The sequence below is a fragment of the Cuculus canorus genome, chromosome 16, assembly GCF_017976375.1.
Source record: "Cuculus canorus isolate bCucCan1 chromosome 16, bCucCan1.pri, whole genome shotgun sequence".
NCBI classification, from domain to species: Eukaryota; Metazoa; Chordata; class Aves; order Cuculiformes; family Cuculidae; genus Cuculus; species Cuculus canorus.
In genome coordinates this window covers 5,867,143-5,985,102 of record NC_071416.1, presented here as the reverse complement: position 1 = coordinate 5,985,102, position 117,960 = coordinate 5,867,143, and the positions used below count along the sequence as shown (strand labels likewise).

The 117,960-nt window shown below is 46.3% G+C and overlaps 5 protein-coding genes across 11 annotated transcripts in view; 1 reads left to right on the top strand and 4 right to left on the bottom strand.

Annotated features, from left to right (window-relative positions):
• Positions 1–2,704: 2,704 nt before the first annotated feature.
• On the bottom strand, positions 2,705–5,532 carry LOC128853811 (protein FAM83D-B-like). Its single transcript, XM_054081498.1, has 4 exons — positions 5,055–5,532; positions 3,820–3,987; positions 3,387–3,511; positions 2,705–3,141 (listed from the first exon to the last, which is right to left on the bottom strand). Exons 1-4 carry the CDS (start codon positions 5,436–5,438, stop codon positions 2,751–2,753), a joined length of 1,068 nt encoding a protein of 355 aa, XP_053937473.1. The 5' UTR covers positions 5,439–5,532; the 3' UTR covers positions 2,705–2,750.
• A 2,324-nt stretch (positions 5,533–7,856) lies between these two features.
• LOC104063267 (protein FAM83D) lies at positions 7,857–16,683 on the bottom strand. Its single transcript, XM_054081956.1, has 4 exons — positions 16,286–16,683; positions 11,850–12,017; positions 10,837–10,961; positions 7,857–10,475 (listed from the first exon to the last, which is right to left on the bottom strand). The coding sequence occupies exons 1-4, from the start codon at positions 16,667–16,669 to the stop codon at positions 9,521–9,523; spliced, it is 1,632 nt and encodes a 543-aa protein (XP_053937931.1). The 5' UTR covers positions 16,670–16,683; the 3' UTR covers positions 7,857–9,520.
• Positions 16,684–17,858: 1,175 nt separating this feature from the next.
• PPP1R16B (protein phosphatase 1 regulatory subunit 16B) lies at positions 17,859–81,002 on the bottom strand. 6 transcript variants are annotated; one of them, XM_054081628.1, is made up of 11 exons: positions 80,925–81,002; positions 60,593–60,995; positions 31,569–31,639; positions 29,393–29,538; positions 27,966–28,069; positions 27,531–27,655; positions 26,991–27,116; positions 26,563–26,638; positions 25,383–25,512; positions 24,488–24,656; positions 17,859–23,875 (listed from the first exon to the last, which is right to left on the bottom strand). In XM_054081628.1, exons 2-11 carry the CDS (start codon positions 60,837–60,839, stop codon positions 23,354–23,356), a joined length of 1,716 nt encoding a protein of 571 aa, XP_053937603.1. In that variant the 5' UTR covers positions 60,840–60,995; positions 80,925–81,002; the 3' UTR covers positions 17,859–23,353. The 6 variants fall into 6 exon arrangements, with proteins under 6 accessions (XP_053937603.1, XP_053937605.1, XP_053937604.1 ...); XM_054081630.1 differs by lacking the exon at positions 80,925–81,002 and adding an exon at positions 80,880–80,898; XM_054081629.1 differs by lacking the exon at positions 80,925–81,002 and adding an exon at positions 78,992–79,296.
• Positions 81,003–103,592: 22,590 nt separating this feature from the next.
• Positions 103,593–114,482, bottom strand: ACTR5 (actin related protein 5). The gene is made up of 9 exons (XM_009565394.2): positions 114,073–114,482; positions 112,686–112,915; positions 111,790–111,959; positions 110,792–111,009; positions 110,271–110,453; positions 107,524–107,646; positions 106,853–106,992; positions 106,553–106,685; positions 103,593–105,133 (listed from the first exon to the last, which is right to left on the bottom strand). Exons 1-9 carry the CDS (start codon positions 114,448–114,450, stop codon positions 104,876–104,878), a joined length of 1,833 nt encoding a protein of 610 aa, XP_009563689.2. The 5' UTR covers positions 114,451–114,482; the 3' UTR covers positions 103,593–104,875.
• A 2,500-nt stretch (positions 114,483–116,982) lies between these two features.
• Positions 116,983–117,960, top strand: part of ADIG (adipogenin) — a 4,858-nt gene continuing 3,880 nt past the window's right edge. For both annotated transcript variants that reach the window (XM_054081848.1, XM_054081847.1), the window contains exon 1: positions 116,983–117,155. In XM_054081848.1, the coding sequence (XP_053937823.1) occupies positions 117,029–117,155 (127 nt within the window). In that variant the 5' untranslated portion in view covers positions 116,983–117,028. The remainder of the gene's footprint in view (positions 117,156–117,960) is intronic.

Genomic DNA, 117,960 nt, shown 5'->3' with positions numbered 1-117,960 from the left:
ACATCCAGTACCCCCAGCACTCCCAGCATCCCAGCACCCCAAAACCTCCAGCCCCCAGCACCCCCCACATCCAGCACCCCCAGAAACCCCACATCCAGCACTCCCTGCACCCCAACACCCACTGCACCCAGCACCTCAACATCCACAGCCCCCACCCAGCCAGTACCCACTACACCCTAACATCCACAGCACACAGCACCCCCACATCCAGCACCCCAACAACCCCACTGTCCTGCACCCAAACAGGCCCATCACCCCGCACCTCATCACACCCAGCACCCCTGCACCCCCACATCCAGCACCCCAACACCCATGTTGGGTCTGGTTGGGTCTACATGTCTACAAAGGGTAGAACCTGATTGAAAGACCCAAAGGACAGGAGGGACCTGGACAGGCTGGAGAAGGGGCTGTGCGAACCTCATGAGGTTCAACAAGGCCAAGTGCAAGGTCCAGCACCTGGGTCGGGGCAATCCGCGGTTTCAATACACGATGGGGGATGACGTGATTGAGAGCAGCCCTGCAGAGAAGGATTTGGGGTGCTGGTCGATTACAAGCTCGACATGAGCCGGCAACGTGCGCTTGCAGCCCAGGAGGACAATCATGTCCTGGGCTGCATCAAAGAAGCATGGCCAGCAGGGCAAGGGAGGGGATTTTGCCCCTCTATTCCTCCCTCAGATGAGGGAGACCTCATCTGGAGTATTGTGCCCAGTTCTGTAATCCCCAACATAATAAGGATATGGAACTGTTGGAACGGATCCAGAGGAGGCTACAAAGATTATCAGAGGGTCGGAGCACCTCCCATACAAGGACAGGCTGAGAGAGTTGGGGTTGTTCACCCTGGAGAAGAGAAGGCTCCGAGGAGATCTTATAGTGACCTTCCAGTACCTGAAGGGGCTACAAGAAAGCTGGGGAGGGGCTGCTCACAAAGGCTTGTGGGGATAGGACAAGGAGCAATGGGTATAAACTGGAGAGGGGCAGATTTAGGCTAGGCATAAGGAGGAATTCCTTCACCATGAGAGTGGTGAGGCACTGGCCCAGGTTGCCCAAGGCAGTTGTGGCTGACCCATCCCTGGAGGTGTTCCAGGCCAGGTTGGATGGGCCTTGGGCAGCCTGATCCAGTGGGAGGTGTCCTTGCCCATGGCAGGGGGTTGGAACTAGATGATCTTCGAGGTCCCTTTCAACTCAAATTATTCTATGATTGCCTCCAAAAAGCCCTTGTCTCATTAATTAAGTAGCACTGATCACTTCCCTGCTCCATGTGAAGGATGCTCAGCACCACGGGGCTGCACGTACACCATGGCTGAGGAGACGATTCAAGAAGTAGTTACTATCACAAAAAGTGGAATATTTTTTACTTAAGCTAAAGCAGAGTTAAGTTTCATCTAAGTAACTGTGTTTTCTGAAAGTTAGACAGGATGTCCCTCTGATAGCATGTTTTATCATAGAATCATGAGAAGTAATCAACTCTTATCACACTGTTTTGTACTATCAATATATTAGCAACTGTTGGGAAAACGTACCACTCATAGCACATGGAAAGAGTTGTCTATGCAAATAACAAGCTTATAACAAAGTTAAAAGTTCTATATTTGAGAAAACATATACAGATAATTATTGTGAAAGTAAGATTGCACAGTATTTTGCGTAGTGTACAAAATGAATGTTTCCCAAAATATAGTTCAGATTAAAAATACATATTTCAAACTTCTTTACACCTCGATGAAAGTTAAGATTATTAAATGATAAACTATTGAATATTAACTGATAAGGAGAGTCAGAACTATTACAATTCCATGATTATAAGGGCATAAGAAAACGAGTGCAGGTTAGTTGTACCCTAATTGGTACCTTATTATATTGTCCATAAAGACCATTTTTGAAAGCTTCACATGTCCAGTTTAGTGCTGTCCTGCTGATGTCGAGCAGAGCCCTTCATGGAATTCCCCAGAGAAGTTTTAATCTACCCTTTCAAGCCCAGAACCCACAAGACACTTACATAAGCATATACCTCAGTTTTCTGCAGTAGCAAGAGCCTTAAGAACAACTTGAGAAATGGTGTCTGTACTTTTGCTTAGCCACAGCTGCCATGGCTGGACCAACAAGAGTTTCCACACTAGCAGGCAGTTGGAACTTCAGTGCCTCGATGTACAACTGTTTGGGAGGATAGTTCATTCATTTAGGGAGTTTGTTTTCTCTGGAAATGGATGGATTTTTAAAATAATATTACACTTGCATGAAACCTTAAAAATCAATGGTCCTATTTCTGAATGCCATGTTACAGCAGCAGCTTCACAGACTTCAGATCTACTCAACTTTTCCCGTAAGATCAGACAGCAGTATCAAATGTAAAGAAACAAAAATTAGATACAGTTGTGCCAAGAAAACTATCTCATTTGGCTCTATGACAGGATACTACAGCCCTGAAGAGAAAGACTTGGGGGTTTTGGTGGATGAGAAGCTCAACATGAGCCAGCAGCGTGTGTTTGCAGCCCAGAAAGCCAACCATATCCTGGGCTACATCAAAAGAATTGTGACCAGCAAGTTGAAGGAGGTGGTTCTCCCCTTCTACTCTGCTGTGGTGAGAGCTCACTGGAAGTACAGCATTCAATTCTGCAGTCCACAGCACAGGAAGGACATGGATCCATCAGAGTGAGTCCAGAAGAGGCCACGAAGATGATCAGATGGCAAGAACATCTCTCATAATAAAGACAGGCTGAGTTGGGGTTGTTCAGCCTGGAGAAGTTTCTTGTTCATCTCTCTATGATCCAGTGTGGCCTCATAACTAGAGAGCCATTCCTCTTAGTCAGTGGAGGAGAGGCATGCAGTGCATTATTTGACAGGTAGACTACCTCCCTCGAGCCATGCAGCCAGTTTTGCTTCCTTTTTAGATTTCCTACAAATGCTCTAAGATACAAAAAGTCCATTCTCATGAAGTTTTCCCGGGCCAAGTCTCTGGACGCCACTGTTACCCTAACCAGCTGGTCCAACACCTTGTTCTTTTCGCAGCTGGGTAACTCTTTGAGGTTGATAGGCTTTGACCGTGCATAAAGAACCTGAAATTCCAGGTCAAAGTGTTCAACTTCGGGGCCTGACAGGATCAAAACGTTACTGCTATTCAGCTTCCCATCCATCCATGTAAAACTGGTAAAGGAAGAACGAGAAAATTCCAAGTTAACTCCAGATAAATAGTAAACAATTAACTGAAAATTCTCTTTCGTCACATGCACTTTAATTGTTCTTATAATCCAGATGATGAACAGTGTGCTTTTTTAAGGACAAATGTTACAAGTACACTGTGATAAGGTAAGTAGTTTTGCGATGTGGCTTCACCTTTCCTTTCCATGTGAAGAAATCATATAAAGCAACAGAAAGTAATTGTCACTTGCCTGTAGGAGCCTGTTGTCACTGTAATGCCATCAATTAACATGAACTTCTCGCGGACTTTTCCAATAATCTTGGCACCCGACCTCAAGCAGTATGTGTTCCCTGTGAGAGTTCGGACTCTCATTGACTGTTAAAGATATGGCAGGTGTTACATGGATTTCAAAGTTAAATGATTGCATTTAAGGAAGTAACACACAATAATGACCACTGAGTAACCGACTAAGATTGCTGAACAGTGGCACAAGATTCACCCTCTGGGAATCAAATGATAATTTTTGTCTTGTTTAAGAAGATAAAAGAGGTGGCATTAAAGGGCAAACCCACACACTAGTTGTGCAGAATGCGATTGCAAAAACTCCTGTGACCAAATCTTGGAGAGATCTGAGCTCCATAAGACAATCCACTCTCAATCCCTATAAATATGACAAGGCTTACCTTTTCCTGTTGCAGGTCAACTCCCAGATCCTCGCACATCTTCAGAAAGTGGGAAGACGAAGACTGATCTAGAAGGATGTATGCTTTAACTTGCCGCTGGTTACAAGCTTCCAACAGGTCTTTGAAGATATCGGTATCTGTGAAGGAATCCATAACCAGGGCAATCATCTGCAACAAGTTTCATAAGAAATCATTAGGTTCTTTCCACAGCATTCCAAGGGAGACAGCACATGAGGAATTTGACTTGCAAATTAAATATGATCCACAGAATTTCTTCACCATGAGAGTGGTGAGGCACTGGCCCAGGTTGCCCAGGGAAGCTGTGGCTGCCCCATCCCTGGAGGTGTTCCAGGCCAGGCTGCATGTGGCCTTGGGCAGCCTGAGCCAGTGGGAGGTGTCCCTGCCTGTGGCAGGGGGTTGAAACTGGATGATCTTTAAGGTCCCTTTCAACCCAAACTATTCTATGATTCTATCATTCTCATTGTGAACAATTTCTTCCTAATGTCTAATAAATCTTCCCCCTCCAGTTTAAAGCCATTCCCCCACATCCTATCCCTCCGTGCCCTTGTGAAAAGTCCCTCCCCAGCTTTCCTGCAGCCCCTTCAGGTACTGGAAGCTGCTTTAAGGTCTCCCTGGAGCCTTCTCTTCTCCAGGCTTGACAACACCAACTCTCATGGCAGAAGTGCTTCAGCCCTCGCATCACCTTCACAGCCCTCCTCTGGACCCGTTCCAACAGTCCTATATCCTTCTTATGTTGGAGATGCTCAGCACCGCACACAGCACAGATGCTCAGCATGATATACAGTGGCGATGCCCAGCATGATACAGAATGGAGAGGCTCCACACCGCACGGGGCGGGTGATGCTCGGCATCCCACGGGGCAGCAGGGGAAACCCGGCACGATAGAGGGTGAGAATGCCCGGCACGATAGAGGGTGAGGATGCCCGGCACGATAGAGGGTGGGGAAGCCCGGCACGATAGAGGGTGAGGATGCCCGGCACGATAGAGGGTGGGGAAGCCCGGCACGATAGAGGGTGGGGAAGCCCGGCACCGGGAATGCCCGGCACGATAGAGGGTGGGGATGCCCGGCACCGACCCGAGCGGGGGATGCTCAGCCCCGGTTGGCGGCCGGAGCCGAGCCGGGTCCCGGGCGCTGCCCCCAGGAGGGACCGTTTCAGGGTCAGGACAGGGGAGAAGGGCTCCAGCCGGGCGGGGACAGGTTGGCAGCCACTCACCCGTCTGGCGGAGCGGATCTGCCGCCGCACCTCCTCCTTGCAGCCGGGCTGGAAGCGCGCCTCCACCCGCGAGAGCCCGCGGAAGGCGCAGCGCGGCCAGCCCAGCTCCAGCGGCGGCGGCTCCAGGTCGGAGCGCTCGGGGAAGTAGGTGAGCGAGGAGGCGGCGGGCGAGGCGCCGCGCTCGGGCTCGGCCGGCGGGGGGGGCGGCAGGGCGCCCCGCGCGATCGCCCGCGCCTCGGGCTCCGAGAGGAAGGGCGGCAGCCGCTCCCGGCGCAGGAAGGCGCGCAGCGCCGCGGGGCCGCCCGCCACCAGCGCCTCCAGCGCCAGCCGCTGCGCCTCGCTGTACGGGCCGGGCTCGGCCGCGCGCGGCCCCGCGCTCCACATGGCGCTGCCGACGCGGAGCCCCCGCGGGGAGAAAGAGCGGCGCGGCGAGGGGGGGGCCGGCGCGGAGCGAAGAGCGGGGAGGCTCAGCCTGGAGAGACCTCAGGGCAGCTGTCAGTGCTGCCAGGGGAGCTGGGAGGGGCTCGGGAATGAGGGCACGAGGGGAAGGGTTTGGTTCGAACGGGGAAGCCCTGCCCAGAGCAGCTCTGCGCAGTAGAATCGTAGAATCATAGAATAGTTTGGGTTGGAAGGGACCTTAAAGATCATCCAGTTCCAACCCCTGCCATGGGCAGGGACATCCCACTGGCTCAGGCTGCCCAAGGCCCATCCAACCTGGCCTGGAACACCTCCAGGGATGGGGCAGCCACAGCTTCTCTGGGCAACCTGGGCCAGTGTCTCACCACTCTCATCGCAAAGAAATTCCTCTTAATGTCCAGTCTAAATCTGCCCCTCTCCAGTTTATACCCATTATCCCTCATCCTATCCCCACAAGCCTTTGTAAACAGCCCCTCCCCAGCTTTCCTGTAGCCCCTTCAGGTACTGGAAGGTTGCTATAAGGTCTCCTGGAAGCCTTCTCTTCTCCAGGCTGAACAACCCCAACTCTCTCAGCCTGTCCTCCTATGGGAGGTGCTCCAGCCTTCCGATCATTTTCATAGACTCCTCTGGACCCGTTCCATTGCATTAGGAGCAATTAATAAGCAGTGGAGTGAAATAAACGTGGGGTTACCTCTCTAGATATCATTCTTTAATAAGAAAGGATAAGCTGATCAAACAGCTGCTGAGGAGGAGAAAGGTGGTTCCCTCCTGGGGATTGCAGTTAGAGGCTATAAACCCAGGTAACATCATGAGTTACAGCAGTTAGAAATGACATCTGTGTGTGATTTTTAAAGTCCTGTTCTGCTTCAAATCAAAACCATCCACTCCCGTACGAGGGAAGTCCTGCTCAGAGCAGCTCTGCGCATCACTTAGGAGCAATTAATGAGGAGAAAGAAGTGAAGAAGAGAGAAATAAATGTAGTGTTACCTGTATAATTATCATTCTTTAGTAAGAAAAGATAACGCACCAAAAAGGGGGAGCCTACAGGAAAGGTGGAAAGGAGCTCTTTATGAGGGAGTACAGGAATAGGACAATGAGGAATGGTTTCATACTGAGAGGAGAGATTTGCATTTGATATTAGGAAGAAATTTGTGTGTGAGGGTGGAGAGACGCTGGCCCAGGTTGCCCAGGGAAGTAGTGGCTGCCCCATCCCTGGAGGTGTTCCAGGCCAGGTTGGATGGGGCTTTCCAAAACATCATCCAGTGGGAGGCGTCCCTGCCCATGCCCATGGCAGGGTGGTTGGCTCTGGGTGATCTTTAAAGTCGCTTGCAACCCAAACCATCCCATGATTCTATTTCTCTCTTGTGAGACCTCATCTGGAGTATTGTGTCCAGTTCTGGAATCTCCAACATAATAAGGATATGGAGCAGTTAGAACGGGTCCAGAGGAGGCTACAAAGATGATGAGGGCTGAAGCACCTCCCATACAAGGACAGGCTGAGAGAGCTGGGGTTGTTCAGCCTGAAGAGAAGGCTTCGAGGAGACCTTATAGTGACCTTCCAGTACCTGAAGAGGCTACAGGAAAGCTGGAGAGGGGCTGTTTCCAAAGGCTTGTGGGGATAGGATGAGGGATAATGGGTATAAACTGGAGAGGGGCAGATTTAAACTAGACATAAGGAGGAATTTCTTCATGGTGAGAGTGGTGAGGCACTGGAACAGGTTGCCCAGGGAAGTTGTAGATGCTCCATCCCTGGAGGTGTTCTACGCCAGGTTGGATGGGCCTTGGGCAGCCTGAGCCAGTGGGAGGTGTCCCTGACCATGGCAGGGGGGTTGGAACTGGGTGATCTTTAAGGTCCCTTCCAACCCAAAATATTCTGTGAAGCACTCGCAGAAAGCAAACCTTGGATGAAGCAGGGAGAGCAAGTCCAGCCCTCAGCCTGCTCCCAGCCTTGGATCAAAAGGCTGCTGTGACGTTAAGGAGGGCAAACAGCCCTCCTGGGCAGGTGGCTCCATTCTGGGCTGCTCTGTTTACCCTGAGCAGCAGGAAGGGACCAGCACCAGGGGAATGCTGTCTTTGTGACCTGAGGTTCAAAATGTCAAACAAACAGAAAATAAAGCTCCACAACGATCAGGTGAAAATGCCTGTGGCAAAAGGAGTTTATTTGTAACCTGTTTCTCCTTCCTGATAGTACCATAACAGTTGCACAGTGTAATAAAGTTAAAAAGCACATAGAGCAAAGAGGTCAATTTTACATTCAAGCACTGCTGAACATAAGCTCTTAAAAAACATAACTCAAGATTGGCTTTAAAGGTGTGTCTCAGCTCTCTAGAACTTGCTTCGCCACCAGCGTTGCAGCTCCAGGGACCAGCCAAGAAACCATCTTATCTTTTTAAACAAGTGCCAACACATCTTTTTTTTCTATACCTCTTTGCACATGTGCCTTACAGCTTTAGGGAGGGAGAGGCTGCTTTGAAACCCAAGCAATAAAGTAGCTAAGCCTCTTAGTCCATGTAGATTTCAGGGTAGAAACCCCAAAGTTAGTAAAGTGTTGCTCTGTACACTTAAATTACAGCCTTGTTGAGTTGTGGATATTTTTCTGTTTGTTCATTCATTCATTCATTCATTGCTGTTTCCAGGAACAGCAGAAATGTGCCATCTACTGGACACATGTGTTGATAAATAAGAAGAAAATACATAACCCAGACTCCTACTTGACTTGGCAGAATTCAGGCTGGTTGGTCACTAATGCCCTGGGATGTAGGTCTAAAGACTAACAGTACAGGTCAGAGCTCAGACAGAGATACGCGTGGCTCAAATCAGTGATCAGCAAGCACAGATGTGCACACACACACAGAGCACTGCTACTAATATCTTTGCAAAGCAACTTAACCCAAGATCCATTTGATACTGGAACTACAGCATTTTCAGAAACTAGAGTCCTCAAACCAAATTAGTAGTGGATAAAGGATAGAGCAGGAAACAGACTATTTCAGATAGAGTAGATGTACTTTCACTCATACTATATATAATATTAGCAAACATAACCCCAAACATTCTGTAGTGCATTTGTCAGCTTTTGATCAAGGGCTTTGCCACGTGCCCTCAGTGCTGTTTCCTCTTTAAGTTCACTCCAAAGAAAGCTGTTTACAGGTCTCTTAACGGAAGCAAGATGGTGCACATACTCCTAGACCAAGACAGAACTTCACATTTTACAGTGCTAAGACTAAAAGACTCAGTTCTGTGTAGCAAGTCACACAGGGAACAAAGTTATTTGAAGCCATTCCAAAAGAGAAGTACCACAGGAGTGCTGCAGCAAGACACCGATCTCCTGATACCACCTCATCTCCTGCTTACAAGCACAAAAACCCAACACTTCCACATACATTGCCATTAATATTCTTACAGGTCCAATATATTTAGAACTAAAAGCTACGTATTGGAAACATGTATGTTAAGACTGTATCTAACACGGGTACAGCTATCTTGGAGTGCTAAGTTGCTACTTCCTGGTCTTGGTTTATAAAAAGATGTATATATAATACACACACATATTTATATATATTTATATGTGTCTACACAGAGGCATGAGAGGATAATCAAACAGAAGAGCTAATTAGCTCAGGCCACTTCTGAAGGCTCAAACAATGGAAAAAAAAAGATGCAGGTGAAGATAAGAACCTGCAATGGCTCCAATGGACCCTCAAAACTTCAGTGGAAGGGTAACATATACATCTCTGAAGTCAGACTTTGAATAAAACTAGCTTTATTGTTCTTTATAAAAGTGATTTCCCCTCATGCCAAAGTATAACATCCAGAATTAAAATGAACCTTCACCACTAATGCACGTATGGGGAACATGCAAGTATTTAAAGCATTAAAAACCTCTCCTTTTTATTGCTTAAAATGCATAGTATAAAACAAAGTGCTGGGGAGTGATGTACACATGTATTAAAACAGTAAAAGTGCTGGAAGGAAGTGGAAGAATCAGCAGGTACTAAGTGACTGGAATTTGAGACTGGAGCTTTTCTCTTCTGCATTCAGTGCAGTAATTATTTATTCCGAGAAAAGAGTGAAACATCACGGAGGCTGCGCAGGCTGGTGCTGATGTCGCGTCTCTGGCTGAGATTGTATCTTCCGGTGTACTGGGTCGTGTAGTTTCCAGGCGCAGGTCTCCTCCGGGATAGGACATCAACCATGTGGCTAAGCTTTGACCTGATGGTGGAGTAGTGGAATTGCCTCTCTTTATGCAGTCTTTGGAAATATTCTGCCCTGTGACCGCTAGAATATTCAAAGGACCGGAGAGAAGAGAGTGAACCAGTAGAGCTTGCAAGAGAGCACTGGGATGATGATGAAGACAGCGATCGCAGACTAGAACTTGATATGGCCCTTCCAGTCAGAGAAGGTCCTTCTTTTGACAACTTTCGGTGAAGCGGGGCTGTTTCTATGTAATCATCTTCCTTTGTCTGTGTTGCTGCAGTCTTCAGGAAAACCGAAGTCTGAGTGCTTACCATCCTAGCAGCGACATAAGTCTGAGTACCAGTTTCTGCCACTGCAGTGTTGGTCTGCGTGGCAGCATTGCACGCAGGCACTAGAGGCTTCTCTTCCCATGGGCCTGTTTGAGTTGATGCGCTTTTCTGTTCCACTATGGCCTCTTGATAGCTGAGCCACTCCTCTTCACAGAGGCCAGAATGCCCCAGGTTACAAAGTTTGCCTCTAGGAGTATCTTCAGCCTGGTCAAATTCATTCAATAATTTCTTTGGAGTACTAGACAACTTGGCAAATTCTGCTCTCAAGTCACCTTCCACAGTATATTCTTTAGGGGATTCTGTATCGTTCACCAGGTGATCAAATATCCCACTGTTCTTGCAGCTGGATGGCTGCTGTGGGCTGATAGGCATCGACTGGGCGTAAAGAATCCTGAACTGGAGGTCAAAGTCTTCAACCACTTGACCTGACAATACCAGCAAGTTACTGCTATTCAGCTTCCCATCAGACCATGTGAAACTATCGAAAACAAAGATTCAGAGTTAATCACCAGTGCATTTCAACACATAGCAAGACAGCTTAGAAGGTCTGTGCATGTGGAAGGTATAAGGTCAGTAGAACATTCACACTCTCTTCTTTAGGAAGGACTCTATTTAGCCCAAGTATTTAGCCAAAGCAAAGTATTTTGCTATCAGCAAGTTGTGTAAACCAGTTTTCCAAAGCTGTTTCCAATTTTGTGTTAGTCCCACTTAGACGCAGCTTGTCCACTTGCCAATGGCATTTATTAATACCAGGAAAACAGCAAAGTTAAGACATCCTTCTTGCAGAAACTCTCCCCCTTTCTATAGCTTCATAGGCACCAACAGACCCCAATACTTGCCTGTAGGAGCCAGTTGTCACTCTAATGCCATCAATTAACATGAACTTCTCATGGACTTTCCCAACAATTTTAGCACCTGATCTCAGATAGTATATGTTCCCTGTGAGAGTTCGGACTCTCATCATCTGTTTCAGAAGAGAAGAAAAAGTAACATCAGATTTAAGTTAACTTCCAAAAAGTTTTGATTAGCAATCCTACCTAAAAAGAGCTACAGACACTATGGGAGATAGGAATGGAATTAACTGCCTTACATTGTCAGTATGTGAGTCCTATTAGTTACACAGTGCTCAATTTAAGAGGGTCTGGAGAGAACAGCTCCTTCCAATTAATTACTGCAGAAAGCTAGGAGTGCTCTTCATCCAGGGAAACTCTCACTAGGGTGAACATAAGCCTGTTCAAGCCAAGGCATAACACAGCCACATCAGCTTATATTCAGAGGAATTAATTAAACCACCTGGGTCACATCATCCAAACCCTTTCAAAAGAAAGCAGCTATGCCTTAGTGAAGAAAAGAGATGTTACCAAAGCTGTGCTACCCTTGAGCTTCTGTATTTCTATTTTCCTTAGCAAGCAGTTCTTTAAGACAAAGAATAAAGCTCCTTAGATCTTGCAAAATTACATGCTTGAAAATTGCTGCCACTTCAGGGTGGGATCGCAGTGTGCCCCACCCAGCACACCTGAGAGCTGCGCATCACGGTTGTAGCTCCTACCCATGGGTAGTGTAGGGTAGGAGTAGATTTGCCTTTTCTACATGTTTTTGCCAAGTTTGTAGGCACATGCTGGATTAGAAACTGTGGTGAAACCGCACGATATTGAGCCTTGGTCTTTAAGAGCTGAGAAATATCTCAGAAAATACCCTTTCATTTCAGTTATCTAACAGACAGGCTGCTTTAGTCTGTCAAGGAAGCCTCATGTTTTATAGAAAGGGTCTCTTGACATCCATAACCATAAACTGTACCACCAAAAGATAAAAACAAACTCCACACTCACACCCACCCACGTTTAGTACTTACACTTTCCTGCTCAGGGCAAACGCCCAAATTCTTGCACATCTCCAAGAAAAGGGGTAGAAATTCCTGGTCAAGGAGGATATAGACAGGGACTTGGCGGTTCTTATAGGCCTCCCGAAGGTCACTGAATATGTCAGTATCTGTGAAGGAATCCATCACAAGGGCAATCACCTGTAAGAAATGTGACAACACTTATTCAAGGGCTGTATTTTACACGAGGTCTCATCACTGCCTCCCACAGCCATTTTCTCCTGCTGCTGTCATCAAGGCCAGATGCACATTTCTTTGTCCTGCTGTGGAGGCTCTGGCAAGTTATAAAAGATTCCTATAGTTCCACAATGTTTCTGTAAACTCATTGTGCCATGGAGTGCAAAGCATAAGTCTGAAGAGGTTTTTTCCTCTCACATCTGCTGCTGCTTTCCTACGTATTCTCCTGTAATGTGGCCTTTTAGTAACATTGGAGAAGCTATCACAGCAGAATGGGGAATCCGGAGAAGCCCCCTCCACCCCTGTGCTTCCAGCATGGCATACCATGCCACTGCCTGCAAGAGAATGAGCTCAAACAGCTTCCTCGCTGTCACAGCTGAGCGCATCTCACAAATCCCGTGTGTGGTAAGAGGGGAATGCTCTCCCTATGTAAGTTACCGAGCAATCTGCTTGTTCTGTGACAACAAATAAACTAAATACACTCTTTCCAGGCTCTTACTGTATGTATTCTGAGTTGCCATCCCATACCGTCACAAAAAATCCTTCCACTCATTCAAGTCAAAAGTTCCCTACAGGCAGAAAGTCCTAAAATGTGAAGATTTTCTTTCATTGGACCAAAGACAGATGACAGTCCTACATCTATGAACAATCTCTCCAGCTAATTTAGAGCTGCATTGCATGATATTTCAGTACCAGAGTTCTTACCTTTCAAAACGAGGGACACACATCTGTGTGGGAACACAAAGGCATAAAGGATTTGGCTTCATCATTTACTTTTCTATTCTCTTTCTCGTAGACCAGCATTGGATTATATCTGGCATCCACAGATTGCTGCAAAGTGCCTGAGGCACATATACCCGCAACACAGCTGCTGTGTGTGTGGCATTGCCTGCACTCAGAGGAAGCTTTTCCCATGAGAGCAAGCTAAGCTTTGCATTCACACCTGTGTCCCACTCCCTGAGGAACTGGCTCCATGTGGGTGATTTTTTAGGTATAACACACACAGGCATGTTGGTATTTCTGGATAAAGTTAGTTCATGCTTGTGTGTCTTTGCATGTCTCTCCTCTGCTTTTCTCCACCCTATCACTTGTCTAAGTGTGAAAGAAAAATAAGATTATTTCGACAAGACCAGATGAGTAAGAAATTGATCCTTGAAAAAAGAACAATTCACACTAAGCCCATTGGAAGCAGTTGTGTTTTCAAATGACAGCTCAATTAGCGGAACATTTGAGTTCTAATCCCAGAACTAGCAGCTGAAAAAGAAATACACTTTTACTCAAAATGAGCAAAAGCAGAGTTATGTTTAGAGGAGAGAGAGAAAACCCTTTTCTCTACACGCATCCATTCAGGATAGCAGAGGCAAACGCTAACTGTGTTTGAATAAGGTCAGAAGAAACTATTCAGTGTCTGAAGTTTCCCTGTTCCTCACATTAACCCAAATAACTGGGACATGATCAAGAAACAGCTGATTTTCAATGAGTTGTAGGGGGGTCAAAATTTCTCTCTACTCCTTGCCTACAAAAGTGCTCCCTGGATCAGGCACGTACACAGCAGGGCAGGAACAGCTCGCCTGGCGCTTGGCTCGGTGTGACGGAAAGCACTTGGAAGGATGCTACAAGCAAAAACATTGCAAGCAAGTACAGCTTTTAAGAGAAACAGACTTTTTCATGGAGTTTGCTCGAGTCACCAGAATGCTCTCATCTCCTTGATAAGGATCCCTGGAGAACAGCGCTTCCTCTGTGACCGTTTCTGGCACGAAGCCCATGGTTCATGTCATCCTCACACCCCCCCTAAGTTTCTGTGCTCAGCAGCGGGCAGGGACTAAGCTCAGTCGCTAATCCTGGGTGTGCCATGTGCGAGCGCATCACACAGAGGCAGGGATTGCCTCACCTGGACACCCGCCGAGGAAGCTATACATTTAAAATTTAACTAAGCCAATCAAACGGCTGCTTGAGGAGGAGAAAGGTGGTTCCCTCCTGGGGATTGCAGTTAGAGGCTATAAACCCAGGTAACATCATGAGTTACAGCAGTTAGAAATGACGTCTACGTGTGATTTTTTAAAGTCCTGTTCTGCATCAAATCAAAACCATCCACTCCCGTAGGAGGGAAGTCCTGCTCAGAGCAGCTCTGCGCATTACTTAGGAGCAATTAATGAGGAGAAAGAAGTGAAGAAGAGAGAAATAAATGCAGTGTTACCTATATCATTATCATTCTTCAGTAAGAAAAGATAAGGCACCAAAAAGGGGGAGCCTACAGGAAAGGTGGGAAGGAGCTCTTTATGAGGGAGTACAGGAATAGGACAACGAGGAATGTTTTTCAGCTGAAAGAGGGGAGATTTTGATTAAATATTAGAAAGAATTTTTTTCCTGTGAGGGTGGGGCGGCACTGACCCAGGTTGCCCAGAGAAGTCTTGGCTGCCCCATCCCTGGAGGTGTTCCAGGCCAGGTTGGATGGGGTTTATAGCCCCTGATCCAGTGGGAGGTGTCCCTGCCCATGGCAGGTGGGGTGGAACTGGATGATCTTTAAGATCCCTTCCAACCCATCCCATTCTATGAAAAAGGCCTCTAAGGGACAGTAAGAGGTTTTTGCAAGCAAATCTGTCTTGCAGAGCACATCCGTAAGGAACTTGGAATAGGAAGCCTTCTGGTTTGACTAAGTGCAAATCAGCTTGGGACCAGCAGGCAGTTAGACCATGAACAGCAGACGTTCCACACAGCACTGGGGCACGGGGAACTCTTGTTCCATGCCTTTGGAGCAATGGCAGCAGGCAGACGAGGTGTCACACACAGATGGACACTGCTGGGATGAGCCCCAGTCATAGAATCGTACAAACAGGGAGACTCTGAAAAGTTCTCATCTGTATCTCACCATATTATATGTTAAATCCCACTTCTGGCTTTAGGACTCCTGAATGAGCATTATAAAATCAAGTGCAATTTTATGTGGGTTTCATCCTGTTGCTGTAGAACAAATCTGCGCTGTCTAGTTGTCTGTTCAGCCATCCTCTGGTCATAGAATTATTGTAACTGTGTGCTTACGAGCTGCTCCTCCTAACGAGGTCTCTGTGTTCGGCCCAGGTTTCAGAGCCACCCATCCTTGCTCAGCACCGCACAGCAGAGATCATGGAATGGTTTGGGTTGGAGGGGACCTTCAAGTCTACTCAGTTCTAACCCCCTGCCATGGGCAGGGACACCTCTCATTGGATCCAGTTGCTCCAAGTCCCATCCAACCTGGCCTTCAACACCTCCTGGGATGGGGCAGCCACAACTTCCCTGGGCAACCTGGGCCAGGGCCTCACCACCCTGTTGTGAAGAATTGCTCTTTCCACAGCATCCCAAGGGAGATGGCACATGAGAAATTTGATTTTCAAATTAAATATGACCCTTACTGTAAAGGATTTCTTCCTAATGTCTAATAAACCTCCCCCCTCCAGTTTAAAGCCACTCCCCCTCATCCTCTCACTCCATAGCCTTGGAAAAAGCCCTCCCCAGCTTTCCTGGAGCCTCTTTCAGCACAGGAAGCTGCTCTGAGCGATCCTGAAGATTTCTCCAGGCTGAACAACCCCAACTTTCAGCCTGTCCTCATAGAAGAGGTGCTGCAGCCCTCGGATCATCTGCGTAGAACCATTCCAATAGTTCCATCTCCTTCTTAAATTAGAGATGCTCAGCACCACAAAATGGTAGGGATGCTCACCATGATACACAGTGGGGAAGCTCAGCCCCGGTTGCTCCAAGCCCCACCCAACCTGGCCTGGAACACCTCCAGGGATGGGGCAGCCACAGCTTCCCTGGGCAACCTGGGCCACCTGCATTGTGAAGAATTTCTCCTTGATGCCTAGTCTAAATCTTCCCCCTTCCAGTTTAAAGCCATTCCCCCTCATCCTATCACTCCATACCTTTGGAAAAAGCCCTCCCCTGCTTTCCTGGAGCTCCTTTCAGTGCTGAAAGCTGCTCTAAACTGCCCGGAAGCCTTCTCCAGGCTGAACAACCCCACCTCTTTCAGCCTGTCCTTATAGCAGAGATGCTCCAACCCTTGGATCATATTCCTAGACTCGTTCCAACAGGTCCATCTTCTAATGTTGGAGATGCTCAGCACCATAAAACGGCGGGGATGCTCAGCACGAGATAGAGCGGGATGCTCAGCGCGGGGCGCGGCGGGGATGCTCAGCGCGGCGGGGATGTTCAGCGCGGGGCGAGGCGGGGATGCGCGGCCGCGGTTGGCAGCCACTCACCCGTCTGGCGGAGCGGATCTGCCGCCGCACCTCCTCCTTGCAGCCGGGCTGGAAGCGCGCCTCCACCCGCGAGAGCCCGCGGAAGGCGCAGCGCGGCCAGCCCAGCTCCAGCGGCGGCGGCTCCAGGTCGGAGCGCTCGGGGAAGTAGGTGAGCGAGGAGGCGGCGGGCGAGGCGCCGCGCTCGGGCTCGGCCGGCGGGGGGGGCGGCAGGGCGCCCCGCGCGATCGCCCGCGCCTCGGGCTCCGAGAGGAAGGGCGGCAGCCGCTCCCGGCGCAGGAAGGCGCGCAGCGCCGCGGGGCCGCCCGCCACCAGCGCCTCCAGCGCCAGCCGCTGCGCCTCGCTGTACGGGCCGGGCTCGGCCGCGCGCGGCCCCGCGCTCCACATGGCGCCGCCGACGCGGAGCCCCCGCGAGGAGAAGAGCGGCTTTGAACGCCAACGGCCCCGCGCCGCCACGAGCCATTGGCCCGACCGCGCCCCGCCCCGGGAACGGCGAGAGGCGGGGAACGGCGCGGACCGCCCGGGAGCCGCGGGGAGGTGGGGGAAACGGACAAAGGGGGGAAAGGGAAAAGGGGGGAAAGGAAAGAAGAGAAAAGGGGGGAAGAAAAAGGAAAAAACGAAAAAGGGGGAAAACGGGGAAAGGGGGAAAAACGAAAAAAGGGAGGGAAAAGAAAAAAGGGAGAAGGAGAAAAGGAAAGAAGGGGAAAGGGGGGGAAAGAAAAAGGAAAAAAAACGAAAAAGGGGTCAAAAAGGGGGGAAAACGGGAGAAAGGGAAAAAAAATGAAAAGGGGGGAAGAAAAAAGGGAAAGGGGGAAAAAGGGGGAAAGAAAAATGAAAAAAAACAAAAAGGGGAAACAAAGGAAAGGGGAAAAAATGAAAAAAGGTGGAATGGGGAAAGAAAGAAGGGAAAAGGGGGAAAGGAAAGAAAGGAAAAAGGGGGAAGAAAGAAGGGAAAAGTAGATGAAAGAAAAAGGGAAAAAACGAAAAAGGGAGGTAAAAAAGGGGGAAAATGGGGAAGGGGAAAAAACCAAAAAAAATGGGGGAAAAGGGAAAAATGAAAAAAGGAAGAAAATGAAAAAAGGGGGAAGAGAAAAGGAGGAAGAAAAAGGGGGAAAATGGAAAAAGGGGGAAACGAAAATGGGGAAGAGAAAAGGAGGAAGAAAAAGAGGGAAAAAGAAAAAAGGGGAAAGAAGGAGAAGATGAAAGGGGGAAAATGGAAACAGGAAAAAGGGGAAAAAGAAAAGGGGGAATAAAGGAAAGGAAAAAATGAAGAAGGGAAAGAGGAAAAATGAGAAGGGGGAAAATGAAAAGGGGGGAAGAAAAAAAGGGGAAGGAGAAAGGGGGAGGGAAAGGAAAAGGAGAAGGGAGTGGGAAGGAAAAAAGAGAAAAAAAGAAAAAAGGTAAAAGGAACAGCCTCATCCCTAGATGTACCCTTCAAGGTTGTTCCTGCAGAACTGTAGCTGTGGGAGAGGCAGAGCGCCAAAAGGGAAAGCAATTAAATAAAACTCAAGTGGCATTTCTTGTCTTATTAAAAGAAATTTAATATAATTTTTAAATTAAAAAAGTCAATCTCTCTATTAAAGACACAGAGCCAGGTGCTAATACTGTCAGACATACCCTTTTGGCATGAGTTTTACATACAATTTAAGATTTTACGCATTGCTTCAACAGGTTAAGGAACCATCCTTTCATTCTTACAGTAGCAATAAAGTCAATTCCGTACAATATCAAATATCCTTTTTTTTAAAAAAAGTTTTAAATATATTAGACTCTGATTGCCAAAATGCCATTTTATACACAAAGCTGCTAATACAATATACAGTTCTTACATTTTTTCCCCCCCACACACACATAAAATACATTTCATCAAGTTTTATTTGTACATTGTTTACTACTGATCGAAAGAATCACGGATTATTGCAGAAGGCTTGCCGTCGTTTGTTAACATCCCAAACGCGCGGCAGTCACACCGAGCTGTGCCAGGGCTTGTGATGCTCTTGTAGTCCGTGCTCACACCGCAGTCTGAGCTGACAGTGCAGAGGTGGCAACGCTAAGGCTGCATCTGCACCGATTAAAAACCCGTATCTCCCTTCCAGCTGCGGGTGGAGACCATTGCATTGGTGTAGGTTTGGGAACAGGTATCTTGAGCAAAGTCTCCTCTACTATAGCTTCCGCAGTTGCGATACAGCAAAATATTTGAGATCGTAATTGTGCCATGGCAGGCGTTGCTAAAGAACCCAGTGATGCTCATGAGAAGTCTATTACCAGTCCGGCCAACATGGAAACAGCAGAATAAAGCTGAAGAACAACCAGGGACAACAATTTCTGTTGTACAGCCACAGGGAAAACAGAATAAAAGCGTGAATGCTAGCTGTGTTCTGTAGTAAGAGGCCAGACCTTGCTACTACAAGCGTGTTCTGGACTCTGCCTGTAGAGAACTGCTATAACAAAGGTCAACGCGATGTGTTAAATTAGAATAAAGACCCTGCACAGTTCCTTTCTACGTATTTAGGGAGAGAGAAACAGTGATCGTGAGAGAAACTGAAAGAGCAAATAACTTAAAGGACAGCACTGTGTAATCATTGTAATCACCACAAACCTTCCAGATACCGGTTACCAAGTCATCTTTAGCAAGTGTGATAAGGCACAGAAATATCCAGATGTAGGGAGAACACCTTCCAGCAGATGGACAACTGTTCATCTCTGGCTCACTGGAGACCAGTGCTATTGCTGTCTCGTTAAAGATATTCCTATTTCATGGCATTGCTTATTCAGTTTGAGCAGAGAAGATTTAGGTAAACAGAGCTCCAAGATTAAAGCAAAAGGGTGCTAAACGGAACTTGTAATGCCGTTTGAGAGCTTGTAAGTGCTTTCATGAAATAAATGCCTGATGAACGAACTAGAGAATTTACTGCATCAATCAAGTATTGCACCAATCTATCATTGCCATTGCCCTGTCATGCCTTTTCCTTCCCTACCAGGAGTTCCTCATCCATGTGGTTCTTCAATCACACCTGCAAGATGCTACAGCATCACATCAGTTACAGTCAGTTCTTCCACAAACTGGGAGGGTTTTAAGACTCTGGAGCACCACAGAAATGAGACAAAGTGGGCTGAAATCACATCACTTGGTACATGATCTGACATCCAAATCCAGGTCTGGCATCAAACATATCCCAGTAATGGTATTTAAGCCCTTACCTAACATTTCAGTGCTGGCACTTCCTCGGTTGAGCTCAGTAAAGCAGAGACAGTTTTGAGACGCACCTTTTTTTGGAGGCAGAAGGGTTATTCTCATGGTCAGCTCTGCCTACAACAGATTCGTCAATATATCCATATTCTCAAACGTTTGCGTAGTCTGTACAAACTGCCACCTTTAGCTTACTGCTAACAAAAGCGTGACTCTAATCTGACCTTGAATCTGTGCTTAGATGTTTATTGAGCCTAAATGAGCATAGCATAACCCCCCCAAATCTTCCTCTAATAAGCCAAGTGCTAGAAATGCCAGTTACAATATGATTTCTAGTTCCTACAGCTTTTTAGCAATATTAAGATCCAATGAAATACTGAAGTGCCTTCCGCTGTGTACCTCAGAGCTTTCCACTGAGATGGCCTTCTCAGATATAAAACAGATATCTCAGATGAAACACAGATATAAAAACCCCTGTGTTCTAACATTGTTAAATTTTAAAATTAAAAAGCCCTATCCCTAGAGGTAGGCTCCTACTATGCACATATCATCATCTGTGTTTGTTGTTCCCCAAAAGGCTGTTTGTTTGCCTCTACAAAACAGTTGACGAGAAGCAGGTAAAATATCCATTTTAACAGAGCTGCTCATCCGAGACCCAAAACCACCAACTCCGAATGCAGCATGAGCTGCTAGCTCCTTCCTGGAGTGTTATTTGCCAGTGCCCCACAGGCAGCAACCATTGTATCCCAAATGTCACCAACCCAAAAGCATGAATCCACTCTAGGTCACTCTCCAACAGCCTGTGCAAGTCCCTCTTGGATGCAACTTCAACCCAAAGCCAGCAGTAGACAAACACTTGGCATGGCTGTGAAACCTATCCCAGAAGATTTATCTGTCACCTACTCTCTCATCTGAATAAGAACGGATTACATTTGATCAGACAACACCCGACATCAGGGAGCATCTTGGCACACAGTGACAAAGCCAGAAGAGCTGTATTACAGTCAGATTCAGAATTACAATACAGAGTCTGATTAGGGGGTTGTTTTGTAACCTACAACTTGAAATATCTTTTGCCTGATAGTAAATCAATTGTTGGTTTGCTCAAGATCACAGCTGGAGTGATGAGTTCCTGGAGTGTTTACATATAAGTGGAATGAAATCCCAATGGACTAAGAGCTGTTCATCTAAAACGGACCGGCTTCCTACGGTTTTTATATATTAACAACTCTCAGGAAAGCAAGCATCAAACTACTTAACACTATTGCATTCACCGATCTTCCTTCCATTTGCTCAGAGCTAGGTAGGCTTAAACACACTTCCTAGCGCGATATTGCTTGGGGAACAAAAAGGGTCTGACTCCTTCTTCCCTGTTAGGGAAGGCAACAGCTGAGCCTGAATTCTGCACCACTTCCAACCTAGTGGATAGCAGCACCTAAACTTGTTACACTGAGCCCAGAATTCTCCTTGGGATGGATATGGAGAGGCAATCCTCACCACCGTGGGAGAACAGAAGAGTCTGAAAGCTCATCTCCTGCTCATTCAGTAATAGCCAGGCTACGCTTGGTGTTATCCCAGCAGAATTTTCTCAGCGTCATCAGAAAACCTGCTGTTAACCACACACAGATGCAGTAAAGTCTGTCCAGTTACCAAATCATCTTTCTACTACAGAAAGACTTTTAAAATCCCTTAAAGTGAAGTCAAGCACAAGTAGCAGTTGCTAATCCTGTATTTAGCATATACATTTCAATACTGGGGGAAGCCCAACTTCTCTGAGTGCTTCAAAACACAAAAAGAACTCCCCTGCCTTTAACTGAACTGAGGTGATAAACAAATCAGATCAAGCCTCACCGTTTCCTAATTTGTTCCTAAAAATGGTGAGGGAAGAAAACCGTATCTTCAGAGTTCAAAAGAGCATATCGTTAGCCTGGTAATGCCCTCACAGGTCCCAACACGTTTCCTGCGTGGCTTAACTGTGGTGGTGACACACAGCCACCTCTGCTGCCTCCAGGAGCTGAGAATGAGGAGCCTAGAGCCCTGGATCATAAAATATCCAGTTCCAGTGATGGACAAGGCTTGATAGGGAGCAGAGTGGAGCACTTAGTCTCTGGCAGCCTAAGTCAACTTTTTATAGACCAGAAAAAAGGAAAGGCTGTGAGGATTCCCAAAGAGGGACCATACTTGTGAAGTGTAACATTGATGTCTAATAGCTGCCAGGCTAAAAGGAAGATTGGTGGAAGCTGCGTTTGCTGTTGCTTGGCTGAAGCACAGCTATGTGAGCTGGATTTAATCCACTGACAACTTACAGGGACCCAAACAGGCTTAAATTTTCAGAGTTTGGAATTTAAACTGCCCAAGAAGACACATATTCATGCAGGCAAATAGTTAAGTGTGCAATAGCCCTTCTGTGCAGAAAGAGAGTTGAAGATTTATAGTTACTTCTGCAGATACAACTTGCTAACTCAACTGTGGCGAGTTTCTCAGAGCTGCCTCCCCCAGCACTCTCCTTTCACCTTCCCCAGGTATGCAAAGCCTGAAGAACCAGTGCAGAAGCCCCTAGTTAGACCATGCTGGTGTTTCTGGTCTGTCAGAGCCAGCAGGAACTACACCAGAACCTGGTGGTGATGTGCCAGCTGCTCTGCAGCACAGAGGCTTTAAGTCCTGCATGGTGCTAGGTGACTCCCTTATACATCAAGTTATTTGTCTTCTGACAGCTGCCAACCACTGCTGACTGCTTCAGCGTGGGAGCTGGAAGAATAGACAAAAAAAATATACCCTGCTCTGCTGCAATGTTCAACATTTATTTGTCAGCCAAAGACTGCAGGTTAACTCAAATCTTGTAACATCTAGGGAGGTTAGAAACGCTTTCATGAGGTTTCTAGATTAGTGTCGGCAAGCCTTTCCTCCTCATCCCTCCCAAGCCCTGTGGTTCTGGAAATCCAGAAAAATCAGAACACAAAGCATACTGCCCTTAGTATCTGTGTTGAGCGTACAGATTAAATAAACAGAATCAATAGGAAAGTGAGATCAGCAAAAGCCTTTTCAGTTTTAACAAATTAAGAGTCTAAATAGTACAAATAAGGTTTTTAAATTACTTATCCCAATATAGACCTTTGTCAGTATTTTATTGCAGTAAAATTCTATTGCCAGGGCCCCATATTGCAACATCAGTTTTAAAGCCTATTGAGTGAAGCCTGTTCCAGGAAAAGTTCTGCTTAAAACCTGATGGCGGTCTGCAGTGATGAGTTTACACGAGCAGAACGGGACCCAGCGAGTGCAGAGTTATTGATGGTGAGCTGTGACTGCAAGGAGGTAACACCTTGTGAACCTCCTAATGCAAATGCAGCATCTACGCTTGCTTGCTGCTTCGGCCCCGTAAGTGCTGGATCCAGCTGTACGGAAAACAGCTCTGTCCACTCTTGCAAATCCCATGTCAGGGCTGATCGCCCCGCCAGGATACATGGATCACCCAAGAGTGAAAATTCAGGTCTGAGCCATCACCTTCCAGAACCTTGGTGACTTACGGCAAGAGGCTCAGATGCAAAGATTTTAATTCAGATCCTTTCTTCGTTCCAAGGCATCTCATGACTTCCCAAGGATGGGGAGGCAGTGCGCCATACCTTCTTCCCCAGAGAGCAGGACTAGGATGCCTCTTTTTACGTCATACGGATGCACATCCCTTCTTGCTCCCCTTGCATCACTCATTCAACTGCAATGGGAGTAATTTTAAGGGTAAAGTACAATTCAAGATGAACGAGGCCGCTGCAGTCAGGATGTCCATAACCATAATCTCCCTTTGGAATGCAAACAACCTGGCTGTTGTGATGGATCCAATCAGCCCACCTACATCTTGTTTCCTCTGGGGTGAGAAACGGATAGGACTAGGAAATTCTGCAGCACCCATGCACCTTCTCTTCCATTTCCTCCATGGGAGCTTTGAATTTCAAGAGGGGTGGATCCCCACTGGACACTGTGTAATACACCGAGGTCCCATTGGAGCTGTAGGGAGAAGTCCTGGATCCAATTAGGTGTGACTTGGCCTCACCCCCGTTCTCGGCAACTCCTCCCATGCTGCTGCCAAAGTGGGTGCTGAGGAAAGGGTGATTGAGGAGTTTGGCTGCTGCCCTCTGCCGCTTAAGTTCAGAGAGCGTTTGATGGTTATGCTCCTTGTAGGCACCCCAGTACTGCGGCATGTCAGGGAGCCCCGGATTGCTGTAGGGCAGCATGTGGCCTGGGTCACTGTCAGGCTCAGCGTGCATACTCCAAACGTCCCCGTTGGAAAAGGTGTACTGGTAAGTGCTGGCTGATGCCATGAGTCCATTCTGGAGGGGGATTTCAGAGTCACACTGGGTGCTTTTGTTTGCTAACTCCGGAAGGAGGGAAGAGTTCTCCAGCACTGAGTTCTGTAACGAGAAGATATGAAAGAAGTGTGTCTTCCATTATCCTTCATACCATGGTTTACCCCTCTGACAACTTCCTGAACCCTTCCACCAGACAGGTACAGCAGCAAAAACGTTGAATTCACCCACCAACAGAATCCTAGAATGCTGTGAACCCCAACCAGGAGCTGGTTCCTAGCCAGAAACAGGGAATGTTAACTCAGAACAACTCACTCAAAAAAAATAAATATATATATATATAGAGAGAGATAGGTAAGCGTGTTAATATAACATGACAATAATTCAATTAAAACCAAATAACTACAGAACAAGATTACAATTCTTTCAGGAGTATCTGTTTGTTAGCTGCATAGAGAAATGCACACAGTTGTTTCTGAACTTCCTGGCTCACCAGGGCCATATCTCAAAACAACGCGGCTGTAATTCTGAAACAGTCTTTCCATGTGAGTGGGATATCCCAGTTTATACCAAATGATAATTTGGTCTTTCGTTTATATGTGATGGATGAGGCTTATGATTTTTTCAGCCACTTTCCATCCCGGGGCACCCGTTGTTACTGAACCTGCGCTACCAGCCCTTCTCAGTGACTTCCATAGTACAAAAGAGATTCCTTACGGGGTCTGTGTTCTCCTGGTCAGATCGAGTCTCCCCAATTTCTCCAATGAGACCCGAGTTTCTTCCTTCTTCTGCTGCCCCCAGCTGCTGCCAGACAATGGCCTCTTTCTCACACTCTTTCCTGTAGAGGTTTGTTCGGTCCGAAAGGCTGGCCCTCCTCACCACCTTCCTGTGGGACAAGGAGAAGGGGCATCAAAACTGTGACCAGGGCATCACATTTCCTCTTACCCTGTAGATCTTCTCACCTCCTCCTCACACTTTGCAGCCTCTCCCATGGAAATGGAAAGTGAATTTACCTTCCTGGCACCCACGCAAAGCAAAGGCACTAGTGTGAATATTAAAGGTGAGGAATTTTAAGGAGTCTAAAATAGTACTGTAAATCTGAGTTAGATCTCATACAGCTCATCTAATGAATCTACTCTGCAATCAGTGCAGTACACGTAGAGGGAAAAGGCCTACAGGCTGTTTATAGAGAGTTTTGTGGTCTGCAGGACTGCTTTGGTGTCTGGTAAACATAAAGACCCGTGCCAGCTGTCTCTGAACACAGTATCTGAGCTGTAGACAAGACTGAGAGCTCAAGTCAATGTGTCTGAAGGACCAAACCTCAGGCACCAGTATCAGTGGTTTAACAGGGTAAATTGTCACCACTTCATTCTCAGTTTGGAGCAGTTCTTAAACCATCACAGTGCAGAGCCATTTTCTCCCCAAGAAACACCACCTCTTTCTAGTGAATGAACCACTCTGCCTTCAAGCAACCAAAAGTCAGCTTCTGCCTTTCAGAGTTCATTCAGAAAGGACGGGTTGTTCTCCACGTGTCCACGGCAGGGTGTTCTGCAACCACACCCAGGCGGTGAAGCTAATGCACCAAGTGACCTGCAGGGAACACCACACTTACCCCCGGCTGCCAGTGCTGGAGGTCCTTCGACTCAGGGAGGATTTATGCCTCATCTGAGACTTCATGATCACATCGTGTTTGTGTTTCAACTCCAGAAGTAATACCTTGAATTCCTCCTCTTCACACAGATCTACAGCACACACAAACCAAGACTTCAATCAGATGGTTCGAATGTGGAACCATTAAGATCACGTTACTAACTTCATCTTCCTAAGTATAAACAAGTACGAATGCTAGGAAGAAGACAAGGGAAATTCAGGCAGAATATGCTTATTAAGCCCATTAATCTCTAAACAAATTAGAGGAGGCAGAATGGTTTGGACACCTGAAAAGATGCAGACAACAAGAGCTGCTGATTGTGATGGGGGCTCAGCTTTGCAATGATCCTTCTGTTCAGCTAGGCTTTGTCCCATCTCTGCAGCATGCTGTGCCTGTACCCATGGAAAGGTGAGAGAGGTATCGACCACTGTATCAATGCTTCAAGGTGGGAGGAAAACACATTTCTGCAATTACCAGACAGCAGCTCCCATGGATACAGTATTTTTAATTAAGCCTCGAAAACAAAAAAGAATACAGACAAAAGCAAAGCAGATCAGGACAGAAGACGAGAACTTTCAGCCATCAAAACAATGATGCACAGATTTTTCAATTAAGACTCAGAATACCTTTTGCCAAAAGAAAACCTGCACGAGATTAGAATACACATGGTCAAATGCTAGCACTTTGGCATTTTTTACTTCCAATCTGTCCCAAGAGTTGTGTGTGCTTGCTCTGTCCTCTCCAGTCTTTTATAGCTTACACGCTTCACTGCATCAAAGCAAAGCTAGACATTCAAGTCTTAAGGCTGTGCTCAACAGCTGTTCATGGTCAAGACTACAATATAAGAGCAGGGAGACTCCAAAGCACAGGTACAGAGGCATGAGTGGAAAAACACAGGAGAAGGACTTGATGCTTGAGAAATTCCATCTCCCTTGTTCTAATAAGCAGGAAGAAGCATTTTCAAAAGTAATGAAGGAGGCACTTTAAAACTTCAGTCCCAGTTAAAGTAACTGCAGCTTTGATCGTAAAAACACCTGAAAAATAATGTTAGTGCTTCTGACAGTGCCATGTGAAGACCCCAACAGACTTGGGGGGAAAAAGCTTCTCAGCCATCTCTTTTTTTTCAGCTTGGTAAACTCACCTATTGGCATCTCATCCAAAGATGTCCTGGCACTCAAACTAGCCCCGTGGGACACAAGCAACTCAGCCATCTGCATCTAAAGAAAGGGAAAGAAAGCCAAGTTGACAGAGGTATTTTAGGCAATCGCTTTCCTCTCCAATGCTGAAAAGTTAGAGTAAGATAAGAAGCAAATACGTGCATGCTCAACTGGCCTCAAATTATTCTGGTATGTGTGTGATGTTAAATACTCTTCTTACCATTCAGCTCCACAGACAGACTCTCCTCAAACTTTTTCAGTAACCAGTTCTTTTTGGAGCCCCAAGGACCTCATCTGTCACTGTCCAGTGAGTCCAGCCCTAGTACAGATTCCCTCCATTTGCAGAGACACAATTTATCTGGGCATAAAGGAACATCATCCTCATAAAAGACATTTGCAACTAAATCATTACCTGTCCCCAGAAAGCAGCAGCGTGAAGAGGTTCCCAGCCGTCCCAGTCCTTAACATCCAGGCTTGCCCCCTGGTCAAGAAGGACTTCAGCTGCATGCAGGTAACCATTGGCTGCAGCTATATGTAGCTACGAGACAAGGAACAGAGCATGAACCACCTGCAAGGACCATGAGTGGTTTTATACACCAAGTTTCAGTGGGATATCTTGGATAACATTTGAGTCTAAATCTGGACAGGCAGCATATTTCATATTTGGCAGATGCCATCAGGTCAGAAGCAGGTTGCTCCTCTTACTAAAACTCACTATTACCTGCATGTAATTCTGTTTGGAGAGGAAACTGCCTAGTAGTTTATAAAATAACTTACATATATAGGTTAGAAAAATAACGTTTTCATGTTTTAAATTTAGGGCTCTTAAGTGCTTCCCAGTATGTAAGGAAACAGCAAAACTTGTTGATTTAGTTTAACCCCTGCCACAGGGCAGATTTTGTAACCTACAGGCTGGAGGAAGTGAAAGTGAAGCCACAGCAGTTTCACTCACCAGCGTAGCACCTTGGGCATCAGTCCTGTTCAGGTCTTGGCCAGTCGCAAGTATGTCATGAATGTCACAGATCATGACCTGCTCTGGAGCAGCCCGCATCTCATTGATCCTTTCCTGTGTAATTCCTGGTAAAATTCCAATTAGAGAAGTGTTGGAAAGGTTCATTGTCTCCACAAGTTGAGTAAAGTTAGTCTTAATTCCTGGTTGATAGGACCTCATATCCTTTTTGGAACTTTTGTAGCTGAGGGGACTGACAGCAGTCCTTCACCCTCATCATTATTTAGGAGTCAGAGAAACAAGACAGAGTCAGGTTCCAAGAAACTATGCCAGGCAGCTCTCTGCTTTTCTCCAAAGGCAAATCAAGAGCTGAGAAACATGGTAATTTTTAGTACTACACTGACCCAATTTTGGTTTTTTTTTACATGCTCTCCTTACCTTGATAGGCCATGCAAGTCTCAATGACATCCAGAGTTGGCTCATCTTCACAGAGGTCATACGGCATGTTGCCATCTGCATTCACTGCCAACAAGTCTGCTCCACTGCAAGGAGAAAGAGGCATTACACAAGAAAGGCCTTCAAACATCCTAGAGCAGACAGCGCCAAACACTGGGATAAATGCTTAGCAAAAACTAACTGGCGTTAAATACTTGCCCAAATGTCACCAGGATTTGTGTGAGATAAGAAAGATTTGAAGCAAAACCATGGAGCTTGGAATAGGGAAGAGAAATTCCAGAAGGGGATGAAAGGCAGCATGCTACACCTCCTTCATGGGCTGTGGGGCATATAAGCCACTGAGCCATTCCTGTCCTGATGCTGGCACTGGACAGACTGGCAGCTCCTCAATCACAGAAGTGATTTGTTTGCTGAATTTCTGGATAACAACACCAAGCAGCTCCCAGGTGTTTGTTATCTGGGCATCTGGCAGTCCTTTAACAAAAAGTTTTCAAGGACCAGAAAAGTTGTGAAAGAAAAGGGCTGAACAGTGGAGAGAGCCTTCCATCTAGCCAAGGGCATGTTGGCAAAAAAGAGGAACAAAAAAAAAAATATCCTCTCAGCTGGTGAATTTTAGTTTGTGATTGTCCAAAAGCACTTCTGAGTGCTTTAGTGATCTCTTGGAGGTCACTATTCAGAAGTAAAATCACCAGCTAAATTGGTCACTGTCTCCCCATTCCCACAGAGTAGAACATTTCCAGCACCTTCTGAACTGTGCCACTTTAGCTAGCTTTTAAATGATTCCAGCTGAATTCTGAACTACTTTGACAGTTACCAGCCATGGAAAGGCAGCAGACAGTATCCACTTGTATTTAGATTCCTGATACTTCCCCCCTCACCTCTGTTAGAGCAGAGCAAACTACATCAAAATTTACATTTGCAAAGTACTACCATTGGTTTAAGCAGCAAATAAAAAAAGCGGAAACTGGACATTTTTGTGGGTTACTTCCTCTGATGGTCTTCCTGGCACCCTGCGTCACACCACTGAGGAAAAAATGCATTACAAGGAAGTGACTGGTTGCTAATTCAGAGCCAATAAGACAGGTCACAAAGTTCACCCAAGTACCTGAGCTATACAAACACACTGCTGTCCTCCTACATCAGTGTCTCTTTGACTTTCGGCCCAGTCTCCAGAAGCTCCATGAAACTGAGTCAAGTCATATAAGTTTTTACTGCATCTCATCAGCCTTTCTGCTCTTCCTCCTCCACCCCCTTCCCCCCCAAGCTGGAAGGATTCCCACGAATAGCTTGAAAACAGGAGATAATCGCCCCTGCTGCAATCTCACGAGGTACTAAGCAGTCTCAGTTTCCATCCATAGAAGCTGCAGGTAGAATCAGACCTGCAAAAAAAGAGAGAAAAGGCCACCTACTGCTGGATGAGGATCTTCACAAGGTTGATATGTCCACATGTAGCTGCTGCATGTAATGGAGTCCACAGCTCGTTGTCCTTTGCGTTGACATCGGCCCCATGGCTGAGAAGAAGCTTCACTATCTCCTCATAGTTGTCTATGCAGCACTGGTAAGGAAGAGGTGCGGAAAGATTGGGTTTTTAATAACTTTGGGAAGCTGAGGGCTCATACCTGCTCAGTTGTACCAGGGTACCTGCATGTGATGATCTACTTTATCCTGTAGCGTATTGCAATAAGCATCTCCAACGGAGTTAAACACCACACTGGGCACAAGCAGGTCAGAAGGGCACCATGCAGAACACCTACACTGGGCAGACTGAAGGTCACTGGTGTTTTACAGGACCTTCTGGTTGGGGACAGAAGCAGTAGGGAACAAGAGCAAATATGTGCATGGCTTCTGTCCCAATGTGTCTTTCATATTCAAGAGCAAACATAGCAGAAATTCAATGCAACAAGTATAACCACATACCAAGGGATAAGCTGACAAGTTGACGTTCCCTTTTCTTAGGCAAAATCCCACACACTGGTATGTGATGAGTAAAAGTTGTCCCAGCAGCTCACGCTACCTACCACAGTTACCTGAAGAAATGCAAGCTGGATTCCCAGAATTAGGTGGCACCTCATGGTGCACCTTTCATCTCTGGGAAAAAAAAAAAATCGGCATCCTTGATGCACTTAAACCACAGTCCCAAAGCCACCTGCAAGAAGGGCCTCAACTGCTTCCTTTGCGAAAGGTGGAACTTTGATCCACCTCATTCCTACTTCTTCCTGACATGAATATGTGTAGAATAAAGAAAACAAGATTTGTTCTTGTGCAAGAAGCCTGCTTGTGGTCTGCACAACTGCAGACCCATACCGGAGACTCAGCTCAGCACTGCAATATGAGCTTGTAATGGGGCTGAATCACTCCACAATGAGCATTTCAGTAGCTGTGCGACAAGAACCTGCTATGGATTTCTGTTTCAGTTTATTATTTGTATATGGAAGTGAGGTTAAAATCACGCCTGTCACACAGTCAAGTTATCACAGAAGCTGCATCCTTCACTGGAAACCACCACTAACCAGCAAGAGCGTTCATGTGGCAGCTTCTCCCTGTTCAGGCATTCAATTAATTGTAGTGGATGCAAAGTTCCCACCTCAACTCCCAAATGCACCTTTACAATAACAGATCCCTCAGTGGGCAAGGTGGGATTCCTCTTGGCTTCAGTAGCTGGTGGTGAAAGCAGCGAGGCTGCCACCATCGCAGGCTGCCCGTGCTTCTCTGTGTGCAGAATAACATCTCTCCATAGAGGTCCTTTTACTAGAAATCGGTTTGCATTTTGAAGCAAACATCCATCCAGTTTTGAGAGAGCAAGCGACTTGCAGAAGAATCCAAAATCCCAAGTCAATGGGAGCATTTAGCGCAGGGACTAACAGAAAGAAAACCACGAGTCCCTGTTCCGCCCTCGGAGCAAGTGTGACAATCGTGCCACTGTTTCCTAGCAGCGGAGGCGGCAGCTGCCAGGCACAGCGAGTCCCACAGGCCTTCTGCCTCTCCTGAGGCTTCCACCCTGAAAATCAGGAGTCATGAGCAGGGGTGGGGATGGGGGCCTTAGGAAGAAGAACAGAAAAACCCTGATGGCATCAGTGCAGAGGAAGGACATAAACTCACACATCGCTATAGCAAGTCTGTATGTTACTGGTGATCAGCTGCCGCCATCTCATGCAGACTTTTGGAAGTCCAATTTAAAAACTCGTTAAAACCAGTTTCAAAACTTGTTAAACTTGTTTAAACCAGTTTCAAAACTGCTGAGTTGCCAAAGTCTCTAAATTTGAGTTTATCTGCTTTAAGAGTTGCAGGCCAACCCTGCAAAGATTAAAAGGTGCAAGAAATGTTGTTCACATCTGAAATTCAGCTCCAATTCTCCATATTACTGAACAAAGTCTGGGATACAGCAAGAGAAAGGTTTGATCTCAGTTTGCTCCCCAAAAAACAGGATTGCCAGCACCAGATGGGGAAGTTTCACTGCTTTAACTGAGGAAACAAAGTGAAATACCAGAGCTCTCTCTGTTTATGCCAACAGGTCTGCTCAGAGGGCAGCAAGAAGACGTGACAGTGCGGAGCAGCAGAGAGCTGTGATCTCCTTCCATGCCTCACCTGATGCAGTGCGGTTAATCCATCTTCGTTGCACAGGTCTGGGCTGATGTTGCTCTTCAGCAAGTAACACACTATAAGGGAAGGAGACAGGAGGAAAGGAGTCAGGTCAGTCATCTTAACACATCTCTTGCTCCCAGTCAGCTCTGGCCACTTCAAGACAAAAGCAACCTGTGCTGTCAGGGTGTCCCAGTGCAGAGCTGCAGAAGACTTTGCAACCAAGAGCCAGATGCTGGCATTAAACTGCAGCCACTGCAGTGCTGGTGAGGAAAAAGCCTTCTTGGTTTTATCCAGCAGAGAGCACCAGCATTCTATTTTCCCCCAACTTCCTTCCAAAGGAGACTTTGCTATTAGAGTTGTCATTTTCTTATGGTTGTGCTGGAACAATCAGCATTTTTATCTTGTGCACTGCAACATCTGCACGCTGCAGCCCGGGAGAGCTCAAAGGCTATCAGTGATTTTGGGGTCCTAAGTTAAAACTGTGATCTCACTGGGGAGGGGATTGCCTCAAGAAGTTATCAGTCTAGGACAAGAAGCCCAATTATCCAGAGTCCCACCACATCAAAACGAAAATACACTGGGGTTGCTTTGGAGATTTCACATGAACTGTTGGGTATTTGAAGAAAGCTTCCCCAAGGCTTTATGTTTTTATTACTGCGTTGGAGAGAAAGGACAAGATTTATTCCATTAAAACGCACATTTCTTAAACACATGAAAAGCCATTAGCCCCTAAGTTAAAAATAAAGTTTGCCCTGAGGTCCAGACCTCGCACAGGGCAACAGCAATAAGCCTGGCAGAGGGAGCAAATTAACAGCAACACCATGAACTCTTCAAATTCAACACTGCTGACAGATCTTGATGATCTATGCCCATCTTCTGTTGTTTACTTGCTCATTCCCTGCTTTTTCTCCAGAGATTTCACTACCTCATGCTCTTACCTCCTCAAATGTCACTGACAGCACAGGCACAAGCCAGAGGTTCATAATCACCTCCTTGGAGGCAGAGTAGCAACAGATATTCAAGTCCCATTCCCCTCATATTTGTTGGCAAGGGTGCAATCATTAAGTGAAACTAGAGCTGCAAAATAAGGAACACTAAGCTAAAAGGGTAAAAACCATCTTGTGAGCTGGCAATCAAAAAAGACTGCAAGGCTGGTTACTCCCAAAGAATCCTGCAGCCTCTGCTTTTCCCCAATCCCTGTCCCATTAGTGGGAGCTCTTTCCCCAACAATCACAGCTGTCCCTGGGGACAGAGCACTTCTGGCATCCAAAACAGAACATGGAAAACACATCCACAGTGACATCAGTATTGATTTATGAAGCTTTGTTTAAAAGATCTGGAAAATACACTTACAAGAAAGGCAAATAAAAAACAAAGTTAAATTTTGTTTGGAAGCCCCTGGTCTGATGTTCGCAAAAAGGAAGGCATAACTGGGCAGAAGTGAAATAAAATACTTATCACAGGATTGTTTCACCCAACCCAAAATGGAATTTATGTTTGCTGGAAATAATTTCAAGGCATTGACACCTGCTTGATGAAACTGATACAAAAAAAGCAGAACACAACAAAGACTAAAACTCATCCCCCACCACGGCAAGTCCAAAGAGTTTGAGTTTTTTCCAGCTCAAAGGCCAGGGCAGGAAGCCCACGCCTATGCCCAGCTCACACCCCCCAACGCTTGCATGCCTGACAGTAATAAGACCACTGAACCCTAGCCAGTATATCCAATTTAATGACTGTGCTTCTACTGTTTCTGGCCAGACTCAAGCTCCCGCTCTCCTAATCCAAGCTGAGTGATAGACGAGTTGTCTCTTATTTGCTTTGGATGCTCTGCCATTAGGGTTTTAATTCAATCTCAGTCATTTAGGAGCCATTGTGTACTAATGACACACAGCTCCATAATCATGTTTTGCCTGACATGTTTTGGACAAGCAGATGCTGGCAGATTAACTCACAAGTGCTGCCCCTCCATGGGAAGAAGCAGTAGCATAAATTCCAGCTTGTTATGGAGTATTGGGTTTTGCATTGAAGGCTCTGTGATCATGGCTTGACGAGCTTGTACGAATCCTTGAAGGGTTAAGATTCAGAGAAGGATTTATCTTACCCTAAAGCAGCTTTGAATTCTCCACTAACTCTCGTAGCAGCCCTCATGTCCGCAGTGTCCCTTGCTTGCCTCTCATCTGCCCTCAGGACTGGCTCACCACAGCCCTCAAAACATTTCCCAGTACCTCCCAATGCATCAAAGACTGACAACCTCAAGACATCAGGAAAGAGCAGAGAAAAGCTAGGTAATGAACCCAGTCATGAACGTGGTACCAAGTTCAGGCAAAAACAGCTTGAAGAAAAGATCAAGCTCCTTTCCAACCAGTCCTATGCTGAAGTTTGCATTTAGGGGTTCCGCTGGGGAGCACAGGGCTGGGCAGCAATGCATCCTCGATCTCTTCTCTAAAGTCAGAGGGATGTTGCCTTCAGTATTCCTCATGCTCCAGGCAACAAATCCCAACAGCTAGGCAGAAGCCTCCAAGAACTGCAATTTTCTATTGCATGTGGCCCTTTTTACAAGCAAGGGGATCTACTCGGTGCCCCACCAAGCTCATACCAGAGCACAGCCCCAATTCCTACTCACCACCCCCAGCAGTAGGGTACGGAGGGCAAAGAGCAGCTTCACCACTCCTGCTCCCTGTGGGCAGATGGGAGAGAGACATGGAGGGATGACATGGATGCCTTCTCCATGCCCACCACCCACTAACAGCCCCTTCCACATGGCCAGGCAGAACAAGTCCTTTTTCCTGCTAAATTTCAGGAGGAATGTGCATTTGTGGGTTTTCCAGTGCCTTAAGAATATGAAAGCGGGGGGCACAACTGCAATGCTTAGCAGTGCTGGAAACCATTGACTGCCACTGATCTGCTCCACTGCTTAATCCACAACACAAGCGACAGGGACCTGAGCAAGTCAAGTGCTTCTCCTCAAGTCTGCCAATGCCACAGACCTCACTGCAAAGCCCAACGCCTTCTCCTCCCACCTCCAGGCACGAACAATGCCATACAGGTAGGAAGCACACACGTCAGCTCTCAGGGATGCAGATGAATCACTTGACACCAGCTGATCGCTTTCTGTTGGTTAAAGTCTCAGCACATCACTCCAGAAAGAAAGATCACACACACACACACACACACACACAAGGTATAACATGGCCATGGGTCCTTTGTGAGCCTCTCTGTGAGCTGACAGCACTCTGAGCCTGACAGAACGAGCTTTTATGGGTCACACCAGCATGTTCCGCAGCCTCCACTTCAACACTTATGATTAACTTCTTAAAGAGAGCTCAGTGCCTAAAATGCTGAGCTCTTTAAAATCTGTCCTTCTTTGCACGGAGGTGGGGGTGGAGGGTGGGGAGAAGGGGCTGGATGCGTGGATATACTTTATTACGTGTCAAGCAGAAGTTGTGGCAAGTTGTTTCAAACGCATAGCAAATGAAGGAATGAAAATGATTACAATAAGAGCTGGGTGAAGAAATTGTTGTGAATAATTCATTGCAAATTATATTAACTGAACAGTCACTCAAATCTATTTTCCATTATTCTGCTTGCTCTGCCTATAATTGAACCTCTCACACGCCAAGATGGTGTACATTAATCTTCAATTTATATTTTATCATTCACATCTGTGCTGTGTTAAACAGAAAAAGCTCCCACAACAGCCGTGAAAATACATCCTAGGCTTTAAGACACTTTCCATCACATGTCCTGGGGCAGCCTCAGACAGATTCTCCTCCCTGAACACAACAAACTCACCTCTGAGGAGCTCCCTCTCCTCCCAAGCACATCCAAGCCTCATTTTTTCTCCGTAAAACCCATAAATCAGGGGAAGACAAAGAAGCCACTGCAAAGATCCTAAGGAAAATTTGATGTGGGGTAATTGGCTCTCTCACCCAAAGAGATATTACAGCACTCTTGTTTCTCATCAATGTTACTTCCCTCTGAGTTTACACCAGAAAAAGCTTTTACAGAAAAGTTGAAGATGAAGACTTTTCCAGGGAGAAGAAAATGCCTTTGTCAGTGTGGCTCCCTCTAAGTCAATAAGCTCCACCATAAAATTCTGGATACTATTACACTTCCATCTATACCCAGCTTTCGCATACCTCAAGCATTAATAACTCATAAGAGAAAAAGGCAACTGAAACCGATACGGATACTGGAGGGGAACCCCAGACATCTCTCTGACAGGAGGTCCTGGTTCCTCCCAAAAATACATAGTGACAAACCGCCCACACTGGCCAAGCAGGCTTACCTCTGTGTTCTGAGTTCACATACTCAGGCCATTAGTTTTTAAATATCCATTTTTTTCTTGATCCTTTGCACTCAACAATTTCGTTTTGAAAACAGTTAAACTCTCTTGATTCACCTACTGGTTCTCAGGCCACTTTTAAAAGCTCCTATTGCACGGAGGTCTCTACGGCAGTAGAATAATGCCTGCACATCTATAACTGATTTGACTGAACAAAATGAAGGGAAGTTCCACTTGGATTAAGACGCACACTTCTGCTTACTGGCAGAAGTCACTTCCACTCAAACATAGCTTTAGTCAAAAACCCAGCGTAGTGGAAGAACCGCTTCCCTGCATTACACTGGTAGTGTTTGTGCCACACAGCTGTGTTGGCAAAGGTCTGGAAAGACTGATCTCCAGCCTATAGATGGGCTCAGCTATATCAAAGCTGCATTTTCACTGCTATGGTTTTGCAGGGATGTTTATTACACAAGAGAAACTTGGTCAGAAAAACAGCATTGAAGCTATGAGCGCTCTACCAGCAAAGCATCCAGCTTCCTAACACAGCACAGTAAGAGATTCATATTTAAATGCGTATCTAAAACCTGAGCAATAACAGGATATTCAGCCTTATTCCCCACCCCCTGCAACACACAGCTGATAGCCCAACATGGTCCATTGATAAACTGCAGCTCCCTAAAGCTTTCAGAAAAAAGACCGAAAATTCCACAGAAAACAGAACCCCACACTCAGACAGCGCCAAATATTTAGTAAACCTAAAAATAAATATGGCCCAGTTTGCCTGCTGAGCTAGCAACTGAGACACCCTGCCACGACTGATCACCAAGCTTTCTTGGGAAGGTTCAAACCCTGTTAAGACACTTCCCACCCAGTTTATAGTTGTCACACATGTATTAGACATTCCATCTAATATATCCACAAAACCTGGGAAGTATGGAAAGAGACCATTTCATGCAGCTCAGCCCAGGTGCTGCTTCTCCAAGGAAGATCTATTTCTGATTTGGATGCTTCCTGCTTATGAGGGCAGACCCTTCCTTAGCCCCAAGGAGCCTTCTTTGCATGGAAGGCTCTTCCCGCAGAGCCTGGGACCCGGTTTGCATACAAGTTTTATTCTCACAGCAAGTGAGAGTTGTCGACAACTCATACATTTATTTCGTTCTTTCTCTCCCTCTTTATGTCTATTTCAACCAATTTTGACTTTATGCTTTGACCCCTATTCATCATTGTAGTACCAAGAACAATAAGTGGGCAGCAGCCTACAGCTGCATCTTGGGTGAATGAGCCCCGGGCGGGCACCTACTGGATCCCACAGTTCTCTAGTTCTGCATCTATAAGGACTTCAAGCTTTGATTATCTATTTAGATGCTAAAGCATCTTTCTTTAATGGCTGCCATCCACCTGGGATTACTCAGATGAGTAACAGGGTGGAAGTTACCCATCTGCAACCAACGATGCTCAAAGGATGCAGCAGAAACAAAGTCAAACTCATTTCAACAGGGAAAATAAAAACTAGAGGATGCTGCCATCTGACAAGCCTTTCTAAGGATGCTGTGTCATGTTCAAAAGCATCCTCGTCCTCTCCTGCTCAGAATAATAGTGAAACTGGTTCATGCAGGAGATATCAAAAACATAAAGGAAAACTGAAGTCAGATTATTTTCTTGTTTTCTCATTCCTCATCCGTTACTGGAAGAATAAATAAATCATTTTAGTATGGTTTTGAAGCAGATAATGGGCTTTAAAAGGGATGAGTGTTTTATATAATCTTTGGGTTCAGCTGCCATCAGCAGGATTTCTGCAGGCTGGGAGCCAGGAAAGCAGATCCCCAATATCATTGCAACAATGACACCTGGGCTGACAAAGAGCCTCTTCTCTCTCCGAGAGACATTTTTGAGTAGATATTTTCCATGAACGGTGCCTATTTAAAGAGTGCTAAAAGAAATTAAGTTAGACTTATGGATGTATGGATCAAGGAGACCAAAGCCAAGTTTCCCAAGGATGATTTGGAAGCTGTAGAAATGGGCAGAGCAATGCTGGCTTTTAGGATGTGATGGTGCTTAGCCAAAAGCACTGACAACATGCAGAGGGAATCGTCCTGCTGCAGTCAGAGCAACGCGATCCAGTGGCCTGTGAAGGAAGCATGAAAGTGAGGGATGAGAGAGGGTTATATCCTCTGGCAGCAGCTCTGACAGGAACCTGCACCCCCCCATCTCTTGAATTTGCATGTGAAATGTTGGGTTTGGTGGGTGCAAGCAAGCAAACAAGCAGCACATCTCACTTCACTTTGTGATTCAGGCAGAGTTAGATGAAGGACACCTACAGAGTCAGTAAATACTCGACCAGGACCTCCTGTTCTCCTACTGCTCCAGCTACTTCCAGCTTTCTTCCTACAAAAAGCTCTTCTTGAAGTCATGACAAGACATGAAAATCCATTCACACAACACATCAAAGCCTTTTATCTGAGCAGCACAGAGGATCCCACTTATATACCTGTTCAGAAACTATTTTTGAAGTATTGGACCAAATCCTACCTGCTGGGACACGGCGCAGTCATCACCTGTGATGTCTACACTAAGCCTGTTAAAAGATAAAACTTTCAGGGTATCAAAAGGGAAATGCAGCAAAAAAAAATTAATTGGCTTTAATAGAAATTACAGCTTAAGAAGTGTTTAGATAAAAAGGAGCAATGGTGACAGGAGGTAAACTTTTGCAGCTGAGTACATGAAGAGTTTCCCCATTTGCATTAACACAATAACGTCACCAATGTCTAAGGAGCAGAACTGCAATACCCTCCGAGCTCCATACAGAGCCACACTGCCAGTAATTGCAAGAGGACGCTCTAATATGCTCTGTGTAGCAGGAAATAGTTCATATTGCAATTTAAAAGTGTCATTAGGTTCCAGAGTCAACAGCCTCTGCCCCAACTCATATTTCAGGCACCCTATGGCCTCAGCTAAGCAGCTGTATGTTGACCTAAAACACATGAATGTTTTTAAGAGCCTCAATTATAAAACAGGAAACTTTCTATTTAAAGTAACGGAAAAGATGTTTTGGTGGAGGGGTGGGGAAACACATATCTGCTTTTCAAGCTGCCCAGAATTCACACCAAATTATTCCCCGCAGCGACAGCCTACTGACTGCAGCCCAGGAGCCTGCTGGCAGCCCGGGTTCTCCCCCTTCTCTGCCCCTCAGCCTGCCCCACTTCAGAGAGACCAGTTTTCTCCCTTTTCTCTAACGTCACCCTTGCCTTCAGAGAACCTTCAGCTGTTTTGGTACCTTCTCCACACTCGGCAGCACTCATTCTGACTTCGATCAATATGTTTTATTTCCCCCTTCCTCTGATTTTGTCTCCATTTAGTTTAGGTCAAGTACATTGGGGATGAAGATTAAGAGATAGAAGAGCAAATCACGTACTTAGGTGTGCTCCCATGGATCACTTCATGCGTGAAACAGGGTAGCCTAGGTCTAAACACCTGTGCCAGGACACGCTCTGCAACAGAGCCTTCTTAAACACCAGCTTTGCGTGACACGGCAGCAGCAGGAGCCCTGATGTGTCTCCCACCATTACCAGGCATGGGAGACCGCAGGGGACACGCCGGGATTGACACTGTAATCTGCTAAAATAGCACCTCCTGCTCAACAGCACCATTTCTTCCTGGAAACGCTGCATCACTCTGCAGTGTTGGAAGGGAAATGTCTATACAAGCAGAAAGTCCTCCCCCTCTACCCTTTTTTTTTTTCTTTTTTTTTTGTTAAATAAATGCGGTTTCCTTTTGAAAAACAAATGCTACAGAAAGAAAACTTTCATGCAAGTTTAGCAGCCACCTGAACTTCACCAGAGAAGCACCGGCTGGTCCTCAGCAGCGCGTCTGTTTTTGCAACCCGCAATTAGCAGCAAATTTTACGCGATTCAGAGATTTGAATTTCAACAGTGCCTTTCATCCAGAGATCTCCAAAAGCACTGCTGCCATTAGCAGAGCGAGCTCCAGGCTGTCTCCTGGGATTTTACAATCAGTATTCGCCTTGTTTCACAGATGCGGCATCTCAGCCCGAGTTAGTTCAAGACTCTGGAGGCTCAGGTTTCTCTGCCAAGGTCACAGTGACAGTCCATGGCACAGCTGTGACAGAGCCTTTGAGTCCCAGGTCGCAGCTCTGCCCTTTAAAGCATGAGAAACCTCTCCTTTCCTTCTGCCCCGTCCTCTTGGTTGTTCAGCCAAGAGGAATTGGGTGCAGCAGCTGGAGTCTCCACTCTAACAGCTTTGATAGCAACCAGACCCCAGGGAGCATCTTGTATTTGATGGAGTTGGGTAATTGTGTCCATGGGTTATTGTATAAAGAGAAACTGAAGCCATAGCTCAGCACCAACTCTTGGCTGGTACCACTCCCTCGGGAAGGTCTCCAGGGCTCAGCTTGGACCTGCTTGCTGCCCACGTCAGGGTCCTGAGCTGAGCAGGGAAGGTAAGTCACAAGTGGTGGGGAGTGAAGTCATACATGGTGTAGCAGCATGATTCATTTCATCAAGAATCGGGAACGATGCTGTCACCAAGGTGAAGAAGAAAGCACATTGGGTCACCAAGCCTACATTTTACAACCGTTCCTGTTCTTAACTAGCAAGCCAGCCAGGATAACCTCTTTTTTATTTCCCCTCTTGCAAGCCCAAGCTCCAAAAGTTCAGGACATAGCTTAGTAGGCACAGAAGTGTTGGACTTGAGGATCTTAGAGGTCTTTTCTAACCTAAATGACTGTATGATTCTATAAGTTTGCAAGTATTTTGTGGCTGATTAAATCCTACTTTCTCCCCAAAGTTTCAAACTACTTCTCTTTCAGCCTTCATTGAAGTGCCATCACACACAGACAGCTCACACAGTCTAGAACTTCTGCTTTGTACTAACAAAAAAAGCACATTTCACTCGTTCTCCAGGTCAAACATCTCCAATCCCAAAGCAATCCCCAATGTCAAACGTCACCCATGTGCAGCTGCTGCCTCACAGCGCCTGCGACAGCCCGGCGCCGGCACGGGGCACAGAGGCAGCAGGCAGCTGTCACCAGCCACCGAGCAACTAAATGAAGTCCCACAGCTCATAGCACACAGCCCCTTGGTGGGACCTGGCCTGGAAGCACCTGTGATCCTTGGACCACCACACACTAAGCAGGGGCATTTCCAAGAAATACTTGTGCACCCCAACCTCCACATTGCATATTGGTTTTCAATATAACCAAATGCATTAGAGAGCCACAAGGATTGTCCTTCTCTCCTAGCCCCTGGCAACCACCAAACCCTTGTCAAAGAAGTCAAGAGAGTGTATCAGTGAACCTCATCATCAAAGGTATTCAGCAGTGCATGGAAACCAGCTCCTACATTTAAGAGTTGAAGCGGAAGATAGCACCTGAGGTTGGAAGAAATGCAGTTTTTTCACAGCTATAGTAATGGCTATAATCAATGTGACAGGCCTGACAGAAAGTAGACAGAGACACCTGCGTGATGGCTGTTGTGCACGGAGGAGACCAGTCGCCCCCAGCCAGCGGCTGGAGCTGGAGACCATCCACCCCAGGGCCCTGATCCAGTTGAGGATGGTCTGCTCAATAAAGATCACGGCATCAGCTTGCTGCAGGTTCCTAGTCACACAGTCCAAATTTCAGACCCATTATCTTGAGCATCCAAGTTAAAAAAAAAAAAAAAAAGAATAATAATAATAGTGGACAACAAGTTAATTTCCTTAACATTTCCTAATTTCATTGAAGCAGAATTGAAATCTGCTACATCTCCTCAGAGACTGCAGAGAAGACCTTTAAATTAAATCAAAACAAGTGGGGATACAGTGATACAGCCTGGGTTGGTCTATAACCTGACTGTCAAGCGTTTTGCATATAGAACACCTTGTTTTTAATAGTTACTTCACCTGCCCCATCACACAAAGTTGAAAACTCCTCCAAACTTATTTTGTTACAAGCTCTATGTGATTTCTGCTTCCCATCACCTCAAGCAGTAGAAGATGACTCTTACCAGGCTGGCAGATGCAATACAGCCCCGCGGCTGCCGGGCGAGGTTAGCCCGTGGGGAGCAGCTTGAGAGCCTGGCAGGTCAGTTAGACTTTTCAGAAAGAAAAAAAGTCCAACTTGCTGCCTTCACCCAGCCCTGCTACATCTGCAGACTGGCTGGTCTCGGGCAACCTCAAACCAGGACAGCTTTTGCTGCCAGCTCTCCTCTGCTGAGCTTCCTGCACTTTGATGCAGTAAAGAAAGAAGCAGCACACAGGCTTGGGAGTACTTTCCTTTTTATAAAGTGAGTGGCTTCTTCGCATTCAAAAGCCATGTCAGATAGTTTCAAACCCTTTCATCTAAAGGATATGACTTGAATTTGGAAAAACCCTTCAGATCAGAGCAGAATGGAGAGAGAAAATCCTTTCACAACTGCAGAGGAGTTGTGTATGTCATGGCACAGGAACAAAGATGCTCCCTCACAGGAGGGGAGGGATGGGGTCCGGACCCAAGGGCACAGCTCAGACCAGGTATGGGAGCTGAGGACTCCCAACACTTACAAAGACTGCTCTAGCAGCCTTTGGGGTCAGTCTAGGACTCTTAACATCAGGAGGCAAAGAACTGAAATTCTCCTCCAGAAAGTGCTTTGCCTTAGTGCTTCAGACCAAATTACTGATGTTTCATCCTGTTTCCGAGATGAACACTTTAGTCTTAGCACGTACAGTGATTTTTAAATTTATTTATTTTGATTTGTATTTACACGCTTATTAATACTAACAAAGCACATAGTTTAAACCACCAAATTAAAAAATATGTAATTCCTACAGCTCTCACACAGGTTTAAAACATCCTATTTATCGGAGCAGAATCTCTGAATACTGAAGACATAACTCCTCTAAGCTGGGAACAAGAAGTTGCAGGCAACAGCGAGGCAGTGGTATCATAGAAACATAGAATGGTTTAGGTTGGGAGGGACCTTAAAGACCATCCAGTTCAACCCCCTACTTGCCATGGGCAGGGACACCTCCCAGTGGATCCGGTTGCTCAAAGCCCCATCCAACCTCGCCTAAAACACCTCCAAGGATGGGGCAGCCACAATTTCTCTGGGTGTGACCTGCGCCAGTGCCTCACCACTCTATTTCTTCCTAATATCTAATCTAAATCTACCCTCTTTCACCTTAAAACTGAAAAATACATTCCACTTCCCTCCCTTCACCCCTTCGAGAGCTCTCCCGTCCTGGGATGAAAGACCTTGTCCAACTCTCCACGTTAGTATTGCAAAATAAATGCCTCTCATACCCTCTTCAGCAGTAGTCAGCTCAGAGGAGTTATAGTTTCCCTTTCTGCAAAAGTGGAGAAGAGCTTTGCTTTGCCGAAGTATACTGCATTTCCCAAGAAAAGTGCAGTTTTCAACACAATTAACAGTCATTAAAATTCCCCATTAAGTTTTGCCATTAGCAATGGCAGGACTATTCTCTCCACAGCGGCAAAAACTCCGCTTACTTCTATATTAAAAGCAGTTTTGTTAATGAACCGTTTTATTCCATTCTGTTTGCTTATATGAGAGAGCTCCCTCACCAACATAGCCCTCACATCGGGGAGTTTTTCATTACATATTTAACGCTACAAGAGCCCAAGCATGATGGGCCACCTTTTAGCTGTCACAATGCAAGAAAGGTGACATCCATCTTCTGGGTGGCAATGGCAGATCACACTGCATCCCTTACACCTGCATAGAAGCGAAGAGGGAAAGTGCCCCCCTACATTCTCCTGCCACGCTGCCGGCCACAGCTGCTTCTGTGCAACAGAGCAGAAAAGATTCATGATTAAATTACCTAAAAAAAAACCCCCACATTTTGAACATTAGGACAACAAGAAAGCCAGGCTCCAGCTTTGCGTCATCTCCCATCGATACCACAGTCTAATATTTTGACTTAAAAATTTATAGTAACAACAAAATGCTTTGGTAGCTAAACCCACCTTTGTAAGTTCATTAAAGTAATTAATGCTTAAGTGGCTGCTTACACTGCTCTGCTGACAGCACTAATTACAGGTTGGAGAGGTGGATCCCAGTGACAGTGCAGGGAACCAGGAGACGGTTTAAGGCTTGTGCACAGGAAGATGTGCAGTCCTGGGCAACTGCTTGGGCTGGATCCAGTCCTCTCCTATGTTTTCCTGCTACTAAACCCAAAATTCAGTATCTCCAGCACTGAACATAACTGAGCAACTTTGGCAGCTTCCGGTGAAAGAAAACCTGTTTTTTCTGCTGACCAACATCCAGCAGAAGAGGTCCAGAGCATCTTACTCAACACCCTATCTGAGAGCAAGTCCTTCAAGAACGGGAGTGGAGCTGGTTAGACAGGGTGACAGCGCCCTTACAGACCACCATAAGGACAGGAATCAAAGTGCTTTGGCTCCTGGAGACACCATGGGCCACTTTATCTCTTGTGAAATGAAACAGGAACCTCTCACTCACTAAACCAGGGCTACAACTTTCTTCACAAAAGGAGTCCTCTCCCTTAAACACGGGCAGAGATCCGCAGTGCAACTTGTGCCAAGAACACTCGTACCTGTTTGGGGAGATGAAGGACGGCTGATCCTCATTACTAATCTATGATCAATTATAAAATCCTTCTTCAGCTGTTTTTGGCCCTGCTCTTGGAAAAAACACAGTCTTAAAAAATGCATTTCTCTGCAAGCAGCTGTTGGAAACAAATGTTTCTGGGATGCTCCCCACATTGAAGCAAATCCCACTCTAAGCCTCCATTACCACCCGAGCTACAACAGAGAAATCCCGTTTCTTTCTGTATATCTTATCATAAAGGATAATTTCCAGGGAAAGGCGTCCACTAGACCAGGAGCATCCAACAAGGTCTACATCTCACACCAGCAGCTTCAGCCAGTACAGTCGTATAACGGAAACCTGAGCTACAAGCTCTGAACCAGATTCTAGCTATTTCCCTTTGAAAAACAAGCTCGTGAAGGCTGCATGCTGCTTCTCTTATAGCCGTAACCTCTGGCTTGACTCCTCACCCCAACAGGACCATTACCTTTCCTCCATCCAGCACACCTGGGACGAATGGAATAACCACCAAAAGGGAGTAAGAATGGGCACTGGTTGCATAAGTTGTGCAACCTGTTCCTAGGGAATGGGCACATTTTGCTGGCCAAGATCTCCATGTATCACCACGTACATTTGGTTGAAGGACAGAAGAAGGAACTGCAGGCTCTGGCGCTACCCAAGAGGGCACCAGGAGCACTGGAGCACGGGATAATTTCCAACAAACATGCATCCTGCATACATCAAATGGTCACGTACGGTGCTCTGGGGACAGAACAACTGCAGGGGCTAAAAGGAGTGAGATGACAATCAGGCTTGGCATGAGGCACACAATTTTCGGGACAGATTGCATTAACCTCTTCACTGCTGAAGCCTTACTCCCCAGTAAGGCTGTTCCTCAATAGGGCTGTTTCTGTAGACAGACCAAATAAACCAAATTGGCTTGAGGTGTTTCGTGCCTGCAATGCGCAACAGCATCAAAGAGAGTTAAAAAGGAGAACATCTGCACCAGGGATTTCTAGTAAATAGATACCCATAAAAATGGAGATGAACACTCAGTACACACAAACAAGGTTCAGGTGAGGCCATCCCCACCACAGGCAGAGAAAAACAAATCATGGCAGCTACAACCTGCAGAGTCACTGTGGAAAGGGGACAAAGCCATCTCCTGCCCATCAGCATCAGTCATGGTAGCACCAGACAGATGGGAATTCAGATAGACTTGAGCCCCAGAGCAGCTGGACAAGATGCACAAACCCTCACTTGGATTTCTATACTGCAGTAAAATTCCAAGAGCAGTTGAAAGGTTCCTCAAGAAACTGTGGGAGGAGCAGGAGCTCTTATAAGGAAGTCCTTACATTGTCAGCAGTTTTGAGATGCTTTGCAACCATCTGATCCCTCCTTCTTCCACTCAGAGTATTTAGATCAAAGGGTTTCTTCAGCCAGTGGACTACGTTTGAATGACAAGGCTTCTCCAGCTTCTTGGCTGGCAATCCCTTCCTTTCCAACTTTCTCACTGGAAACAAGGAGATTTGCTGCTGATGAAGCACATTGCCCAGGACTAGACCAGCAATGAGAGATGGGGGCCAGGATATGCTGATCCACTGACGAGTCCCACTTGGCCACATTTCTGGATCAACTCCCCCATGTCTATCTTACACAGGGTGCATATCTCCCTTCAAAGATAATACTTAGCTTTCACAAGAAAAACAGCTTGATAAAAACCGCTGACCCCTGTTCGACTTATCACAAGAGAAAAACAAAACCAGTTTGGAGTCAGGAAAGGGCTACGTGAGCTCTTCAGCAGATGCCCCTTCGCCTCCACCTGCCTTTCCAGGCAGTCAATTTGAGTGTGTTAAAGACAACGGGAGCACAGCGAGATATATTTTAGACATCACATGCAACTGCAGCGGACAATAACTCATTAGAAACCCAATTTACTTAACGACCGTACCAGCAGCTTTGCCAAACGCGGGTGATTTCAGCGGAAGCCGGTGCCTCGCTGCCGCTCTGAGTCACGGGAAATGCAGCGCCGCGGCCGAGCCCCGCAGCGAGGCAGGAACACTGGAACTTCCCCCAACTATTCTTATCTTGTCTCACAGTAACTCAAGACTCGTTTTCAAAACCAGGGCCTATTCAAAGCAAACAAACAAGCGACTGCACTCACTCAACCCTGCTGCATCCACTGTAAACCACATGCACAGACAGGGTTTACACGCAGAAGCGACAAGAAGCGCACATCTGCAGTAATTTTATGGCACACCAGCACAGATAATGGTTTTACGCTCCTAAGTCCAGGTGATTTGAATGCCAGGGTATCAGATTTTAATCGCGGGTTTAGTTTTCCTCTCTTCTACACAAACATCACCATTACTGAGAGAGCACACATCACATGACTCACAAAAATCAGATTTCCCTAAGATAGAGTACAAGAAAATTATGTTTTCTATGGCAAATCAGTTCAACAGAGGCTCAATAAAATGATTAATAATTAATGTTTTCTTTTTGACAGCTAGTAGTGACTGTCTTCTCCTTAAACACAGTGCATTTGCCAGTTTAAACTTAATCTATCCAAAAATGGACAAAACATCTGGCAAAAAAATTCCAGTGAATATTGGTTATGATTTACAAAGCTATACTCCAGAGCATCACCCGCCACAGCATCAGACAACTCAACAGTAATCAGGGTAGAGCCGAGATAGCCTTGTGGAAAGAGCCATCAGGTGAATGGAAAATGGATGGAAATAGCTAAATCAGTTTAGTTTTCCCCTAACAGGAGTAGATCAAAGGAAAACTAACCCGATTAGGAGAGAGAGACACTGATCCAGATTCATCAAGCAAAGCAGAACAGCTATAAAGTGACATTTATGGTTGCTTTCCTTACCAGGATTGCACAAAGGAGCCAGCATGTACCAGCGGATCTGGCCCAGATTTACAGGCTAAGAAGAGACCCTTTTAAACAAGGACAGCTTCCCTCCCCCCAGCTTACTTTCCCAGTTAGGCAACTGTCAAAAGAAAAAAAAAAATAATAAATAGGCCATCAAAAAGCCCCCCCCCAATTTAATTAGAGTAACTGATGCTCATTGCCTGCTGGCAGTGGCATCCTCCCTGCCCCAGGCAGCTTGTCCTGATTACAGACAGGTCGAAGCCACATTGCCAGACCAATGATTTTGGCTCAGCCCCTTTCAGTCAACAGGAAGGGCCATGTAGGAGTCATTTGGGTTCAGCACTGGCTGTGCCCATGCACAGGTCCCGAGGGATCCATTCTGAAGATGCGCGCTGCTGTGGTTACATGGTCCCTGACACAAGCTGGCATTTGGACTAAGGCAGGGTATGGCCGTGCTCCGCCTGGGATCCTTGCGGCACTGAATCTTCTGAATCCTGTGGGAATAAGACGCAAGCACACCCCAGGGACACTGTGCCTGCCTTCTCAAGGGAAGCCCAACACGGATCCCTGCTCCTCGTACCTGCACCAGCAAGCCATCACCTTGTCCTGCAAATCCTCTCCTGATGACATTATCTCACCGCTATGCGCGGCTGCCACCACTGCTTACAAGGGGCTAATTTGAGTTAAATGTGGTCACTCGGTGACTTCCTGGGCACTTGGGCTCCTGATCCATCTGTCACTCATTAACCACGACCTGAGAACGCTCTGCCATGCACAGCATAGCTCTGGGGCTTCTCATTAGCACCAGGGCCAGGTGGTTGCAACAGCCTTTGCAGTGAGATGGACTCAGGCTGGCAGGGAAAAGCACCCCATGGAGCCTGCTCTCCCTAAACCCCATAGGAATAACTCATTCCACAGGGCTGATGACAGTGCAAAAAGCTCTCTCTACCAGCAGTCTCAGAGAATTCTGCCCTGGCCATGTCCCTGTGCAGTCCTTTCAGTCCTGCTGTTTTCTGGAGCTGTGCACATCCCAGGCTACGGATAAGCACAAGTACACATTTTCTTTCCAAAGCAAACACTTGCCTCAACTTGTGACACTTCTGCTCAGGTTAAATGCCTAAGCCCACAAGTCAGCATTTCACACGATCATTCCGTCCACTGCAAATTGTGCCAAATCAAATAAGGTTTTTGTTGCTCCAGGATTCTGTCCCAGAGCCAGGGGCAGGCTGCACTGCTGCAGCTGCTGCTGCATCCTGTGTATCTTGCTCTGGCAAGATCTTCACTTACCCCACAAGCATTCCCACCAATAAACCCTCTCCTCTTGTAGCTTCATCACCCTGCTTGCCTTTGCTAACAACCCTCAATGCTGTAACGGTGAGATAAATCACCCCTGTGCAGAAGCAAGACTCTCCCACAGCATCAGGAGCATGCAGGTGTGCAGAGTGCTCCCAGGTCCTACGCATGGAAGGCACTCCTCATTCTCCTACTCCAGAGCCATCTCCTATCCATTGAGGGAAGGTGTCCTCCCACCCAGTAGGTCTGCCACACTGCAGGCTTCTACTGCAGCTGCTGAGAATTCAGACCTCCCAACAAGAGCAAAAGGGTGTTCATGAAAACCAACCAGTGCCCAATGTCCTTTCATACTGTAGCAACACATAATAAATGTAGCTAAGGCTCTGCACGAGTCCCACCAAACCTCCATACTCATGCACAGGTAGGACACCATCTGACACCTCCCAAGGAGCTAAGACCAAGCTGGATGCTATTAGAATCTAAGACAGAAACTGCTTTGGGATGGGACAAAACTACAAGACCAACTTTTCCCACCACAGCATGAATAAATGTCCTTCTCTTGCCCCCCAGCCCCAAAACTCCACGTTCTGTGGGCGACAAAGCTGTTATGTTCATCTCCCAGTTACACAGCAACCAGTGCTGGTACCTTAACACCTCAAAAGAGCCCGCTGGGTTTTGAAAGGCTTTCCAGTATCCCAGCTGTGGCATCTCAAGACCTCCACGCACGATGCTCCACGAAGAAGCTCCTTCCAGTGGGCACAGCAGAGACAGGACAGCTGGTGAGCAAGGTGCCACAACGATGAGCAGTATGTTGCAAGGAGGAGCTTTAAATAGATGTGAGCAGCTCAGGGGGTAGGTAAACAGGATCTCCTGTTTCTTTCCTGTTCCACAGCTGGAAAACCCACAGTCCCTTCCTCTGGGAGGGGAAGGAGAAGGGTGGGGAGCCCACAGCACCAGAGTTTGGTTCCAGAACAGAGTAATGACTGCCCCAGGGAACCACTTCTCCCCACAGCAGAGACAAGAGGTTCCCACAGCTCTGGGAACTCCTGGTGCTGTTCAGGGCAATCTCCAATGAGGACAAAATGCCACATCACTAGATTTTAATACTGTGGGGTAGAACTGCTTAATCCAACAGAAAGGAGTTGAGTATTTTTCAGATGGACTCTGTATTCTTAAGGCGCACAAATGCATGAGGTGACCACAGCAAACTGACTTCAGTATAAGTTAAAATATCCAAATATCTTTAGAGATCTGCGCCTAAATCCTCAGGGATTCACAAGAAGCCCTCAGTTAATGGTAGCTGAAAGTGCTCCTGTCAGAGCTTAGTCCAGGAAGGCTGAATGAACAACATGTTTCTGGAAGCTTTCAAAACAGAGAGACTAATACAAGAATGGAGCAAAGCCAGATGGCCAGAGCTCCGTCTCGTCACCCTTGCTATACCTCAGGCACAGCTCCTTCCACCTCTACCTGCAATTCAAGCCGTCAATTCCACTTCACAGGAGGAAATCAGTCAACAAACATTGCCCTTCGGCAAGCAGACAAGTCTTCCAGTGCAAGTGAAGCAAGAAATAGTTCCTGTTCTCTTGATCCCCGTAGGGTAATCGGACAACTGCAACACTGCAACTATTCCTGCTACTGAACACATGGGAAATCTCAGAGCACCGAGTGATACAATGCGACGATGACCCAAATCCTGAATCCACGCTACAGCTTCACTGCTGACCAGTACTCAAATGACAATTTTCCTTGCTCTGAAAAGCAATGGAAAATTGCCACAGATGACAATGATTTGGGTCAGGGGCCAGAGTGGCAGCTTGTTCATAGCTATTTCACAATAGCATGATTAAAGTTATGGAAGAATAAATTTACTATGAAAGCACACAGGGAATCCTGCTTTGATGCCCTTTAAGATGAAATTTTAAACTTGCTGACCCTTCTAATAAAAGCAAAATGGACTTCCAGCATCTCTCCATGACCCACTGTCATCTACCAGCCCTGCTACACTGTGGGTTTGGCACAGCACTCAGCAGCAGGTTGGAAGTCGACTGGTTACAGCCTAGACTGGCGCTTTATGTGACATTCAGGACTTGCATCATTGTTTTGACAGCATCAGCTTGAGGAGGAAACAAAACCCTACGATGAACTGCCTGGCAGCCAGGAAGACGTCACTGCAGATCCACAGGGACCGTCCTCCTTCACTGGAGCTCTGGCTCTTTCTAATGCCTACTATTTCAGGTTATCACACCAAAATTTTAATTAAAAGAAGAGTCCCACTTAAGTTCCCGAGAAGCCTTGCTCTGGCCTTGCTAATTGAAAGACAAACTGACAGGATCTGAAGTGAAAAAATAAACCAGGTCTGAAAAGTTCGAGAGTCACAGAAAGAGCCCGAGCTCCTAAGTAGGTTGAAACTCACTGTTTGCAGGAGCGCCATGTGTCCTCCAACTCCAGGTTTCTAGGCCTTGGTCTCTGTAGAGCTGCCGGACTCTCCAGAGGGTCAATCACAGTACCCCAGTTCAGGCGTTACCTTTTTCCACTGACAATACATGAGAATTCAAGCCAGCATTGGTGGACAGATGCAAAACGTGCTCTTCTAACCACACCCTTAACACAAGTGATAAGGCTGTCCTTCACCGCAGGGGCACTGCTCCTTCCCTTCTCCAAGAGGCTTAGACAGCTGGTATGGAATTCCAGGTGGTTTCCTTATCCCAAGCCACTGGGCAGACTGTAGATGTCCTGCAGCAATGAAACCTCAGCGCAGCAGAGCTGCTCCTCCTCTGTGCAAGGACTACATGCTTTCATTCCAGAATATCCTCCCAATAAAATTTTGCTTGGCTTCAAATAATTTTTTTTCTTTCATTTTTTTTTTTTTATTTAGAGGATCCTTCACGTTGGGTAATTTGAAAGAATTTGTTTGAATCCACCAAGCCATCGTATCTCGCTACATTCAAGCCTTACCATTTCAACCAGAAACCAAGTATCAAGCACTTAATCTCCAACCCTTGCTGCTCTGAATCAGAGCAGAGTGGAAACCCTTTGAAGGTGCCAGAATCCCCCCCACCCACTCAAAACGTGGATGTTTCCAGGCAGATGTAGGTGTAACACAGGACAAAATACAAGCTGTGTGCAGATAACACCTCTAATATGGAAACCATCAGCTGCCAAACGGGTTAAAACAGGGCTGGTACCAACAATGAGAACAGTCTGAGAGTGACTTTCAGGTTAATTCCTGCTCTAGTCTCCCCTTCTTAGAAGTGGGCACTGTAACAACAGTCCTTAAGAGAGGAAAAAAAAGCAGGGCTTTGTTTATTTTACAGTTGGTTTGGGGTTTTGGAGGTTTTTTTGGTTGTTTTTTTTTTTCTTTTTACTAATCTGCTCTCTCTTGTCAACTCAGGTAAAGGCACAACAATGAAAAATAGACTTTAGAAGTTTCCCATTGCATTACAAAGCTTTCTGCTCCTGTGCTCAAGACAGGGACCACTCCTCTGTGTCACCTTGAAAGCAAAGCCAGGGAGAGCAGAGAAGACTACCAGGAAAAACGGAATTGAGATCTCACTTGAAATCCTTGGCCAAACTGACTGATGCTGCAAATAGTTATAAAATGTATATGGAGCATGAGAAACAACCAAGCAACTAAAGCCAGTTCCTACATGAATAACATTTATAGCCAGTCTACTTCACACTACGTGGGGAATCCGGATGCCAAGTTCTGCAAAAAGCAGTTGCAAATTGCAGGGACCTCAGTGGAAACCACGTGTGCCTGCTAGGAGCTGCTCATGGGCTCTTGTTCCCCGAATTACAAACAGTGCAGGGTGCTTGATTGCATCTTGGCTCTTGATTAGAAAGGCATCAGCAGACAGAATTAAACAGTTTGCTTCCTGGCCTATTTAGCATCCTTTAGGTGACGGGTTAGAGGGTAGACAAAGCATAAGAGACATTTTTAAGAGTGGTGCCAGAATCCACCTTCTTCCTTTTTTATCAAGACATTTGCAGTGAGTGATAAGGTTTCCCAAAGATCTGGCCAGGCTCCAGAGGTAAAAAAAACAAGCAGTGAAAGTGTACGTAAAAGCAGCTCTGCACGAGGTTGTAAGGCACCGCCTGAACCAGCTGCCATAGCAACCGCTATTAAAGAAAGAATTAGAGCATTCTTCACGGAAGTAGGAAAACTCGCAGTAAATAAGCGTAAGTATGGGATGCAAAGCAAAAAAGGGGGCATAAACACAAGCAAGAGGGAAAAATATGCAGTAGTGAATGAGAAGCAGGGCTGCTTACACAGGTATATGCACTCTCGTGTTGTGGAGCTGCCTATAAATACACTAAAGATACCTAACTCCAACCTCATTAGCAAGCATTTTAGATACAGTTGATCCTGCCTTGGGGCAGGAGGTGGATTACATGACCTCCTGAGGCCCTCTCAACCTCTATTTTCCATGATTCTAGGAGGAAGAAATCTACACCAGCTGAGCTCAACTGGCCCAGATCCAGAAAGGCAGGAATTTAAATCTGGGGGAAAAAAAAAAAAAAAAATTAGGTTTAATCCACTTTTCAAGTTCTCCTTGACCAGGAGAAGGGGTAGAGAGCAGAGCCTGCAGCCAGAGCAAAGTTCTTCCTGTCTGGAAACTACACCCAAGCACTGTGTTTCCAACTGCATCAGGGTAAAGCAGCCACATCACGTTTAGCCCTACAAGAAGGTTTCACCTCCAAAAGTATTCATTTCCCCACCAATATTCGTTTGCAAAAAAAAAAATTTGTTTGTTGTTGAGGTTTTTTGTTTGGTTTCTTTTGGCAAAATACACTTGAAAACACAATGATGCTGCAAAACTCTGGGTACCAGCAAGTTCTCCAGTGTGCTCAGGCCAAAGTCTTCTATCCTTTTGGCAGAATTGGATTAGCTATCACAGGGCAGCACTGCAGCAAGACAGAGCCTCAGCTATCGGAGGTCACAGCCAAAGCAGGATGACAAATGATATTTCACTCCAGATTGCTGCTGCTTATTACGCAGAAGATACCAGAGGTCCCTGGTTGAGCTGCTATTTACGCTCTCTGGTCTCTTGTTATTGGAATGGGACAAAGCGCACAGTTAATCGGAGCACAGGAAACAGCACACACCTGGAAGGCAGCCAGGCAGGCAAGGAACATGTTGCCTGCAAGGAACCCCACGTCACAGCACCCCCAGAGCCAGAAATTGCCTGGTCTACAGTGTCAGCCCTTCCATGCTGTTATCCCACCGATCTGGCAGCTTTCAGTGCTTGATCCAACACAATTCCATGGCTTAGTCCCTCTCATCACAACAGCAGGTAGCAATCCTCCCCGAGAACTCACAAGGATAACCAAGCTGGGAAGTTACTGGCTAGAATAAGCCACCAAACCACCAGCATTATCAAGCTCAGACTGCGGAGTTCTGGCTTCAATATTTGCCAGCCTGTAGATAGTGGGAAATAAGCAGCCATGCAAGGCTGTCTCCATATCTCTGGAAGCAGAGCAGCCAGGACAGGGAAGGAAAAGGTTAAACGATGGCATTTAAGCACTTGGTTGTATGCACAAACATCCCCAGGCACCTGGTTGAACTAAGGTCCCATAGATGTCTGCCGTCGGCTGACAAAAGTCCTGACGTCCCCAGCGAAGGCGGACGTTGCATCCTGAGCTCTCCCTGCTGTGATTTGGCCGGGCAGGGTTTGCAGAGCAGATGGTGACCTTACATATCCTACCTGCTGCACCTTGCACGCGCAACCCTAAGTTTCAGCCTTTACTCCCCATCGCCCAAATCTCCCTTGGAAAGGGAAAGCTCCTTACTCATGGTTGCCCTAAGAAGCAACCATCGACAATACTAATAAACCAAAGAAATGCTCAGTTTGCACGTCAGGGTACATGCAACCAAGGAGACACCTCCAAAACACATTGCAGCCAAATTTTAGAAGCCGATTAAGTGATTTAAGCCACTTCTAGTACAAAACAAAATCTGGGATTGGCAACAGCCATTGGCCAATCCCTGTTTAATTTCAAATGCCTTCAAATCCAAAAAGACCATCCTTACCGGAGGGACAAGTAGTTTGAATCTGATGTTTATTCATAATCTTGTAATATCCTTTTAAGATGCATAAGAAAGATTTTCAGCGGTATGAGAAGTGGTGGCAGCTGGCACACATGTAAAAGAAATCAAAACAGTGTGAAACAAACCCATTTCCACCACACAAGCTGAGAACATGCGCTCTGCTGAAACAAGGTGCAAGTGGAAAGATGTGCCCACAACGGTGGGGGTGGGCAAGTGAGCTTGCAAGAGGCTCGGTTGCAGGAGGCGTGTGTCAAATTTTGATCAAAAAAACTCCAGCCAAGAACCCTACATGACCGTTTGTTAGCAAGGACAGTCAGAGCGCATTCGCAGGCACGTTTTTTAGTGTTTGTTTTAGTCCAGACAAGTAATTGCTTACTGTGCAGGGTGCAGGAGGGCGACCGCTTGTGCTGTGCGCCTTGCTGTGAATTGAGAAACTCAAAAGAAGTAGAATTTCTGGTCTGTAGGTATGGAAAGAGCCTGTTTCTCAACTCACATGCCTTCAAACAGCAAGCAGTTGATATTCTGCATACAAGTCAGAGCCTCGACAACAGACACCCCAATCCATCTGAAAGGGGTTAAGAGGCAGCTTGACCCACTGAAACCACCTCTTCTAGAAGAACTGGGGTAACGTTTCATAAAACACATTCTGAAGTTAAAGAAATACCTCATTCTGTTATTTAAATAATTTTAAAACATTTCTAATCAAACATTTTTGTTTAAAGAAAGGGTCGACGCCAAAGCTAGGGTGGGAGAGGGTCTCATCCCAGGAACACCTGAGACGGACTTTCAGCATTATCAAGCAGGAAAAGGTGGTATTTAAGCTCTTATGGAAATGGAAATCATTTTTTCACTTGATCGAAATTCCAGGAAATCAGAAAAAATTATTTACTTGTTGTGACAACAAGGGAAGTCACTTATTCAATATTGCTTGTGCTCCCAGATGCCATCTAGTTAGCTGCCATATGCAAGCCACCCCATGCTGGCACCGCATCCAGATTGTATGAAAAAGCCAAGTTAAACGTGGCCAAATTTGTGAATCTGCTTTTGGAAGACATACCAACAACCATTAACAAAATTAACAAAATCCATCATTGCCAAGAGCTCCCACATGCAGCTTCCCAGAGAGGATGGGTTTCATTTCCACACCTATGGAGTTTAAAACTCCAGAAACATAGAATCAGAATGGTTTGGGTTGGAAGAGACCTTAAAGCCCACTCAGTTCCACCACTCTGCCACGGGCAGGGGCATCTTCCACTGGATCGCATTGCTCAAAGCCTCATCCAACCTGGCTTTGAACACTTCCAGGGACAGAACAGAAACTTTTCATTTCTGACTCAAGTCATTCCCCAAATACCCAGATATACACTCAGACTGCTGGCAATAAAAGATTTTCTTTCTTTTCAGAGCCCTTCAAAGGGCACAAAACCCAGAAGAAAAATCTTCTCGGATAGATAAATGCACTTGCTCATAGACTTGGACACAGGAACCCCATGTAAAAACCTTCAGGAGACTAATAATATGGGCTGAAAATTAAGGCACCTCATAAAAGGCTTTTAGTAACAAGGGAACAGATCGCATCAACTCGGAAAGGTTAAAGAAAGCAATTTATAGACACTAATTAGGGCCTCTTTTTAAAGTGTCTTTGCAAATGACAAGGTTGGGTTTATTCCAGACAGGTGCAAAGGGAGCGTGGTAGGAGCTGCCTGGGGACGGCTCCTGGAAGGGTCTGCCACGCTCCCCATTACTGCACATTCACAGGAGAAGTGAAGGGTCAGCACGAAGGGAAATTTGGGGATGTATGTATACCAAGAAGCTGTGCAACATTCATACCCTCAGGGAAACCTTCTCCACACCAGCACATGACCCAACAAGCCCCAAGACTGCACCTGCAGCTCCGCTAACGGGAGCAGTTTTGTAGGATGCTAAGTCCAAGGTCATCAAATCCAAGTCTTCATTTGCTTTTTGGCTCACCAGCCGTAAGGATCTGCATGGTTAAACTTCTGCAGAAACGCTGTTTTATGCAACACTCTGGCTCTGACAAAGTTTTGCTTGCAGGATGAAGTGCCAGAAGGTGGGAGCTGAAGGACTTTGCAGCAATGCTTCAGCTGGGGTGGCAGTGGCACCAACGGGGAGGCAGCTCTCATCTGAGAGCAGGAGTAACCGGGGCACCTCCAGCACTGCTGGAAGGTGAATCAGTCCTTCGGGGGCTTTAACTCTCTGTCCGTTTGCTAGAGGGAACACAGCCCATCCTCAAGCTAATGCCAACACCTCCAGGTTCTGCCATTCAAATGGGAGCTCCCCATGCACAGGGGCTGGGTATGCAAAGGGATTTACAGGCAGCAAATGTCACACATTGTACAGGCAGCCACTTTATCCACCTCCGGGACCTCTTTTTTTTCTATTTACAGATCACTAGCTCCACTCCCCACGCTCTGGGGCTGCTTTTACAGGAACTCAGTGATGTAGAAAGACCCAGACATGACAACCCTGCAGCAACCGGGGCTGCTTTCTGGGATGAGGTGCTGCCCTGGGAATGGCGGGACCAGCCTCTTCCCCACGGTTTCGGTCCATCACCTTGCAGGATGGCCTCGAAGGACCACAGCCTTCAGCAGCCCTCACAATTTCTTTGCAATTAGTAGGGTAGCTTATAATGCATTGATTTATTGCATTATAAAGCAACTCTCCTTCACAGCCGTTAGACGAGCCCAGAGGTTGTATATAGCACTGCTGCTCCCTCTAAGCCCCATATGGACTAAGTCTCCCTGCAACCAGCTCAGGTTGTGCCTAAAGCCGAGTGAGGGCTTGAACATATTTCCACTTAAAGTGGTGATTGTGTGTGATGTCCCTCCACAGCACGTCCTTCCCAGCTCCTCCATGGGGGAGCATGGACTGGGTCTGGTGTGGCAACTGGGAGTGCTCTGCTCTTGCCTCAGAGATCAGCTATGGACTGTCTGTAGACATTTCAGCTTTCCAAACTGATGGTCCCAGCCAGCACACCGCAGCCCAGGAGGACTATTGCCCTCAGTCTTGGGTCACTGCCCATCACCTACTTCTCCCCAGCATGACTGTCTGCTCACATCTGCCACCAGCGTGTTTGCAGTGTGCTCCCTACCCTCGTTCTGTCAGCAGAGATCTAAAGGAGCTTTTAATAGCAGCTTGTTTGTTTAACCTGGGATATTTTGACAGATCTGTTGCAGAAGATGCGAGGCACAAGCAGACAGAAACTGTCACCCCTTTGCAGCTCCTGCCCACGGTAGGGCTGATGCTCCCAAGGAGCAAGGGTTCCCAGGGCTTGCAGTCCTGCTTCACCACCACGCACCCACCAACTCCATCCTACTGAGCTGAACCCCATCACCTCTGTCAAGCGGTTACGCCACAGCGTAAGAGCCCTTCTGGATAAAGACCCAATTTGCTATTTAACTCTGCCTTCTTCTCCCCTTCTTCATTGCATAGCGCCTACTACACATCCCCTCTCCCACTTCAGGAGTGAGAATGTTAAAAATAAATGCAAAAGTACAGAGAAGAAACAAAGAATGGAAATGACACACCTGCTCAGAGGCAGCTCGGAGGTGACGCTAACTTCTCAACTTCTTAATCATTTCTATTTCACACCCCCCTCCACTTCCCACGTGGAAACAAAAGATGATTCATAGACCAAGATAATCACCTGGGACCTCCAAAAGCCCACGGATTCCTTCACTTTGGCCTACAGCACTTGAAAAGGAATTTTTGCAGTTTGGCATTTGGGTTTGACTCTGTCTCCTCCTCCTCTTTACACTGGTCCTACAGCACAGAGGGGACAGAGCAGGGGCAGAACCTGCCCACACGCTATTTCTAGGACTTAAATTAAATGACCACAAAACAAATAGAATTTAAAAAAACCTCGAGGCATACGAAAACTCCAACTACACAGGGGAAGCACCTGTGGTGCAGAGGATACTGCCCCTGCCCTCGCTGGCGGGTGTAGAGGTTGATTTTCCACTGAGCTGGGAAATGCCTTTATGACACTTGGTGTAACCAGCATCACATTGGGAAAAGCCCAATGGTTAAATCCCACTATCTGGGCTCGCCGACGGAAAGAGGTCAACACAATTATAGCACCAAGAGACCTGCAGAGATGCATTTTCCCTTAGAGGAGGAAGAGAGTGAAGCTGTGAGACGAAAGCTCAACTCCTGCCCCTCCAACAGCAAAGCATCCCTGTCCACATGTGATGCAAGGCTCTTGCCCACAGGACCTCTGACATCAGCACATTAATGCCGCTGCCTGCCCACGCACCAGCCCTGCCTGCTCACTACCATCAGGGTGCACAACTGTCCTCCACCTTTGTCGTGTCGGCAAACACCTCTGCCATTTGTGCATCCCACAAAATAAAGTATTTATAAGGCAGAGAGGAAAGCAGCTTTCCTCCTTCTAAACCGCCCAGATCCAAAGCCAGAAAACTGCAATGCTGGGCCTCTTGCAGACCCACTGGCCCCTTTGCACTTTCCAGCCCAAACACTGAGCAGAGGCACTGTTGCCCCACAAAGAGGAGGATGAGGAGATGCTCGTTATCCACCCCAGCGCTGTGACCTGCCACTTACAGGTGGGCAGCTGTGTCCAAAACTCAAAGCCTTAGCCAGACAAATATCTGCCAGCACAGACAGAGGCGATACACGTCATTGATCTGCCACCTCAGGCATGCCAACAGACACGATTTGACAGCAGGGCTTTAGCTGGCTTCACTGCCAGGGCTCTCCTAGAAGACTCCAATGGCACACAGCGAGATACAGGTTCACTGGAGCAAAGCGCGGGAAGCAACTGTTAAACCCTTAAAGCAAGGAAGAAACATAAAAGTCTGCAGCTTCCAGGGCATTATTACAGGTTGCTCTCGCAGAGAGAGGCTACAAATGCACATGGACACACAGTATGGAACACATTACCCAAGCAGACATCACTAAACACCACCAAAGTGCTCCATTTCCAAACAGGTGCAAAACACGCACTCAAGGACAAGTTACAGCACACAAAAGTCCTTCTCAGGAACACGGACGTAACTTTGGAGAGATTTCTCCCAAGACAGGACACAGTCCTTGCCTTCCTCCCACATACCAGGTCAGCATATATTGCTTCTTGCAAAAGATGCTGGAAACTAGAGCAACATTTGCTAGCAGAGATGCATGTCAACTGGCCAGGTTTCCCAAGCATTTCTCTCTCTGCCGTGCCAGGGGATCAGGAAAATCACAACAATTTTCATTATCTGGCAGAGGAGCAACACCAAAGGCTGCTCCAGGTCTCTGAGAAACAGTTTTAATTCTCTGCAGAGAAGCAAACTCTGTCTCCCCAAGCTTACAGATTTGGGGGGACTGACTAATGGGGACTGACTTTTAGACATTTATATTTTTCCTTCCTTCAGATTTTAAAGCAAAACATTTTGATCCCCTTCGAATGGTGCAATTACACCAATTTTTGAACCATTTGCAGTTCTCTTCTACAGGAAGCATTAAGCAGAGCCAAGCTTTTCAGTAGTCTTAGTAGGGAAAAAATTCATACATCCATGTAGCTCTCAATCCCTTCCCCCAAGCAACAAAGCTGAAGAGATTTACACTGACATGCAAATCCCTGCAACAAACTTCTCTAAAACCGCTAAAAGAGGCACACCCAGAAGGCAAAGAAATGTTTCACACCTTCTGTAAGGAGAAAGTGTGAAAGGAAAGAGATGAAAGCTGCCTTCCTTTCCCCAGATCTCAGTCATAACTCCTGCTCTATCCTAGCACTTGTGCTCCTACTCCTGATGCCAATCTAGGTAACGCTGGTGTCACACAGTGCTTTGAGGACCCCATAGTTACGTTGGAGATGGTAACACTCCAGAGACCAACATCACGTCAAGGGTAGTCCAGTTTATAGACATCAACACCAGTGCCTCTGCACACCACAGCACTACATGGATCTCACACGCAGACAGACAAAGAAACTGCCAGATAAAAATGCCATACCTTCCTCCAAGTCATTCCTAAGAGAAGCCTCCAGCAGAGCAACACTGGCTTCAAAAGACACTTTCTTTCGGTTAACATTATTTCTCTTCTTTTCATGCTTCCGCTTCTTGTGCTGCATCTCCTTCTCATACTGCGCCCATTTCTTCAGCTGCTGAGCCCTCCGCTTCTGGGCTGCCCGCAGCCTTTCCAGTGTGGGCACCTTATCCAGCAGCTGCAGCTCTGTCAGGAGGTCCACGTGGGCATCCATCGCTTCTGCCAGGAGAGTTGTGGGGAAGGATGTCCCAGCGGGAAACAATGTCCCAGTGCAGGTCCTCTGGATTGCAGCCACCTGCTGCTATACCAGCATCTTGAGGCTGAGCTAGGAAGGGCCCATCGCAGTGTCCAATGAGAGTATGGTAGAAACCTGAAATGAGGAGGACAGTTTCATCACAAAAGGCAATATCTACCATTTCAAAAGGCAGCTCACTTAATTGTGTTTTAATTGCTTGGTTGTCCTTACAGGCCTTTGTGATTCTACCCCTCATCCACTCCAAACACTCAAGCAAAGTACTCTTGATTAAGCAGCTTTAGTACGCAATTCGTTCAAGTCTGTAATTCAAGGTGGCTCTCCTTTGTGAGCAGGAGAAAGTCTTAATGAGCAAAAGATCTTCCATAGCATTCCACATCATTCTTCAAAGAATTCAGGAGGGACTCAAATACTGAGACACAGACTTGCCTCCAGCTGGCCTCCTCCAACATAACCCTCCTCCCTCACTGCCATCCCCAACACCGCAGCCAGGACCTCTCTGCACTGATGTACACCAGCAGCTGCCTCCCTGAAGCACTTTGGTCTCAGCAGCAACCCACAGGGCAGAGGGGACCAAACCTACCTTGGCAGAGCCCAGGGCAGCCACAGACACCAGCAAGGCTGTCCCAGCACAAACAACCCAGAAGCCAGAGGCTGAAGATACAGGAGGCTACCCGTCAGGTGACCCAAGGTCAGGCAGGTTTTCCCAGAAGGGCTCTACCGAACAGGAGCATCATAGAATCATAGACTAGTTTGGGTTGGAAGGGACCTTAAAGATCATCCAGTTCCAACCCCCCCTGCCATGGGCAGGGACACCTCCCACTGGATCAGGCTGCCCAAGGCCCATCCAACTTGGCCTTGAACACCTCCACAGCTTCCCTGGGCAACCTGTTCCAGTGCCTAACTGTGCTCTTTCACTTCATCCATCAGCCCCCTCTCACCCCAGCCCTCACCAAGGGCAGACAGATAGGACGTGGCTCCCAGGGACATATTACTAACACTTAAACTGTCTCAGCTACCTAGAGACATGGTGGGTGGGGGCGTTTCTCTCTCTCCCTTCAGGTTTTTTCTTCACCACACCCCAACTCATTCTGGTTTTGCTGCACAGGGTCCACATGTGCAGCAATGAGAGGAGTTAAATCACAGCCCCAGACTCTTGATGAGATCACAACAGCAGAGACCACCAATCAGCACTACCCACAGAGCGATCAACTGGGAGACCGATGCACAGAAGAAGGAAACATGTCCCAGATCTAAGAAGCAGTCCAACAGGCAAAGGTGCATTTGAAATAAAGCCAATGTCATGAGTAAATTGAATGAGTCTTTCCAAACAGACCCGTCCAAAGCACATCAAATGGCAAGGTGAGTGTGCCAAACCGAGCTGAGTTGCAAATAAACACATATGAGACAAGAGTTCTTATGGTTCAGCCAGCTTGGGAAAATAGATTTGATGGGGAAGGGAGACTGTGGAGAGCTTCAGTATTCACAAGCACCTCAGAAAGCCCCAACAGGGCAGCTAAAGCTGTTCTTTCCTCAACCCTCCTGCTCCAAAAGAGAGAAAGAAAGAGCATCATAAGCTGTGGATGCAAAACATCTATGGGAGAAATAGCAGCAGAAGAAAGATAACTAAACATAGGTGAGAAACATAGTGAGAATACCAAACCTTACTTCATCCAGTCAAGCCAGGAAAAGCCACTGTTCATCCCTCTTCAGAGGGCAAAGCAGCATGATCAGAGAGGCATTTCTCTGAGGAGCTGCAGGAAAACACCACGCAGCACATCCACCACGTCCCAGCCAATTTCACGGGTTGAGGCATCCACTCCTTTCAAACACCGCTGCAGACCTTCCACAGGGGTTTGACCTTACCTATAAATATCTCAGTAGACTGACAGCGAGGCACGCCATTTCCTCTGCAAGATAATTGGTTTGAGAACCAAAAACAAACAAACCCAGCCAGCACACTGATGGGTCCCCAGCAGTCCCTGCATCCAGTATAAAGGGCCAACAGAAAGCCAAGGGCAACTTCAGCAGCACCTGCAGCTTTATTTGGAGGGTTTTGAAGTAGACCTAAATAAAAAAAAAAAACTTGTTCCATCCCATAAGAATTTAAGATAACCAAAAAATGTTTTTGTTCCGCATAGAACAAACCCAAATCTTTGCGAAGCTTTTCATAACAGAGATGCTACCTAGAAATTCAAGCACTTGTTTGAAAGGCAGAACATGAATTCATGACTTTCACTTGCCACAGAAAAGCAAGGGAAGCATGCCATAACTTCTCCATGGCACAAGAACCTCAATGCAGCACTGCCTGACCTCTGCCCTCAGTCCCCACCAGCTGGGACTCACCACAGCCTCCAGAAACCCTACCAACTGGAGCAGTGTAAATGCAACCCACTTTCCAAAAAGCTTTTAATTTGGGACAGATGCATTTTCCAAGCACAGCCCCTTGGGCTGGAACACTCCTCGCCACCTCTCGTGAACTTGGCTCCGCACAGCACTGCTCCTGCCCCTCGTAGGCATTCCTGGGAAGGTATCTTTTTTGGCAATCTCTGCTCCAGTAACACAGACTGCAGATCTGAAGCCCCATTTACAATACCTCGAAGGAGGGGAGATAAGAGCAGGAAATGCCTCTCGGCATACCACACACGGCACTCCCACCCTGCTCCTTTTCCAGGCTATTTTCTGCCATTGTTCACAGAAAGATGAACAAATATTTCCCAACACACACCTGAAGTAGAAATGAGGACCTAATTCTGCAGGTTTACTAAAGGAAAGAAACAATATTTCAGTGTTTTCCTGTTTACCCTTAAAAAATGGAAGTTTTCCTGGTGGTATTAGGACTGCACCTTAGAAAGAGCAACAGGACACTGATTTGTAAGAAAAGGTGAAGCATGGAGAAAAAGGAGAAGCTTTTCTTGCCCGTGTTTCAGTTTTCCTGCTTTCACCTCACACTCCAGCAGCTCCTATCTCGCAACAGAACAAAAGAAAGAGTTGAGTTGGCTACAGAGACACGTTTGGAAAGTAGCAGACATCAGCATCTCCTCAAACCAACTAGCAATTGAACCTCTGAAGGAGAAGAGAGGTCACCCTGAGAGGTCTTCCTGAAGATGACACAGCTTAGCTTCTCCTAGACTTAGGTACAAGCACTCTGGTACCCTCCACGGACCCCAGTGCCTCAGAACGACTGGTCCATCACCCCAGCTGCCTGTATTCTGATGACCTAACCTCTTCCCTACACCAAAAAAAGGCACATTGACTTCTCATTGCACGAACAGGACAGTTTAATTACAGCACAGTTTCAGGCCCCAGCATCTGTTTACCTGCAAAGTGACACAGAAGCTGGCCGTGTGGGTGCCTGTGGTTTGAAGCCACCACATCTTGGTTTCTGTTTTATTTAAAGAGAAAAAAAAAAAAAGCCCTGCCATTTCTCGTATTCAACTGAGTTGCATTTCCATGAGCTCAGCAGATCTGCCTGCTGCCATGCTGAGCACATCCTGCTAGACACACGTGGCCTCAGTCCGCGGAGACAACAGGCAACTATTTCAGGGGCCAAAAGGAAGGCAAAATGCTGGCTATTGTATTGCATTCATGCCAGCGCCGTCCTCCTGGCGCTGAGGCAGAAAAAGACCCGCTCCAACCATGGCAAAGATCATGCATGTGTTGACAAACAATGGGGTTTTTAAAAGACGTTTGCATTTCCTGTACATTTTGTTTCCCCTTAATGCAAGGTTGGTCTCACTAAGCTCAAAAGGACTTTCAGAGCACTGGTTATTCTCTTGCAATACAAGAAGAGACAGCGATTCTGCAAAGCGAGAATTTACTGAGTCAATGGTTGCAACAAGCTGCCTACCCCGTCCCACCAACTCTGCCTGGAGGGGTCCTGCATCTTCTATAAACACACTTCTTCCCATTTCATCTTTAGGGGTTGTCATTTGCAACAAGAAACAAGAGAGAAAACAAGAGTATGCTTATTTTCCTGTTCCAGAACACACTGCCTCCTCAACCTTCTGCAGAGCATTCAATCTGCAGACACTTTGCCATAATATTGCTGAGGTTGGAGCTGGATCCGTTAAAACAGCCATGTTTCTGAGTGATGCTGGAGAGCCTCCTCCTCCCCCCACCAGATGACGAAGCTGGAATTAAGACCTGAAAACTCTCCATCACATCTCCCCAAGGCACTACCTAAAGCACAGCATGACACTGAAGCAGAACACAAATACTTACAAGAGTCCTTCAGTGAAGTGTCATCGATTGACTTTGGTTTTATTCCACTTCAGAAAAAGAAAACAAGCAACAAACACAAATCATGGAAGAGCAACCCTTGAATGGGACACCTTGAAATGAAACAGTTCAGCAGCTAGAGGATTCTTCTAAATTGTGCATCTTTCAAGCAAAAGAAACATTCAAGACCCAGGTATGGAAGTAGCCACTTCTGAAATCAAGGAGATCAATCTCATTCACTGGATTGCTTGTGGGAAGGCACCTGCAGGATTGGGCCCAGCTGATTAGGTGACGTGTCTGCGTTTGCAGCATAAAGTCAAGTCAGTGGCATTGAAGAGCGACAGAAATAGCCCTCTCCTCCTCAACCCAAAGCTAATCTTCTCTCAGCTGGAATTGGAAACCAAGCACAAAAGCCTATAGGAGGGACCTGAGCGCATAAGCAGCCTGCAGAGGAGGTGACTGCCTCATTTATTTATTTCATTAAGAGTCAACTCCTGCACCATGGCAAGGTGAGGGATTGCCAAATTTAGCCCTTCTGCTTCCTACGAGAAGCCAATCTGTGCTGTCGCTGCCCCACAAAATGCTAGATGACCAGCCCATCACAGCCCTTTTGCTGAAGCCATCCTCCAGCAAGGAGCACCAATGAAGAATTCACAGGCTTCTCTTTCAGGTATCACCTTCAGGATTATCACTGCTTAGTGATACAAAGTGGCCAAAGATGTTTCTCCTCATTTCTCCTCTTCCCAAGGCCTGGAGGAAGCAGCAAAGCAGCTCTTCATCACCCGCTCCCCGATGAGGGGAAGAGCTGATGGCAGCCCAGCAGCTTTAACACTATGCAGAGACACTCAGAAAGCCACTGAGAGAAGGAGGAGACGGACTGAGGGATGGGAAGGAGCAGCAGGGAAAGAGAGGCACAGGAGATGAACTGTTTCCAGCAGAGAAGACAGCAGAGGAGACAGGAGCCACAGGGTTGATCATACACAAAGAACTGAGGTCCATTCCCTCCCTCCCCACAGCCCAGACTGGGGCTGAGCAGGGCAACACTGTCCTTCTCATACCCCAGAGGAACACATTCCAAGTCATTTCCAGAGGAACACATTCCAAGTCATTTTCTAAACCATGTCACTGCCGAGCACGTAACCCCGCCGGTGCTGCCAAAGGTGGTCCCCACGACTGTCACATCAGCTGATCCCTGAAGCAATCTGCAATGTCTTTGGGAAGATGAGAAACCGAACCCCTCTTCTGACCTGCTGATGGGAACAGTGATCTTGTTCTGGATCAAGAGCTCTTGGGGGTTTGTAGGGTTTGGGTTTTTTTAGACTAGTACAGGTGCATCAAGACAAGAGGGTCTTTTGTGCTACGATGACCATAGCCCAGAATCTTCTGTCCTTACTGTAACTGCTTCTCTCACTTCCCGTTTTTTGGAAAAACGTTTCATTAGAGCATTGTCAACAAGGACACTGCATTGAGCCCTACCAGGCAACTACCCAAGCCTCACACACCTATAACAAGGGATTCAGTCACTGGGTCTTCCAAACAAAGACACCCAGAGGGTCAGATACCAACAGCGACCACACTGCGACCTGGGAAGGGGTGTCCAATTCAGAAGAGAGATGCCTGCCCCTCTTGAGAGTCACAGCCCTAAAACATTTGGTTGTGCCTGCAATGCTACAGGACAGTCACGTTTCCTACAAAACCCAGGGGAGGCGGAGGAGAGAACGCCCGAGGTGAAAAACTGCAGTGGTAAGCAATTCAAAATGCAGCTTTTCCAGCCTCCTGAAGGGTTTCTGTCTTTTCTGAAACAGAAATTTTTATTTTGCTAATATCACACCCTGTCAGACAGGTTGTACCATCGCCCTTGTCTGCATCTCTATGCAACGACTGCGACGCAGGTGGGCAGTGACCACCACCTCCTCCAGGATGTCAGGGCTAATAGCAAAGCTGAAGTCAAAAACCTGCTGCTGGTAACACCTGCACCCTGAACGCAGCCCCAGGCAGCACATTAAACAATAGCTTGATGGACACCTAAGCCTGTACTTTTAAAATAATATGCAACAAACGCTTCTCCAGAGGTCAAGAGCATCCACTGGCGAGCAGATGAATATAGAACAAGATCACTTGCCTGACTTCAGGCAGAAAACTCAATGCAAGAGCCATATCATCACATCAGGATTATTACTTCTACTCCTGTGTGCCAGCCATGAGGTACTGGTGAAACCCTACTTGTCCCTCAGTGCTACTCTAACAGCGCTGGCTATTGCTTCTGGTAGCAAATTCTTCTTGCATGCACCACGTGATTTTTCCTGCACCATGCTATGAGCCCCATAGCACCCACAGGTTAACCACACATGGGAGTGAAAACTATGAAAACTGTCGCAGCATGATTTAATTTCACTGATCTCTTAGAAGCAAATAGCTCCTTCCTCACTCAGGGCATCTGTGGCACTGTAAGCAGCAAATGCTCAGCACCACCAAATGAATGGTTCCTCCTAAAGGAATGAAGGGGAAAGTGGCAGGAAACATCACTTTAAAAAAAAAAAGAAGAAAAAGCTCTTTGAGCCAAGACCCCTTAGCAAAGACAGCTCCTACAGACTGCCCTGGAGTGCTTCTGGTGAGAAAGAGCAGGTACAGAAGTCTCCTGGGTGAGAGAGCTCATCAGAAATCAGGAGTTTCAGGAGAGTTTCTTGGCTTTCTCATGGGTTTCTTGTATGCAAAGTAAGTAATTTAATATGTGCCCGAACTGCCTTCTTAAAGTCAAGAAACTGTTTTACTCATCTGCAACAAAGGAAGGTTCACCGCTGCTTGATGCAAAGGTAAGTTTGGTGGTGAAGGGACATCAACATAAGTTATTTTTCTAGCTTAATGGAAAGCTCGGAATGTAAAGCTAAATTCTTCCCTAGAGAATTAAAAACATTTTGGTTTGGCTGCTTTATCTCCAGTTCCACATCATCTCTCCCTCTTCAACGAGCTCCATCCTAGTAGTGGGAATGAAATACGAGCAAGAAAAAAAAGCAAAACATTAAGTCAAAAAATCTCTTTGGAGCCAACGCAAGTAATAGAAAAATTTAAGTGCCTCATTCTTTTCTCCTCCCAACTGTTCCACTCCTCACAACATTGGCAGTCGCTCGAGGAAAGCCCCTCAGTATTTTCACTATATAGTTCCTGTAAACATTCAACATAGGAAAAAGAAAGTATATTGTGCTATCAATATTTCAATATGGGCTTCCCTAAAAAAAAAAAGATCTTCTGTGCCAAGCAGTCCTCCCCCACATCAGCGTGCTTGGAAACATGCTGCTCTTTCTATCAGCACCTCAGTGACGAGCCAAACAAACCCAGTGGTGGTCCCCAGACATGTGGCCATCGAGCCACAAAGCCAGAGGGCTTTGCTTTAGTAGGACACAAGTCCAAATACAACTTGGGAACAATTTAGGAACAAGCCAGAGCATTAAAACTGGACCGACTCAGCACTTGCTCCTCTCCACGTGGTTATAGTGCAAAACTGCTCCTTAAACCGGATTCCCAGTGCAAGGCAGCAGGACTTGGGGGCGGTTTAGAACACCTTAAGCTAGAAGCTCTGCTGAGCAAATGCTCTTTTCCATGTCTGCTCCACACAGCTCACTCAAAGCTATCACTTTTCTGCACTAAACTGTCCTTGCCTGGGTAGGTTTTCAAATCCAGAACCTGTGGATAGTGTTGGTGTTCACTACAAGTTTGGAGGTTTTCATCTCCTCTCCATTTTTATTCCCAAGTGTCCTACCTACCAACGAGGCTCCTGAAGCAGGGCATCAAAGTTTTGCTCTTGCTGGCTCTCCCTTTGTGTCCACAGACAGCACAGAGTTTTCCAGCCCCTGGAACAAGGCGCAGTTCAGGATCTGGTGCCAGGTTCACCCTTGAGGGTGCCCTGGAGTTGCAGAAGCCACTCGTCTCCCTTTTGCTTTCTGGGGGTGAAACCTCTGGTTTGCCTCCTGCTTTCAGGTCACTCGGTGAAACAGTAAGAACAGATACTCTGGGCTCTTGGCCATCAGCTTGCCATGCAGAGAAGGGAAAGGGACGTTTCAGTCAGTTTGAGCTTGAAAATCTAACTGTGATTTTGAGTCGAGCTGAAAATCAGGGTTTAATTTCAAGCTACACACCAAAACAAGCCGTTCCCTTTTACCCTGGTGTAATAGAGAAACTATTCAACAGCCTCTACATCTGCAGAGAGCACGCGCTAACTGTAGAGACTGATTTTCTTCCTTAGATGAGGACTTTATACTTCAAACTAGGAGCACAGCTCTCCCCTCTGTTCCCCAACTGCACCCTAGACAGCTCACAGGCAGCACCATAAGACTCTAGAAAAGCTGATGCTTGAAGACAAGGAAATTTTATTCCTTCAAGAATTCATTACATACCACTCCCCTCTCCCCTTTGCTCTCTCAAAGAAAAGTATCTGTTAACAAAATGTATCTCTAGCATCAGAGGAGCAGCAGGATCTCTGCCCTTAGGCAAAGAAAGAAAGATCAGAACGGGATTTCAGTGCAAACATGAACTGAATTCCAACTTCCCTCGCACGAGAGCAGGCCCATCTTTTCAGCTAGGCAGTTAAATATTGAAGGAAAGGCATGCAGCAGCTCCAATTATGTGGAACAAAAATTAATTGAGGGCATAAGTCTCCAATTCGTCTCTCCATTTATTTTTTTCCACAGCACATTATATGTGAGTGTGGGTTGCAACGCAGACACCTGCAGGGAAAGCAGCCCGACATCTGTGACAATGATATTACCTCTTTTTATTTGTTTTTCTGGTTAAAGCTTCTGGTTTTTATCAGCCCTGCAACAGACAGATGTGTGGAGTCTTCCAAAACTGCATCCTCCTTCCTGACATTTTAAACTACGCATTTAGAGATCTATAATTTGAACAACATTTTTTTTTTTTCCCAAAAAAACATGCTTTAAAATAAGACATGGGGAAAAAAACAAAGCTAATTCCCAACAGAATCTCAAAAACACCACTGCAAGAGCCCACACCCTTCCCTTAAGATACACATTAAAGCCCTATTCGCCTGCACCCCAGTCTTTTTAACAGAAGTCCTTCCATTGTTTAAAGGCACTTAGACACATTTTGGCCCACGGAAAAAAAAAAATATTCTGGGAACAGCCCTATTTTGGCACAGCAACAAGCTAGATAAGTGTCTGGATTTTCCATTTACAGCTCCTAGGCACCACAAACTGTGCCAACATGGGATGTTTTCAGCAGTAGGGCTTTTGCAGGCTCTCGGCCATGGACAGGGATGTGCCTTTCCCAGGGGATACCCACTCTGGCTGTCCCCTCTGTGCAAGAGCAGGCATCCCATGTGCTCCCGAACAGCTACACAGCCTCCCTTTCTGCAGTAGGCTGGGGAAACATCTCCCCAGGGAGTCAGATGATACTACATTCCTCTCTAATTTTTTCTGGTTTCTCTGCCATCAGAAGAGAGTCCTGCCTATCCTTCTCTTTCCAAGGTAAAAGTGTGATGCTGCTAGCATTATTTTACCATGGTGACAGTGCCAAAAGCCAATGAAGCTTCCACAAAAACAGTCAGAGGGAAGGAAGGGACAACACGTTTTGTGCGCAGGTTACAAGATGATCATGGTACGCAAAAACTTGTCGCTGCACATCCATGCTGGAGTTTGCTACACCGATGCTGACACCAAGAGATAATAACTATTTCCAAGCTGGACGTCTAGACCACAGCACAGAGCAATCCAAGGTCAGGCCCAGTGGGATGCATCAGTTCCTGCAGAAGATAGGAGAGGTCCCCAGACTACCAGACCACAAGGAGAATATACCATGTAGAGTGCTAGCACCGGGCATTTCTCTCTGGTCATGGGACAGGTATTGCCACCAGCTGGGCACAACCATCACCCAACACAAGATCATCCAGGGACCACAGCCAAACACACCAGATAGCCCCACCATGGCACAAAGGGAGGTTTGGGGAGACTGGTAAGAAGCACTACTGTCAAGATGATGTGGTGCTTTGTGGTGGGCTTCGATACAAACAGCAGAATTAGAAAGTGTTTGCTATACACCTGACAGGACGAATATTGATTTTGTGGGAGATGTAAGAGGATGCTCTCCCCAATCATGTGATTCATCCTTTTTAAAGAGCAGCTGTATTTAATTATTGCTAACAAAATGCTTTCAGCTCTAATGCTTGCAGACACTACTGAGCACATCTATAACCATTCCAATAACCCTCAAAAGATCTTAACCAAATAACACAAAGAGGTGCCCTCTGATCCATCCTGTATCTGTCAGGGAGTCCTTGCCCACCTGCCTCTGCTGTGTAGGGATCAGCTGGGCGCCCCTGGGCTCTGCTGGGACCGTAGACATGAGACCTGGGGAAAAATTAATTACCCATGCTAGAGAGAAAGGTATTTTGCTCCATGGGGCTCAAACATCCGGATCTATCGTCTGAGGCACAGCCTTATGCCCCGGCGAACTCCACAAAGACTGACTCCTCTGCTAAACCACGCACATGCTGCCCTGCCATCCTCCTGTCCACCGAGCTTTTGGAGGTCAAGGTCAGCCAACAGCATGCAAGAAGGGGGTTCTGAGGCTGCTGATCCGACACTAAGAAACCTATAGCACAGTGGGTCAGTCCCTCCAACACCCCAACAAACAGCATCGTGGAGTTGCTCCAGGGTACCGGTATCAGCCCATTCACAATAGTGTCGAAGATGAGCACCTCCAGATACCATTGCCGCAGGGCAGACAAAACTGTTTTCCCTTGAAGCCTGCAGAAGTATTTTTAAGTGCGCTTTCTAGAAAGCTGAACTGTAATACTTCAAGAGTACAAAGGCTCCTTCAAACACAGATCAGCAGAAACCCTGCACAGGCTTGGCGGAGGAAAAGCATCTCCGCCCACAGCCCCACCATTGCCTCTTGCTTCCACCTCTGCTCAAACACAGCTCCAGAGTAACTTGCCTTATCTTGGATGCAAACCACCAAATTGAAACAAAATGTTTTGCTAGCAAAACGCTAACAAAATATTAGCACAGCTTTCTGCAGTGCCAACATCACCAGTTTCAGTCTCAAATCAGACACTCGGAGCAGCTTGTCACTGCCTTGCTTGCGAGGCAGATTTTATGTTTCTAAAGTACCTTATTTTTAGGCGCAGTTATCAACACGCACGTCACCATCAATGCCCTACTTTATGTTTTCTGCATCTACTCTTGGCCACGGTCAGAGATGGTACATTGGCTTGACTTGCTGCTCTGACAATGCAGTTGTTCTGACATTCAGTTTCATCAAATATTTACCACTTCACAGTTTGGAAATATGATTTTCAGATACTTGAGGTTAACTTGACCATGAACACAGTACCAGAATTGCTGGTACTGCTCTCCTCCTCCATCTAGTTCTTACTTTGCTTCTGCCATTTCTGGGATCACAAGCACTAGGGCTCTACTGCCACGGGCCAGGGAGAACCAAGCAGGACCTTGTCCATAAGCACGGGGTTCAGCCATCCTTCTCTGCTGTCTTGACGTACAGCCATGCCTGGATGTGCAAACAGCCAGACCTACCCAGGGGAGAGACTCTTGCCAAAAATATCAGGTTTTAAGGGCCAGAACTCAGCTGGGAAAAACGGCCGCTCTTAAGGGAGACCTCCTGGAGGGCTCCCCAGGCACAGGTACCCATCCTGACAACCACTATGCACCTCAGCTGAATATTTGTTCTGAGAAGCATTTTTATTTGGGTGGCAGAAAAATCAGTGTTCTGGTAGTGAAAGTCAAATTCAGGTAGCAGGGGCAGCTTAAAGCCAGAAATCTGATCTGATCCTGCAGATGGTGATGGTCCTTCTGCATCCCGCTGACCAATCTACAGCACAGCTCCCACCAGCTGCTTTGATGAGTTAAGTCAGCAAGCAAAGCCCACCCAGCACAAAGCCCCTCTTAATTCCACATACCAGATGAACTCTTGCTCAAGACCTCAGTAATAAAAAGCCAAGCTCTGCACAAATCCCCAAATCTCAGCTTATTACCGTAAAGTAGAGAAAACGATGGTGGGCATTACTGGACACTTCACAGACAGCATGGGGCTCGCATCTTCCTTGGCCTTTCTCCTCGGACATGTATTTGACTTTTGAGCTGCTAAGCAAGTGAACAAGCAGAAGTCATGCTTGTGAAATGCTGCCAACATCCGATATTGCTGCACAGAGCCATTGTAGAGCAATGCCTCGCACTTGGGGTTTTATCATACAGATGGTTAGCGGTGCCATGACTGTACCATAAGGTCACATGGAACAGCTGGGACAGAAAAAGCAAAGCTGTGCATCTCTAACCTTTCCTCCCACGCTGTCTCCTGTCTTCTCTTCCAGAAATACCCAACCTGCAACTCCTGCCCCTTCCAGCTCAAGGGCAAAGCATCAAGATGCAGGGTGTCCAGCAGCCCCTCGCCTACAGAGTGGAGGCAAGAGCTACTAAGCAAAGTCACAAGGGAGGTCACTTGGCAACATGGGGTGAGAGAAAAGGAGGGGAAAATTGCTGCCAGCTTGTTTGTGTGCACTTAGGGTGGCATTTCCAACCCTGTAATTGTTGCATAATGAATTTAGCAATGGAGTTCAAGAGCTATGATTCATTCAGGCCAAAAAACATGACTCAGCCCCCAAAGAATCATGAGATGTTAAAATTATATACATTTAACTTGAGCTTGACAAATCCAAAGGAGCAGTGTAACAGCAGAGTGTCTCAGCACAACTCAAAACATCATGCAAATATCCCCACTCCTCCTCCCAGCGAACGCAAGACGAGAGCAGCACGAGAGCAGCGCCTGGATCTGCCGTTGCAAATAATTTACGCCTGCCACCTATGCCCAGCTCAGGTTATCAGCTCCAGCTCAGAAAAAGGCACCTGATGCTGCCTCTTATCTAGTGCTCACATTGACTCATCCAGAATGGTGATAAGGTCCCATCCAGCCTAAGAAAAGACCTCTGCGCAATCTTGCCATGGACCTCTGGGGGATGAGCATTCAAGATGCTCCTATCTCTGTGTGCAAACAGCACAAAAGCAGGACATATGACAGGGGAGGAGAGCAGAGGTGCTTGTGGGGAGCTGGCACGCAGAGTGTTACAGAAAACCACAGAGGTAGGGGTGGGAAGGATTGCAGATCTCTGCAGGGGATCGAGCAAGAAACACGGCAGATTTATTACGGAAAGGGATTCCTAAGTTAAGGAGCATGTGTGGATTGCCAGGAGACAACACAGAAAAGAATAAGATACTTTTCCAGCTCTGTTGGGTGATCTTGCTTAAGTCATGCCCTGTATTCTCTGCTTACAGAGCTTGCATAAAAGAAAAGTTATTTTAAAGTGAGATAGGGTGTGAATTCAAAGCAGAACAACTGTTCTGGGTTAACTCCCCAGGTGGTTTCTTATTCTAGAGCGGCAGTACCTTTTTCTAGTTTAGTTCTGTTTAAAAATAGATTAGGCCAATGGTTCTGATCTGCAAAGCCACGGTAGCTGGCCTGCTCCTTTTAGAGCATCCTTAATTAGAGCCTGGTTATGGGGACATGGTGGGCTCCAGGATGCAGATGTGATAGCTGAAATTAGGAAACTTTATATTAACTGAAACCAGGAAAGAAACAAACCTCCTGCAGGAGGGTCTGCCCAGACACGTCTGGCACAGCAGCTACTCCTGCAACAAGTGCCCAGGGACACACATGGACAGGGAGACAGCCCAGGCAACATGCTCTGCCCACCACAAGCCAAACAGCACTGGATAAAGCCCACAATCTGCACTTTGCATAGAACCAAAAGCCTTCTTATAACTCCATTTTTGTTTGAGGTTCATTTGAGTTTACCATTTATCAGGCTTCCATTTAGCTTCATTAATCACAGCCTATCAAATGCTTTCAAATGCAAACATAGACAAGCACCCAGCATCTGCACTTCTCCGTTTATTTTTCTCCTACTGGAATTATGGAAGGCTATAAAGTCGGAATGCCAACTTACCTGCCTCCTGCTTTTCAACCACTTCCCATGGGATGAAATCAGCTGATTCTTCCAGAAAAAAAACACACTGAACTTTTCCCCTGCCAGCTAACAACATTCAAGGATAGCAAACAACGTGTTGTACAGGAGAAAGAGCATCCTGCGAAAAGTGAGGGGGAGGCAGACAGGAAGCTCCTGGCAGCGCAAGGACTGGCATCAGCCCGTGGATGCTGTCTCTGGAAGGGCAGTCAAGCCACCTTTGTCAAAGGCTTTGTATTTTCCACCTGGACCTCTAGAGCCATGGATCTTACAGCTCACCTAATCCACGTCAAATGATACCATTTGTTTGCTTTGTATAGGTATTAAGGCTTAGCCTTCCTCAAGCTACTCATTTTTGCCCCCCATTCGGTGCCTGCGGTGCTGTTATCCCCAGTATCAACACCCCTCTGCGAGGCTTGCAAGGAAAAGGCCCACGAGGAAGAACCACGTTACTCTGAAAAAAATTATTTGCATCAGCCAGCAGAAGTGCCGAGGGGTGCTGCTGAGTTCAGTCTTGGTCCGGTACCACCAGTCCTCACCAATGAATACTTTCCTGCTTCACCACGAGACTCTGGTCATAGCATTCATTTCTCTCTCCTCTCAAAGTCTGACATTTTTTTACCACCGTGTTTCATCTGCACTTGAACCCAGTGCAGCGCTACCTCCCAAAGTAGGAACTATCCTGACTTTGGAAGGAAAGGTGCAGACAGTTGGTGACTGACATCCACAATTACCAGCCCCTTATTCTGCTGATAGCGGCAAGGGTAGCTGAGCTCCACGCTAAGCCCATTGCTGAGCAGAATCTGGTGTAGGTGTGGGCTTTGGCTTACTCAGAGCTGGAGTCTGATTTCTGCTGGACACCACCCTGCACCTCCACCCCAGCCAAAGCACCTGGGTTCTGCTGTCCTTCTAGGAACAACACCTTCAAACAAAATTTATAAAATATAACGTATTTTTATATATCTATATAAAGAAAATTATTTTATATACATGAAGAAAAAACATGTTGGACAGCAAAAAGTGACAGTCTACCAATGGACATGCCCTAAACAAGACTCTAGCGAGTAGCACAGCTGGTGTCGACCTGCAACAGCACAGGCAGAATGGTGCTGTCGAGATGAATGAGCAAGGGAGCACGTGGAAAGGAGATGAGGAGAGACAAGTAGATTAATAGAAGACGACAGATTTCAAGTAAGATTGCAATAAGCCTCTTTAAACTTCCCTAAAGGATGAGCCAGCTGGCAAGGCCATCCTAGGAGGTGGTGTAACTCAACTAACAGTCTCGCAAAGAGCCAACAGCTGACCCCTTTCACACATCCCAGCTCACTCCTGCAGCTCTTTAAGCAAGGAGGGCTAAACACACCATGTCTGGATGTTTTACACCTGCAATTACAGCTCTCCTTGCAGAGAAGCCGACAGCCCTGAATTATTTTCTACCATCAGCGAGGTCGGGCTGACCGTTAGCGCCAGCAGAGCACACTGTCCTGCTCTGCCCAGCCCAGCCCAGCCGTACAGCATGTCTCCTTGCCCACGCAGGGACTAATCCTGACCCGCCTTCCCAGGTGCCATGCGCCTTTGGGGAGAGGCAAGTTGCTCCTGTGAAAGCAGGGACGGGGACAACAAGCTGATGAGTGACATCCCTACATCATGCTTTCCCCTCTTTTCCTAAGCTCAGCTCTGCTGGGATCCCATGTCCTCCAAAAACATTAGACCCCTCGTTAGAGGATTTACCCTCTGAGAAGGAAGAGGAGAGGGCTATTCACAGGTGAAGGCAAGCTTCAAGTGTTAAGATATTGATACTTTAAGGGACCAGACTCTCAAAACCTGCTGAAGGTGGGGAGTGAAGGCAAGCTTGAAATGTTAAGATATTGATACTTTAAGGGACCATACCCTCAAAAATCGCTGAAGGTGTGGAGTGGACACCATGCACAGATACAGCTAACAGAAAGAGCTCCCTAGGTCCCCTTTCCAGAACACAACAAGACCCTGTAAGTACTTGAAACCAGAAGCATCACCCTGGTGCAGCTGAGGATTTCAGAGTGAAGAATGGCAGCAGCCAGGTTGTTTGATACCAGGCCAGTTTTTCTTCTTAGACCAATTAGCTGGTGATATAATTTGCCCACTAAGGTCACTGAATCATCATTTAGCAGTTTCAAAGGATACAAGATGAATTGCAGGCCAATTTTCCCCCTCCAGCTCAATGAGTGATTCAAAATGCAGTTAATGATAGTGGTTCATAAGTATCTGGCAGAGGATTTGAGAGGGCAAGTTATTGCCCAAAGAGAGACTGACCTCTTTCACGCCAAAGAAGATAAGCCTGTGAAGATGTAGGACATGATTTTGCTATCTTAATTCACAACCATTAAGTACTCAAGAGCTGCCAAACTTGAGTCAGACACAGGTAAAAGCAAAAGGAAGAAGCAGACCCAAAATCAGGTTAAGGAAGGTCACAGTTAAAAGCCACTTTGTCACCAGCAGCCAAAAGACTTCCTTAAGGATGGCGATAAGAAAGGAATAACGTTCCCAGATGACTTTTAGCACAAACCCTGTATTTTTGTGAGTTTATATAAGATAAAAAATAAGACATGCCTTCATCCACAAAAGCTTCATTATTTGTCAACCTCAGGCTCCATAACCAGTAAACACTGGTTGATGTTTTTCTTCTTACTGGATGAAAGGTGCCTGGAGGCAACAGGCATTTTATAAATTATTAAACCAAGGGAAAATAAGGTTCCAACAAAGTGGTTGCAGAATTGATGCAGAAAGTACCAAGGAGCTGGTACAATTGGTACCAGCACGCTCACACAGAGTCATTTTTTCAGCAACGACAGACTCAACAAGAAGACATTGTTAGAAACGGGCAGCCTGGACACGTGGTTTTGATGGCAAAAAGAAGACGCGGTATCTCAGCGTTTCATCACATCCACCACATATATCTAAAGTTCAACACTTTCAATCTTATTTTTCTTAGGAAATAGTCTCTTATGCTTTCCAGTCAGAAGGAGAAGCACTTTTTAAATCTCAGGAGAGCTCTCAGAACATGAAACAAACCCCTAAAAATATTGTAATCAGAGTATTTTCAGTATCATTCACAGTTTTTGGTCCAACCCGTAGCATAAAGACAAAACAAGGAAGGGGAAAACATAAATGAAAAAGTATTCTTCACATTCAGGATTTAACACATGACAACATCTTTAACAATGAACACCCCCTCCAGATTAAACTCAATTCCAGCCAGAAAACCCCCTTCTGCTTTCTGCCACAACAGTACTCAGCCCTCCTATCTGTGAAAAAGCGCTTAATGGTAACGGCACGGCACAGGACACGCGGGTCAAGGAAGGCTGGGTCAAGGTGAAAGCTAGGGCAGCCCAGGCAGCTGCTTCTCCTGAGGTTCCCCAAGCATTTGTTAAGGAACACAAGAGGGCTCAAACCAAAGTTTCCCCCCCGCCTTGGGTTTGTAAGCCTTCCACTTTCCTTGACGACGCGCAAGAAGCCACTTTCTCTGCTGCTCAGCTGTAGCTTGAAACATCCTCCTACCCATGGAGAAGTTATCACAGTGCAGAAAAGATCTTTACACAATAAGTAAGCAAAGATATAAACATGAACTTGTTGGCTTATCAGAGCAAACCAAAAGCATCTCTCCCAGCAGATACCTCAGACCCTGGAGCTGAAGTTCAGAGTGAAGTTCGCCCAGTCTGCCAGCATCTGAAGGAGACTCTCCCATAAAGACCTTCACCACCTCACACACAAACCAGCAACTGCAATCCTGATGCCACTTCAGGAATTATGGTTCCTTGTATTTTCACTGTCCCCAGTACATTTCCTCCACATCCAAATCGTGCCAGAAGGGACAAGATTTCTACATGCAATAGGCAAAACCCATTCACAAACACAAGAAACCCACCTCTTCAGTGCCTTGGGTTTCAAACAACGACCCATGCCACACAAGGGCACTTCAACACTGCCCCAATAGGGCAACTGCATCCAAGATAAGGCGAGCCAGAGTTCCAGGGTGGATGAGCTGGGTGCCTGATGGTACCCAGCAAGGCAGCGGACTACACTATTACTTAAATGCTTGTCTCCAGCCCAGTCTAGGATTGCACAGGGCTGGAGTTACTGAAACTCCGTGCTGTGATTGCAGCCACCACTCTGGTCACAGCAGGGACCCACGGACACAGACACATGCACCCACAAATATACAGATACAGGGACTCAGGAATACACAGACCCATGGATACAGGGATTCATGGACACACAGACTTGCACACAGACGTACGGACCCACTGACCCACAGACTCACGGAGCCACGCACTCATGGACTCATGCACTCATGGACTCATGCACAAATACACAGGGATTCAGGGATACAATGACCCACTCAAAGGAATTCACAGATACAGGGACCCATGGACACACAGACACACGGACTGGCAGACACACGGACTCACTGAGCTGTGCACTCATGGCCTCACGCACCCACGGACACATGCAACCACAGACACTCAGATTGATGTACCCAAGGACACACGGACTCATGGACTCAAGAACCCACAGACACCTGCAACCACAGACACGTGGACTCACACACCCAAGGACACACGGACTCATGGACGTATGTACCCACAGACGTACAGACACACATAATCAAGCACCCACAGACACACAGACATATGCACCCAGGGACTCATGTACTTGGGGACGCAGGTTCACAGACCGACAGACGCATGGACCCACAGACTCACACTCATGGACACACGGACTTGTGGACTCATGAACTCATGGACTCGTGCACCCACAGATGCACAGACTCGCCCACGGACACACAGACACCCAAGGACACAAGGACTCAGGGACTTGCGGACTCATTCACCCGCAGACTTGTAGACACATGAACTCATGTACCCACAGACCCATGGACTCACAGACACATACACTTGCAGACACATGGACTCACACATCCATGGACACACGAAATTGTGGACACACGGACACGGGCACCCATGGACACACAGATTCAGGGACTCGCAGACACATGCACCCATGGACACAGGCACCCAGGGACACACGGATTCAGGGACTCATGCACTCACACATCCATGGACACATGGACTTGTGGACACACAGACACAGGCACACATGGATTCAGGGACTTGTGGACTCGCACATCCATGGATACACAGAATCATGGACACACGGACATAGGCACCCATGGACACGTGGATTCAGAGATTCACAGACACAAGCATCCACGGACACATGGATTCAAGGACTCATGGACTCACACATCCATGGACACACAGACTCATGGACATGTGGACACAGGCACCCATGGACACATGGATTCAGGGACTCGTGGACTCCCCCATGGACACACAGACACAGGGACTCATGCACTCACACACCTATGGACACACAGACTCGCGGACACACAGACACAGGCACCCACGGACACATGGATTCAGGGACTCGTGGACTCACACATCCATGGACACACAGACTTGTGGACACACGGACACAGGCACCCATGGACACATGGATTCAGGGACTCGTGTACTCACACCCATGGACACACAGACACAGGCACCCACGGACACACGTATTCAGGGACTCACGCACTCACACATCCATGGACTCGCAGACATACAGGCACCCGTGAACAGAGGGATTCAGGGACTCGTGGACTCACACCCACGTATATACGGAGTTATGGACACACGGACACAGGCACACACGGATTCACGGACTCGCAGACACACGGACACAGGCACCCATGGATTGAGGGACTCATGGACCCGGGGACACACGGCTCCCACGCACCCACGGCCACCAGGACTCACCCGGCGGCCCCGGCCCCGCTCCCGGCGCGCGGCTCCCCGCATCCCGCACTCACCGCCGCTCCGGCCCCGGCCCCGCCCCGGGGAGGCGCCGCGGGGGAGGAGCCGAGCATCGCGGGGATGGCGAACCGGGGCTGCTCCGCACCTGGGCGGGGGGGGGGGGGGGGGGGGATTAACGTCAGGAAATAAATCGGGAGATAGAGAAAAAGAATTGTGGAATGGTTTGGGTGGGAGGGGATCTCAAAGCCCATCCAGTTCCGCCCCGTGCCGTGGGCAGGGACACCTCCCACGGGGTCAGGGGGCTCCAAGCCCCGTCCAGCCCGGCCTGGAACAGGGATGAGGCGGCCAGAGCCACAGGAAAGCTGGGGAGGGGCTGTGTACAAAGGCCTGTAGTGATAGGACGAGGGGCAATGGGGATAAACTGGAGAGGGGCAGATTTAGACTGGACATAAGGAGGAATTTCTTCACCATGAGACTGGGGAAAGACTACAGACTGGGGGAAGAGTGGCTGGAGAGCTGCACGGAGGAGAAGGACTTGGGGGTAATGGTTGACAGCGACTGAACATGAGCCAGCAGTGTGCCCAGGGGGCCAAGAAGGCCAACGGCATCTTGGCTTGGATCAGAAATGGGGTCACCAGCAGGTCCAGGGAGGGGATTCTCCCTCTGTACTCGGCACTGATGAGACCGCACTTCGAATACTGTGTTCAGTTCTGGACCCCTCACCACAAGAAGGGTGTTGAGGCTCTGGAGCGTGTCCAGAGAAGAGCAACAAAGCTGGTGAGGGGCTGGAGAACAAGTCTTATGAGGAGCGGCTGAGAGAGCTGGGGTTGTTTAGCCTGGAGAAGAGGAGGCTGAGGGGAGACCTTATTGCTCTCTACAACTACCTGAAAGGAGGTTGTGGAGAGGAGGGAGCTGGGCTCTTCTCCCCAGTGACAGAGGACAGGACAAGAGGGAATGGCCTGAAGCTCCATCAGGGGAGGTTCAGGCTGGATATCAGAAAAAAATTCTTCACGGAAAGAGTCATTGGGCACTGGAACAGCTGCCCAGGGAGGGGGTCGAGTCGCCTTCCCTGGAGGTGCTTAAGGAACGGGTGGATGAAGTGCTTGGGGACATGGTTTAAGGGAGTGTTAGGAATGGTTGGACTCGATGATCCAATGGGTCCTTTCCAACCTGGTGATTCTATGATTCTGTGGTGAGGCACTGGAACAGGTTGCCCAGAGAATTTGCAGCTGCCCCTTCCCTGGAGGTGTTCAAAGCCAGACTGGATGAGGCTTTGAACAACCCGATCCAGTGGGAGGTGTCCCTGCCCATGGCAGGGGGTTGGAACTGGATGAGCTTTAAGGTCTCTTCAAACCTAAACCATTCTGTGATTCCATGACTTCTCTGGGCAACCTGTGCCAGTGCCTTCCCACCCTCATCGTGAAGAATTTCTTCCTGACATCTTTCCCCTTCCAATTTAAAGTCATTCCCTCTCATCCCATCACTCCATGCTCTTGTAAAAAGCCCTCCCCAGATTTCTTGTAGCTTCTCTTCAGGTACTAGAAGCTGTTCTAAGGTCTCCCCACAGCCTTTTCTTCTCTAGGCTGAACAACCCCAACTCTCTCAGCCTGTTGTCATAGCAGAGGTGATCCAGCCCTCAGATGATCTTCATATCCCTCCTCTGGACCCATTCCAACCGTTCCATATCCTTCTTATGTTGGAGATCTTCAAGTTTTAGTGGAGAGTTGCAGCCCCGCCTTGGCCTTCCTGCGGCTGCAGATAAGAATCGCTCTGACTTCTGGCTGGGTGCAAGATGCGGGATGCTGCTGCCTATGCTGGAGCTGGAAAGTCTAGGGAGGATATCCGGGTCAAAAAACATTTTGCCCTTTTTTCAGTGTAAATAGCGGAGCCCGGCAGCAGGTTCCTGTTTGCCACAGAGCAAATCAATGCGAGGGATGGAGCCCCAAAGCGTTTTTTTTTTAGGAGAAACTAAAAGGCACCCCCAATGCAATGCAACATTCACGTCAGGCTTTTCAAGCATTGTGACTGATGCCGAAAGCAAACGCCATTCCTGAAGTATGCCTCATGCCCATTTTACAGACGGACAGAGAGGCAGATAAGTCTTTGCCCAGAGTCAAAGCCAGTCATCGGAGCTGGGAGAGAATCCAAGAAGCCTCCTGGGCCAGGGAGTGGCAAATGGGAGCCCACACTCACCCTTGCATGGGCTGGGAGCAGAGCAGAGATGATTCCTCATGCTGCTGTCGGATATTGTGTCTCGGATTGGTTGCCTTTTCCATGGCGAAATAGGTTTCAGAAAGTTTGGAAGATTAATCACCATCAGCCCTGTGTCTCCTTGGGAAAGGGCCCCAGCCCTAACAAAACAACGGGGAGACAGCTCTGACCATCGAGCTGTGGGGTTTCATTGAAACTTCCTAGCTCAACAAATGTTTTTTGGTTTGAAATCTGACTTGCTCCTTTGAACGGGATGATGTCTGTTTATGGCTAATAAACCTAGATCTTTGCAGTTGTAGATAAGCATGAGAGAGCATCTTGGGCATGAAAGTCTGATTAAGGTGGGGGCTTACTCTTACCAAGGAGCCCTGTCCAGAATTCCCATAGTACGGCAGCAACTGTGGTTTAAGAGTCACCAAAGGGCACATGGAGATGCACCTTCACTGTACAAACTTGTCTTATTTGTGCATTTGTATGTGTAAAAAGCTGGAAAACAAGGCTGGTAAGAAGAAAGTAAATCTGTGTCCTCCTCCTCACTATATCCACAGAGGCGTAGGTGCAGGATGGGAGGAATCGGGAAATTTTTAGCTGACTTTACAGTTAGTTACTGCTCTAGGACTAGACTTAGATCCTCGCTAGCCAGAGACCCTGGCAGCCCTGAGCTTTGCAGGGTGGCGGAAGCTTTCCAAAGCACAAGTCTGTCAGCCAGAGCCTTAGCCCTTGGCACTGGAGAGCTGAGCAACTTTGGCCCAGTCTCTGAAGTCCATAATTCAGTTGTCTGTTTATTTAAAATATGTTGTAAGCACAGCTGCGTTCTGAGGCACGTATGGTAATGATGAGGGGAGTCGCATAAATAAAGTGGCTCCATGCCAGACCAGTGAGTCAGCGTAAAGAGCTGAAATGCATCTTAACAGCTAGAGGATCAAAAAAAAAGACTACTCATTTTCTGTTCAAATTTGGGTATGAGCATTGCGATTGGGGAGATAAGGCCAGCTACCACGTCAGCAGGCTCTTGCGGTGCCCAGAGCCCAGGAATGAAGAAGGTGGAGATCTTCAGGGCAGAGGGAGGGGTGAGCGCGTCAGAGAGAGCCTGCAGGCATCCGCATCATCCTCCTTTTTGCCAGCAAAGCAAAGCGTTTGATTTGGTTGCCAATATGAAGGTCTGGAGCTAGAATAGAAATACAATTGGTTTGTTTTCTAATACAGGCAAAATTCACTGTGTCAAGTTTTCTTTTTTGTACAAATTAAAAATATAATGAAAATTTAGGGTTAAAAAACCTCCAGCTATTTCAAAAGTGAAGTTTCTTAAAAAGCACATCCAGCATTTTCAAAGACCCAGTTTCTAACATCTCCACTCTCATCCAGTGTTCAATCCAATTTCACAGCTAGTTTTGGTCCCTTGCGTTATTTTCTTGAGCAAGTTCACTATTCGCTGGAAAGAATTCACCCAGCCCTAAGAACAGGCTTTTTCTCTTGTGCTTTTACAATACATACCTTACTCACTGGTTGAATCAGATTCTGGAAACCAATTGACTCTCCTGGATTAAAAAAGTAGGTAGGAAGTGGTAATGATTGAAGGACACTGAACAGACCCCATAATTGGCTGCCCAGAAGGAGCTGCCAGTCTTGGGCTGTGCTGGCAGCTTAAAAATGTGGAAGTGTAAAAAAAATATAGTCCTTGTTCTGCAGGCGTACAGAGCACGTGTGCTTGCGGTTGCTGCTTCATCGTATGCTCGCATGGTGACAGCTTGTCAAAACAGAAACTGGCTGAGCGTAGGTAGGCTGCAGCGGGAGCCGAGTGTCGTAGGAGGAGCTGGCAGCTCTGTGCACGAGCTGAAGGTGCTGGCCCATTTTTCCTTTCACCTCTTCCATTTATGCTTCCATCTCTACAGTTTTAATTCCTAGAGAGATTTTTCTTTTTGCGATCTTTCAAGGTCTCCCGATGTATTTGCTGATAGCAAGGAAGTAGACAATGACCATACTTAAACCTGCTGTGAAAGAGCACAAGCCTCTGCAAAGCAGAGGAGCAAGCTATGCTCTGGTGTCCTAGCACCGCGGGGCAATGCTCGTGGGCCACATTTGGCAGCACAATAAGGGCTGGGAAAAAGAAACAAGCCATGAAACAAGAAGTGAAGGTAGAAGTTAGTCAGTACACGATGGCAGATGATGTGATTGAGAGCAGCCCTGCGGAGAAGGAGTTGGGGTGCTGGTCGATGAGAAGCTCAACATGAGCTGGCAACGTGTGCTCGCAGCCCAGAAGGCCAATCGTGTCCTGGGCTGCATCAAAAGCAGCGTGGCCAGCAGGGCGAGGGAGGGGATTCTGCCCCTCTATTCCTCTCTTGGGAGATCTCATCTGGAATACTGTGTCCAGTTCTGGAATCCTCAATGTAAGGAGATGGAGCTGTTGGAATGGGTCCAGAGGAGGCTACAAAGATGATCAGAGGGCTGAAGCATCTCCCATACGAGGACAGGCTGAGAGAGTTGGGGTTGTTCAGTCTGGAGAAGAGAAGGCTCCAAGATCGTATAGTGATCTTCCAGTACCTGAAGGGACTACAGGAAAGCTGGGGAGGGACTGTTCATAAAGGCTTGTGGGGGTAGGATGAGGGGGTACAGGTATAAACTGGAGAGGGGCAGATTTAGACTGGACATTAGGAAGAATTTCTTCACCATGAGAGTGGTGGGACACTGGCACAGGTGACCCAGGGCAGTTGTAGCTGCCCCATCCCTGGAGGTGTTCAAGCCCAGGTTGGATGGGCCTTGGACAGCCTGAGCCAGTGGGATGTCCCTGCCCATGGCGGGGGGGTTGGAACGGGATGATCTTTAAGGTCCCTTCCAACCCAAACTATTCCATGATTCTAAGTTAGTCGTGGTCAGTGAACATGGGCTGCTTTGAGCACTGAGGCTCGCCCAGCACAAGAGGTAAAGCCAGCTGGGCAGGGGAGGCGTGGAGAGCAGAGGGAGGATGAGGGAGATGAGAGTGGGAGAGTTGGAGAAACAGCAGCAAATGAGCAATTTTGCAGTGTTAACATTAAGGACAAGAGGTTTCAAAGAGAGGTAAAAGAGGAAATCAATGGCCCAGAGCAGGGACAATAGTGGGGTAGTAGAATGCGAGGAGCAACTCACCTGTAGGGTGAAGGAAGCAATGAGGGACAAGAAAAGGAAGAAACGCGCAAACCATTGCCTGTTGTGAAACACTATTTTTGAAGGAAGATACACGACTAAAATCACTGACATTGGTTATTGTTTGTAAAAAGAAAAACCAACAAAAAAACCCCAAAACCAAAAAAAAAAAACCCAACATGCAAACAGATTCAAGGGCTTGGAAAGAGCTGAAGTCATGGGACGTCTCTCAAATGCCCTGCAGAAGGGTACATGGAATAACCAAGGGCTGATGGAAACAGGAAAATTGAGGGAAGGAAATCAGTAAAAGAGGGAACAAGAGGACATGAGGGAAAGCTGGAAGTGGCAGCAGAAATGTGGGACTAAAAGATAAAGGTATAGAAGGTTAGGTCTGGGAAGAGCCAGGACCAGGTTGACCTGTGGAAGATTTCATGCCTTGACAGGAAAGAAATACTACAGAGCGGTGGCAAAGATCCACGGTTTGCAAGGTTACGAGTTAAAATCCCTGTGGTTAGGAGCTGGATGCCTGCCCGGTGCCGAGTATGAAACTGTGTTCCCATTATTAACGGTGTGCTCTTCCTTGTCCTTTCCCTTCACCTGAAGGAATGGAATGGGTACCTCAGCCCCACCTTATCACCTATGCCTGTATTGAGAGCTTTCATTAGAAGTACGGCAGTGCCTTAGTGCCAGAGGAGCATGCCCATAGTGTCACTTGAGCACCTGGCATGAAATCCCGTGGGAGCTTGCTTTTGGGCAGGGGATTAATGGAAGGGGAAGTTTGATTTGGCGGTGGTTTCATCCTCCCAACTCCACACAGATGGCATCATGACAAGCCGGAATTATACTGCAGGAGAGCAGAGCCCACTGGAGCAGCAGCAGACCTTCAGTAACAGTGGCTTTAATCTCACATTTAATCCCTACATCTTTTCTAATGCCTAAAGTCCCCTTCTGTTCTCCCTCCTGCTGAAGCAGAGCAGAGAAACATGTGGACTAGGTGCTACCACAAGCAGTTTTGGGGAGAAGACCACCTAAGCAGCACAGCATTTCTTTCTGCTTATGGTTTGGGGGCTGGAAAGCTTTTCGTATAACACAGCTCTGCATCTTGTTTCTTTCCTCCAGTCCTCAGACTGCAGTTAATACCTGGTGCTTACCTTCTTCACAGCAGGCTGGGAAGATTAATTAGAAAGATTGTCTCAAGGTGCAAACTTTGCATCTGGCTAAAAATTTTGAAGGTCAGAAATAAGCCGGTTTAACTCAACATCTCTGTGTTCGTGAGAAGCTTTGAGGCAAAGATGTTTAATGGCTAGATACAACTTATAACCTAAACATAAAAGCATAGGATGCTACTTGTTCTGCACAAGCTCCTTCTACTAATATACTAGCAACAGATGCTGTCTTATGGAGTTTACAAGTGACAGCAACTCACAAGGAAGGAAACTTCTTAAAACATCTTCCAAAAGGACTTAGAATCAGAAGGAAGGCCCGTGGCTACCTGGAAACAAGCATTTCTGGACAGCCCTACACTCAGTGCTGAAGGCTGTCAGGAAGTAAAGATCACATTAAGCAAAGCACAATGCTCCTAAAACATCTCAATGCTGGGCTTTACAGAAGGATGGTTTTAGATAAAACAATGCTATTGTATTTGCAGCCATGCTGACTCCCTTCCTTTGACTGAAATAAGCCATCAATCCTCATAGTGTCCTTAAACTGCTCAATTTCAGGCCTTGAAGAAATCATCCAGTCTACAATTCACTTATGGGACAGGAGTGATCCTTCACCTACATGTCACATAGATAGAAGTTTGGAAGATAATTGCCATGCTCCTGATCTCCAGCCTGCATTGCAGCCTGAGGGCTACACCCGGAGAGAGAACAGAAATCCAGAGCGGGGCTAGCAAGATTGGTACATCAGCAAAATGGGGTCTATACCATCCTAGGCAACACCTGCAGCACTACACGTTTCTCTAACCTCTAGCTTCTTTCATCTATTTAAAGTAGTAAATGCATGGAGACTGTCCATACCCACAGATACACCCCTAGATCGCAGGATTGTAACAGCATTATTAAGTCTGGTGATAAATACAGAAAGCAGCACTAATTTTGAAAGCAAATGTCAGTTTTGCAGAGGATCTTCATGGTTGAAGAGAAGGTCAGAGCGCTACCGGAGGAGAAACATGACATTTTCTACCCAGCTACCACATACTGGTCTCATTAAAGGGCCTTCCACCTTCAAGTGGACACCTGTTGATTGGCAATTAATTCTAATATCGCCTGTGCACTGCACTTGAGACTCGTCAGTGCTTTGTCATCACCTGTGAGCTTTCTCCTGGGTTTAAGCAAATATTGTATGATAAGCCGGTTTACACTAATTGTACAGAATGTTTAGCCATAAAATCCTCTGTGGCATTCAGGTATTTGACAAGCTGAAGAATTTTAAAGGTGTGCCTGGCATTTCTGTTTAGATCTACAACAGTTTAATGTATTTTCTAATCCAATCTCAGAGAGAATCTTGGCCTCAGAACCTTTTGGAACAGAAAAACTGCAAGTAGGTTTCCTGAATCATAATTTCAAGCCCTTGGTTTGGGCTGGCACTTTCATCACGTGAACCAACCATGCAATGTCTTGAAGCCAGCCCAGTTCCCCAGTTCTGCTGCCCAAGGAGCTCCATCTCCTGTTTTCCAGATGAGTTTATTCATGGGGAGTTTCTCTCCATCCATTCCTGTGGCTCTGGTGCTTTCACTCAAGTTCTTCTCCTCTCATGGGAATGACCACACACAGTTGGTTTCCTGGACCAGCACCCCAAAGAGCAGCCCATGAATGGCCAACACCTTCAGCCTTGACCTGGAGCAAGTCCTCACATCAGTGTACTAGACAGCCGTACCTGGCTGGGCTAACTTCAGAGATGCTCCAAGTTCATCAGTTCTTGACCATCTGTGAAGTAAAAGAGCACAAGGAGACTTTTAATGCTGGAGCTGCTGCTCAGCGCTCTGGGGAGCACACGTGTCCGTCTCACCAGGAAACGGAGAACCTGACAGTTCATGCATTTTTAATGATGCTGCTCAGCAGAGTACACATTTGATAGCTGAAGGCATAAAAGCCTCACCAGCAGCAGGAGTGTCGGAAGCCTTTGTCCATCTTTCAGGGCCAGATCTAGTTTCTACAGCTAATGGAAGTTCCCCCCGTTAGTTTTAGCAGGACTGACTTAGGCTCCGAGCAGCTACACGCAAGAAAAACTGCAGCTTGGACATACAGGTGTGATAATCAGGGAGCAGGTAATAAGGATTTTAACACATATTTCATGTTTAGAATTTTCTCCTCCATAAGAAGGATGGCTTTCCTGGTCAGTGACATTATTGTATAGAACAAGAGGCTGTTGTGACAGCACTTGGAAAACTAGGGTTATGTTCTCTGTGGTGTCAGAGTCCTTGTCATGCATGTCCAGTGTTTCCAAGTGAGGGTACGCCTTTGTGCTCTTTAAATCCATAAATGAACATTTAATTAAACAGAAATTAAGAGCAGTGAGAACTCAGCAACACCAACAGACACATCAGGAGGTACCAGAAGCTCAGCCCTTTATTAAGGTCACCTGATGTTAGAAACACAGCCTCAAGGTTAAGGTAGCAAGCCTTAATTGTATGTCCAGTATTGCACAACTCACACAGCACTAAAAATAATACTGGGATTTCTTTCTCCCCCTGAGGCTACTGAAGCCTGGTTTAATGGTGTATCAAGACAACCTAACGGAGCAAGAAAACATATGCAGAACAAACATCTGCATCAACAGTCATTGGAGCACACAAGTCATTCCTGCTATGAACTTGGGGATTATTTTAAAGCCTGCCAGACTTTTCTCGTTTTTCTGGAGCTTTTAGCAAAGCAGATGCATGTTTATCATTCCTCGGTGCATTCAGCAGTGAGTCCCGGCACGGCTCTGCATCTATTGCAGGTCAAGATTTTTCTAATTACTTTCATATATATTCCAGTTAACTATCTTCATTAATGTTACAGCATAAATGAAAGACTATCTTTCCATTGAGATCCTAATGAGTAAACAGGAACCAAGACAAGAGTAGTAAGAAGAAAATTACTGATGACAACTGTGCTACAGTATTTACAATGAGAAAAAAATTTTCTAATCAATATTAATTGGAAGTTTCTCACTCTCAGAGCTCAGGTGCTTACTAAGCATCTAGTTCCTGGTTGTACCAGCTAGTCTGACAACAGACATTACTCTTATAAAGAGTTTGTCTTTCTAATATGTTTTAACACAAGAATGAACTTATGGGAAAAACACTACGAAACAAGGAACAAAGAGCAAGATGATGGCTGTTTCGTGGATGAGTGTTGTCCACATACTCCTCCATTTCCTAAGAAATAAAACATACTTTCTAGTTTCAATTAGATGTTTTGCTGTGTGATGAGGGCTTCATTTCGAGTTTTTATCAATGTCCCATGTCCCGGGCACTACAGCTTCTTGTGAACAATTACCAAAGTTTAACCAGGTAGTTATTCGGCTGTTAAAAAGTTAACTCTGGATGAAAACTCGCACAACTAGGGGTGAAGTTATCAAAACCAAGCCTTTGCCACTTCATTACATAAACAATTGCAACATAAACACTCAAAGCAGTTTGAAAGCATTGACTCATCAGCAAGGACACAGAGAGCTACCACACTGCTGGAGTTCCCAGGAAAACAGAAGTGCAGAAGGGAATGTGGCATCATAGAAATAGAAAAGGGTATTGAGTAGAATTGTTACAAAGCATATGAAATTATTCTAAATTTTGATAACTGCTTAGCATTTAATTTCTCTTTTTTTTTTCTCTTATAATTCCACCCACAGGTGAAGAAATAAAGCCCTGATTTTTGAAGCAAGTTCTCTCTCGAACACTCAGCACAGAATCCCAGCAGCTGATGGTGTAATGAGTTAGTGCTGGTTACCAGCAGGGCTTGAACTGGGGACTTGCAGCCCTAAACATCCCGAGGGGAAGGGTTCTGCTTGGAGCAGTACTCAGTAGCAAACCTAACTAAACTACTCTACCCTAAACCCACTCATTTTTTAAGGGCCTTTGAGAAGGATTATTCTGGAGAATGAAAGATTGAGGAATTCGTGAGGTTTAATCCGAGTTGTCTTAATTTCTTAAGGACTTACAATATTTTCATACTCACAAGAGAAATGCAACTCTGCAGATTCTCTGCTTAGAGTTTAGGAGGAACTTGGGACAGCTGCCTCCTTGGCTGGCTTACAGCAGGCTGCAGTGGGGACAAGGTGTTCCTCTTTTAATGCTTCGGTATCCGTGTTAAATTATTCCCAAGGGGCACTTGCAGTGGTTAAAGTGGGAAACTTCTGGTCTGCCTTGTGCCAACAGACCTCTGTATCCAGGTTTGTCAGCTTGGGATAAAGGCTTTCACAAAACAGCCACCAAAGCTTTCAGGTGTGGTGAATTAAACTACCCAGCTGCTCCTTAGAAGCACCTACGCAGCATTTCAGGACGCTCAATAATATATAACACAAAATGCTATAGCTAAGCTTCTTTGTTAAGCTCTTAAATTTTCTTGGTGAGGGTATTTTAGAGGCATATGGAGGGGGAGGCATCAGTGAAGTCCCCAGAAATACAGATTTATATCCTGTGAGTCTCACAGCTGTGGTGAGTGTTCTCAGTAAAAATTATTTTCTTGACTGTGCCTTAAATCATGCTCCAGGTAATAACGACAGTCTGATGTTGAAATATTGGGGCCTTGTATCAAGGAGATACTCTTATTCCTGACCATGAAGCAGTGAAAAAAAAGTTAAATCTGAAATAAAGCAGGAAGAAGTAAGGCTTCCAAAACCAATTAATATATCGACTGAAGCCTTGCCTTGTTATCAGACTGAGCACTTATAAATCCCCTAACAATGCCCAGTCCTGAAATATCACACTCTGCTGAGGCAAGACTATGCAGTAGGTTTTGACTCCTCAGTCAGGTGTGTGTGTGGATACATACACATATATATATATAAACATACATAATATGTACATATAAACATACATATACCCACAGAGTGTAACAGAAGTTTCAGGTTTGACTTTCTTTAAAAAGAAAGGCACAATTTGCAGCACTCATGAACGCACAGATACTGAGACTCACTTTGGAAGCCAGGCTTTGGCATCATGCTCCAGGACAAAGCCCTGGAAGCCACCTCACAGTCCATCCCAAAGCTGGGGAGATGTTGCACTGCTGCTTAGGAGTGAGAGGACTGCAGGTTCAGATGTGCTATTGTCAATTAAATGGTGTAGGCAGGGATATAGAAAAATCCTCTCCTACTTCTTTTTACTAATTCAAGCAGGCAGCTCTTCTTTCATTTCTTAAGAGAAGAATTGGAATTAATGGGTTGCTATAAATTCCTCAGTACTGGAAAACTGATGCTTTCGCTGTCTCTGCTCTACAGAGGCATGAAGCAGTGTTGGAAGAGAAATATCAATGCAGTTTCCTGTGGCTATTGCACATCTATGGCAAGTGGCACTATGGTATGGGGTAGAGCCCAGGCAGAAGATGCAATTTAAAGATAACCAAGAGCTCTTGAACTAATGAGTCAGTAAGAGACAGACACAAGACCTGCCCCTGCCTGGAGGGGCTGCAGGAACACCGCAATGAATCAGCAGAAATCCCAGATGAAGACACATTTGTGGGGTGGACTTGGTTTGCCCCAGCCTTGCCCTGGGTCACAGCCTCCTTTGTCCTCTGACCATCTCAGCCAGATACTACAGGAAACCTCTGTTTGCTGAGAATTTAAAAATAACCAAAAAGACTCCTATTCAAGGCTCTAAGTGCCCCAGCGTTGCACACAACCTAAGTCCCAGCAGCATTAATACCTGAAGAACTCAGCCAGCACCTTTCCACCTCTTTTCCACTGAGGGAATCATTCACTTCCTCTCCTTCAAGTCCAATCAACTGATGCCTTCCATGATGTGCCAAGAAGGCCACTAAATCAGATTTGTCGGTGTCATCAAAACCACCCGTGATCAGACACATCAGTTTAGATCAACCCAGCATCCAGCACGCCGGTCATCACCAGCAGAAAAATAACTCGAACAGTTCATTTGTGTCCTCTGCAGTGAATCCGCTTTGCACGCATTCATAGAAGACAACAGTCCCTTTTCTTCTGCAGCAACGGCCGCTGCCAGGCTGCGGCTCAGCGAGCCCCAGCCAAACTGGCAGGACCATAAAGGAAAGGGCTCAGGTCGCTGGCAGGGCTGACTAAACTTGTTCAACCTGAATACTCTGTTTCAACCCAAGCCTCAAGATACCAGCGCCACCAACCAGCGCCAACAGACAGGTCCGTGACCTCCTAGCGCCGCTTGGCACCAAGCCTGTGCGAAAGGGGCACTGGCATCAGCAGCACCGCCACAGCTGTTGCAATAGAGATATTCATTCTCTATAGGGCCACCAGGCTGTTGTCCACACTGTAACAGATACGTCAAAGCAAGAGGACAAAGCAAAGCTACGGCAGCGCTCTGTTTTTTTTCCCCTTCAATTTTATTAGCCTTTACCATCTTCTGCGCTCAGCCTGGCCACGCACAGCAATGGCAATAGTGTGGGAGGGGTTCTGGGAGTGGAGATCAGCAGGCTCAGGAGCAGGAGAAGCAAAGCATCACAAAGGAGTCTCCAAACTACATATTACTTTCAGCCATCTAAGAGCCTGGGAAACAGTCAGTTGTTCTAATCTTGGTGGTCCCTGGTGAGATGCTCTTTGCTTGGGAGCTCTTCTTTGAGGAGCTACAGTAGGAAACCCTGTCTAAGAGTGACCATTAAGCCTTCTCTAGAGTCAAGAGTACAAAAACATTGGCTTAGATCTTGGTCTGCAGCTTTCTTTGCTGTTGTTTTCTGTCTGAAAATGTGTCTTCTATCTAGAGTGAACATCCTTTAAGGGAGAATGGAGTCTGTGACCACTGCACTCAGCAGGAGATAGAGGCCAGAAACACATGCCCAACTAAAACACCGTTTGAATCCCACCCTCAGCAGCCACCGCGCAGAGTTTAAGATAGGCAGGGATTTGAGCCTAGGGTTTAACAGGAGATAGAGCATTCTTTGCAAGCACCTGGGGTGGGGTGGCCCTGGGGCTCACCTGGTACAGAGGCAAGGCAACAGATGACAAGGAGGAGCGGTACCTGTTTGGCACGAGGCAGCCTGTTTCCTACCTCTCCATCAGCAAATGCAAATCAACAGACCCAGAACTTTGGAAAATCTCATTATGAGTATAAACCCTCTGTGAGATAAAGCTGATTCTCAGCTTGCCTCCCCCCACCCTCATTTTCCCACACTAAACCCCATCCCCCTGAGCCCTCCTCCTGCTCACCCACACCCCACCACTAACCACAGCACGAAGAACTCCAAGTAACCAAACCCCCAGCTGGGTAGAATCACTTTTATTCTGCCAGGATTAGAAATGCTCCAATCAACCGTGCCGTGTCATTACTGCAGTGATGTTACAGAGCAAAGTGGAGGTGTGAAAAGTTCATACTGCTTTATTTAGCGGCAGGTGATTAGTTAAGTTGCAGAGATGGGGTTTTTTTTTCTCCATTCTCCTTTCCCTCTTCTGTGAAAAATTCAATTTGCCTTAAGGCAGCTGATACTGACCTAATCCCTCAGCAGCCCAGACCTGACCTGCTGCAAATTTCCACCTCTATCAAAAGCACAGAACTACATTCCTCTCTCTGACAATACAATGGCCCCTGGATCCACTTACCTTCAGGCCCTGCTTAAAACCTGCGCTGCAAAACATGTTATATAATCGTAAATGAAAAGCCAAATCCGTGTGAAACAGCAGGTAGAAATGCTATAATGTGTTTCACTTGTTTGACAAACCCTAAAGAGCGTCATTAAATATTTTCTATAGTTCTTTCTTTAGAGGCTTACAGTTTTTCTTTCTCCTCCCTTCCCTGCTAGGTTCTTAAATCCTTTCTGCTCAACAAACACTAATTTTCTTTTGTCCTGCTAGTGCTAAAATTGATATCTCCATTAATCACTCTTCTTCCCTTCCCCGTACACCTAATTGACCAGGGTTGCTAATAATGTCAGCAGAGATCTGGGAGGGCTACTTAATACCAAAGAACTCCTGGGGAATCAGCTCAGGGAGCAACTGCAGTCAGAAATAAGCACTTATTTTGTATTTCAGCCCTGCAAAACCAGATAGCTCGAAGTTCACTCTCCTCCTTCTACATTCAGAAGTTTAAGCAAATAATTTGAAGGTCATATACTAGAGTACAAGTTGTTTCCACACCCTCTTGATGACGCCCTGCTCAGCTGCGTTCCCCAGAGGGTGAAACACAAGTGTAACAGTGAGCTTTTCCTCTAGAGAAGTGGACAAGTTGGGGTTAGCGTGCAGCTACGTAAAAGGAAAAAGCACAAATGTGCTTACGTTGCACCAGAAATTGGTGATGGTGGCCAAGAGCTCAGAAGCAAACCAGCGATGTGCAGGCAAGGCTACAGCACAGCATATCAGGGTCTGGATGAAGCAGGGACTCTGCTCCTGCTGAGGTCATCGGTGCTGAATTTCCACCAGGAGAAGATAAATGCTCCCAGATTCGAGGACTTGGCAGCAGAAGCTGTACTGTACACAAGATAAAGGGATGACGTATCATTGCTGGGATTGAGAACCCCATGGGATGTACCAGGGCACCGCAGGGACAGGCAACAGCAACAGTTGTATGGGTTGCTTCACCCATAGGCAGGATGGCTGGCACGGAGGATCTCCCTGGTTTGTGTAAGTGTAAAGATGTACCAATGCACCTTTTCAGAGCTCTCCGGATCCACAGGAGCGCTTCATACTGATGCGCAGGTACTTGGAGTGGGTGAAAATATCTCCATGGTGTCAGGCTCTCTCGTTTCAGAAGCCTGCACTGAGATGGTGCGTGTGCACCAGCTATGAAAGGAATATGCTGAAGGGCTGGGAGTGACCACAGGGTCATTTCTACTTCTCTACAAGACTTCTGGTTCCCAAAGTGGCCAGGACATGTAGCTTAGGCAAAATATGGGAGACAGGAGTGAAAAACAGAGCATGTCTTCTGCAGAGCTCTGATAACAGGAGGCTTTTCATTCTGTGTATTCCATGAAACGGTGGTGGAAGAAGAAAAAGGGACCACTCGGAAAATCCTGTTGTTCGCCCCAGCACCCTGTCTGCAGCCGGGGAAGGGGGATGCTGCAGACACGAAACAAGGCTCCCTGGGACTCTCTCTCCACATCTCAAGCAAGGCATTCTGCCTTTTATATCCTTCTTCTCTCCTGTCTAATGGCTTAAACTTCTTTTGCCAAAAGCTAAATTATTTTTAAAACTCTTTTCATGTAGTCATTTGAGGAAACTCTCCTCTGGAGGAATTAGTCTATCTTTATGTTCGGTAAAGAAGAAATTAAACATGATTGTATTAATTATGGTTCCTCATTTAACATAAAACTATAATCAAATGGCTTATATGTCTAAACACTTGTGGCAGCGGTATTAAGGAATTATGACATTAAAGGCTTGCATTTAAGTTCAAAATGTTTAAATTGTACATGCCAGAAGAAACCGACTCCACATTTAGAGAATTATAAGCTTTTTATTTTCAAGTAGAAACATGAAGGACCAAAATATTTCAAAATACACATATTTTCACTTTAATTTCAAGTCCTTAAGATGCCTATGAAAAAAATCTAGGTCATTTTTTTTTTTGCCTTGATTTAAACCACGATGCCTTCTTCAAAAATGAAGCAGGAGCCTGGCTGAGCATCTTCCAACAAAGCCCATGAAATAAAAACATGCTGAGGACATGAAGTCTGCAAAGCTGGAGCAAGGGAAATTGTCACAAGTCTCACCAGACTTGACTCCCTGGGTTTCTATCAGTGCGGTGGGGACTTTTGGTGTCTGTGGCTCCAAAGAAGCTGGCTTCAGGTTTGAGGACTCATTTCCTGAGCCAGAAAACCCTGAAGCATTTCTGTCTACATTTTAGGAAAAGACTTCCTTCAATTCAGGAGCTGCTCAAACACCCTTCTAGAAGGAAGAAAAATAAATTGTCTCAGACAATTTATTGTTCTGTGCTCAGAACACCTATAAGTTGCGGGGAGGGGGAGCTTCTATAGGAAATACCAAATTGCTATTATAGGTTCAAAATCAGAACCATGTAGGTTTGGGGGATATTTTTTCGGTTAGTATCTGCTTCTTGAAGAACAGGGGTGTTCAGACATGAACCATCTCCACTTCCCACACGGCGTTGCGTAGCTCAGTCCCTCTGCTGCCAAGCCATGCCACAGGGTATTGGAGAGTACTTGAAAGTTAAAGCTACCCTTGAAATAGTGACCCTCTACTTAAACTTTCCCCATAAAACCTGGAGCTTGAGATAAAACCCATCTCCATGAGCCCTGCTTCCCAGATTGTAAGGGTGTACTTTGATACCTGATAAAATCAATTGTTCATGACTGCTGGCAGCCGTAATTGAAATGATAAATGGTAAAAAACTCCCAGACATAGCTTGCAAAATTTGCCATTAAAGACTTATTTCTAGTCTCTCTGCAAGGCATACAGCACAACCCGTGCTTATACACTGTTCTGATCCCAGCATGTAAAATAGCAGAGTAGGTTGAAGGTGACATACTATTATAAAGTGCATTTTGAGCTGGGAAAACATGCTCAAGGGGTTGATGGCTCCTGGGAATCATCATCTACGCTGCCTGGGGAATCTGTTGTGTTATGAAAAACAGCATTCATTGGAGTTTTTAAAATGCATTCAAGAAATTGGGCTCGGGGTAGTATAAACATGAATTGCCCTCTCCATTTTTGCATCAGTATTAAAGATGGTTTTATTCAATACCTAGACAAATGGATTCAGGCAGTGAGGGCTGAAACAAAGCTTCCTGTGAACAGGAACTATCTCAAAAGGTAAGGTACATTTTACAGCACATCGGGAAGTCAGGCCCTTAGGAGCAGGGGAATGATCCTTTCCAATTGGGCATTTGCCAGCTCTTCCAGGCGTAAATCTGCAGCCTGAACTCAAGACAAATGCTCTGCAACCTCCTAGTTCTTCTCTTCCTAGAAAAACACAACAAATTCCCATAAATGCCAGATTCTTTGCATCTTCTCCACCCACTGCCAGTGCAGAACCACCAGCTGCTTCTGCCTGAGCAAGTTATCAGCTGTGTCAGCTGCTGACACAGGACACTGCTGTAGCCAAGGAGGGCACATGCTGGACACAGGTCATCAACTTTGGGCCAGTCCTTAATAGTATGAGACTGATTTGTCTTCCCCAGGTGATGGAGAGGTCCAGTCACTGCATGGTGCCACCACAGCAGGGCACCAGCTCTTCTTTTCCCGGTCTGGAGCGCTCCTGCAGGCAGCCGGGCTAAATTCTTCCTGTTCCCAGGGCAGAGGACACTCCCGGGGCTGAATATCAAAGGCCTGCTAGAAACAATGTCAGCCAAAGTGCATAAACAAAACCTAAAGACAGGCCCCAGCAGTTCCCACAACAAGAAGCTACCAATGGTTTACAAAGGATAAAAGCAAAAAGTGAGCCCCCGCCCCCAGTTCCTTCCATCTGCACCACCCTTGAGCAGGACGGTGTCCATCACTGGTGAAATCAAAGCTTTCCTCTCTGTTGTTTCCTCAGCAGCAAGAGCAGCCCATGGCCCTCTGCCACCGGTGAAGCTCGATGAAAGCAAACCGAGGTGCACAAGCGACAGGACCCAGGGCTTGTGACTTTGGATCTGCACTGCAGAGCTACAGTAAAGCCTCTCTCCCAAAGCAGGAGACGGAGCTGGGCTCATGGGCCAGACACAGCATCCTGCCCCAGTCCTTAACCGCTGGAGTGCAGCTTAGGGCTATCACAGCAGCTTCACTGCAGGCTCAGGAACATCCACAACACAGCACGGTGCCTCCAAAGCGGATGTTCACAGGCGAGCATGGTGTTGCTGCTCCAAAATGCACATTCTTGAGGAGCTCTGTAATTTGGATACTTTAACCTGTCTGTTCCAACACATGTAAGAAGGCAGAGTTCTATAACAGTGATAGATCCCATGTAAAGACAGACTCCAGGAGCACCACGTTCGCATGCTTCCCTGGTTACGCAGTATTAGCCAGCTGTAATTAGAAAGGCACTACAATCTTCTTCCTGTCTTACACGCACATATCGCTACTGCTCCTGTGCTCACACTCCTCCCTTGACCTCTCCTGGAGGTCACTAACAGGGCCAGGTTGGAGGAACTTTTGATCCAATGCAATTCCATGTTTATTAGGGCAAATTAATGACTGAGCATGGAAGAAAACTATTTTGACTTGACAACCTTTATGCTGCCTTATCCACATGAAGAGTTGGTCCAGATTGCAGCAACCAGTGAAACCTCAAGTGCCAATAGCCCAGGAGTGCCACTGCTGCCCCTACTTGCAAGGACGCATGTCACCTCAGCTTCATCTGTGGCACCACTTGCTCCAACATAGTCTCCATCACTGGAAATATGTAGAACAAGGCCTAAGCAGAAGGTAGCTATTGAACAAGGAACCAAAAAACTCTCTTCACCATTCCCAGCAATAGCAAGGTTGCAAAGCAGGGACTTTCTTTCAGGAGGATTTGTATCCTAAATGGAGCTTTTCATGAGAAATCCACTTAGTTTTCCTCTAAAATTCCAGGAGGGTGAAATCCCCCACTCCATCTCATTAAGGATGAAGGAATGCCAGGTATGTGGCAGGAATCTGGGGTGAGAGGAGGAGTAGGGTATATTTTAACCAAGCTGTAGTGCAGAGAAAAAAAAAAGTGATCTAAAGATCAAGATTTGAAATATATTTCCCAGCACTGCGAAGCAGCGCCAGCCAGGAGCACCACACAAATGTACACAAACCTAAGGGACACAAACCTAAGTTTAAAAGAGGACAAGAAACACTCAAACTGCCACACTGGACATCACAAGTGCCTTTCTAACATTACCCAAGCTGTGCAAGGTGTCACGCAAGGAGCTTAGTAATAGCTCAAACCCAGTGCTAGCAGGTGGCATTTACCTTGTGACAATTCTCCTGTGTGCTTGGTGGAATCCCAGGGGGGAGTCATTGCGGACACATTCAAGAAAACCATCTGGGACCTTTTTAAGGCATTTTGCCTCCCGAGTGCTGACAGCATATTAGCAGATAGCTTCTACCTCAGGTGAATTTATTTAAGCGTAGCAGACAAAAAGCTGGAAGCCTGCTGCTGGTGCTCACAGCGCAAGGGGAGGTAGGGGAGATAGGGGAGGCCACCCCTGAGGTCTGTGCACAGGCAGACCTCCTCTGTATGATTTTATTTGACCTCCTCTTCTTGCCCATAACACCCTACTCAGCTTTCCTCACCACCCTGACTGTCTCCCTACAGTGATCATGCACTCAGTGAACCCCTCTGCTAGCACCATTCTCAGGTTTGCTTTACTGCCACAGATGCTGAGGCACAGAACAGAGGTCAGAGCAAACTGCCATGGCCTGTCGTGAGTAAACAGACCTGAAAATGGATCCAGGTCTCCTGGCTCTCAGTGCAGTACTCTCATCATCGTCTCTGCTGTATTAGGAAACGGAAACCAAGCCCACGGCTCTAGAAGAGGAAGAAAAGATCCCTAAGGATGTAAAAACCTCAATACAATCAAAAAAACCCCAACAAATTGTAAACAATGGCACTATTAAGAGGCAGAGCTGGACTTCTATGATGAACAAGTGCAGGGAAAAGGTGTTTGTCAACCAGATAAAGGAAACCAAGCACTCAGAGGGAGTGAAAGGAGCCCAAAGAACTCCTGGCAAACCATGCCAGTGATTTGAATCATTTAAAGCTGAAACGTTTTCTTGAAGCTGATGCACAGGGAGCAGCTCTGAATCTGCGCAAAGCAGTGGGAGTGAGCAACAGGAATCAGTGCAGCTGCTCTGTGCTTGCCGCACTGAAGTGGGGTGGAAATCCCTCCATATGACTTTGGGGATAATGTTAAATCCATTACAGTATTCTCCCCTCCCCTGCTCATCCCACACAAGCTTCAAAACTTCTGGTTTATGCCGGGCTGCCAGGGAATCATTGCAGGCTGTCTCTGGAGGGATAATCCTAAATTTTAAGTGACAGTTCATGGGCATCTTCTCTTTCTTCTGAAATGCTGTCTTACACAGCACATTAAGTATTTTGGAGATTAATAACTGGAGCGAAGAGTTTTAATCTTGGTGTCCTAGTGGAGATTAGCAAAGAACGGTTAGTGTTTGAAGTCGCTATGGCAAAGGAAACTTAAGAAGCCTTGAAGACCAAAAGCAAGGCTCACAGGCAGCTCAAACGGAAATCTGGGACATTAAACACGTGATCTATGTTTAGTCTCCAGGGCTTCTCACTGACGTGGTGTTTCCACTCTGAGCAGGTCTTGTGGACCCTGCGAAAGGTAGAACCCAGTTTGCGCTCTCTTTTAGATTAAATAGACTGAGCTCACCACACCTGTTAAATTGCAATGTGTACTTTTGTACTTTTTTGACCTGAATTAGGTGATAACTGAATTGTATAATAAAGTTACAGGTTGCTTTGAACTTAATATACTGTGGACCAAACGGGAACCACTTGACCATCTCTGAACTGGCAATTGCACTGTGTCAGCTTGCAGGATTCCTGCCAGGATAAACACGCTACAGATTTTGTGGCTGCTTGCATAGCAGCTCACTCGAGAGCAGCCCTACGATCACTTGCCAAAGGCCCTCACAGTGCCAGTTCACATTTCCTGTCCACAGAACTATCTTTTTTTTTTTCAGTAAACAGTTTTCTCACCTTAACAATTTCTCCTAGTGCTCCTCCCACAATCAGAAGTCCCATTAAAAACGAGCAAAGCAGATGTCATTTTGGCCTGCTCTCCTTGCAGGTGGCATAAGCCAATACACAGAAGAAACACTCCAAGCCTCTTCTGGGATTGGTGAGCCCTGTTTCAATTACATGGAAAACAACCAAAATCTGCACCTGGGAATGAGAAAACCTTGCCACAAGTGTCACAATGGTGGAGCTCCAAAAGGACTCCAGCCAACACCACTGTCAAAAATAACACCATTGCGTGCTCCCGCACTCAGTACTATGGACTCCCTCAATCGTTGTCCCACCAGTACCAATGGTCACAGCCCCACAGCAAATTCTGTCAGGGAACTGAACTGAAACAGGTAACATTAATTCCATTTTGCAACATTCAGGCTTTTCATGGTGCTACTCCAATCAACTGAATGCCCTCAAGCACATTCAGAACAGCCTGTGACGGTGATCATATTGTCCAAGTTCATACAAACATAGAATCATTAAGCTTGGAAAAGACTTCCGAGATCATCAATTCCAGCCATCAGCCCACCACCACCACCCCCCCTAATAAACCACATCCCAAAGTGCCATGTCTACACATTTTTTGAACAGCTCCAGGGATAGACACCACCACCTCCCTGGGCAGCTGGTTCCAATGATTTACCACTCTTTTGGTAAAGAAATTTTCCCTAATACACAATCTAAACCTCCCGTGACACAACTTGAGGCCATTGCATTAATTACTCCAGCCAATGTGGGGATAAATTAACAAATTAACAGCTAATATTTAGGAGACTATAAAATTATGCTTCCCTGAAGCTGTTCAAGCAGCTTATATGGCATCTCTGTACAGAATTAGACAGCTCTGCTTTGAATTAATGCAAGTGAAGTGTTTGGCACAATTTGGCCAAACAAGTAATAAGACCATCCCCTACAGACAGCCTTTCAGGCCTTCAGTCTGCAGCAGTTTTATGCACAACATGCACTTATCTATTTTGGAACCAACACCAAGTACTGCAACAATTTCTAAATCTTAAGCACCCACTGCCATTAAAGCTAAAGCTGCATCAGAAAGGGGTCAGACAGTGACGCCACATTATAGACTCTACTCCAGGCCAAACAGAACTCGGAAAAGACACTTCACTGGGGTGTAACCTCACCATGTTTCAGCACAGCACGTTTTTCTACATTCTTCACCACCCATAGAATTGCCATAATGGTCCTGAAACTTAGTATGCCTCCAGGCAGCTAGGGATAGGATCAATAGTCCAAACTGGATTACCTGGAGGCAACAATCCTCTCTTTTCCTCCCCCCACCCAAATACCTGTAAAGACCAGGCCAAAGGTCCCCAGGACATGTATCCCACCTGACAGGGGCCAGGGCTGGGTGCTGCCGTGAGAGAGCAGGTCTGTAACACCACCTCCCTCAAACACTCACCAAGGAATACGCAACTGCAGGAGCTCCCGTACATAGGTGAGACCAAGTTTATCTTTTTTTCAAATTATAGATTTTTTTTTTTCAAATTATAGATTTGGATAATACTTATTTGTGCATATCACATGCACATGTTTGTTGCTGTAGCAACAAACCTTCCAAGCACCTCAGATCCTTTGTTTTGAATCTGCCAGCTGACAACCTATCTTGGGTGTTATGTGGGCCTTGGGGACAGTAAGCCACCACCTCTTCACCTCCTTTATACCAGTTATGGTCTGAGTATTTTCCCCATAATCTTACCTTTTCCAGCCTAATAGTTTACAGCTTTTGCCGAAGTGACAGAGTCCACTCAGGTTTCAGCTCAGCATTTAGTATTGATTATTCCTTTTGGAATACAATAGCAAGTTGTTCAGTGCAATAACTGAGTCTCCAGTCAAATTTAAGCCAAAGCATGTTGTTCAGCGGGACAGGGGACCTCCTGCAAACCTGCATTGCACAGCAAGGTGCAACCAAACAAACACACCCTTAGTGCTGTACTAAACAGGTCAAAAACACTGAAACATGTAAGTTACTGGTAAAGCAAAAGGTTTGCTTTAATGACAAAAAAAATTGATTTAAAAAAATCCCATCAGTTAAGAGCTGCCTTGCTCAGTCACCACTCTCTTAAACCACTTCAGGACTGCTCAAGATTTGGCAGCTCTCCTAGTCTGTACTTTATGGAGGGTTACGTCTTTATAGCTGGACAATGCTTTATGTGATTAGGTCTTTGGTTTCGACAAAGACATCAATATTACTGACACAAATGAAGTAAAAAAGTATCTGAAATCCCACCACCTATTCAGGGGTAGTCTAACAGAAAGTGTGTAGCAGGAAGGAAATTGAATAAGACACGAGTGCAGGAGGCTTCAGGAGCAAAGACACAGATCAGCCCCTCGGCCTCCAGCAGCAGGATGCATCCTGACCAGCGGAACACCGACGAGCGAGGGAGACGCCTGCTGGGCTGACTTGCTTGGTACAAGCCCAGCTTCTGGAGCACACCACAAAAGCAGTATAAACCCACTACATTTTAATTAAAGATACAAAAGCTGTAAAACGTATACTCTGAAAAAGACCTGAGGCTTACTGTGAAAGTTTATAAGAAGATACTTTTCTCTGGAATGCACTTGTGTTCCTCCTTGCTGCTGCACACTACTGTGCTATGCATGAGCAGCACTAAGAGTTGCAAGTGCTATGACCGTTCCAGCTGGTGTCCCGGAGTGGCTTATCCTCCTCGTTCCAGTGACTGGACGATACACTTGGCGCTCTCTGAGCAGCCAGCAAGGCTACGCTGAGGCCTGCACCTCATGCACAGCTCACACGGCAATTCAGTAACTCTTCTTTTCTCTGCACTGTTACCTCCGTCCAAAGGTCTGTGATAGAGATGTGATGCTACACCTGCTCACAAGAATTGCCTGTGCTGGATGTCAGCACTCTGCTGGGTGCTAACCCCTCTGTTGTCCGTGGGGCCTGCTTTGGAAGGCGAATGGGAACATAGACATTGGAAGCACAGTGTTCCTTGAGGTACTCTCCCCCTTTTTCTTCATAGTCTTTCCTGGTTATCCAGCCTTCTTCACGGCTCATGTATTCCACTGCCCATTCCCTAGCTCCATACCAGGCATCTAAAACAGGACTGGAAGCAAGGTGAACCTGGATGGAAGGAAAATAAAACAAAAACATCTATTCAACACAAGAGAAAAAGCCCTTTTTAGTCAGATTACACAGTATATAACACAAACCATTTAATTTAAGAAGTTTGAGCTGATTATTCAGTGCCTCTGGGGAAGAATAATGTTAGGAAAGACTATGAAGTGTGTTTTCACTTTGAGATCAATTCTTCATGATCCTGCTGTTTCTACAGATTGAGAAAGCACATGAGTGTACTATAGCCACAGCTGGAAGAGTTGGTGGCTGCAAAGCAAATATCAAGTGTGCCAGCAAAACTTCCTCCCTGCTCAAAGTAGCAGGGAAGAATACTGCAGGCTAAGAAATCACTCACTGGATGTGGGAAAGGACCACACGCACTCTTCCACTGGTGTAGATTCATACTTCCATTTGAATTATTCCAATTACTGTAGCATGAACTGCTCCCCTGGGTCAGCTATGGGCCTGCTAGAGTAGGCACCGTGTACATCCCATGTGCAATATCCGTGAAGTGACAGATTGCTGACAGAACCACACTACGGACTGTATACTTTAATGGAAAGATGAAAGCTCTTATTCAGCTATAAGCTGTGACACTAAAAGCATAAGAAAACGTGCACATTTTCTTCCCATGGAAGTTACACACTCAAAACCTAACAAGCAACATCCTTCCTAAAACTACCAAGGATACGGCTGTAACTAAGTTTGTCAGTCACACCTGGCTCAGAGCTATGTACAATAACGGTACAGAACAAGGGTTGTGGAATCTCAACATCATATTTGCACTGATTTTGTTTCTCTTCCTGGTTTATAACCTAGTTTTCTATTTGAGAAGTTAGTAAATTTGAGAAGACAAGGTGGTCTCAGAACAGCAAGGGAGACTCTTGCAAGTCTCCTTACAAAACGCATGGCAAACTCTGGGTCTTGCCTAGTTTGTACTGTGTTTGCTACTAAGAACGCAGCAAGGGATCACAGGTTTGCGATGTGCTCTCTGAATTCCTTTTACTGCTGTCCCTGAGAGTCATTACGTGTAACAAACTGAACATGCCACTTAGTTTTGAAGTGAGCACAGTTTTGCCCAGCGATTACTCTTAACAAAAGGTTGTTTGTTCCAGACAGTAACTGTTCCAATCCCAACTGGCAAATTTCCAGTCAAACATGCTTGTGCGTGCATTGTCCTTTAGGTGAAGCAGGTTTTCCTTTTCCAAGGCATCCACCTCACTCCCTCTGTCTTCAGAAAAAGCAAAGGTATCTTTGCTTACCCTTCATTTTCGCAGGTCAAAACAGCTGTTTTCAGTGTCTTGCCCTAAACCACTCTCCATCTCTATGCTCTAAGCACACCTGCTCTGTTCCTCTCCCAACCTGAACTACTTTTCAACACTGATGAACGAACGGTTCACATAACCGTCATGTCAATACACGTACCTGAAAAGACGACTGGAATGGCCTCATTTCGAGGAGTTCCTTCTGGATTCTGGCTTTCAGTCCAGGGTACATTGTATTCCCACCAGTGAGAAAAACGTTCTGGACAAGAATAGCTTGTTGCTCCTTTGAATACCTACAAGGAACAAAACCCAACTTCAGCCTTTCCCAAAGACGTGCCTCCCTACAAACTCAACAGCCATATATTTTCTCACAACATTGTTAGGTAGCCGGCATTGCAAAAGCTGATATCAAAACAAGACTAGTTGTTTGAAGTAAGCACCGAGTAGCTTTTAAACTCACCTCTCAAGGACATATTGCATTGTTTCTGCTATACCGGCCTGGTCTTCTCCTATCAAGGAAGGCTGGAAGACAATCTCTGGAGCCCTGATTCTTTCAGTGCCAAGGAAAAGCTGGTGGTACTCTGCCAGATTAAACATGGGCTTTAAAAAGAAGAGATTAAAAAGTAGTGAGAAATTATATTAAAGAAGAGTAATATTCTATAATAGAATAATCAAAGTTTCCAAAGAATTCTGTACAAAAAACATTGTAACACTCTCACAGAGAATGGGTCACGCTGTAAAAGGTTCCAAAAGGCCAGGGAAGCTGGACTTTTCCTACATTTTATTCTGTTTGGTGCCACTCAATTCTAAGGCTCAGCCTCACGTGTTAAAGGCTGTGCCCACTGGGATGTGTTCCTGGGCTACAGATCACACACAAAAACACCCAAGCAGGACTTCTTTTAATAACATGGCACTGCTACAACAGGCAGAGTGAGCCGAGTGGGTATATTCATACTCTAAACAATCAGCTAAGATTGAGAGGACTTTTCCTCTCGTAATATCCCATTCAGATAGTTTAAGCATCTCTTCCAAGAGCAGGCAGCAATCTTAGCATTTGGAGAAATGTCAGCAGATCGCCGGGACAATCAGGAGGCAGCAACCTCTGGCGTGAGTTGTATACAGAAATCAAACCTGCACTGCAGCAACAGGCTTCTCAACTTCAGGCTGTTCCTCAGCAAATAAAGGTTCAAACTCATTAATACTTTCCACATCCTCCAGTGATTGTTCACTGCCTAAAGGATCCAAATCAGGAGTCTGCAAACAGAGGAGGTACATTAAAGTAGGTTAGCTCAGGTGTGCTAGGCACAGACAGAACTTCAATTCTGGTGATATATTGGGAAAATTCAACACCAGTTCACTCAAACCTCCACTCTTTAAGATGCTGAAACCAAATCTGCTGTTCTCCAGCCTTAAGACAAAAACTGAAACGGTAACCAATCTGGACAACAGGAGTTAAGCCAGATATTCACTCAAGGCACAAACCCCAAACACTTTCAATAAATTTATCGTGATTCCACCCCAGAAATTAAAGGCTCTAGCCAATAAGCTGACCACTAGCAAGCCATATCATAAATATAGCAACATACTAAAAATTATTAAAATAGCTTTGTAAATTGGTTAAAAGTTGGTGCACTTCCAGCAGCTCTAACCGTTCTGTAACTATCATTAAATTCCCTGCCTTGCTTGTGTGGAACCAGAAAACAAGCATTTGCTAGCTACAAAGCAGCCACACAATTTTTGAGTTTCAACCACCTGGCACTTGCACACAGGATATACCAAAAAGCCCTTACACTTAACAGAGATGTGGGGGTGCTCTTAAAGCCCCCTCCCAATGACAAGCATCACTGGAAAGCCTAGAGTAACTGCTCACTGTTGTTACCTAGGAGCAGCTTTTTAATTTTTTTAATTTAATTATCTCTTTTATTTCTGCATTACAATGTTTACAGTAAGGATTTTGTTGCTACAGATTTGTTTTGTTATTTTAACCTTGAAACGTTTGTTGCAACGTCAAGCAAGCAATATCAGGGTGAGATAAAGCTAGACCATGTACACATCCTGAAGTGTCTAGCTTCGGTTCACTTAAAAACTAACCATTAACTGAACTCTAAGCCATGCTCATCATTACAGCAAATGAACAGCAGTCACCTGAAGTTATCTGAAACACATATGCTTTTTTAAACCCATTTCTTTTTATGTCTCAAACCTAGCAACAGAAAGAAACACAGAAATCTCCTGAAGAGTTGGCACACGCCCTAAGACAACATAGCTTCTAGTCTCCTTTTCAGGATCACAGAGAGATGGCCTGTCTTCACAAACGGATTTCGTGATAGCTGTAGGCTCTCTCACAACATACAGATCAAACAAAATGGCTTGCTGATTCATTCCAGAGGCTGAGATCACACCTAGTAAAGGAGGAGCATGGAATCCAAACCTGACATGTGGGAACTTAGGCACAACCACTGGGCAAAATTACAAGGAGCCGACAGTCTCAATTTTCTCTTTCCAGAACACTTTCTTTTGACAGAAGGCAGGGAGTTTCTTTACCACAACAATAAGCCCATGAGCTACCTCGATTTTGCTCAAATGCGGTCATTCTGTTTCTTACACAAACTTTCCCACTAAGAATAAGCAAAATATAACCAAGAAGAAACCAGCTCACCTGCTAGTTTAGGCTACATCCGAAGTTCCACATAAGACACCAGAATTCCTATATCTGGCACCACTCTCCCATACGCTTCAATTTTCTGTTTTTCTCTACCTTGTTCCTGAGCAAAGACTGATAGAACTGAAAAAGCTCTACCTTACATGAGTGAAAGAATTTTAGCTAAGTGCATGAACAGCCTCAGATCGCCTCTTAGAAGGAGCTGCTGTGTGCTGGGCCTGCATTAGACTGGCAAAGCAGACAAATAAGCTTCTCATCTTCAAGACAACTCCACCAACCAAGCGTAACAATTTATCTTTCATTGTTAACTGAACAGAACAGAACATACTGCTTAACTGCACCAAAATCAGATAGTAACAATGAAGGCAAAGGACTAGTTGTTTACCATAAAGTTCTTTGCACCTGATGCGAGAACAGAAAGGAAAACGAATACTGTTTTTAACAAAAAGCTTGGTAGGTTCTTCTATATCTTTAGTACAAGGCCGGAGACATCTAAGGATTGTTGTTTTAGGGTTATAACCACTTAAGATTTAAGCACTTAAAGCTCCACATCATTTAATTGTCAGACACTGAAAACGAAAATACCTTTAACATACCAGGCCCTTTTACTTCACCACAATTAATGCAAAAGCAAATTTAGAGGCTGGTTTAAAGTAAGAAAAAAAAAATCATTATGTTAGCTGCTGCATTTACAACCCTCTAAGCAAGTCATCCTAAAGTACAGACAGTGCCTGGCATATGCTGCCAGGAGTACATACAAAGGCACCACCAAAGATGCTGCAGTTTCCCTTCTCTCACCCACGAGGGCTATTTTCTTTTTTTCCAACTTCTTGAAGATGTGCAAGAAATTAAGGAAACTTTATGATTTCCTGTTACTCTATACTTCAGCTGTCAGGAAACCTAGAGACTATGGTTGGAACTATATGGAACTAAACTATAAGAAATGTCCCAAAGCACAGTGCAGAACAGCACAGGAAGAGTTACTGACATACTCTATAAAACACTGGCATACTCTATAAAATAAAACCTGCCACTTTCTGTAGCTATATAGTTAAGCTGGAAAAGAGAGCAGCAGTTACCAAAATAACAATGAGTTTTAGTGCATTCAAGAAAAAGCTTAGTTCATCAATAAAAGTCTGCAGAGGCACATTTTCAAGCACAGAAACTTAATTCTCTCACAGACAAGAATACTATTAATTTAGTGAAAACATTATACCTCTGGCTTGCTGTCCACAACATCTACTTCAATACTGACTTCTGCCTGTAGGATTTTCTGCTTCGTTTGTTCAACAGACAGACTCAATTTGTTGATGTAAGACTGAAGTTCTTCTGCAGAGTCCATATTCAGTTCCACCAAAGCTTTGTGGAATTGATCCATTTGACCATCTTCTAAAAGTTCCTACAGAGAGATCAGAGTTAGCTGTGACAAACGACACAGGGTAATCAACTATCTGTCAATTGTGCACGTACAGACACTTTCCCTTCATTACGAGACATGATGTGCATGCTTCAGCAGCATTCAAAATATTTCACAAAAGCAGTACTGTTTGGAATCTGGAAGCATCTTCTGCATCAATCATCTCTCCCTTTTATCTTGCAAGTAACCTTAAAAGCTCCTACCAGAAAACACACAGGACAGTCTAGCTCCTTTACAGTGATGCATAACCTTCTGATAAAGCTCCAAGGGCAGTCTGCCCTCCTCCTGAAAGATCACACAGAAAACCCTGCCTTGATTACCTGTACATACAGTAGCCTGTCCAGCCTCTCTTGGTCAAGTTGCAGCTTCTCTTCTCGACGACGGGCATTGAGTTCTTGGAGTCGACGTAACTGTTGCTGCCGTCTCTCCTGCTTTTCCTCTGATGTCAGAGTGCTTCCCAGCAGTTTGTTAGAGAAAGGCAGCTGCATCTTGTGCACGTTGTTCTCATAGTACTCTGGGGACCGCCATTTCTGTAGCTCTAAATGTTTTGAAAGCAAAAGAACTGTTATGCCAGGTTGACAATGACAATTCATATGTTGTACACACTCCACGCTAAGTTAAGACTTGGAAGAAAGCAAGGAACAATGGTTCGGCCTAGGATTCTGTCACCTCTTGGCAGCTGCCCCGAGATGTAGCTCCTCCCTCAGAGGAAACACAAAGGGTTAAGAAGTGGAAGTGCACACTAACATCTCTTCCTAAGGTAAGGGAGAGTTCTCATGCATTTCCAAGGACTCCTGGGGGCTCTTTTTCAAGTGACAAGTTTAAGAAAAAACTTTTCTTCAGCCACTACTCAAGATAACATTTACCATAAAAATTTAAAAACTTCTTTAACCCACAAAAACTCACAACAAGTCCTCTGCAATTTTGGAAAACTTAAAGTAGATAAGAAACATGGCCAAAAGCAGAAATCACCCTAATCAGTTTAGCGTTTTACTGGAAGTATTGAGTGAGGTAACTAATAAAAGAAACTAATTTTAAATTAATTTCTTCAGAAATAATCCCAGGTTTTATTCACAAGGAAATTTGATCTAATACAGGGGTTTTCTGTAATGTAATTTTGTTTCTATCTTGATGTTAAATTTGAAACTGTTGTCAAGCATTTCCCATAAGGCAGGTTACCAGAAAGAGAGCTATATAGAAATCAAAATAGTTGTAGAGTATTTCTGCCAGAATCCCAACCAATCAGAGAAGAAAGGATATAGAGGACAAAACTAAGTGTAGACGAGCACCATCTAGTGGAAATCACAGCTGATTTTACCTTCTATATAGTCCTCTGCAATGTAGCTATGCTCGTGCAGTATTTCCTCCATGCGACTAAGAGTGATGGCAGCGAAATGTCCTGGGTATTTCAGCTGCAGGAGGCGTTGCAGATACACGGCTGCCTGACACCCTCCGAGATTAATACGCTTGCAGTTTTTCGCATCCAATCTGAAAATACAAAGAGACACAACTGAGACTGGAGCAATCTATCAGTTCAGCTTTCCCAAGTATTATTTAATTTCTGATACGGTCAAGCAGACAGATGAATATTCACAGAAAAATACTTCAAGGTCCAGTTATCAGAGAATCTAACACACCTGCTTTTGTCAGACAACAGGTGTAATCACTGCTGTGTTTACCACAGAGACTTTCTGAAAGCTCTGTTTTGCTTTAAAAAAACACAAGCATTAAAGAACTTTGGCTACAATGAGGAAATATTCCATTTTAATAAAAGAAGTGATGGTTGGTGGAGCTAAAGGTAGTTCCTTCAACCTTTGTAACATTTCACAGCTGGCAGAATCAGAATGATAAAAGCCTCAAGAACTGCAGAAGAGCATTTCCTTTTGTCCTAAAGCTGCTTTAAAACCTAATATATATTTTTTAATGCCTGATCTTACTTGGGGCAGATATCCCCTTCTACATTTGAAAATACAGATCTACTCATAAATAGTAACTAAAAATACAGGATGTACAAGGACAGCACTGCTTCTTCAATTCAAAATTTAACAGAACTGTAGACCTAGTTTTAACTCATCAGTATAAATTAAGACCTGATAAGAGCTTGTACTGCAAGAGCTGGAATACTGAATGGTAGAGGAACGGGTATTTGCACCACTGGAAAGACAATAACTGACAAAGAGACATTGTACCATACTCAGCACACTGAGAACTCACCTGCCTTCCAAGACTGGCAAAATGTGCGTACACTGATAACCTGAAGATATCACCAAACCACTGCAGGGCCAGTTCTGCCTTCTGTTGTGGAAAAAACTATACAAGCTATCGACGCCATAGGACACTTTGGGCACTTGATAACATTCAAAGAGGAGCTCTGACATCATTTGTCTCGAATACAGAGGATTGCACACTGCTTCAGTCAAAACAATGGGGTGATCCACACAACCCTGGAAGAGACAAGAGGAAAGAACGATAGTAAAGATATGAAGGCAAAACGCAGGGATACTTATAGAATCATAGAACAGAATCATAGAATAGGTTGGGTTGAGAGAGACCTTAATGATCATCCAGTTCCAGTACCCCTGCCACGGGTAGGGACACCTCCCACTAGATCAGGCTGCTCAAAACCTTCATCCAGCCTGGTCTTGAACACCTCCAGGGATGGGACAGCCACAGCTTCTCCAGGCAACCTGGGCCAGGGCCTTACCTCTAACTGCTTCTTTTGAACATCAGCAAGAAGTTCTCCAAAACAGCAATGAAATAGCACTTTACATGAAGGCTATTAATTATGTATGTTAAATTACATTTAGTGGTTAAGGTGGTAAAAAAGAACTCTTCTCTACAGCAGGGCTTCCAACGTTAGTCCAACCAAAGAATAAACTCCTAAGGGTGGAGGAGAAGGGATTTTTAAAGGCATACACAATTTATTATAAAACTAAGTAGCCAAAATGTATGAAATGAGGAAGTAAAGTGCAAATTAAAATTAGTGGAAGTTTAGTTCAGCACTCAGTAAAGCTTTCAAACTGGTGCTGTCATGCAGGCAAAAGGCTCCACAGTCTGGAGAGCAACTACCAGCTCAGTTAGGTACCCAAACAAGGAAACATGAATACTAATAAAGGCACATTACAAAACCAGTAATATTTGAAGTCCTCCTCAGAAAATGACTCTGGCTGCCAGCTCTCTGCTGATTCACCATCCCTGGAGGTATTCAGAAGATGAATAAATGAAGTGTTTCAGGATATGATTTAGCAGTGGACAAGTATGGTTCCGCTTGATGATCTCAAAGATCTTTTCCAGCCTAGTGATTCTATGATTCTCAGCCACAACCTGACAAGATGCTGCAGTCCAAACTGCATGTGCATCTTCCCATTTCTGCTGCACCACAAAGCTATACAGAAACTAAGCGGATAGGAGGGTTTGAAAGCCACCCCTGCGGAGACCCAGCCAGGGTGGCCACAGCAGCCTGCTCAGGGTGAGCATCTACAACAAGCAGGGGGACAACACAACAATCCCGGACAACCACGGTGATGCTGGACCTCTCCAGCCCACCAGGCACATCCCAAACCACCCAAACTCCTGCGCCTTAGCCCTATCCCGGCTGCACCTGCGAGGCGACGCCGAGCCGCTGGAAGACGTGGTCGAGGAGCAGCTCCTGCAGCTCGAGCTGCACGGGCACGTTGCGGTCGAAGGGCGAGCGGAGCAGCCAGCGGAGCGGCTCGGGGCTGCCCAGGTCGTTGCCCACCTGGGTCTCGGCCCCGGCGCGGGCCCCGCGGCTGCGAGCCGCCAGCGAGCGGAACCGCAGCAGCGGCTCGGCTGGCACTGCGGGGTCTGCGCAGGCCCAGCCCGCCCGAGTCTGGAAGGAGCCGTTATCGATCACCAGCGGCACCGGCTGCGGCGTTCGCACGGCCGGGCCCGGCTCCAGCACCGGGTCTGGCGCCCAGCGCGTGTCGCGGAACGCAAACACCTTCCCGCCCGCCGCCATCGCGCAGCCGCGCGACTGCTCCGGCCGGGAACGCGGCAGGTGAGAAACGTTCCGGGCTGTGCCCGCGCCCTGCGGTCCGCACTGAGCCCCCGTGGCTCAGGCCCCTCCGGCCGGGAACGTGGGCGGAGAAAAGCGTTCCGGCTGTGCCCGCGCCCTGAGGGCGGGGAGGAGAGGAATCCCAGTCTGCCCAGTTAAACATGGACCTGCAGCCGCTGTGTCTGCTTGGGGCAGGGGGCTTGGGTTGGGAGGGTAGACGCAAACCTCGACCTGAGAGAAGGGAGCCACGTCCAGCCCCCCATGCCCAGTACTGTCTTACAGTATGTTTGTGAGAGCAAACCTTAAACTGACATAAAGTGACACTGGAATTGCAGTTTGGTTTGAAGACCGCTATAATGGAGATTGACAGATACAGTTATGGTATTGGTTTCGGCTGAGATATGTTTTTAGAAAACCTCTTAAATCCATTATTGACTTCATTTTCCAACCTATTTTTAAAAGTTTTAAGGGAATGGTTTAGCAGTGTCTTAGATCAGTAGCTCAAACCTTTTCATAAGGAGCCTCTGTATAGAAAATCTTATTCATAGACTCATCAAATGGTTTGGGTTGGAAGGGATCTTAAAGCCCATCCAATTCCAACCCCTCTGCCATGGGCAGGGACATCTCCCACCAGATGTGGTGTCTCAAAGCCTCACCCAACCTGGCCTTGAACACCTCCAGGGATGGGCAGCCAAGACTAATCTGGGCAACCAGCGTCAGTACCTTCCCATCCTCAAAGGAGAAACTTTCTTTCCTAAGACCTCATCTCAATCTCCCCTCTTTCAGCTTAAAACTGTTTCTCCTCATCCTGTCCCTGCACCTCCCCAGCTTTCCTGGAGCCCCTTTCAGTGCTGGAAGCTGCTCTAAGATCTCCTCGGAGCCTTCTCTTCTCCAGACTGAACAACCCCAACTCTCTCAGCTTGTCCTCATACGGGAGGTCCTCCAGCCCTCTGATCATCTCTGTGGCCTCCTCTGCGCTCTACTCTAATGGATCCATGTCCTTCCTGTGCTGAGGACTGCAGAACTGAATGCAAGGCTCCAGGTGAGGTCTCACCGGGGCAGAGTAGAGGGGCAGAATCATCTCCTTGGACCTCCTGGTCACAATTCTTTGGATGCAACCTAGGATACAGTTGGCTTTCTAGGCTGCAAGTGCACATTGCCAGTTCGTGTTGAGCTTCTCATTTACCAACACCCACAAGTCCTTCTCTCCAGGACTACTCTCAATCCATTCTCCACCCAGCATGTAATTCTCCTTGAGACTGCCCTGACTCACGTGCAGGACCTTGCACTTGGCCTCAGTGAACTTCATGATCTATACACAGGCCCACCTCTCAAGCCTCTCAAGGTCCCTCTGGATGGGAATGAACACAGAATTCAAGATGCAGCCTCACCAGCATCAATTCCGCTCCTTTCCCGCACATCATTTGTAGACAAACCACTATCAGCCAGACTGCCAGAAATGCCACCAACCAGCAATCCCCAGTGTGTGAAATAGGGACTGCAAATACTGAGCATCCTTGAAGCTCAGGTCATTAATGGCTTTTCTCACTTGTTCACCCAATGCACAAAGCTTTATTTTATTGTATGGGGTTGTTCTTAATGTGAATTAATAAGAATTTGCAAAGTTCATTTAGATATTGGGATTAAAAGGCTCATTTCAAGAGGCTGTTACTACTTAAAAACAAACATGCACACAAGCGAGAGCCTTAGATGCATGCAAACATTCACAATGTGCACGTACATGGTTACTCTTGGCTACGGTTTGCTGAGAGCAAAACAACAATTACTGTAGCCAAACACCCCATTGAGAGGTAAGCAAAAGACCAGAGCTTTTCTTTTTTACTGAAGGAGGAACACACAGTGTGATGAATATCAACCTACCAAAGTGACATATCTGTTCCCGCTTTGATCACTACTGAACTCCTTTGCTACTAAACAGTGCATTTACAGACACATATCCAAAGAAACATGCTGGCTTGCCTTTTCTTGCAGGGAAGGGGATGAAAATACAAAGGTTTTTTTTCCTAATGGATTACAGCAAGTAGACTAAAAATAGAGTCCATGTTAACATGGGACATAGTTGTGCTCCATGACAAGTGAGAAAGGCTGGGAGAAGTAACTTATAGCTAGTCATCCTCAACAGTTCTCTGCAGTGTTGATTCTGTTCCATTGATTTCTCAGAAGTAACCTTGGCTACCTAGTTTCAAAGAGGCTGCGATGCTTGGTTATCTCCCCTGTATCTGAAGGTATAACCACACCTTTATTGTTTTATCATAGGCCTTGAAAACTTCCTAATTTGTATTTATCCTTTAAATAGCAACTGAAGGAAGGACAATCAAATCAGAGGTTTCCTCAGTTCTTCTTATCCCATGTTTAATCCTTATTACTCCCTCCTTGCATAGCACAGGGCTGTCCTTTTTGCTAACCCTGCTTGAGTCCATCCGCGGTCTTGTGCGATTAACACAGTGATGCAATGAGAGTTATTAGAAGGTAAAGCAAAGGAGGCAAGCTGTTCTAAACTTGGTGTAACCTGAAGCAAGCAATGAGGTATCCTCTGGTTCCTTTGGTGACTGATCTGACCTGTCCTCTTCTTTTCTTCTGGTTTTCTTTGCCATTTGTAATGCTGTTGGTCTTAATGATGATCTGGCTATACCTTCTGCTTAATGAAGGTAAGTTCTGCTGCTGATCAGATAAAATGCTCCTGCATAAAGGCTTTGTCAGTTAACTTCGTCTTCGGGCTAATGCCACTTATCACAGAAGGAAACAAAAGGGGTTTTAGTACAGCTGGTAGCGTATGGAAAATCAATCTCAAATTACGCTTTTCTGTAAGAAAGGCTTACAAGAAGACAAGCTGCTGTCAGGTCTTCTTCCTTACCCTCTGCCTTTCTCTCTGAGGTAATTTAATTAAATTTAATAAAAGCAAAGGACAAGTAATTTTTATAGATTTCTCATAAAAAATTCCCTGAAAAGCAAACCTAACCCTTTAATTTTGTTTACTCGCAAACTCTAGCGTTATAGTTCTCTTACACTTCTCATTTTCCAGGGGGGTGGGAGGAGATGTTACTAGAGAAGCTCTTAAGGGACGGACTCTTTTATCAATGCAGAGGCCAAGAGATAATTTTTGAAGGGAGTAGGACTTGCATTTTCATGTATTTGTGTATTTTGCTCTTCTTTCCAATCCATCACAGATTCTTACTTCTAGCATGGTAATAACTAATAACAGGCTTTGATTGAGGCTAATAATAGGCTTGCTGATGTACTCATGAGTATAAAGCCTTCCTAGTTCACTCTAATCCTGGAGCATAAGAAATCCCAGCTGAGGAATCAATCCTAAATTCAAAAGCAGCAATTCTGCCATTGGAGAACAGCTGTAGGAAGGAAAATAAGAGCACCATTTGACTTCAGCAAGCTTTTACTGCTATTTGGTGCCCTCTATTCTTACTTAACAATGTGGTATCCAGTCCTATAATAGAT

Excerpts from the sequence above, each read along its gene's own strand:
- LOC128853811 (XM_054081498.1), bottom strand. The coding sequence starts at position 5,438 with ATGTGGAGCGCGGGGCCGCGCGCGGCCGAGCCCGGCCCGTACAGCGAG. Across the intron at positions 3,988-5,054 it reads AGATCCGCTCCGCCAGACGG|ATGATTGCCCTGGTTATGGA; the intron begins GTGAGTGGCTGC and ends AACTTGTTGCAG. Across the intron at positions 3,512-3,819 it reads TTGACCTGCAACAGGAAAAG|TCAATGAGAGTCCGAACTCT; the intron begins GTAAGCCTTGTC and ends TATCTTTAACAG.
- LOC104063267 (XM_054081956.1), bottom strand. The coding sequence starts at position 16,669 with ATGTGGAGCGCGGGGCCGCGCGCGGCCGAGCCCGGCCCGTACAGCGAG. Across the intron at positions 12,018-16,285 it reads AGATCCGCTCCGCCAGACGG|GTGATTGCCCTTGTGATGGA; the intron begins GTGAGTGGCTGC and ends CATTTCTTACAG. Across the intron at positions 10,962-11,849 it reads TTTGCCCTGAGCAGGAAAGT|ATGATGAGAGTCCGAACTCT; the intron begins GTAAGTACTAAA and ends CTTCTGAAACAG.
- PPP1R16B (XM_054081628.1), bottom strand. The coding sequence starts at position 60,839 with ATGGATGCCCACGTGGACCTCCTGACAGAGCTGCAGCTGCTGGATAAG. Across the intron at positions 26,639-26,990 it reads CTGCTGCTTTCTGGGGACAG|ATGCAGATGGCTGAGTTGCT; the intron begins GTAATGATTTAG and ends CCCTTTCTTTAG. Across the intron at positions 24,657-25,382 it reads TCCAGCACTGGCAGCCGGGG|GAAGGTGGTGAGGAGGGCCA; the intron begins GTAAGTGTGGTG and ends CTTGTCCCACAG.
- ACTR5 (XM_009565394.2), bottom strand. The coding sequence starts at position 114,450 with ATGGCGGCGGGCGGGAAGGTGTTTGCGTTCCGCGACACGCGCTGGGCG. Across the intron at positions 111,960-112,685 it reads TTGCCAGTCTTGGAAGGCAG|ATTGGATGCGAAAAACTGCA; the intron begins GTGAGTTCTCAG and ends TTGTATTTTCAG. Across the intron at positions 110,454-110,791 it reads ACAGGCTACTGTATGTACAG|GAACTTTTAGAAGATGGTCA; the intron begins GTAATCAAGGCA and ends ATCTCTCTGTAG.